The 144,179-nt window shown below is 45.5% G+C and overlaps 2 protein-coding genes and 1 long non-coding RNA gene across 3 annotated transcripts; 2 read left to right on the top strand and 1 right to left on the bottom strand.

Moving 5' to 3' along the window:
• Positions 1 to 34,714: 34,714 nt before the first annotated feature.
• LOC140215966 (uncharacterized) lies at positions 34,715 to 54,411 on the top strand. The gene is made up of 4 exons (XR_011892582.1): positions 34,715 to 34,866; positions 38,484 to 38,663; positions 41,344 to 41,395; positions 54,359 to 54,411. It is a non-coding gene; the product is annotated as an uncharacterized lncRNA (long non-coding RNA).
• A 380-nt stretch (positions 54,412 to 54,791) lies between these two features.
• LOC126540937 (neprilysin-1-like) lies at positions 54,792 to 142,879 on the top strand. Its single transcript, XM_072286175.1, has 19 exons — positions 54,792 to 54,811; positions 55,935 to 56,131; positions 65,317 to 65,376; positions 66,884 to 67,074; positions 71,827 to 71,994; positions 85,398 to 85,481; positions 86,314 to 86,423; positions 89,423 to 89,732; positions 93,560 to 93,658; positions 96,595 to 96,672; positions 102,115 to 102,227; positions 104,556 to 104,614; positions 109,417 to 109,468; positions 114,436 to 114,500; positions 118,478 to 118,581; positions 131,216 to 131,275; positions 133,329 to 133,433; positions 135,190 to 135,248; positions 142,611 to 142,879. The coding sequence occupies exons 1-19, from the start codon at positions 54,792 to 54,794 to the stop codon at positions 142,711 to 142,713; spliced, it is 2,037 nt and encodes a 678-aa protein (XP_072142276.1). The 3' UTR covers positions 142,714 to 142,879.
• LOC140215965 (uncharacterized) lies at positions 80,680 to 83,856 on the bottom strand. The gene has a single exon (XM_072286280.1). The coding sequence runs from the start codon at positions 83,215 to 83,217 to the stop codon at positions 81,223 to 81,225; it is 1,995 nt and encodes a 664-aa protein (XP_072142381.1). The 5' UTR covers positions 83,218 to 83,856; the 3' UTR covers positions 80,680 to 81,222.
• Positions 142,880 to 144,179: the final 1,300 nt, after the last annotated feature.

Below are 144,179 nucleotides of genomic sequence, written 5' to 3'. Positions count from 1 at the left end.
TGCGTCAGACGACAGAGATCGGCATCCTTTCATACCGCGGTGTCGCGTGGCTACTCGTCTGATTAGGCCACCCATTTGGCGGACTGTCGTCTGTAATCGGACGACTGCCTTAGATTTATGGGTCTTATGGTGAATTAGCATGTCCAGGACTCTTATTGTCAGTACGGGTGAAACGGGGCCGTCTTCCATATTAACTCGTATAGGTGAGGTGGCGTCCCTTTCGGTGGCGTGTTTAGTTGATTTATCTCGGATGACGAGAAGCTCCGACTTCGTCGGGGATAATGCGAGACCATTTTGTCGCACAAAATTTTGTACGTCCGCGGCCGCTTGTAATGTTTCTGTGACTTCTCCAACGGAACCGCTATATTTCCAGATATTGAGATCATCAGCATAGATGAAGTGCTTGCTATGCGGGGTCCTTTTCAGTAATGGGAGCAGGTTTCGCATGGTCACACTGAAAAGTACCGGGGAGAGGACCGCACCCTTAGGGGTAGTCTTGGCACTTAATTGAAGTTGTCCGCTTTTAAAGTCGCGAAAATGTATTTCCGCAGTGCGATCCTAGAAAAAGTTTGTAATATAGATATGAGTGCACTTCCCGACATTCATTTGGCCTAGATTTGCGAGCATTGATGGGTGGGACACATTTTCTAACGCTTTACTCATGTCTAGCCCTAGAATTGCACGGTTGGCGCTTATAGGGACAGGGTGTACGATGTCTTGCTGAATTTGCCCCATAATGTCTTGAGTGGTCAGATTTGATCTGAAGCCAATCACCATATGAGGCAGTAGCCGGTTGTTTTCAGTGTACTTGTTTAGCCTTCCCCATGCAAGAGGTTAAGGAGATGGGGCGGAGATTGTCCAGCTACAGCCTCTTGCCTGATTTGGGTATGAAAATCACGTCTGCATGTTTGCAGTGGGTGGGCATAGTTCCTTCTTTCCAGTGTATGTTGAAAAAAATTGGTGATTTCGGTAACCTGCTGGTCGTCTAGGTACCGTAGCATTTTATTGGTGATGCGGTCCTCGCCGGCCGCCGCTGTAGTTTTGATGTTGTTTAGGACAGCACGTAGTTCAGATTCCATAATTTTGCTGTATAGTTCCCTGTTTTCCTTTCCGGCATACGCTACGGGTAGGGTAATATCAGTGCTTGTATTAAAGTGGCGGTTTTTAAGAGCTTCAAAGAGGGCATGATTATCTCCTGGGAAAGGGTGTATGATCCTTTAAAGGTTCTTTTGTGATGCTGTTTTAGTCTGACTGGGGTCAAGTGCTTAAAAAAAGTGCTTCATTGATCCATGATAAGCTTAAGATTGGCAATGATACTTTTTATTGGGATGAATGCCTAAACAGACGCGTACAAATTCCCCCAAGCTCCCTTCGACTCGCACAACGAATCAACTAAACAATTCCTCAAACTCAAACGATTGACGTGCTCCCCAAGGGCCACATAAACAGCTCAGACTGATTAATGTTAAAGCCAGCAGTATCAAAAATAAAACTGATGTGTTGGAAATTTTATTACTGAAGCATGATCCTCATATTCTTGTATTAACTGAGACTTGGCTACATGAATAAATAAGTGACGATATATTCCCTCCTTCCTATACAGTGTTCCGAAAAGACAGGCGCACCAGGGGGGGGGGGGGGGGTGTTGCTGTCCTAATAAAAAATGGCATTTCTGCCCATCTCGTGGAAGATATCCCTGAGATTGAATGTTTGCGCGTCAAGATAAGCTCTTGGGGTCACAGATTTATTGTTTGCGCCATATACAGACCACTGGATACTAAACCCGAATACTTACAAAAATTAGAGGATGAAATGATCAGGCACAAAAAGAATAAGATTATATTGGTGGGTGACTTTAATTTACCGAGCATCAATTGGGAGCGCCTTAATACTGGAAAGACGTTCAGCAAGCACACCAACATTGACTTCAATATTATGCTACGTTATAACCTGAAGCAGGTGGTACGCGAGCCGACACGCGTACAGGGCACTTGCAGTTCAATTCTCGACTTGGTATTTCTTAGCCAGAATTTTTTGGACTATTTAGTTTTTGTTGAAGAAGGACTTTCGACCACCGCCTGGTGAGCATTAGCTTACCAGTTGTACAGATGGTGCAAAACTATTCCTCAGTGCTTAGCTACAAAGATTATTCTCATGTGTCCATCATAGAGAACATGGAAAACTGTCTTGTTGATTTTACCATCACTGATGTCTGTTCTCTGTGGAATCGGTTCAAAATTCTGTGCCACTATACCGCATAAACAAATTCATCCTTAGTAAAAATAAGAAAGTTCGCAAACATACACCTTGGATGACACGCGATGTTATTCACATTAAACTCAAGGTAAAAAGGTTAAAAAAGAACGGAAATCCTGTTAAAATAAAAGAGGCACTGAACTCTCTCGAACAGAAGGTGGCTGCTGCAAGGAGTTACTATTATAACAACTCTCTGACTAACTTTATTAAAAAAAGACCACACAAAATTCCGCAACCATATGAAGGAAAAGAAACCAATTTCAGAGATAATAATTGAGGGCATATCAATAACTAATAAAGAAGAGATAGCACAGCATTTTCATCAGTACTTCCAATGTGTCTTTGCATTGTCAGATGGTTGCATTAATAAGCTTCCAGTGAAACAGGTATTTGATGTGGATTCTATTTATTATGCTAAAATTAAATTATGGGGTTTTGCGTGCGAAAACCACTTTCTGATTATGAGGCACGCCGTAGTGGAGGACTCCGGAAATTTCGACCACCTGGGGTTCTTCAACGTGCACCTAAATCTAAGCACACGGGTATTTTTGCATTTCGCCCCCATCGAAATGCGGCCGCCGTGGCCGGGATGCGATCCCGCGACCTCGTGCTCAGTAGTCCAACACCATAGCAACTGAGCAACCACGGCGGTTTTTTTTTTTTATTATGCTAGAATTGTGAACATGTTGGTAAACCTGAAAACCAAAGCTCCTTGTGGCCCTGACAAAATCCCAAACATCTTTCTAAAACGTTATCCAGAACTTATTGCCAGCTTTCTTCTACGAATTTTTTTCTGCTTCTCTGTTGTCGGCACAACTGCCCGATGAATAGAAAGTGGCCCGAGTTGTTCCTATATATAAAAAATGGGATCGATTACCGTGCCATTTCTCTGACATCACAATGCTGCAAGCTCTTGGAGCACCATCGTGGCAAACTATATAAAATAATTCTTGGCTCAAAACAATGTGCTCATAGAGTTTCAGCATGGCTTCAGAAAGGATTATTCGACGGTAACGCAATTGGTATCAGTGATTCATTCGTTTTCTTTATCTCTCGACAATAATGGCAAAATGGATGCAATATTTTTAGGTTTCAGAAAAGCCTTTGATACGGTTCCTTACGACAAATTAATCTTCACAGAAATATTGCATATTTAGAAATATTGCATATTGCATAGAAAAATTAGAAATATTGGCATACGTGACATGTTCATAAACTGCATTATTGCTTACCTGACCAAACGCACTCAGTACGTTACAGTAGTTGAACATAGCTCGGCCACTCCCAATCACATCAGGGGTGCCCCAAGGTAGTGTGTCGTGATCTTTACGCTTTATAATGTATACAAATGATATCGTTAAAGCCATAACTCCTGGTGTGCAAATTAGACTGTTTGCCGATGATTGTACTTTGTACAGGGATATAACTTGTCAGAATGATCACACTGTCCTCGAAAGGAATTTAAATAACATATTGAAGTGGTGTAATGAATGGGGTATGTTTATTAACGCCAACAAGTCCGTATTTCTTCGTATTACTCGTAAAAAACCACTAACGTTTTCTTATATGCTAGGTTCTTCAGCTCTGCGTGAAACTAACAACTACAAATACTTAAGGGTTACTTTCAATTCCACATTGTCGTGGAAGATGCACATTAATGATATTTGTTCTTCTGCTTTCCGCAAAATCTGTTTCCTAAGACACAAACTGAGAAATGCCCCTCCTAATGTAAAATTACTGTGGTATTATTCATTTATTAGACCAAAGTTAGTGTGTGCATGTATATCATGGGATCCTTACACTAAGTCGAATATCTCGCGTCTTGAAAAAATACAAAGAAAGGCAGTCAGGTTTATATTTCATAAGTTCGCAAGACAGGACCCTCCCTCTAAAATTATGACAGAAAATTACATACCCACTCTTGAATCACGCTGAAAGCTGTTAAGGTTTGAATTTCTTCCCATTCTTTTCAGCAACAGGCTTGAAATGAAACCATCGCCTTACATAACGCCTGCAATAAAACGACGCACAAGACAGCATCATCCGGACTCACTACTACCCTATTATGCTCGAACTGAAACATTTAAATTTTCTCTTTTCCCCAGAACAATATCAGACGGGAACGACAGTCTACAGACACAGTGTGAATAAAAATTGTATAAATTTGTACTTGCTTGTTCCAAATTTGTTCTCTTTTGTTTGTATGCATTCTATTGCCCCTCAGCTTGGACCGATAGGCCTGCAGTATGTACTAAATAAATAAATAAATACAATAATTAAGTAGGTGTTTACGCAGGGACCTTTTTGCATATTAGCTGGCCGTTAAGGTGGTCGCACAGCTGGTGCCAGTGTTCCCGACTCAGCTGCCGTGAGTATTTCTCGACTTCCTGCTCAAGTAGCGCGATGCGTTTGCGTAGGCCACGATTGTGTTTTTGTGCGAGCCAGCGCTTCTGCAAGCTCTGCTGCGAAGACCACATGCGAAAGAATTTAGCATTGAGAGCCAGGCCGTTCTCCTCCTGGTCTACCTAAATGGTTGAGTTAGCTGCCTATTTGAAGGGAGTGGATATCCACTCTTCAAGGTTTGTAATGGTTACGGGTTCGCGTCTATTGCGAACGTTCCGTAAAGCGTCCCATTTAGTGTGCTTAATGTTTACCTTATTTTGCTTGTAGCCTCTGGAGGGTACCGTTGTTTAGAGAATTTACTACGTTTAGTTCGGTATTCTCCCACATGGCATTGCCCATGTTCCCGGTGAAGGCCAAATCAGGCGAAGTGTTTTGATTCACGATATTGGTTCTGCAGGTTGGTCTTTCAGGGTCAAGCAGAAGGGCAAAACCGAGGCCTTAAGCGGTCCCCCAAAGTTTAGTGCCCTTATTTTGACATTTTTGTTAGCCCCAGGCCGAATGCTGCGCAAGAAAATCTCCGAGCAGGACGAGTTGTGCATGCCTTACAGCTTTATACGCTGTGCCTATTAGTGTAGCTACTGCTAGGCTTTTATTTCTAGGGGGGCCATAAACACTCAGAATGTAGAGAGTTTGGTCGCATTTACGTATTGGCTGGATTTCAACGAAGGTGCATGACACCTCCGTGAATTCTAGGTTTAATTGGTTGATGGTCAGAATTCTCTTTACCATGATCGACATGGCCGGAGAGATGTCTGGAGTGCTAATTTCTTTATACGCGGCAAAAACTGATAGTTTCGCCGCTATCCCACTTTCCTGGAGGGCAACTATGTGAGGTTTGGTTTGGTAACCTTCAAGCATCTATTCCAGAGACCTGCGTTTACAGCGGAAACCTCTACAATTCCACTGCCAGATTACGATTGGTGCGTTGGCGATCACGTTTGTTTGTGTGGTTCCATGCACGGTGAAACCGTGCTGGGTGTTCTTGTGAGCACTCCGGCAGCGCGTTGAGCCACCGAGTGGTGCAGAATGTTTGGTTCTGGCGTTGGTGGAGGCGGCGTTACCACCTGAGGCTGAAGATGAGGTGAGGATGAGGTTGGGATTTTGATTGGGGTTGAGTCGCGGTTAATCCTGTGTGAGACATATCCGCGGTAATGGCGGAGCTAAGAGCGGCAACGCTCTCTACCAGCTGTTTGTTTTGGGTGGCTTGCTCAGCAACCTCCGTTGGCGGAATGCTCTCGATCTAGATTTGAAATTCAGGGGTCCGGAGCGGCGGGACCTTCGGCCTAGCGTTTGGTGCGGCAAGCACCATCTACCTCCATGTCGTTTTCTGCATCCGCTCCGCGCCTAACGCGAGCCATGATCTCGCTGGCGTTTTTTGTGCTGGGGGCGTTACTAGGCGCATGTCAGCTTTCTAATTGTCTAGTTTTGTTATTAGCTGCAGCTAATTGTTGTGCGAGTAATTATTTGCTCCACCAGCTCCCTTACCTGCGGGTTTTGGAGCACCTTGTTCCGGGGCATCGGCTGAGGTTTGGCTGAGGTTTGTTCCCCAGGCGACTTGTGTGCTCTCGGAGCTCGAGCGATCTCCAGGTGGGCGGGGCGCCGACCGGTCCCTCGCGCTCGCGCTGCGGCCGCGAAGAGGTGGAAAGGATTCGGTTCGGCTCTGGTCGCTCACCTGACCCCGCTCCTGTGGTCTGGACGTTCTCGTCGACGCTTTCGTGCCGCTTGCGGCTCCTTCACGTGGAGACGGCGTGGTGTTGGCGTTGACTAGCTTGGCGGGCTGCTTTTGTTTTGGATAAACCGATATTAGCAGCTTCTGCTGCCGGTCAGATGGCCTCCGCCGCATACTACGCAGGAGGAAAAGCAGGTCGCCATTTCGCCAACGGCAATGCGGCGAAGATGCCGGTTTCACCGGTATCTTCGCCGCACCGCTGGCATCTCGGTTCTGTCGGTCGGGGTTGAGGGTACACATCTGCTCGGTGCTGCCGCTTCCAACAGCTGAAGCAGGCCTCCGGCTGTTCCCGGAATCCGAAGACATTAAACGTGAAAGCCAGGTAACGTACGAATTTCGGAGGCTTGACTCCGGCGAAGGTGATCCGCGCGTTCCCAATGGGCAGGTCGGGATTTCTGTTGCGAAGCTCGGCGTAAATCATTTGATCAATTTCGTAGCTGTACGCCCTGCACACCACTCTTCGCACCGAGTTGTCGGACGCCGGAATGTATGTTGTCACAGGCATATCAAGCTTCTCCTGCACGTGCTGCAGCTTTCTGATTTTGCCGTAGGCCTCGGCCTGCTGCCGGTTCGGGGTACTGGCCGTGATCGTGTTGTTCGTGGGGTGGATGCTCACCTGGTCAACAGGGAGGGCTTGGGTAACGTCGAAGTTGGCGGCGGCGCATATCGCGTCCACGAGTGCAGCTGGCCCAACTTCGGTCAGGTTGACGGCACCTTTCGGCCGAAAGACTACCTTGTAATCGTTAACTGGTAAACGTGGCATGGGTCGACGGCGCACGACCGGAGGCGGGCGGGCCTGTCACCGCGACGTCGGTGTTGGCTCACCCTTCGGCGGGGCCTCTCCGTTGGCGGGCCTCGATGCGGCTCAGGTCCGGCGTCAATATCTCTGCTGCATGTCCAGGGCCGTTTTCCACGTTCCACCGGGCAGCTCGGCTGGGTTAATGACTTCGCCTTCTACGGCGTACTCCATGGCTGGGCTCAGCGAGGCTTGGTGAGGCAGGCAAACGCCGCACAACGCGGTCATGGCGGAGTCGAGACGCGTGTTGCCCTGGGGGAAGCGCGGCGTCCCGGCGTGGTCAGGACAAAAGGGCTAACCGCCGAACAACTGTTGCTTGCAGGGGTCTTCCGCTGTTAAAATTGGGTGCCTGATGCGTTAGTGAAGATCCTCAACAACTTTCATGGTCATAGGCGGCCCGGTTGCGGCGATATTGTTGAAAACATGAGGAACCCATGCGACGCGCGTCCGCAGTCCTCGAGATCCGAGGCGTTCGATCCCCCTTCTGCATTGCTCGGCTTAAGCTGTTGTGATGGCGACCTCGTTGAATTGAAGAATGACGCAGAAGCGCATGCGGCCACGACGCGACGCAGGCCTGAACGCTTACTGAGCCATAGTAAACACGGTTTGAACTGAACCTCGTCGCAAGTCGCGTTTCGGCCAAACAATCATCCGCAGCGCGCCGGACGCTGCCGGCCTGGTCGCGCAGCCTGGCGCCATCTCTCGAAGAAGGCGGCGCGAAACGCGCCCCGCAGAACTCGTGGACCACTGGAATTGCAAAGAGCACAGGCAACCCTGTCCCAGCACTAATGACAGTCAATTGTATCGTGCATTGTATCTGCCTTTTGAACGTGGCTATTGGAAATGACAGATAAATCTTCAGCGTACTAGAAGTTACAGATTGTGCAATATTGTAAAGAAACAGCAGGAGTAAATAAGGCGCAGTGTTTTTGTATCTTGTTTGGGCAGTAACAAGCGTATGTAATGCGGTCCTTACAAGGGTTCAGGGGCGAAAGACCGCACTTTTTTAAAGTTTCGTCTGGTACCTGTGATGATTTCGTTTTGCTCTCGCAACGATGCCCGGATGTTGTCGTTTTGTTCTCGTCCCATTCTCGTCTTGAGTGCCCGGATAACGTCTCTGGATTTTGGCTCAAGGTCGCTTCAAGGTCGCCGACAACGGGAGCTAAAAGCACTTCATGCTTAATATTCATGTCTTCTGCCTTAGTTACGCCCCGCGTAGTGACACCACTGGCCTATCGCGCGCTATATATACAGATCAATGCAACTAATAGAGTTTTGTTTATTCTCATCGTATGCTTCCTTCTCCATGCAACATGTGATTCCAAGAAACTTTAAGTTCATGCCCCCTTTTGGGCCAAAACTGTCTTATCACTCACTTTTTATGTTTACACCACTGACAACCTATGTCGTAATGCAATATCATATACCGATCATAAGCACTGCGCTAATAGTTTTAAGCGGAGCTTTGGCCAGCCTGCAAGACAATACAGCGTATCCGGATGAGAGATGCGCTATGGAAAGAAAGAATACGGCCCTATTAAGAAAAAAAAGCTGATAAAAGTGTAGCACCGCAAATAAAGCTATCTGATAAATGCCACAGATAAAATGAATGTGTGGAATTGCCTGAGTTTGCAAGAGGTAAGCCTGCAATGAGTTAGTCGGGCACACGAAGTGGAAATCCCAACAGGAGATGCAATCCTTCACCGAAAGGTTCAACAAAAGTTTGGATGGCATTTTAACGCCATGTTGCGTCGGAAGGTGTATCAAACTGCGCAACCTATCACATCACCCTAATACTTGTTTGATTACTTGTTCCCTGACGCACCCCCACTACGAAGGACAGACGCAGAAGCCTACGAGTCATAGGTGGAAGGAAGATAAAACACAATAAGAATGTATGTCAGTGTAAGGAGGAAATTTAATACATATTAAAATTCTATGACGAAAACATGAGCATGAAAACAGTCAGAATGGCACGATTTTACGGAACACCAAAAGTCACTTTGTAGTCCAGCAACACAGGTGCGTGACTGTAGAGAGAACTAAAGTGTCCAAGTAAGAAATATAATTAGTAAGACGCAAAAATTATAAAGGTAGGTGATGCAGTGAAAGAACAAATTTTCGTGATATTTCTTCCGAAAGTGTGACATAGTTTCAACCTTGACGTACGCACTCATAAATTAAGCTTGAGGGTTCAGGAAATGGAAAATATGGGGTTTACCACATCCTCTAAATGCAAGTGTTTCGTCATTAAGTTCTAGACCTCGCTTTTCTTGCTTGATGAGAACCGCCGATGCGATGCTATGTGCCAGCGTTTCATCTGCGCGTGCCACCGCGAGCACGGTAAGACAAAAAAGAAGCGCCACCACGCGCCCTCGTTCTTGTCGAAGCCTTCTGTCCTTAAGGCCGTTCGCGTCACGTCAGCACCAGCGACTTTCCTGTACCTCGTTCTCGCGCTGAAGACCACCGACGATAACGGGTGTCCTGGTCTCTGCTGGAAAACATTCGCACCACATGGCCCATGTATCCTCCAAGAAAGCAGCAAGAGCTCGACGTGCCACCACAAGGCCACTGGCGATTCGAGCGCTCATTTTTGTTGGTGCAGCCTCTGCGTGCCTGACTCTCGGACTGACGCTGTTTCGACCAGCGCCGATGGAGCGATCCGGTAAGCCTAGAGAAATGTATTCGTACTAAAGGGGCCCTGTAACGTAAAACTATTCCAATATGTTTCTATTCCAATTCCTGACGTCAAATTTGCGTAACCACCGACGCAAGCACCGGGCGGTCATCCGCAGGGTTGTCTGAACAGACCAATCAAACGCTCTCCTCGTTCATAGGAGGTTACTTTTGTTTGCTTGAAAAACGAATAACATTGCCTACACTGAGCGGCTTGTCGTATCTAATTCGCTGACAAGAGGCGAGGAGAACGCTCAAGTGGAGAAGGATTCACTGGGGCAGAGCCAGTGCACTGAAAATCGATAACCGGATGAAGAGGGTGGCGCCGGTATCTGCGATTGCTGGGCTTTGCCTTACTTAGCTTGTGGTGGCTGGTCGAAAATCACGGCGGCATGCAACGGAAGCTTAAGAATGACGCTAAAATTGACCCTCAGCAAAGAAGAGTTGGCAGAATGAGGTGGTAAACATGCCGAAAGGGCTCGAAAACGTTATACGGCCACGCAAGAAGATTTATTATACGCAAATACACCCATGCTCTCCGGCAGGTGCGAGTAGCCAGCGTCTCAGCGATCGGCGGCAGCCATCTTTTATTCCTTTCGGAACGGGGCAGCCTGCGGCTATTCCGAAGAAAATTCAGTTTTGTTCGGCATATTAATGCATCTTTATCGCGTACACGTCACTTTGACGCGGTGAGTTTGTGCGGTTTTGTGACGTCGCGTGACAGGCAGGTGAAGTGAGTGCAGCCCGAAAACGTTTTACCAATAGCCGAGCGCTAATGGCGAAAAAGGGTCGAATCAGAAATAACTGTTTTAATTTTTTTTTGTCAAATCATGCATAATCAGTGCGTACACATATCAGATGGGGAGGTATCGCGGTTATCGTGACGTCGCGTGACAGACAGGTGAAGTGGGCGTGGTCGAAAAACGTTTTACGTTATAGCACCCAAGGATTACCCACGGCCTTTTATTACAAATACAGCTCATTTGAGTGGCTTGCCATTTCACCTTTTGCGCTGCGGTTAACTTTTAGTCATGGTAATTCACCGCCTCGCGGTAGTTCACTACAGAAAACAGCCACCGCTGTTATCTGAGGAAGCTTGTTGCATCTGGCTGGTGATCTAAGCGAATGGGAATATTTACTGGTGAGCGGTTCAAATAAAGAACACCTGCAGAGCACAGTCCATAAATGGAAGTTAGTGATATTAACGGCAGGAGTTCTGGCAAAACGGGGAGGGGGCAAGGATAGCAAAACTTATTGCGAAAGCGGTTAGCAACCTCGGGAAGGTTATCTCGAGAACTGGTAGGTCACAGTGAGCACAACGGTGACAGATAAGGTTGTAATACAGAAAGGGCAGTGGTTGCAGCAAAACAGGGACATGTGGACGCTTCACTCAGCAAGAAATTTTGCAGCTATTCTTAGGATTGTCTCCGAAGAAAAGAGGCGCAGGCCATGTTCGTGCGAAACTGATGCAGCGAATGCCGGCTACATGGCGCGTGCACTTGTTTTGTTAAGAGCTTAAACACCACTAGCTTTTAGTGGCGCCAGTTTCTATAGGCATGTAATAAAACACCTTATTCGTCCACGTTTTTTGTATAAAGTGACGAAAGACAGGTCTATGTGTTCTAGCTGATTCCGGTAAAACCAATCTAAATTTAGCCGGCGGATTTTTGCGAAGGCTGTCGGTCGTAGAGCTGGGGCTGACGATAGAATGGTTACTAGCGAACCATCTGTCGATGTCTCTAGATTCACTGTTGCTGGTGCTGTTTCATCAGTTGTCACAGCTTCTGCGCCAGGTAACGCTTTGTCCGACGAGGTGTGAATTCTGCTGGATGGTATCTGGCTCAACTGGATGTATTCAATCGTCAGGCCTGCGATCGTCACCATGCCTCTGACAATTCACTCCGCCTTATGTTTGTAGTAAGACTGTTTCATTAATGGGCTCGATAAGTGCTGCTGGCAGAACAAAATACCTGGCTTAGAATTCATGAAGTCATTCAAATCACTCCTTGGCAAAATACGGCTGGCTTCTCCGTTGTCTAATTGAATTTTCTATTTAACTTGCTTTGCAACTATGTTCTTTCTGGGATCAAGACAGAGGGTATTGAGAGGTGTACGTAATGACTTGGCAATAAGTAGCTTTGCTGAGACTAGGCCTGTCAAACTGTAAGGCCCGCTGACCTGTAGAGAAAAAGCATTCTATCAGTTTGTACTATCAGAACTGCACGCTGCGGCGTCATTCGACGCAGGGTGGTAAAGTGGCACCCTGATGCTTTTGATGTTAACCTCAGCTGACCATGTCGTCATAAGATTGAGATGCAACTGGCACAGCTTCAACAGACTTTGAGTATGCATTGATGCTTGCTAAGAAATAGCGGCGTTGAGAACGCTGTCTGAAATCAGTGTACGCAGGCGTGACGAATGCTTATCGGAAAACGTCCAGGTAGTTGAGTGCACTCGCTGCGGCGTACGCGGATTGTCGAAAAGTTGGCTCCGGCTTTCACCTTGTTCTCGTTTCGCTCATCGTCTTGAATTTCCATCTCCCGCCTTCCCCATGTTTTCAGTCTATCTCAGTTAAGGAATTACGCTTGACACCTTGTTCACCTTGTTCTCCTTTCGCTCATCGTCTTGAATTTCCATCTCCTGCCTTCCCCATGTTTTCAGTCTATCTCAGTTGAGGAATTACGCTTGACCAAACGGGCACATGGAACGCTGCAATTTCTAGAGCTGTCGCTCGCTCTTTATTCATTTGACCACGCATCTAATTTGCGTGTTCTGTGCAAAATAGCCACATAACGATTCGTGTATAAGCGCTCATGCAGACAGCGTACTGATAATCTCACGGTAGAGCCTTTGCCAGGGGAAGGACACCCTAGAGAGACAGATTTTCCCAAAACCTTGTCCAATAGCACAAAAATTCTTGTCCGCTTGTAAAAAAGCTTATGCAGCACTTCTGGGAAATAAACTAATATGTCAGCGTGACAATACGTGCAAGTCCCCGGGCCAGTGTGTCACATACTACAAAATTAAACAAAATGCTTGCGGCGCCGTTCCCGCAGATGTGATGATTTCAATCAGCGGTCGACTTTGAGAAGCTTGTGTCGCGTTGTCACGGCTTATTTACGACAAATAGAAGTCATTGATCATGTCGACGTCAGTACCGGTATCGGTGCTGTCAGCATTCACCGATTCGGCTAACGCGTTGTTGAATACCACGTAGGGGAAAAGTACAGTGAACCACTTATGTGAAGCTCACAAAATTTTGGAGCGTCGCGACAGAAAGCGCTTCTGTCGCGATGTCAATATTTATGGCCCTGCGATAGAGTGTGGCACATTTCTAACGCTGCGGCAGAAAGCGTCTGTAGCGACGTTGTCGTCGCGACAGTAAGTTTTTTGTAGCGACATCAGAATCCTTTTCACGAGAGACATAGTTTTTTGCGACTTTCGAACTCTTCGCGTAACAGAGTGTTTCTTTTGCGACTACAGAAGTTTTGTCGTAACGTGAGAAATGTCTGTCGCAACTACAGACGCAGAAGTCATGTGTTTTGAACTTCTGTCCTACTACAGAAATTTCTGTAGTCGCGATAGAAGTTTCTCTTGTCTTCTTCGAACGGGATGGAATACCAGCTAGCCTGGTCTCAAACCTTGTTGAAGTCATTGAGCCTTCCAAGTATCCTTGCGCGTCTCCTCTAGTTTTTGTATTGAAGAAGGATGGTAGCCTTTGTTATTACGTCGAATATTGTCGGCTAAACAAGATCACAAAGAAGGAGGTATGACTGCTCCCATGGTTAGACGACGCATTGAGCCGGCTGCGCGACTCTTAGTATTTGTCGTCGAAGGACCTGAACACAGGATACTGGCCAATAGACGTCGACGAAACGTATCGTGCAAAGACTGAAGACGTTTACAAACCCATTCATGCCATCGGGGCTATGCTCGGCACCTGCAATGTTCCAGCGCGTGATGAACACGGTGTTCGCATGGTTGAAGTGATACGCCTGTGTCGTCTAGTTCGACAACGTCGTCGTCTTTGATGGAATTTTGTCGAACACCTCAGGCGCCTTGGGACAGGACTAGAGGTCATCAGCTCATATGGGCTCAGTCTAAAGCCAGAAATATGTGGCTTCGCTTACGATGAGCTTCTGTTTCTGCAGTTGGTCTTAATCCGCAGAAGAAAGCTGATATCACTAACATTCTGCAGCCCGCCGACCGGGATGGTGTACACAGATATCTTGCCCCACATTACGGGACCTCTGTGAAGTGCTTTTTGCCCATCGCTAAGCAATTGATCCACCTCTGAAATTCCGACGTCAATTTCAAGTGGGAGTCGCCGCAAGTCAAAGCATTTCAAGAACTGAAACGACACTTACAGTCGCCGCCGGTGCTTTCACGTTTCAACTACGTAGCCGATACTGAAGTCCCCACCCACACAACTATCGTAGGGCTCCACGCAGTGCTTGTTTAGAGAAAACACGGAATGGAAAGGGTCGCTGGTTAAGCCATCATGTCGCTATGGAAAAGGGAAGTCAATTGTTTTACGAAGTAAATAGACTGTACTGCCTTTATTTGGGCTACGGCGAAATTTCGCCCATGCCTATAATCCGGGCCCTTCAAAGTTGTAAGTGACCATCACGCGTTGTGCCAGCTGGCCAGTTTAAAGGACCCTTCAAGACGGCTCGCACAGTTGAGGCTCAGAGTGTTCAAGAAATCGACATCACCGGGTTCAGAACTCAGGACGACAAGACTCTGATGCCGACTGCCTGTCTCAGGCTGCCATCCAACCACCGCGGTAAAAGGACGAAGACGACTGCACGTCTTTAAATACAATATGCGCATACGTTCACCGAACAGTAACGAGCCGACTCTGAACTAAGCTACCTCGAGTCCCTGCAAGGCAAGACGGACTTTGTCTCAAGGGTGTTTATGGATGGATCATTGTCGTTTTCGCTAGAGAAACAGGTCCAATAGTAGCAAACTACTTCTCACTAGTCCAAGCAAACTACCTTATTGTTGTACCCTCCGCCTTGCTGCCAGAAGTCATACGCGCCCTGCGTCATGATTTCACAGCCTGAAACCACGGGCGTTCCCTTACGCTCACGAGGATATAAGGGAAGTATTACTGGCCGCGCTTGATCTCCGACGTCGTCCAATAGGTTATGACATGACAACAGTGTTAGCGACGGAAGACGCCACCCATGAGGCCAGCACGATTTCTACAACCGATAGAGCCTGCTTGCCGACCAGTCCAGCAAATTGGAATGGAAAGTATTGGAGCCCTTTCCGACGTGAACACCTGGAAACCAGTGGATCGTCGTAGTTTCCGACTGCCTTACCTGTTGCGCCGAAACCAAAGCTACGACAAAAGTAGCGCGGTTGAAGTGGCGAAATTCTTCCTCAAGAATATCCTCTTACTAAATTGTGCCCCTGAAGCACTTATCAATGAGATAGGAACCGCTTTTACAGCGGTGCTTACCCAAGCAATCCTGCAGTGCCACACAAGCCATGGACAGACAACTGCTTACCATCCGTAGATGAATCCCCTAATGGAACGCCTAATTAAAAGCGTCGCCGCTATGTTAGCATGGCACCTTGACGTTGAGCACAAACCGTCGGAAGCCGTCCTTCCCTGCATAACCTGTTCCCACAACATGGCGATGCAAGAAGCAAAGCAGATTTCGCCATTCAAGCTGGTTTACGGAAAGAGCCTGGCAACGATGCTTCACGCCATGCTGCCAAACGTAGGCGACCCAACATAGCCTCGACGTTGCCGCATGTCTTCAACGTGCAGAAAAAGTTCGAAAGCTCGCCCACCTGCGCATCAAGGATAAGCAAATAAGCAACAGGCAACCTTGTAATCTCCGAAGACGCTACGTAGAATACCAGTCCGGGGACCGTGTTGGGTTTAGGCAGCAATTAGACAACGTGGACTTAGTGAAACGCTACCGGGCTATTTCGGACGAAACAAGATCATGCCTGGTATTTGCGAATTGGACAATGAGGACGCTCAGGACCGCATCACGCAATCAAAGCCGCGCCACGCGCGACCTCAAGCTGCCATTGTTGCACATCTTAAACCATTTTACGCACGCTAACAAACTCTGGGAGATTATCTCTTTGCCGCTTTGTTACTTTTTCACTATGTGCACTTTCTTTTTGCTTCCGTGTACTATATGCAACACCGCTACCATGTCGTTTAATATAGGCACGTGGCCACGTGTACTTATTTATCTTTTCCGGTAACCGTCTTGACCAGCTAACAAATGTGAAATGTCATCTTTCAACTGCAGAGGAGCCTTTTTGTATCGGAAGTTTCTCGAGTGCTAGCGTTGGTTGTATTGGTTTCCTATGTCGTCGCCAAGCTTTGTTTCTAAACAGATTGCGTGCGTGACACGAATAGTGGTAATAGAAATGACGCGATTACCCGCTCGAAGGCTCTTTAAGGCATGTACACAAATAGCCGATACGTTTGATTCGCAGATCAGATTTGGACGGTCGTCCACTGTGCTCGGCAAGTACTATCGGTGTGCTTGTAATGTAATTAAAAAAAATTACGGGGGTTTACGCGCCAAAAACAAGGTATGGTAATGACGCGCGCTTTAGTGGAGGACTCCGGAAATTTCGACAGTCTGGAGTTATTTAATGTGTACCTACAACTAAGTCAATGGGCGTTTTAGCATTGGCCCCCTGCTGTCATCTAAATGCGCAGTGTAATTTTGGCCCTCGACGCAGGTTCGAGCAATAAATAGTTAGGTCCACAGCGCGCACTTCTTTCTAGTTGTTCGCTATCACTGCAACGTGACTATACATATATATATATATATATATATATATATATATATATATATATATATATATATGTAAGAAGGTTGTGGGATCGTTCCCCACTTGCGGCAAGTTGTTTATTCCTCCGCTTTCATTTCCATTAATTTATCGTTTCTTCATGGCATTCATTAAGCACAAGTCATTTCCCGGATGTCGTCCTTGTGTCCTTGTTTGTTGGCTTCTGATTATGTGTATATATATATATTGTTACGCCCACAAGAGGCGTTACTTTGAAGCCGGGTAGAGGTAGATGCGATGGCCTTGATCAGCTGAGCGCCTGTCGAGATTCAGCCAGCCAGCCACACGTCGTCTTCTTCGTTCACCACTCTTCGGTGCCCCCGCTGAGGCGTGAAACCACTATGCACGTAAGAGCTTCACAATATATATATATATATATATATATATATATATATATATATATATATATATATATATATATATATATATATATATATATATATATATATATATATATAATATATATATATAACCCGCCGTGGTTGCTCAGTGGCTATGGTGTTAGGTTGCTGAGCACGAGATCGCGGGATCGAATCCCGGCCACGGCGGCCGCATATCGATGGGGGCGAAATGCGAAAACACCCGTGTACTTAGATTTAGGTGCACGTTAAAGAACCCCAGGTGGTCGAAATTTCCGGAGTCCCCCACTACGGCGTGCCTCATCATCAGAAAGTGGTTTTGGCACGCAAAACCCCATAATTTATTTTATATATATATATATATATATATATATATATATATATATATATATATATATATATATATATATATATATATATATATATATATATATATATATATATATAATTTTCTAAAACATACTTTTCTTGTAGAGGGAGTTTCAACATTTATATGCTACGCAGATGCGCCTCTACAAAGAAGCCATAAATTGATCGCGCGTCTCCCGCTGCTCTCGCATCCTTCTCCCTGAAAGCATTTCTTCTTTATATTGTGCCATTCGTGTAGGTATCCGCCACTGGAAAGGATCCACATACGCGTTACGCCGCAATATTAATGCCACCGGCACACATTCTCCTACCATCGGCGACAACCTAAGAATTCAGTATAAGCTCGAACCACAGAAATGCAGTGCACCTGCCCTTCATCTCCAGAAGAGAGGAGAGACAGCTGAAGTCCACTTACAATTTAATGACTTCGCTAGACTAATGTAAATGCTAGGCTAATTAGAATTTAAAAGCTGGTTGTTTCAAGCTAAACTATTACCTTTCAGTGAGCACGGATATCGGGATCGCTCATAAAATTTGCGAAGTCGTTCAGCAGTCAATCTGAAATGAGTGGCAGAAAGGCAGATCTATACGGAGAAAATAGCCGTTATAAAAACCTAAACTGTTTTCCTTCGCGGAAGGAAGTATACGTAATTGGCTGATGCATCTATGCAACTTGTGTTTCAGTTGGGCAGCGTATCCTTTTCTTGTTAGGTTGTCGCTGACAATACTTTCATTATCCAAAACTTGAAATTGGCGGTTTTAGTGCTTTCTGTAGCCACAAGATGGAACAACCTGCTGAAACACTGCTTTCTACACGGGTGTCGGCGAAGGGATAAAGCGAAGGAATAATAATTGCCTGTCGAGGGAGTGGATTCGGCACGCTTATACAACGAGCGTTGTGCACTTCATCGAAGGCGAATGCCAAGCGCTTATCTGCTGTGTTCCCAAGAAGTCTGAAAACTAATAAAAAGGAAAGAAATACCTAGAAAGCACCACTAGTAACGTCTTTCAAAATTCGCGCTTCGTGCTTTGCATGCATATCAAGTACTAACTCCTGGAGGGCTGCATATTCAATGCTATCGCTGCCGTATTTGGCGGCACTGCTGAAGTGTAATAACAAATAAATAAAGCTGAGTTAATGGGAAGCTAATGCTCGTCAATAGTGTGATCCCTTGTTCGCGACAAGGCGAATCCGGCTTATCGCTTTTTTCCAGGCCTCATTGCCCTGGAAGGAGGGGGAAACAGTACAAGCCTAAGCATTCCAATTGCCAGCGGCAACATGCAGGTGAGCGCAAGCCTTTTTTTTTTCCTTTCTTTTTTTTTTGTGATAGTCTTGCTCCTTCGCTTTCATCTAGATCATATTGTGCTCTTTATTTAAGCATCTCTGTCATGGGTTGTGCACGGACGTACAATTAGCGGTGCCCGAACATATGTAACTCATCCCCAGGAATGAACATAATGCTTTCTATAGTCTGGGGTTACGTATGTCATTTGCCATGTAGCCCGCTGCATGAAGAAAGCGCTAATTTTTCGTCAAGCGCACGTACACAAACCCCCGATCAGCAGTGGGCTGAGTAATTTTGGTTAGATATGTATAAAAATTACGTGTGCTGTGACGATAGCAATCCACCAAAATTATCGATAGCTGTTTATTAAATTAGAGGCACGAACATTACACGAACCGCAAGGCGGACGTAAAGGCGCTTGCATGCTTGTCTGCTGTATGTGACATAAGTGACAGCGATGTGGCAAAACAGCCTTTTTGCGGCCGTTATTTTCTGGAAGTACTACGCGAAGAAGACCGGCACTTTTGTTTTCACGAGAGTGAGGCCCCCAACAGGATGCACACATTTATACCGGATATAAACCAACCTATTTCCATCTTCTACGTAGCAATAATTTGCTGCCGAACGTCTCTGGTACATGGAGGAAATATTATGTATATATATATATATATATATATATATATATATATATATATATATATATATATATATATATATATATATATATATATGTGTGTGTGTGTGTTAAGCGCAGCCATTCTTTATCACTGTTATAATGTTCATCTGTACGTATCATCACCATTAGATGCATCGCGATTTTTTTTCTAGACGGTGCTAGAATAAAATGAATGCCTCGTGTGTATGTGTGTGTGCGTGTGCGTGCGTGCGTGCGTGTGTGTGTGTGTGTGTGTGTGTGTGTGTGTGTGTGTGTGTGTGTGTGTGTGTGTGTGTGTGTGTGTGTGTGTGTGTGTGTGTGTGTGTGTGTGTGTGTGTGTGTCTGTGTGTGTGTGTGTGTGTGTGTGTGTGTGTGTGTGAAGAAATGAAACAGAAGGGCCTGATTTTTATTAGATCATAACAACCCGCCAAACAATGACCCCAAGGGCAGTAAAAGGGATGTTATTTGTAGTTCTTGATAGAATTATTGGAATGACAAATAAATGGACATGAAACTGGATGAAAAAGCAACTGGCCGCAGGTGGAATACCAACTCACGTCTGCTTACTACGCGTGCCATGCTCATACCAACTAATCTAACACGGCACCGTTTTCCCATTATCTTTCTCGGGTATTAATTTCTGTGTAATAGATCTAATCTTGGCAGTATTAGCGATCGGCCCCGCTCACAGCCTTGGTAGTAGAGGTGGAGCATCCTATCTATCGCAGGCATCACATAGTATGTGAACTTTCTTGGGTGAGGGTAACTGGTCAATAAACCCATGCAAGATACCTGAATGCATCAAATCCGCCGGATTCAAGAGCCTCGCTATGCAATGAACGAGGAGAAGGAAAGCCGAGGAACGCGATTATTATTAGTCTAATCATAAAAAGCCAAGAAACAATACTTCTAGGACGGCACACAGGAAATTATTTGTATTTCTGAAATGAATTCAAGAAATTATGAATAAATGGAAGTAAAAGTGCATGAATAATTCGGAGGGCACCTAAGCTTCGCCTATAAGACTGGAACGCGATAACATTTAAAGATCCCTGTCTACTTCTCACGCTTTCCGGTAACTGCCGCTTATATGAAACCGTGATGTTTTCCTGGAAACGTCGGTGGCGAAAGCTATGCACTAAGGCGAGCCCTGAGCTTTCTAGCTGTCTTTTTTTCTTGTAATACCATTGCGAGGCCACCTGGATGACGTTGCAAGGAACCGAGCGGTGCTCGCCACTCCTACGAAGACAGACCTGAAACAGCAGCTAGAAAAGGGGTTTGTAACTGAGTTTCCGCCTAACCGAATTATGTTTTCTCGTATATTCAAATTTTCAGCCCGACGCTATCATGTCTGTAGGGTATTTTGTCAATTTGCTGATGCGCCATGCGGAAAGCCTGTGTGAATCGGGATGCGGGGTTCGGGATGATTTTTCTCATGCGGACATCGACCCTGGCGCCGGATTTTCTGCGACAGGGGGCCGTTAACGTTATCGCGTTAAAACAACTGGCCGTAGGTGGCGTACAAGCGGACGTCCTTAGCGTGCGATGCTCTTACTAATTGAGCTAATGCAGCGCCGTTTTCTCATGCACGTTCTAGGGTATATATGTTTGTCTGCTTGAAATGACCCTGGGAGTGTTAGCCAGCGTCACCACTCATGGTTATGGCAGCGCAAGTGGAGCAGCCTATCTGCCGCAGGCTTGAGTGGTGGCAATCTTGAGTGATTAGCGTTAATGGTGGCGCTGGCTAACACTCCGAGGGTTAGTGCCAGTAGAAAGACATAAATACCGAAGAAAGCGGATGAGAAAACAGCGCCGCTAGATTCGTGAGAGCAGCATTCCAGGCCTACTACGACAACGTGGTTTCGTGTCCCACCAGCGGCCAGTTGATTTTTCTTCCACTTCCACTTCCATTTATTTAACATTTAATTTACTAAGAAGAACAAATAATTTTTCCTATACTGTCCTTAATGACGCTGACTGAGTGAGTTTTGGGGCTTTACGTGCCAAAAGCAAAATTTTATTATCAGGCACGCCATAGTGGGGGACAACGAAATAATTCGGAGCACCAGAGGACCTTTAACGTATACCCCCGATGCTCGTGACACGGGAACCCTTGCATTTCGCCCCCACTGAAATGTGGCTGCCACTGCCGGGATTTGATAGCGCGACCTTTTGTTTAGCAGCGCCACACCATGGCAGCTAAGCCATCGCAGTGGGTCTGCCGATGTTCTAACGTGGCTGAATGTTGCAGCTGTTTGTCCTTCTCGCAGGCGTTCCCGCCTTCGTCCGCTCGTCGTGGCGATGACCAGCGTGCATTGCCTAAGAAGCGCTCGGCAATTTCCGATTCCCAGCGCCTACGTCCTGGGGAAGACATTATTCTACAGCGCAAGGACATCAATCGCAGCAGTGAAGAGACTGGAAAGGTGACTGGTCCACCGATCAGCAAAGGAAGCACTGAAGGATTGACACTGAAAGCTTTCGAGAAAAAACGCAACGACTCTGCTATCAATGGCGTCACAGCGCGAGATTCAGAGACAAGAAGCGGCGACTACCCGGAAGACAAAGTTCAAGCCTTCACGCTGTGGGATGAGTTCCCTTCGAATGCTCCTGGCGGCCAAATTGAAGCACACTATGGAGGACAATCGTCTTTTGGGCTACCGGCACTGACCGTCAAGCCGGAGAATCGCACTGGCACTTACGCTGCAAACTGCAGCGGTAATGAAAGCTGCACCGGTCCCAATGCTCCACATTATGCACTAAACACACCTGCTTTGTTGACCTCAGTGACCCTTTTATCAGATGATCGTGCAGCTCTGGACACGGCAACTGTAAGCGGTCTCACAACTTCCCCGCAGGACGTACGAAACGCGTCTGAGTTTTTGACCGCAGTGACGCTTCTGACAGTTAATGCCGTTGCAGCCCATCCCGCGAGCACACGCGTTGACAGAACAGCAACACAATCTGTAGTCAGTGAATCTAACATGCTGACCACAGCTAGACTGCAGCAAGGTGATCGCACATCCCCAAGCAGAGTGAGCGCAAACATTAGGGCAGCAGCAGAGCAGGATGCACTGTACACATCTGAATTCTCGACCTCAATGTCTCTTTTTCCTGGTGATGCCGCAGCAGTGGACGCTGCCAGCGCGACAATGGGCAGTACTGCGCAAGGTGCAATGAACGCATCTACATTGCCGAGTGGTCTCGCCTCCTTTGAAATTCTGAGAGAAACCACCATGCCAACCACACAACCTTATATTCCTATGCTTGGCGTAGAGAGTTTCGAATTATTTAATTTTACAGCAGACGTTGAAGTTCCTGGGGTGGTCGTTATTGACACTGAATCAGCGTCAGGTTTGGAAAGGACACAGTCGAGCTTCACAACAGACGACTTCAACAGTACGAATTATAGCAAAGGGACAAAAGCACAGGATGAAATGAACGTCTTCCCTCCCCAAGCCACGCTCGTCAGGATACCCGAGGCGCGAGCCGACGCAACTGACAATATGGCGAATGCGGTAACTATATCTGCATCATATGAGGTCCCATTGAGCGACACCAATACAGCAACGGAGGTTACTGGAAATGCGTCAGTGAATGCCGTGCCAGACCAGTACGAAACAATCTCAGCCTCTGCACTAATGAGTGAGAGCAGCGTAGGACAGCTCACTGACGTAACTAAGGATTCAGCACAAGCAGACCCTCTATTAACGCCGTTTACCGATATACCTCCAGATTTGATATCGGCTTCAATGCTGGTGACCTTGACCGCTACAGACGTGGCGACAGACGTCCTTAGCGTGTCGGAATTTGACAGCACGCACGAGTCCGCATTGGAGACGAGCTCCCCGGAAATGATGTCTCCCTCAATGTTAGTCACCATGTCTGACGTGGACGGGATTCCGAGCGAGATTGTTCCTACCGATGCTACGGCCTCCACCGTGAGTATGAGAAAACGGTTTCTCCTCAAGCATGACAAGTGCACCTGTGTCTGTACACATTTATCGTATTCTCTTGTACAGCTCGATTTATTTTGTATAAAAAATGACAGATATACTTCTCCAAGTATTAATTGAACAATGCTAGGATAAAATCTTTCCTACTCCTCCCTCCAGCAGAGCGTACATTTGATTGATGAGTACGTGTCGTAGTTAACTTACCGAAATTTGTTATTTTCGCTTCAGTTAATCTTTTTGAAACCCATGTTGCTATGATCAGTGCGCAGCGATGCACCGCAAGTGCCCATAGCATCAAAAATAGTGTTAAGAGCTGCGTGGTTTGCAGGCCTCACAAAGCGTAAGGGGAGTGCAGCCAAGGTTACTCTGTGAGCTTACAGGGGAGACAATAGCGGGTCGTGCTTGGTGCATATTGTCACGCGCAGAAAGGCACATACGAAATAGGCTATTTACATTGTATATACGAGAGTTGCGCAGCCACAGGCGAAAATGGTAACCAGCTCGTGCCAAGCCCAGATGCGCATCTTCGCCTTACTTTGCTTGATGTCTCATAAACGCCTGTTATATCGCAACACTTCCCCCTGCTGCAAAAGCACCTTCCCGGTGCCGCTAGATCTCTGTGCAGCGCACATAGTTGTAGGGCCTGAGCATCGCTGCGCGGAGGATATCACTGTTGGTGCGAGCGGAGGAGGTTTCAAGTCTGACAGGAGCGATTTCGTAGGTGACATCAGCGACTTGGCGAACGACGCGATATGGGCCTTTGTAACAAACAGGGGTTTCCCGCAAAGGCCTACCAGACGGGAAGGCATCCAAAGGGTCAGACGGTGCGCACGGCGAAAAGTGCACCTTCTTCACATGGTCACAGATGTGTTAGCGACGCTTCCGATTCTCTTACGACACTGATATGCCAGCGCGTGCAAGTTGTGGAGAGTGTTCAGAGGGAACGATGGCATCACGCGCATTGAGATCGTTATCAATGTAAGCAAGGCGTCGATCGGAAGCGTGGGTTTCCGGCCGTACAAGGGGTAGAACGGGGAATAGCCGGCAGTGTCTCAGTGAGATGAATTATAGAGTGAAGGATTGTGCGGCAGAGCGGAGGCCCGATTGCGGCGATAGACTGCAACCTATTTCGCCAGCATATATGCAAGGGTCCGGTTAAATCGCTCAGTGAGGCAGTTCGTTTGTGGATGGTAGGAGGTGGTAAGCTGGTGCTGGATAGATCAGACGTGCATGATGTCATCAACTACTTTGGAAAAGAAGATACGGACTCGGTCTGTGAGCATTTAACACGGGGTTCCATGTATGGAAATGACGCCGTGTAGAAAAACTGCCACATCAGTAGCGCGCCTGGTTGGGAGAGCGCGCGTAATGGCGTATCTGGTCGCGTAGTCAACAGCAACAGCAAGACACTTGTTTCCCGACGCAGATACTGGAAATGGGCCCAGGAGGTCAAAGCCTACACGACTGCTACTGCTCTACCGGTATTTCAAGTGGCTGCAGGTACCCAGCGGGTACCTGCAGATAGAGACTTAGAAATACTTAGAAAAACGGCACGTGTCCAAAGTGATCTAGCGCATCCGTGTTGACTTGTACAGAGTGCTTCGGTATGGAGCAAGCGCCCGCGGTTTATTCAAAACGTTGAAGAAAAAAAAAAGAGCTGATATTTGAGTTCTGCACTTCATTTTGTTCGTATCTGTTGGACATTCGCCACGGCAGGTGTATCATATTCGTAGGAATCCATCCACCCGTCTTCAAAGGTTCGTGTGGCGTAGCCATTAAAGTAGTTAGTCAATCACTAAATAATTCAATAAAAAGCTAGGTGTGTAAAACGACAGCAGAGAGATTTTACGACATTACAGTAAAATTCCCTGTTTTCACCCAGTCCTCATGGTCAGCACAAATCAGTAGTGTTTGTATTGCTTTCCGATATTTTTTGTTTTGACTAAGACAACGCTACAGTATCCTTCGTATGATCGGCAAAATATCGTTATTAATTAAAAAAAAGCTGATGGCTTATGTGTCCGATATCTAGTATTTCGATATTAAATGTGTGCGATTCCACATAGATCTTTTTCTATACGTCATCTGATCGTATTGGATATGCATGTTAGGGGGGATACGGGGTCTTTAAGCAAGGATGGCAAGTGAACTTGCGCATACTATAATCTTTTCTGTCGAAACAATTTTACCCCTCCCCCAGGCGAATCTGTAAAGCTAACGTGGAGGGAGATATCAGGAAAACAGAGGAGGTAAACGCAGGAGCAATATTTGCGGTACTCACCGTGTCTGATTGTTCTGATCAATTCGTTTACATTCATTTTTGAGGCCGATGGAGTTACACGTATTTTATTGTAGCAGAAAATACCAATTGGGCTTTCGCCCTTTTTTTTTACATCCTACACATATGAGCCTTTTAGAGCGCACTTTAGTATAAGCACCTGCTCTTTCGTATCATGCTGTTTTTTACGAGCTATATCTTTGTGTGTCGCGGTAAATTATCGCGATACCGAATTAAAGCGGAGCTTGGATTTCGACTTTCCATGTTTCATACTATATTTTACGACACATTTGTGATATAATTTTAGAAATTATATAAGTACACTTTAAATATACTAAATATATAATTACGAAATTTTAGGTTAAAGCATTTTGTTTCATATATGGGTAGCCTAAAAGGCGACCCATATGAGCGTCCAAGTGCGCATCTGTGTACAGTTTGTTCGCATCTTCTTTTTTACATTATACGATAAAGCTTTGGTGGCTTGATTCATTCATAGAGCCATGCATTCTTTCATTTTTTCATACATTGGTATTTTAGATTTTCGTGATATTTTGTCGCTTTTCACGCACTCGCGGGCGACAAAAGACAAGAAAGTTTAAGAGACTCTAGCTCGATAGTGAATGTGCTCGTGGGTTTACCCGCTAATAGACATATACCCCTCTACTTCTCTCAGATGGCTGGCAGTGGCGTTTCTGAGAGTAGCGGGGACATGACGTCGTCCGCTGAGGTGGTTACCGTTGGGAGCAGCGAGGTATTCACGGAAGAGATTAGCACCGACCAAAGCACCGCGGAAATGGCCTCGCCCTCCATACCGGTCACCGTTGGGAGCAGCGAGGTATTCACGGAAGAGATTAGCACCGACCAAAGCACCGCGGAAATGGCCTCGCCCTCCATACCGGTCACCGACGGGAGCAGCGAGGTATTCACGGAAGAGATTAGCACCGACCAAAGCACCGCGGAAATAGTCTCGCGCTCCATACCGGTCACCGACGGGAGCAGCGAGGTATTCACGGAAGAGATTAGCACCGACCAAAGCACCGCGGAAATGGCCTCGTCCTCCATACCGGTCACCGACGGGAGCAGCGAGGTATTCATGGAAGAGATTAGCATCGACCAAAGCACCGCGGAAATGGCCTCGTCCTCCATACCGGTCACCGACGGGAGCAGCGAGGTATTCACGGAAGAGATTAGCAGCGGACAAGGCTCCGTGGAAATGGCCTCATCATCGATGCCGGTCACCAACGGGGATCAGGAGACAGTCACAGAAGTGATCAGCAGCGAGACAAAGCCCGCAGAGACGTTCTCGAGCACGTTACTTGTCACGGGCGCAGTGAGCGAGATAGTGACGGAAGTTATCGATAGCGAGAACACCCCGGACGTGATCTCGATCGCGATACCAGTCACAAGCGGGTACAGCGAGGCGGTTTCAGAAATAATTAAACCGGACGAGTCGACGACGGCGGGGCCCGTAATTACTGCTGTGGACGCAATCACGGCCACCGATTTGATCGACTTTACGGAGGAGGTCAAGGCCACGTCAAACTGGAGCACTGCGCAGCTGCCGGTAAGCGTACAACAGATAGATACGTCACGGCTGCTTGTCGTTGCGCTCATCCCATTCACGGAAGTGGGAAAAGGTTACAAATGCGGTTTTCACACTCTTAAAAACATGTTAGAGGAGTTATTCTGGCAGTGCCAATGCCAAATTCGCGCAGCAACTTTGCATTCCCCAACGCACAATGATTTCTGCAAAAGCGTGACAGTGTGAATGCATCCCAGCTTCAGTCGCGTTTAAAGGTGGCACAAGAGTGAAGTAAGATATCATAGGAAAAAAATCTTGTTCATTACACCGTAAGATACTCTCTGCAAGCGTTCCCTGATACATTAGGAAATAACTGCACGCTCATGCATACTATGGGAGGCTGTGAGCAGACTATGAAGGTTATAGCGCAGTATTCAGAGTCACTTAATGTAGCTGGACAGAAGGTTGTTCGTTTGTTACCAGAGTTATTGTTGTCATTATAGGCTACTAGAAAGAAGGGGTAGGCATTCATAGCTTGCTGATCTAGGCATGCACTGCTTTCATCTTTCAGCGTCTTGAGCTGCAAGAAATGATACTCATTTTTGCTCTAAACCTCTCGGAAACCCAGGAACTAAGAAAATGAAGTTTTCCTTTTGGTGCCTCGTGACCCATCCTTATTATTAAAAGCACAAGCTAACACAATCCCGTGGGTAAATACTTGCGAACTGTCGAGTTTTATTTTTCTTAACTTTTTTTTGGAAATCGCACGTAGCTTGTACCGTTTAATCTTTCTTTTTTTGGCTTCACAATATTAGCACAGTTACCAAAGCAGGGCGCATTACTGACAAATGTCTGTGCTTATTCCCTTGTTTTGGGCAACTTGTGATGCTAGCCTTCGCTAAGGCGATGGTCAAGTGCAGAACATTGAAATGAAATATGTGAGTGCTAGTCACTCATACACAGCATTGTGAATATGCTAAATTCTACAGCAAAAAACAAATAGCTAGGCACTGTTGGTTATAGTAGATCGGCCTTCACTTTTCGGCAATTTGCTGCAAATTTATATCAACACTTTAGCCAACATCTTTCTTTTTAATCTTTGACGACTTAGGTAAGAATGCTTATCGGCTGCACTTAACACTTGATTCCAGTAGAAATTATACGAACGCTCGAGGCACATTCTCGTCATTGGCGCTACTGCCTCTGCCATTATCATGATTCGGCGGAGAGGGCGTGTGCGTCGCTCGTGCAGAGCATTAGAGGGTCTCCAGACACGAGAAGTGCGTTTGGTTACGTCATATTTGTAGTGACCATACAACCTATGCAACGCGCACAAGACGTTTCACCTACCCCCCTGCGGCGGGGTCCCCGATACAGTCTACCCATATCTTCTTTTTCTTCATAAAGGGCGCATTGTAATTTGTGATAATAACATTACAGACATTAAATATTAACTTCATCACAAATATATGAAAAATTAAGAATGTATTTAGTATCATATAGAGCTCGTCCGAAGGGATGACAAGCCACAAATCTTGAGGGAAAGTGACGTCTTAGTGAAGACGTAACCAGGCCCAACATTTGATATACATCCCACAAATAAGCTATAACACTGAGCATACAATGATTATAACTGCAGAGTGAAATGTACGTAATAGAAGACTAAAGTTTTTCCGAAATGACAAAAAAAGTCAAGAAAGTAACAAATATTGTAGCGGCCTACTCGGTTAACCATAGTTCTGGCTGAGTATGTGCGACACGCTCTCCGAGATTTCAGCGTCGCAGAAATAGTATGCCCACTGAATTATGTGTAAAAGAAAGCCTAAGGTAGCACAATGCCAAACCAAACTACAATGCACGAGAGAACTTCTGAAAGTCTGCCTCTATGTCAACGCTCTCGGTGATACCACTGGACCGCGAACATATTGTGGATTGGCGGTTAGTAGACGCTTTCCTTAGAAGCGTAGATGCGCACGCAGCCTGGCCGTGCACAGCCATGACATCGACATTCGGTTTCAGTGACCCTGAACGCCTGCACTGCGGTTCCACGCGGCGGCCATTTTTTTTATGCACAGTCGTTGGAAGAATAGTGGGCAGTGCTTGAATTAAGTTTTCCGACATATACCATAGGTCGCAAGAATAGTGAGAACTCAATAAGGCTCTCTTACAAAATACTTTTTTTTTGCTTAAGAGGCTCACTTGTGAAAATTATGCTCAGCCGGGCTCCTTCTGACTGAAACTCACCAGAATTCTACTCTGCCGTGCTCAGTCGGACTCAGAATCATCTAACTATTACCAAGCCCTGCTGACTCCGACTCACCAAAATTATATCAGCCCAGCTCACTCAGACCGACACTCGCGGGCTGGTCTGAGTGAGTAGATTCATGAGTGAGTTTGCCGATCCATGGCTGTGTGGCAAATGGCTCGGCTACTAGTGCTTCTTCATCTGAGGGTCAGCAGTCTTTCTTGTCGCCGTGTCAAGCTTGCTCAGCAGTAAACCAATTTTATATAGAAAACAATGTAATGAATACAGCTTAACAACAGTATTTAAAAGGTCGTTTGCGACTGTGTCCCGTTGCTTGTCCCTTCGCTTCAGCTGACAGGTCGTGTTGCAGAGGCTGTTAAATGACATCTTCGCCCAAACGCGTGGTGTAGGCGAGAAGGAGAATGCTTGCTCGCACATAAGACAAAGCCGCAAGCTGCCAATATAGAAATATCAAAGTTGCTGCAGTAAATTTCTTTCATTCACAGAGTTAGTATTCCCAACTATAGAGGAACAACTCCCCATAGCATCCGCGCTTTGAAGTCAACAACCGCGAATGCCCTGCCATGTTTCTATCCTGTGCAGGCGCGGAGGCGCAGACCACAAGATGCGATTTAGATGACACGTGCAATGAAAGCGATCCCGAGCCTAACTCCTATGTGGCGGCATCTAGTTCAGGCACATTTTGGAACATCCTTTCAGGCACCGTAAATTTTACACAGAAGCTCTATAAATCACCATTCGATCTTTCTGAGAAATATGTGCAATGAATTTCAAACGTTGCTCAGGCGCATGTGCTGCGTTTAAATGCTTGTTCTTGCAAATGCTTTCTATTCTGAGCGCTACAAACAAAAAAGTCGCAGTTTCGAAGTAAGGATAGTAGTCTTATCGGACGTATAAACTTGGAAACATTCGCATGCTAACTGAATCAACAAGCATGGTGTCAGCGCGCACAAGCAAACATGAACACATCACACTCGATGCGCGCGGAAACTCGCTTTGAACAAGCGTGGCAGCAGCAGCGAGCGAAGTGACCTTCGTTCTGTCTATTGCTTCAGCGCAAGAGCGCCTAGGACACAGCGCGTACAAAGGTACGAGCCGTCTGCAGATCCCTTTCAAGATACGGCGCACGCGACCGCGCAATGCCGTGCAAAGTACGCACTTGTTGGCGTAGTCGAAGCCGTCCCTCTCCCTCCCTCCCGCACTGCCTCACCGCTTTCCTCCCTACATGGCAAGCGAGACTGAGCCGCGATTGTCAATTCCTCTTGCGCCAAGTCGCGAAATGAGCTGTTGCTACCTGAGCACAACGCCGCCCCCCTTCCCTCCTTCTCATCCTTTCACGGCTTTCCACGCGACGCGACGAAAGACCGCGCCTTTGCCCTCCGCTTTCTCCTTCGCGCGCGCCAGATTGAGCCGCGACCGCTGGCTTTCCTCACGTGCTTTCACTCGCACATGCAGCATACGACGCGCCGCGACGGTGTTATCGCCCTTGGACTTCTCACGGAACATGACCGCGATGGCGACGGCAGAAATGGGCCTGGAGTATCCATATAATTGCTATCGCTATAATAGGCGTCGTAGCAACGTGACGGCATCTTTCCGGTTGCCGCTTTTTTTTCGGTCAGCTTTTCCTTTAGAGTTCGTATGCTGACTGCTTGCAGTTCTTTTGCACTGGTGGCATTATCTTTTCAGTCATCTGTATGTTAAGTCTGCCTTTTAGATACTTTTCTGTGGCCCCAATGGTGCCACTTACGGTGCACAGGAACCTTCGCCTGGACTTGAGTCGACAGCCATATTGGTGACGGCCGGAGAAACCAATCAGCTGACGGAAGCCATAGAAGAAAGGGAATCGCCTGCGACCACAGCTTCTGAGGTCATCACTGCAGTAGAAATGATCACGTTCACGGAGGACTTGAACGGCACGACAAAGGTGTGATTCTACGCTTTCGTTCATTTCACTGGCAGCGTTATCTTTCAGCTATTAGTTTTTTTTTTCAGTCTACATTCTCGGCCATATTCATATGTGTCCAAACAACAACAATTACTGCAGGAAATTTCGTCTGAACTTGAGTCGACGGCCATATAGGTCACGGCCCGCGAAACCAATCAGCCGACAGAAGCGATAGAAGATAGGCCTCGAAAGAAAGCCTCAGAGTTGAAGAAAAATTTGTCCTGGTCCGGGACTCGAACCCGGGACCACCGCCTTTCCGGGGCAGTCGCTCTACGATCTGAGCTAACCAGGCGGCAGGAGATGACAGGGCGAAGTCGAATTTGTCGGCAACACCAAGCAAAGGCAAGAGTTTGACGTAGTAGTTCTGCGGAAACCCGCAAGGTGGAGCGAAGTAATGTATAAAGAAAAAAATCAGACATCCACCTGTTCGTAGCAATTACTACAAAGAAAACCCATGCGGGTTCCTCGAAAGAAAGCCTCAGAATTGAAGAAACATTCGTCCTGGTCCTGGACTCGAACCCGGGACCACGGGCTTGCCGGGGCAGTCGCTCTATCATCTGAGCTAACCAGGCGGCTAGCAGATGGCAGGGCGAAGTCGGATTTTCCCTTTATTCATTACTTCTCTCCACTTTGCGGATTTCCGCAGAACTACTACGTCAAATGAGCATTAAGAGCGATCATTAACTGCGGAGTGGAATGTAAGTAGTAGAAGCCTAAAGTTTTTCCGAAATGACAAAAATGTAAAAAAAGTAACACATATCGTAGCTGCTTACTCGTTAACCATACTTCTGGCGCAATAAGTGCGACAAACTCTCCGAGATTTTGAGCGTCACAGAAATAGTATGCCCACTGAATTATGTGTAAAAGAAGCCTACGGTAGCATAATGCCAAACCAAACTACAATTCACGGGAGAACTTCCTGAAAGTCTGCCTCTATGTCACCGTCCTCGATGATACCACTGGACCGCGAACATATTGTAGATTGGCGGTTAGTAGATGCGTTCGTTAGAAGCGTAGATGCGCACGCAGCCTGGTAGTGCACAGCCGTGATATCGACATTCGGTTTTCTGTGACCCTGAACGCCTGCACTGCGGTTCCGCGCTGCGGCCATTCTTTTTTTTATGCACAGTCGTTGGAAGAATAGTGGGCTGTGCATGAATTAAGTTTTCCAACATATACCATAGGATGGAAGACTAGTGAGAACTCAATAAGGTTCTCTTACAAAATACTTTTTTTTTTGGCTTAAGGCCTCACTTAGACTTGCGGAAAATCTGCTCAGCAGGGCTCCTTCTGACTCAAACTCACCAGAATTCTACTCTGCCGTGATCAGTCGGACTCAGATTCCCCTAAATACTACCTAGCCCTGCTGACTCGGACTCACCAAAATTATATCAGCCCAGCTCATTCAGATTGAGACTCGCGGGTCGGCAGGAGTGAGTCGATCCATGAGGGAGTTTGCCGACCATTGCTGTTTGGCAAATGGCTCGGCTACTAGTGCTTCCACAGCTGAGGGTCAGCGGTCTTTCTTGTCGCCGTGTCAAGCTTGCTCAACAGTAAACCAATCTTATATAGAAAACAATGTAATCAATACAGCTTAACAACAGTATTTAAAACGTCGTTTGCGACTGTGTGACGTCGCTTGTCCCTTCGCTTTAGCTGACAGGTCGTGTTGCAGAGGTTGTTAAATGATATCTTCGGCCAAACTCATGGTGTAAGCGAGAAGGGGAATGCTTGCTCGCACATAAGACAAAGCCGCAAGCTGCCAACCCAGAAATATCAAAGTTGTTGCAGTAAACCTTTTTCATTCATAGAGTTGGTATTCCCAACTATAGAGGAACAACTCTCCATAGCATCCGTGCTTTGAAGTCAACGACCGCGAGGGCACTGCCATGTTTCTATCCTGTGCAGGCGCGCAGGCGCAGACGACAAGATGCGATTTAGATGACACGTGCAATAAAAGTGATCCCGAGCCTAACTCCTATGTGGCGGCATCTAGTTCAGGCACATTTTCGAACATCCTTTCAGGCACCGTAAATTTTACACAGAAGCTCTATAAATCACCATTCGATCTTTCTGAGAAATATGTGCAATGAATTTCAAACGTTGCTCAGGCGCATGTGCTGCGTTTAAATGCTTGTTCTTGCAAATGCTTTCTATTCTTAGCGCTACAAACAAAAAAGACACAGTTTCGAAGTAATGATAGTAGTCTTATCGGCCGTATAAACTTGGAAACATTCGCATGCTAACTGAATCAACAAGCATGGTGTTAGCGCGCACAAGCAAACATGAACACATCACACTCGATGAGCGCGGAAACTCGCTGTGAACAAGCGCGGCAGCAGCAGCGAGCGAAGTGACCTTCGTTCTGTCTATTTCTTCAGCGCAAGAACGCCTAGGGCACAGCGCGTACAAAGGTACGAGCCGGCTGCAGATCCCTCTCAAGGTACGGCGCACGCGACCGCGCAAGGCCGAGCAAAGTACGCCCTTGTTAGAGGAGTTGAAGCCGCCCCCCTCCTTTCCTCCCTCCCGCGCTACCTCACCACTTTCCTCCGTACATTGCAAGCGAGACTGAGCGGCGATCGTATATTCCCCTTGTACCCAGTCGCAAAATGCGCTGTTGCTACCTGAGCACAACGCCGCCCCCCTTCCCTCCTTCTCATCCTTTCACGGCTTTCCACGCGACGCGACGAAAGACCGCGCCTTTGCCCTCCGCTTTCTCCTTCGCGCGCGCCAGATTGAGCCGCGACCGCTGGCTTTCCTCACGTGCTTCCACTCGCACATGCAGCATACGACGCGCCGCGACGGTGTTATCGCTCTTGGACTTCTCACGGAACATGACCGCGATGGCGACGGCAGAAATGGGCATGGAGTGTCCATGCAATTGCTATCGCTATAAAAGGTGTCGTAGCAACGTGACGGCATCTTTCCGGTTGCGCTTTTTTTCGGTCAGCTTTTCCTTTAGAGTTCGTATGCTGACTGCTTGCAGTTCTTTCGCACTCGTCGCATTATCTTTTCAGCCATCTGTACTTTAAGTCTGCCTTTTAGATGCTTTTCTATGGCCCCAACAGTACCACTTACGGTGCGCAGGAATCTTCGCCTGGACTTGAGTCGACAGCCATATTGGTCACGGCCGGCGAAACCAATCACCTGACGGAAGCCATAGAAGAAAGGGAATCGCCTGCGACCACAGCTTCTGAGGTCATCACTGCAGTAGAAATGATCACGTTCACGGAGGACTTGAACGGCACGACAAAGGTGTGATTCTACTCTTTCGTTCATTTCACTGGTAGCGTCATCTTTCAGCTATTAGTTTTTTTGCAGTCTGCATTCTCGGCCATATTCATATGTGGCCCAAACAACAACAATTACTGCAGGAAATTTCGTCTGAACTTGAGTCGACAGCCATATTGGTCACGGCCGGTGAAACCAATCAGCCGACAGAAGCCATAGAAGAAAGGGTCACATCATCTGAGGTCATCACTGCAGTAGAGTTGATCACGTTCACAGAGGACTTGAGCGGCACGACAAAGGTGTGTCTTTTTGTTTACGTTGAAAATTTAAACCACACATAATACTGGCCTCTCAGTGGCAAATTGTACTCGTATACATTCTACTACAACTAAGACGACATTTGTCGCCATAAAGAAGGCCATGTAGGTCAACTGCTCAGCACAGAATTGCTGGTTTGATTGTTGGCCATGACATCCGCATTCCCATGGGCAGAATCCAACGACGCCCTTGTTCCCAGCTTTGGGCACGCATTAAAGAATCCGATGTTGCCAAAATTATTCTGGAGGTGTTTAAGGCTGCTTCCTTCATAGCCACTTACCGCATGGACCATCATAAATGACACGCACAACACGACAAGACTAGTAGAAAAATCATAAAGAAATGTTACGTATTATTCCGGTATAAGTGTCATCTCTAGCAGTAAAATTCATGGCTGTTCTAACTGAAAAATTCATTTTTTTTTCAGTAGTTTTCGTTTGTTTAACGGTAGCTGGTCACACAGCGCTCTATATGTCCATAAACGAAGACATTTTCAAAACCCTTGCAGCTGTGATCAGTTCACGAAAATACCAGGAACATTTTTGTATTGATATGGCACGTTTTTTTCTAATTACAAAGGCATTTGGGCAGTCATGTCAGGCAAGCAATATTTGATGCACAGTATGCGAAGATGTGGATTGTTTTGTTCAGGAAAGGGAAATTATTTATCGCTAGATGACATTTTATAACAACATTTATTGATTTTACGGGATGTACAATTTCGTAGCATCCAAATTTTGATGAAAAAGCGACAAATTCAAATATCCAGCCGTGCTGACAGTAAATGTAGCACATGGCCTGCCGTGCTCCAAGGGAAAGCGATAACAGCAATGAACATATCTTAGAGCAACGGGAAGAAAGCATTCATTCAGCTGTCGTCAAGGTGAAGGCGTCAACACTGTACAAAACAATAAATCAAAATTAGATTACATGTGCTATGGTTACCTCAATACTTATTGAAGCTATTATTTAGTCATTTGACAATAACGTCATCTACTACAAATGAAACTATATATTATGTAACGAAAGTGTAAGACAAAAGAAATTGCGAGGAAAACGCTGTATTTTTCTTACAGGAACTCTTAATGTTTTGCAAGAACTAGCATAGTTTTGCACGTTTTCTGCTATTCAGAAGTCTTTCTGGGCGGTAGCAAAATTCAAAGAGCGCGTTTTACCAACCATTGCTCATTGTGGCCCTGTGCCGTCATCAAAACAGTGATGTGGGCACGAACTCTCCTGATATGGACTAATCGGGACTTTGTTCTCAGTAGTATTAATCGATATTGTGTGCACTTATTGTTGCCTGTTAATGAGAAGAAGAAGCTAATGTCGGTACTAGAGCATGAAATATATGATTTAAAATTAATATTCGTTGTACTGTTTAAAAAAGGACTCATCTCACCTAGAGCGCAGTAGGTTCGCAAAGGACGTTTAGGCTAATTTTCAGTGACTAGGCGTAGTCAGGGGTAGGGCGCAAAGTCATTCTCTTTGCACGCCAAAGTGCCTCTGAACCTATACCAAGCCAAGACGGTGATAGAAATTGCTGAGCTGTCCCAAATTACGAGTAACATTAAATAGTGAGCCACACGATCATGACTAAATAGGACTTGCAATTTACTTGTGTATGAAACATCGATATGAATGCAGGAAAGTGCCCCTACTTGCTGATAAATAAGTAGCACATTTATGTGGCTTACTTCCAGACTTGTAGCTACTTTCTTTGTAGTTAGGCACCGCCTTCGTTATAATAAAAATATAGAATTCGTGTTTCAATAAGTTTATCCGCCTTTGAACCCGAAATCAAAAACGAGAGAGCGAAAGGTACATATACATGATAAATTACGCACGGCCATTGCTCACATTTCCATGCAGTGCTCATTGACAGACACACTTGTTCCCACAGTCAATGACGGCACAATGAAACAATCGTGAATGCCTCCACTGTATTTACTGGGGATTAACATGTGCGTAAAATGGTAGTAACGCATGTTTTTTTAAGTATAACGCTTATAATTGTTCTCCTTATATTACATCTATTTATATTTATGCTACCACTATCCTGGACCATTCTATATCACGCTGCAGTTGGACGAAGGGCGTCGGTTCGCGGTATAACCTTACGAATTCTGTCTTTAATTTTGGAAGACGCACGACAAAATGAAAATTATCAGCAAGGCTGCGTCAGCTATCATGAAGGAGTTTCTCAAAATATTCAATACGTGCTGAGCTGCGTTCAGCCACAGCGGGAAGCTTTAGATCAAAATAAGCATAAAAAATGCATGTTTTACAACGAAAGTTGACGGAAATGCAATCATTATTGCAGCAATGTATCAACATACCATATCGGCAAAGCTTAGGTGTGCCATGCATGAAACGCTTGTGCAGCCGAGGTCCAGTCTCGCCCTTCCAACTTAGCACGCATCGCCATCTAGAGTCACCGCCACAACATCTGTGTATGCCTTGTGTGTGAATGTCTAATAAGACAAGACTATCTTAATATATGTGTCAGGCGTTCCATTGGGCCCAGCAGCGGATATATTTTAAAGGATTCTTTTTTGTCGTAGAAGAGCGACGTAAGCGCAGCGGTACATACCATACGCATTTACTCAGGTAGGCGTGAAAGAGGTTCACGAACCCACCCTTTAGGTGGGTAAAAAAAAAAGACGGAGAAAAAAATTACCCAGAATTTTCAATAGGAATTTTTCTTCTTAATTGATCCAACATACATATTAAATAAAATTTCAAAGGCTTTTCTCCAGAAACTAAGTGAGATGCAGTGGCTCAAAATTATAGTTGAGCTGCCAATTGAAGTAAGCGTGTGGTCTCCGAGTGGCGTTTTGTACCTGCCCATGAAAGGCAGCAGCGCACCGTTTTTTTTTTACAATTCAACTAATAAAGAAAATGGACGAAGATGTTGCTTGCACCGTTCAAACACCGAAACACATTGCATTGCGAACATGTAAAACCAGAACTATTTCAGGTCTCGTAGAGCACGTCTAGTGCGAATGAACTTACGCGCTTAACAAGCGCTAATTATTTGCTTTAAAAGAACCACAAAAGGAACTACAGATAGAGTACTCGCACGTGACATGAAAAACAAGAAAAGCGGATTACGAGAGATTACAGCAATGACAATAATCTTAAACATATGGTACGCCACTGTTTCTAGGTCTAAGTCATATTTATTTATCGCTTCTTGTATATTCCTGAGGTTCTTGGCTAGTTATCTCGGAATATACTACAGAAACTGTCTTGCTGTTCTTAGCTGCGCGTGCAAGGTACGCTTTGTGCACGAATATTAGAACCACATAGTATTTTCACGTATAGGTTGAGGCATAGACATCCTAAGTGTGTAGAGATGGACATGTACTATACATGTACCATACAATATTATGAAAACTTTCATTTTTGCCTTCAAGGAATTTATTCTTTGTCATATGTTGTCGGCAGCCTTACTGGGGCTGCATCATTAATTAGGCATCCGGGGAAAATTTTTTTCTTTGCTGCACTTTCGTAGCTGCTCGTGTGCATCATAACGCGTGTTTGATGATGTGAGCTAGCTATCGGGCAAGCTCATCGCATGCACTGTAACTTCCAGCGCCGCGTACCGATCACTCCCCTGCCCCTAGTGACAATTAACGAGGGGTCAGACACGCTCTCTAGTGAAAGCGCATCTCCGGAAGCAAGCTCGCTGGAATACACTGTGGACACGGGCTCTGACGTTCCCAGCTCACCAGACACAGCGATGGATACCACCACTTCCGAAAGCGAGAGCACAGTAAGTACAGAGCTCACCCGCTGCAGCCTATTTATGTCTACGCGCACGTCGCTTCCTCTGCGAGGGAGTGAAGTGCATCTGACGGTGGTTCGGAGAGGACACTCGTCAGTAGCGCTCTCTCCATACATACATACATACATACACCTATATATGTATATATATATATATATATATATATATATATATATATATATATAATATATATATACTCTCTACCACGTGACCGGTTTCGCGCAGTTCACATAGAAACACTTCTTTCCGCACTTAGGTACTCCTAGTGCTCACGTCACATCGGTACTCGTAATGTAGCCGCATCGTGTCCTGCGCTATCAGCATAACGAAGAGGAAGATTCTTTTTCCCACGAGTTACGTCTCATTTATTCGCCTCTGAAAGACTGTGCTATGAGTAAAGGGCTGTATTTTCAGTCCAGAAAACATTACGATTTATTTAGAATGTGGTGTGTGACCAGAGAAATCGTGAAAATTACAGTGGCCTGTTTCTCTTCGGCCGTGAGGCTGTGATTGACTAATAGAGGGCGGTGCTCTTGAGATTTTTACGCGATAAATGCTTACTTATTCACTTGATTTTGTTACTTTAAGGAACCCTCAAGGCGTATTACGTTAGGAGTGGATATAAATGAATGACCGAAATTATTACCAATATTATCAACATGGTATTTTCGCGAAAGAAAATCCCTTACATTACGCCCAAAGTGGACAGGCAACTAATAGCGGCAATACTGTGGAAAATGCTCCAAACTGAGGCGGCACTGGAATGAAGGAGGCAAATAATGTAGCAGTGTAGGTGCCCGGCAAGGCGGCTTGGAAAGGATAGCCGCTGCCATGAGATATGCGCGGTAGTGGGCGGTGATAAAGCTTGGGTAGTCGCGGGCTATGCGCAGGAACCTTATAATGGCTAGGGATTCAATTCGGTGGCCATGTGCAAAAGCAGTGGCGTTTATTCTGCTTAAGGGACGATGCACTGGTATGTTACGAATAGGAAAAATGAATAAACCGGGCCGTACAATTCTGCATTACTTCAAGGGTGTCTATAAGATATATTTGATGTGGGCTCCAAGGGGCAGCAGCACATTTAAGCTTCTGTCTGATGATGAATTTGTCGCCCAGCGATTTGAGGCGATGAGGTGTATGACGTAAGAATGATTGCTCAGGAATGCTTCAGTCCAGTTAGAAACACTAAGGTTAATAGTTAGGTCAGAAAGTTTATATAGAAGGACCCTGTAAGGAATTTTATGGAAAGCGCTCGCGAAATCATACGAGGCATCTGTCTGTTGTTTACGGTCTAGGTATAAGTGTAAGTATGAAGAAAGACCTTGGCGAAAACCATGATTTGAAAAATGAAAGAAATTGTTCGAGTCAAGGAATTGTATGATTTGTGAATAAATTGCTTGTTCCATGACTTTACAGGGTGCACTTAGTGAGGAGATCAGACGATTAATAAACCATAACTGTTTATTAGATGATTTATAGATGGGAACGACTTTTCCTAATTTCCAGTCATCATATATGTCGCCTGTAGAAAGATACTGAGAGCACAAAGAATACTAGTAAGCGGCAGAAATGTGCTTTAGTATACACTTCGAGGTAATATAAAACGCCAGCTGAAGTTGCTATCTTAGGATTATCATTCTGACATATTGTGCCATATATATATATATATATATATATATATATATATATATATATATATGATAAGATACCTGACAAAACTGACATTAGCTGCATTAGTTCAATTTGGTGCTAGCTTGCATGCGTTCTCGTCTTAGGCCTGCCACTGTAGTCGCTAATGTAACTTATATTATGAGAAAACACTGCTGCACGCAACTGTTTTGTGGCAACAAGCTTATTAATCTTGCGAAGTTTCAAACTCTGATGGTCTTCACATGCGCTTAGCTCATGGAGTTACTGGTGTCAAAATATGCTTAGCGCTTTTCATCACATTAGCGAGCACGACCGCAAAGCACCTTATTCTATTTATGATTTTGTCGCGGACTGATACAAATTATTATTTTGTTGTTCGCTTTCTCACTCGATTTGTTGCTGTTTCATTTTCTTTAATTCGGCCTCACACTTGTTCAGTAATAGTTGCATACGGAGACCGAGGCAGTAAAATAAGGCATTTAGCAACCATACCATATAGATGAAGGAAAAAAAAAATTCTGAGCAGGAACCGCAGAAGGAAAATTACCTGTTTATTAAAATGTACTAATCCTACAAAGCAGAAAAATAGCAGTGAACAAAAAGCGACATTGCTGCAAGCGGTACTTGAAGTTGCATCTTCCGCGGTAAATGCGGGGGTGTTTCACAATGATGTACCGGAGGCCATCCTCCAGTCAGTCTTCTCGAATATTTGTCCATGTGTGCAAGAGTAGCCCAGTATGTGTTAGCCAAATGTATTCGCTCTAATTTTAGAAGTTGCGGAGCACCATTTTGAGCCCACTAACTAGGAGCAAGCAACGGGTCAATAGCCCCTCCTATGCGGTTTCAAGCACAAAGGCTGCGGACGTCGAGGTCTCAGCTATGCAATGAGTACAAATAAAGAAGAAAGTGCCTGTTGGTTCCTCTATTCCTTTCATTGCTAGCGTAAATAATAAACACTTCTCTATGTACGCATTAATTACTGAAATTACATTTCGCTGTGTTCTTTCCCTTTTCCAAGATGGCGAGCGTAACGCAATCTACTGGGGATGGGAAGTCGACGCTCCCAACAAGTAAGGCGGCGCAAGATCTTCTTTTGTGTATTTATAGGTTTCGCTTTATTTATCGTCGTAATGCTCCGGTTTTGTTAACGCGTATTATTAAAATAGGAACGTTTTACGATAACGATCGCAGAGACACGTCAGCCGTGCTTCGTGCTTTCCCGGATATGGCGGTACGTTCGCACCCCACTAGCACGAGCCTTTTCGCGAGCAGAGAAAATCTTGTGCAATGTCATGTCGAGAAGGCTCGCGCCTTAATGGACACTGGTACCTGACTGTCGCACAACTCTGGTTTGCTGATTCGCCCCAACCAAATGCAGAAGCAAAAAAGGATCTGCGGTGTTCGATAAGTAAAATGGGCTAATTTAATAAAATTATAGCAGCCCAAAAGAGGACAATCGAATACCAAATCGGACATCGAATATTTCTTCTTGTTTCTATACAAAGCGAAATATAGAGCTTCAATGAAGTCTCTTCCAAAAAAAAAAAAGTTACGTCTCTTATTGTTAGGTACGAACGCTTACTGCCTGTCGAAACTGAACTCCACGAGAGCTGCTTCCTGGCCGAGCTGGTATTCGTCAAAAGGCGTACTTGAAGCACATAAGACGCACACAAAAAACGCATATTGATGGCGACACTGGCAACATTTCTATCTATTGGGAGCGCCGTCCATGTGGTCACCTATGTGTCTTTATTTGTGTGCGTGCGTTATTTGCGGCAAACGTGCCTTTAAGAAACTTAACTTCTCTGAACTGAGGAGGTCGTAAACGAGATTTTTTTTTTATCTGAAGCACTACGAGAGTGACTATAATAAAACGAAGGAACAACACGTCACCACACGCACGGGGAGTGATGTGCTTGTTGAAGGAGACAAGGTCGATACTATACAGAGCGCCTCAGCAAACAAGGCAGCCGAGAGTAGCGATGGACAAACGCCAACTTTTTCGAATGCACATGGAATACGAATAGTAAATCTCCGATCTCGAATAGTTCCACAAGGTCGTATATACTCTCTGCCGGAATATTTATTTTCGGTTTAATTAGGCACCACACTTGTAGAGACTAGGGCTAAAAGCAATCATCCCATCAGAAACAAAGGATCGTATTGTAATGCAACTTCCCTGATTGTCATTCGAGAACGTGCATCAATAGCTACGCAGAACCTCACATCCTTGCGTCAAACAAGCTTTTCGATAAACAGGGGCAGCTGTATGACTAGCTTGCCAAAGAAGCTACATGAATGGATGCATAAAAAAAGGTTGAAAGTTCTTTAGAAAGTAAATAAAAAGAACTACAATAAATAGTCAAGATTATATGAATGCGCCAGCAGCGAATCGCATTTCTTAGGGCATCCTGGTAGGTAATATAACGCGACAGCATTTGCACGTGGCTCATTAACTTTCGTCTGGAACTACCCAGAGCTCGTTTCTGGCGAGTGCGTTTCGTTAGTGAATGGAGGAGGGTCACACGCTGGCAATAGTCTGTTTTCTCTTTCTCGCTCGATATGACACGCCAGTATTTACGTGCACCGCATGCGTTGAATTTATTGCTGCTATCTGCCCTTTTATGGTGCATCTTTGCGATTCGCCTCCCTAAGTATTATCGCCGTATGCGGGAATGAGGGTAGCTCGAAATGGGGGAGGTGAAAGGCATCGCTGCCGCATTCACGTAACGCGGCTAATCTCTCACGTGTCGTCGAGACAAAAAAGGACCTGTTGCGAAGGAAATGTCACCGCTTGCAGCTTAACAGTACACACTATAGCCACGTGACTGGACCGCCAAGGACACAAAATAACAGACAAGTAAAAATCAAAGGTTGTAATTCATTTTCATATTGAAATATGAATATGCGCCACTCTTTCGCTTCATCATTCCTTGTCGCATTCATTCATAATCTTACTTTAATCTAGAATTTGCAACAACTACCCTCTTTAACCCTCTACTAAAGACGTTGTAATTCGGGCCTCCGCCGCAAAGCAGAAAACATAGTTTGCATTACCAGTTTTATGTGTGTATAGCTTGGAAAAGTTTTGTCGTTGTCTCGTTTCTGATAATTCGCGAGTATTTGTTTAGCCAAGGCAGAACACTAAGCCGAGTTCTAGGGCGCTATAACGTAAGACTATTCCAAAATTTTCCATTCCAATTCTGCAATCAGCCCTCTGCGATTGGTCAAAAACGTTTTTGGACCACTCTCACTTGACCTGTCTTTCACGCGACGTCACGAAAACCGCGATAGCTCCCCATCTGATATGACGTGTACGCACTCATTATGCATAATTTCACCCAACAAAAGAAAAATAGTTATTTCTGATTCGACGTCTTTTCGCCATCAGCCCGGGGCTATTGGTCAAGTTTTCGGGCTGCACCCACTTCACATGCCTGTGAAGCGACGTCACGAAACCGCGAAAACCACCGCGTCAGAGTGACGTGTACGCGTTAAAGAGGCATTAATACGCCGAACAAAACTGCATTTTCTTCTGAATAGCCGCAGGCTGCTCCGTTCCGAAAGGAATAAAAGATGTCTGCCGCCGATCACTAAGGCACCGGCTGTCGCGCCTGCCGGAGAGCATGGGCTTATTTGCGTGTAATAAATCTTTTTGCGTTGCCGTGTAACGTTTTCGAGTACTTTCGGCACTTTTACGACCTCATTCTGCCAACTCTTCTTTGCTGAGGATCCGTTTTGGCGTCATTCTCAAGCTTCCGTTGCATGCCACCGCGATTATCGGCAAGCCGCCGCAAGCTAAGTAAGGGGAAGCGGACCAATCGCAGACACCAGCACTACCCTCTTCATCGTGTTATCGATTTTCAGTGCAGTGGATCGGCCCCACTCTATTCATCTCCACTTGAGCCACTTGTGAGCCAATTAGACAAGACAAGCCGCTCCGTGTAGGCAATGTTATTCGTTTTTCTAGCAAACAAAGGTGACCTCCTATGAACGAGGAGAGCGTTTGATTGGTCTGTTCAGAAAACCCTGCGGGTGACCGCCCGATGCTTGCGCCGGCGGTTACAAAAATTTGACCTCAGGACATTGGAATAAAAACATATTAGGATAGCTTTACGTTATAGGGCCCTTACATTCGGTTATTGCGAAAAATTTGGCAAACTTCTAGTGGTCGAAAATGCCGAACATTTCATTTTCGACTACTAATGAATAAAACAATGCGTTGTGCTCCCCTGGGTATTCGAAACTTCGAATATTCACCCACGCCTATAACACACATTTTGACTCCACTTGCTGAAGCCAGCATGGCGAGGCAACAAATTCGGGGCATTCTTATTGAACGACCACAAGCTATACATCAAATGTGATATGCCCCACATGTTTTCTAAGGAACTGATTCTTCCGAGCAACAGCTAGTGCTTTTCTGGGCCAAATCAATCGGAATATAGCCCCCAGTGCGTCTGTTTTCCTACCTCGAGAATCCGAAGTGTTGTTCGGAGTGCGGAGTACTCGACCAGAAAAAAATATTGGGCAATTTCGAGTACTGTGTTTTGTAAAAGAATACGAGTCGTATAGAATTTGTTTCGTATACGGAATTTTGAACATTGACACATTCCTCAGTGTAGGCCAGCGTAGGCAAATATTCCATATTACTTGGTGTTACAATATATACCTCTGAAAGCTAGCGCCACTGAAAGCTAGTAGTGCTTTAGTTCAGACGAAATGAATCTTCGCCAGGTGACAGGCAGTAGCATTAACAGTTGAGAACGAGCATGTTGTGTGGCTGTTTTCTTCGGGGAAAATAAAAAAAAATTGCAACGAGGGTCAACTGGTAACCGCAATATGCCAATGTACGGTTCAATTGAGCACTTTGAGCTCCACCTCCAGTCATGACAACAGTATTTAGAACAGATGGAGCAGAACTTTGATGCCAATGGCATACCAAGTGACAGCCCTCGTGCCACCTTTGTTGGTTGCTGTGGTTCCAAGACGTACTCATTTCTGCGGAGCCTTTTTGGGCCATGAAAGATTATGGATACTAACCTGACAATTTGTTTGCGCTCATGAAACCTCAGCAACCACTTTTCGCTGAAACATTCAGTCTTGGTTGGTCGTTTCAAGTCCAACACTCGCATCCGCGTAGGGATGAGTCAGTCAGCGAATATGCAGCAGCACTCAAGAAGTTCTCAGTAAACTGCTATTTCGCAACGTTAATCTGCGACTTGCTTAGAGATCACGTTGTTTGTGGGATCAACGATCTTCAATTGCAAACCAGGCTACTCTGGGATCGGAACATCACGTTAGAATGCGCAATAACGTCAGCACTGGCCACGTAATCTGCGAAACTTGAAACATCAGAGCTCTGTGCTCCTTGTGAAGCGTATTCTACAGGAATTAACACTATCCAAGCTCCTCCTGTACAGCATATTAGTTGCTACCGTTCCCCACGAAACTCTGTGATTTTACGTGCCAAAACAAGGGTACAATTATGAGAGATGTCGTAGTGGGGAACTGCTGATTAATGTTGACCTCCTGGGGTTTTAAACCCGCACCCATTGTAAGTTACTTGGCCGTTTTTGCGTTTCGCTCCAATTGAAATGCGACTGCAGTGGCCGGGATTTGATCCGATGGCCTCAGGCTTAGCAGCGCAATGTGGAACCTATATCGTGGCGCTAAGGCGCACTACGTGACTGAGTGTCCTGATATACATGATGCTTGCAACCATTGCGACAAGAGAAGTCTTAGAGTCAAAGTATGCAAGATAGAAAATGATAATTCTAGCCAGAGATGTGCCGTGTACCTCAACAAAGATACCGCCAGAAGAGGGATGCCGGCAAGCAAGCTGTAGTGCAGGCAGTAGCACAGCCACTAAGTCAGGCTGCAACTTCGTACACTATTACAGAAACTTGCAGATGTGAACAATTTATTTGACGCTACACCAAACTTCCGAAGTTAATCTTTACATTTTTTATGGTTTAGAATGGAGCTTGGCAAAAGAACAAGCGCAAGGAAAAATTACAACGTCAGTTTCCGAGGCCGCATTGCACATGTTTAAATGTTCCACTATATTGCTACAGCAACGAAACCAAGCATGTTCTTGTAAAGGACAAGATATTAGCGAAATTCAGCAATAACCAATACAAGCTTCCGTTACTGGGCGTAGATGATGAATCACCATTGGTCCCTTGACGTATGTACATATGTTATTCAACACGGAACTCTTCAACAGCGCTTAGGTTTATTCCATAAGTGATGCCATGCAACTTGACGATACATATCGTGCGTTGTTTTCTGATCGACCGGGAACTTTCCAAAACGTCACAGTTAAATTTGCTCTTCAGAGAAGCCCATTTTTTTCAAGACTAGAACAGTTCCGTTTGCGTTGAAACTGTCTGAAGAGCTACAAAGGTTGCGGCAGGAAGACATCATACAACCTGTCAGCATCAGCAGCAGCCTAGTTACGGCCACTGCAGGGCAAAGGCCTCTCCCATACTTCTCCAACTACCCCGGTCATGTACTAATTGTGGCCATGTTGTCCCTGCAAACGTCTTAATGTCATCTGCCCACCTAATTTTCTGCCGCCCCCTGCTACGCTTCCCTTCCCTTGGAATCCGTCCGTAGCTCTTAGTGACCATCGGTTATCTTCCCTCCTCATTACATGTCCGGCCCATGCCCATTTCTTTTTCTTGATTTCAACTAAGATGTCGTTTACCCGCGTTTGTTGCCTCAACCAATCTGCTCTTTTCTTATCCCTTAACGTTACACCCATCATTCTTCTTTCCATAGCTCATTGCGTCGTCCTCAATTTCAGCAGAACCCTTTTCGTAAGCCTCCAGGTTTCTGCCCCATATGTGAGTACTGGTAACACACAGCTGTTGTACACTTTCCTTTTGAGGGATAGTGGCAACCTACTGTTCATGATTTGAGAATGCCTGCCAAACGCACCCCAACCCATTCTTATTCTTCTGGTTATTTCAGTCTCATGATCCGGATCCGTGGTCACTACGTGCCCTAAGTAGACGTATTCCTTTACCACTTCCAGTGTTTCGCTACCTATCGTAAACTGCTGTTCTCTTCCTAGACTGTTAAACAGTACTTTAGTTTTCTGCAGATTAATTTTCAGACCCACCCTTCTGCTTTGCCTCTCCAGGTCAGTGAGCATGCATTGACATTGGTCTCCTGAGTTACTAAGCAAGGCAATATCATCAGCGAATCGCAAGTTGCTAAGGTATTCTCCATCAACTTTTATCCCCAATTTTTCCCACTCCAGGCCTCTGAATACCTCCTGTAAACATGCTGTGAATAGCATTGGAGATATCGTATCTCCCTGTCTGACGCCTTTCTTTATAGGGATTTTGTTGCTTTCTTTGTGGAGGACTACGGTGGCTGTGGAGCCGCTATAGGTATCTTCCAGTATTTTTACATATGGCTCATCTACACCCTGATTCCGTAATGCCTCCATGACTGCTGAGGTTTCGACTGAATCAAACGCTTTCTCGTAATCAATGAAAGCTATATATAAGGGTTGGTTATATTCTGCACATTTCTCTATCACTTGATTGATAGTGTGAATATGGTCTATTGTTGAGTAGCCTTTACGGAATCCTGCCTGGTCCTTTGGTTGACAGAAGTCTAAGGTGTTCCTGATTCTATTTGCGATTACCTTAGGAAATACTTTGTAGGCAACGGACAGTAAGCTGATCGGTCTATAATTTTTCAAGTCTTTGGCGTCCCCTTTCTTATGGATTAGGATTATGTTAGCGTTCTTCCAAGATTCCGGTACGCTCGAGGTTATGAGGCATTGCGTATACAGGGTGGCCAGTTTCTCTAGAACAATCTGACCACCATCCTTCAACAAATCTGCTGTTACCTGATCCTCCCCAGCTGCCTTCCCCCTTTGCATAGCTCCTAAGGCTTTCTTTACTTCTTCTGGCGTTACCTGTGGGATTTCGAATTCCTCTAGGCTATTCTCTCTTCCACTATCGTCGTGGGTGCCACTGGTACTGTATAAATCTCTATAGAACTCCTCAGCCACTTGAACTATCTCATCCATATTAGTAACGATATTGCCGGCTTTGTCTCTTAACGCACACATCTGATTCTTGCCTATTCCTAGTTTCTTCTTCACTGTTTTTAGGCTTCCTCCGTTCCTGAGAGCCTGTTCAATTCTATCCATATTATAGTTCCTGATGTCCGCTGTCTTACGCTTGTTGATTAACTTAGAAAGTTCTGCCAGTTCTATTCTAGCTGTAGGATTAGAGGCTTCCATACATTGGCGTTTCTTGATCAGATCTTTCTTCTCCTGCGATAGCTTACTGGTTTCCCGTCTAACGGCGTTACCACCGACTTCTATTGCGCACTCCTTAATGATGCCCATGAGATTGTCGTTCATTGCTTCAACACTAAGGTCCTCTTCCTGAGTTAAAGCCGAATACCTGTTCTGTAGTTTGATCCGGAATTCCTCTAGTTTCCCTCTTACCGCTAACTCATTGATTGGCTTCTTGTGTACCAGTTTCTTTCGTTCCCTCCTCAAGTCTAGGCTAATTCGAGTTCTTACCATCCTGTGGTCACTGCAGCGTACCTTGCCGAGCACGTCTACACCTTGAATGATGCCAGGGTTCGCGCAGAGTATGAAGTCGATTTCATTTCTAGTCTCACCATTCGGGCTCCTCCACGTCCACTTTCGGCTAACCCGCTTGCGGAAAAAGGTATTCATTTTCCGCATATTATTCTGTTCTGCAAACTCTACTAATAATTCTCCTCAGCTATTCCTAGAGCCTATGCCATATTCCCCCACTTACTTGTCTCCAGCCTGCTTCTTGCCTACCCTGGCATTGAAGTCGCCCATCAGTATAGTGTATTTTGTTTTTACTTTACCCATCGCCGATTCTACGTCTTCATAAAAGCTTTCGACTTCCTGGTCATCATGACTAGATGTAGGAGCGTAGACCTGTACAACCTTCATTTTGTACCTCTTATTAAGTTTCACAACAAGACATGCCACCCTCGCGTTAATGCTATAGAATTCCTGTATGTTACCAGCTATTTCCTTATTAATCAGGAATCCGACTCCTAGTTCTCGTCTCTCCGCTAAGCCCCGGTAACACAGTATATGCCCGGTTTTTAGCACTGTATATGCTTCTTTTGTCCTCCTAACCTCACTGAGCCCTATTATATCCCATTTACTACCCTCTAATTCCTCCAATAACACTGCTAGACTCGCCTCACTAGATAGCGTTCTAACGTTAAACGTTGCCAGGTTCAGATTCCAATGGCGGCCTGTCCGGAGCCAGGTATTCTTAGCACCCTCTGCAGCGTCACAGATCTGACCGCCGCCGTGGTCAGTTGCTTCGCGGCTGCTGGGGACTGAGGGCCGGGGTTCGATTGTTGTATTCATATAGGAGGTTGTGGCCAAGTACTGCACCAGGGTGGCCAATCCTGCTCTGGTGAGAGAGTGCGTTACCGGTTCTGGTCACCGGGATCAGGCCGCACTCCAGGCCTGTTTGTGCAATTTTCTCAACACACGGTTTTTTTTTTGTATTTTCCGGTGGAGAATAGCGCGGCACCGGGATTTGAATCACGGTCCTCTTGCACTGGAGATGGATACTCTACCGTCCCCGTAGAAGTTAAATTAAAAATTAATTTATGGGGTTTTACGTGACAAAACCACTTTCTGATTATGCACGCCGTAGTGGAGGACTCCGAAAATTTCGACCACCTGGGGTTCTTTAACGTGCACCTAATTCTAAGTACACGGGTGTTTTCGCATTTCGCCCCCATCGAAATGCGGCCGCCGTGGTCGGGGTCCGATCCCGCGACCTCGTGCTCAGCAGTCTAACACCATAACCACTGAGCAACCACGGCGGGTCCCGCAGGAGTTGTACGCCTCATTTAACCTACAGTGGTGCCCTATTTGGTCAGTCAAGGTGGACCAATCTGAGCTCGGTTATACCGCAGGGATGGCACTCGGCTAGAGAACCTGGTATTTATGACCTGCAGATGTGAGTGTGAGGCCATACATATTTGAAGATATATATCTTTCTTTTTTTTTTTAGGAGGGTTCCCGTGCAGTGATAACATAAAGGAAAAGACATTAAAAGAAAGAAAAAAAAGAAAGAAAAAGGGGCGAAAAAAAAAAGAAACATAACAGGTGATTTGAACTCGTGACCCTTCGATGTTGCCCGGAAAGATAGCTCAGTCGGTTGGTTCGTCAGGCCCCAGGCTACTTTCAAGCGCCACAGCTCCTGCTCCGAGCCTCACACTTACGTGGAAAGAGACTCATGTTGTCCGCGATAGTCGGAAGGCATACTTTCTAGGAAAAATGGCCGCTCGAGGAGAAGAGCGAACTCGAGCGGCTTTAGAGGCTAGGAAAACTGCCTTAAAATATTTAGACTTGAGGGAAAGCTTCGTTAACAGACTATAACACGGCAATCAGCACTCGAATACGACGAGAGAAATTACTGAGACGTGGAAAATTCCCTTGAAAAAAATCTGGTTTGCGAGACAAATGCTTGTATGTATTGAACCTCTTAAAAGATGAGGGGGGAAATATGCGCTCACCGAGAGGGCATCGTCAGCACGAGACATCCACAAGGCACCTTACAGAGATGTGGAGAGCTTCGCGGCCGGAACGAAGCCTCCCTTCTCCGCTGGCCAAGAGGGGGAAACGCGCTTTCCGATCGCTCAAGGTTGCGCGGACAAAGCATAACTCTAGCGTCTAGGAAAAGCTTAACCAGGTGCGATGGCGGCACGCATAGCGTGGGAAGCTAGCCGCCAAAATAACTATACCAAGGACTGCTGCTGATGAGGGCGAAATACCTTCGTGTAATTATAATAACCCTAATAGGACTACTTTCGAAAAAAAAAAGGAAACGGCCCAGAGGGCTATACTACGAGAGCTATGACTGATAGTTTTCTATATATATATATATATATATATATATATATATATATATATATATTCATCTCATCTATGGGATCGCATGCGCGCGCTGTTGCTTTGTCTCTGCGTGTAGTATAGTTAAGAGAGCCAGTTTAAGGGCGGAGAAGAAGAAAGAAAAGAAAAGCAAAAAACTGCAGTGCCGTGGTTTTAAAGCGCACCCGTGGTAGAGAAACGGAATGCGATATAAGCGTGCGTAGCCATGATACGCACACGACAAACTGCCTTAAAATATTTAGACTTGAGGGAAAGCTTCGGTAACAAACGATAGCACAGCAATCAGCACTCGAATATAATTATAACCCTAATACTAATTGTAAATATTCATCTCATCTATGGGATCTAATGCGCGCGCTGTTGCTTTGTTCTGTGTGTAGTAGTTAAGAGAGCCAGTTTAAGGGCGGAGAAGTGGGAAGGAAAGGAATGTCTCTGAAGCAAACTTGCAGCGTCGTGGTTTTAAAGCGCACCCGTGGTAGAGAAACGGAAGGCGATATAAGCGTGCGTAGCCATGATACGCACACGACAAACCGCCTTAAAATATTTAGACTTGAGGGAAAGCTTCGGTAACAAACGATAGCACAGCAATCAGCACTCGAATATAATTATAACCCTAATACTAATTGTAAATATTCATCTCATCTATGGGATCTAATGCGCGCGCTGTTGCTTTGTTCTGTGTGTAGTAGTTAAGAGAGCCAGTTTAAGGGCGGAGAAGAAGGGAGGGAAGGAAAGTCTCTGAAGCAAAATTACAGCGCCGTGGTTTTAAAGCGCATCCCGTGGTAGAGAAACGGAAGGCGATATAAGCGTGCGTGGCCATGATACGCACACGACAAAATGCCTTAAAATATTTAGACTTGAGGGGAAAGCTTCGTTAACAAACTATAACACGGCAATCAGCACTCGAATACGACGAGAGAAATTACTGAGACGTGGAAAATTCCCTTGAAAAAAATCTGGTTTGCGAGACAAATGCTTGTATGTATTGAACCTCTTAAAAGATGAGGGGGGAAATATGCGCTCACCGAGAGGGCATCGTCAGCACGAGACATCCACAAGGCACCTTACAGAGATGTGGAGAGCTTCGCGGCCGGAACGAAGCCTCCCTTCTCCGCTGGCCAAGAGGGGGAAACGCGCTTTCCGATCGCTCAAGGTTGCGCGGACAAAGCATAACTCTAGCGTCTAGGAAAAGCTTAACCTGTACGCTTGCATAAATAGGCAGCCCCGATTGTTCAGTCCTCAACAAAGATGGTCGCATCCGCATCGGTGGATACTAAACTGTGACTTTGAATTCTGTTGCAATTGTGGACGAGCACTGAAATCCAAAGGCTGACGTGTTGCAGACGAAAATGTCAAGTGGGAACAAATTTACTAAGCTGGATTTCAAGGATGCTTATCAACTGAATGTCGATCCTGAATCTAGGAAGTACACAACTATCAATACGCCACAAGGTATATTCGTGTATAAGATACTTTCTTTTGGAAGTTCGTCAGTGCCATACATTTTCCAATGTGTCATGGAAATCCTTCTCCAACGTCTTCATCATGTTGTAGTCCTAGTGGACGGCATAATTGACAAGCACAATGAGAACAATCTCTCAAGTATTCTAGCGAACGCAAGGGATAGACCCGAAGCTATAGGCTATAGCAAGTGCCAAATAATCTCTGTCTGGTACTTAGGCCACATGACTGATGCAAATAGGCTGCACCCTGCTCCACGTAAGGTGGCTGATGCAGTTCTTTGTGCGCCTGTGCCCAGCAACGTCCAAGAGCTACTGAGTTTTCCTGGTTTAGTGAAATAGAACGGAACGTTTTAGAGCGCAGCTCTTAGGTGCTCGTTCCTGCGGCGGGCGTCGGCGTCACTTGCAACCGGGTGAACTAGCACAGCGAAAGATGAGAGCGAATGCGGCGCGCAGCGGGGGACAAAAAAAGTGGAGAGAGCGAGGATGCGCAAGGAGGAAAGGGGAGAGGATGGTGCAGCAGATCCACCAAGCGGATGAAATTCGGCAACTTAACTGTGGAACGTCCACCAAACAAATTCATGTTGGGAGGACCTTACTCTCGAGTTTTGCGTCTGCAGCAGTACCAAAGCCTCGAAAAAAGACGCTGTCTTGAATAGGGTTCACGATGTACTTAAGCAAGAAGCTCAACTTCCAGAGGAGGCTGAATGTAATCATTCTAGACACTTCAGTAGGAGGTGCTGAAACATTTGCATAAAGGGCAACGAGATATTGGGAAAAGAAAGTCGATAGCTGCGAGTCGCCTCTGGTGGCCCAATATCTACGACGATATTGTTCGGGAGGATAATTCTCAGATTGTATGCCAAGAACAAGCGTGTATGCCACAGCCAGTGCAACCAATGCCTTGAACATTGTTAGAGAATAATGCCTGCACATTGATATTCATGCCCCGTTCCAACGCCTCTGCGTCTCAGTAATCGTTAATGCGAGGCGGGTTACAATGGTACCAGTCACATTTTCATCTTCGGAAGCCACCATAAGCTGTCTCAGGCTATATTTGGAACGCATGGAATACTTAGGAGCATGGTCAGGTAATGGCACCGCTTTCGTAAGTGTGAACTTACACGAATTCCTTATGATGATTAACATCATAGCTATCAAGGTGCCTACCAACCAGCGGCCAACGGCGCTGCAAAGCACGTATTTTAGCTTGTACAAAATAGGGTGAAGAAGTCAGCCATAGGAGAACTTCAAAGGCAGATTCCTAGGCAATCTTTAGTACAGGACAGCGGGCCTCATATTCTGGCAGGTTTGTGTCCAGAAATGGCAGAAAAGTTCCTTTACAGAGCTCAACTAGTTCAAGCAAACAAGTCTCTCACTACCGTCTGCAATGCTCAGCAGGCAGGCGGGGTTACATGTACGCCTATGAAAGCCAGCGCCACAAACGCTAGTCGAGCTTGCGCTCCGAATAAAGAGCGAGAGCCAGGCAGTCACGGCAGGAGCCTTGAAGGAAAATGGTGGGCACCTCTTTGGGAACAATCACAACGACTGCATATCTCAGGTTTCCTTAGAAAATTTATAAATGATTCAACGACCATATCCTTAAATATCTAACAATATGTCTCACGATTTTTCAGGGCCACCGTTGCAAGGGGAAGTATTCTGCAACACTTCGTTCTGTGAAGCGGAAGGTAAGCTGACGTTTCTCGCATTATACCCTTACCACTTTACGGCAGCTATGATAGTTTCTTTTGATTGCCAATGTATAAGTTCGTACACGGTGCTTACGCAGTGTTTTCCTGAGCTGCACACATTTTTTTTTTCATTGTAGAACTGCTAATGATATATCGTATTCATAGGCTGTTCGGTGTCATCCACACAAGCTATTTGCACAAAGTGTTAGCAAATAGCTACTGGGTATTTCTTGAACGGACGTCCATTAAGGCCGTAGCTGACGTTCGGTAAAATGATACAGCCAATAGATCTTCGGTGCACTAAAGCACAACTCAAAACAAGGACACAATGAGAACCGCACCACAAGCGCTTGTCCTAAGCCGTGTAAGTGCGGTCATGCCGCTTATTGCCCTCAAGTACTCACGAACAATAACCGTCTAGCCTCCTCGTTGGGGTAGTGATTTACAAGAATTCCTAAATAACTCATGACAGCCGCCGTGCTTGCTTATAGGCTGTGGTGTTCTGCTGCTAAGAGTGATGTCGCGGGATCGAATATCGGCCATGCCGGCCGTATTTTGGTGGTGGCGAAATGAGAAAACTCCCGCGTTCTTAGATTTACGTGCACGTTAAAGAGTCCCAGGTGGTTCATATTCCGTAACCCACCGCTACGGTGTGTCTCGCAATCAGACCGGGGTTTGGCACGTAAAACCTGATAATTTATTAACTCATGGCTTCACACGAACGGCGGTTCTGTATGTTAACTGGCGCTCATGTTTGCGATGAACATTTAATTTTCATTTTGCGCAAATAAATGTTTGATTAATCTTGGAAATTGTTTTGTTAACTTAAACAACAAATATGGCGTCTATGCAAAAGTTGTGAAGGATGTGGACAAAGTACAAATATCTTTTGAAGTGGCCTGGGTCTCCTGTAGTGATTTATTACATAAAAATTAACGCTCTAAAAACACGATCGTTTTCAAATTTCTTGTCTGCCGTATAAGGCATCATCTGTAAATGTATGTTAATGACAGCGACTACGCCTCGCCTAGCTTTCGGCCATGCTAGAATCCCTCAACCGTTTGCCTGCTCTATATCAAGCAGAGGTACAAGCTCAGTTTTCAGTATTGTTTCACACGGCGAATGAAACGCGTATGAATTTCAAGTGGCCGATGTGGTGGCCATCACGCACGGAGTAAAAGAACAGGCGGACTCTGCAACAAGGGCACACATGTTCATGCCACGTGTGTGTTTCGCACACGCGTAGCCAACACGTCTCGTATACAGAAGTACCCCTATGCGACACTGGGGCAGTCTGTGGCCGGCCGTTTAGCCACTCACTCAGGCAAGCGTAATTCGCAGTGTACGTGCCGTAGAATTGAAGCCCCCTACAGTACTCTTACAAATGCGTCCGCGCTTTCGAGCTTCGGCGTATATAGCATCACTGGACAATCGTTGGAAAGATCAGTCACTCCACAGCTTGTCCATTGAGTACATGTAGAGTGTGCGCGACTCTGACTTGTACTCTGACGGCATACAGATGGCCAATATGCACTTTCTCAGGGCGATTTCTCTCGGGAACGCTGAAAGGACGAACCATCGACCCTTGCGACAACTTTCACGCTTACGTGTGCGAGGACTGGAGCCGGGCGTCACCGGATGCATCGGCCGCGTATGCCGACGCTGCCGATGCTCTCACTGGAGCCACCGAGGAGACTGCCAAGCGCATACTCAGCGGTGAGGCGCAGCCGTAAATGTGTTAACGAAAATCCCTCCACCCTGCTTCACAAGCACAACGGAAAAACCGTTTTGCGATTGAATAGTCTTTTGTTTTGTACTACGGGTGTATTTTGTTGTTCTACAGAGTGTTTAAATTACGCTGGATTAGCGCTACTATATTTAAAAACTTGACTACGCCGCCTACGACCGGTTTCTGACTTCCTCATTCCTATGACAATCACCGTGCAGAGCAAAGCGCTGTTTTGACATTGTGGATGAAGTGTTATTTGCCATTAATGCAACGCTTCCAAACGGAGTATTAGTGCGGGCGAAATTGCACGCGGTTTCATTTTAGCCAGGTGGCGTTGAGTGAATCCTCCAAGTCGGCGGGTGAGCGCCCTACAATCAAACGACACCTAATTTGGCGTACTTCTCTTATTGCGATAGCAACCATTTGACACTGCAGACGAATTTCCCCCGTCGGCTTCGATATTGCCGTGATGTCAAGTCCGAGTGCGATAATATCGCGGCCACGCGCCCTATGCTGTAGGTCCGAGAGAAAGGTGCGAAAACGTCATAATAAATGGGCTGTTTGTTGTCATGAACGCATGTGCAGTCCACCTTGATTAGGCGTACGCAGTAAAGTTCAGAGAAATATCTCTGAGTGCTCAGAATGCCAACCGCTGTAAATGGCCTATATCCCCGCGCAGAGAGATGCATTTAATGCAACACTGTACAGCCGCATGGTTTTGATGCGTTAGCATTCTTGATAAACTTAACGCACCTTCGGGGCTATGTTTGTATGTTTCTACTCATCTGTCTATGTTTACACTGATGTGAGTTTGTATCTAATCGTTTACCCGCTAATGTCACTGGGTAATGCGTGGTCGAACGGGTGGCGCATCGGGGTGCTGTACTAAGATGTTCGAAACCAACCATCGTACCAACTTGGGTAACTGAGTATCTGCCAATGCGTACATAATTGCCGTGCTTCAACGAGCCACTTTCATGCTGACATGGGTCATTGTAGATGGGCGCGTGCGTAAGTACTTCTGCTCGAAGAAAATCTTTCACGCCAACTTAGATCTCTGGGCATGTGCGAGTAGGTATGTGCCGCTCTTCCATGAACGTCTCCGACGCCAACTTAAGGCAACTAGGTATTTGTGCCGCCGGGAATTTGGCGCACGCACCCGCGTGCCATGCATTTCGCAGGTCACGCGCAAGTTTTGCAGCGGCGGCGCCAGGTGGCGCCGAGTGTTCTTAAGGAAAGGTGTTCCTGTATATGCTCCCGCAGGGAGCAGAGTTGCGCATATGTCCGGTTTATGATCCAGGTCTGCAGTGGAGCCACTCCTCGCGCGCGCAGGAGGCAAATCCCGCGCGGTGTTCCATTTGCATTTTTGTCTGCAGGTCGCGCGCTACATGCGGCAACTGTACGCAAGCGCTGAACAAGATGACACTTTTTAATGCAGGCCAAGCTCGAAAGATTGGCGCAGCCGGAGAGGTTCCAACCCCCTGAAGTTTTAGTATGTGTGTACATATATACACGCACATATACAAACACACGCAGGAATGTAGATATAAAGAATATGACCACCCTCGATCCCTCGAAATAATATCCTGACTACGCCCGTGGCTCGAACAGCTCAAAAGTTCGTCTGCAAACGCGCATTACCTTGCAACAAAAAGCGGAGCAATCTTTTTCAGCATGCTTATCAAGTTTTCTCGTAGCGGAGGAAGGCAAGGAATGTTTTAAAGGGTGTTTCAAGAAATTTTCACACACGTGTGGTAGACAATTATGTGAGCACATTTTGTATGCCGAAGCGAGACGAATAATGAATGTCGCTAACAAAACTATCGTGCCTGCAGTTATGTCAGTTACCGTAGACCATCGTTCATCACTAAACTTCTTCACAGCAGCTGCACGTTTTCGGTATATGCGGTGCAGACACGTAAATTTAAACGCATTTCAAATGTTCACATGCGCACATCTTATGCAAAGCTTATTTTTACGATTCATACCGCAAAATTACCAGCTGCTTCGTAGCAGCAAATCTGCAAGTGGAAAAAGATTCAAAATGCACGAGCTTCTAGGTCAAATTTATTTCGTAGAAGGGAATGGATGTCCAATGGCTAGTGGCAGCAGGGGATGGGTGCTGGTTCTTGGAGCCTTGGGGGCAGAATTCAAAGCCACTGGAAAGGCAACAAGTTAAAAGTAACAACAGGTTATTTTTATTGGACTAATCACATAGGATGACAAACTGGCAAAGTAATTATTCACACATTGCGGACTGTAGTATGAAGAGATAAAGAAAATGTGCTGTCATATTACTCAGGTTAACTTACTATAACACAGCGCTTATTAAACGTACAAAATAATTTCACCTTCCTCACGTCATCTAAGGCTGATAGAACAAGCAGCATGTTTCGCGCGGTAAATGCTGAAGCTATCGCAGCTTTCTCATAAGCGGGAGCGTGCGGTGTTTTCGCTGACTACAAAACAATGAACACCAGCACATCAATCGACTTTACATGAAAAATCAGAACGCCGACAAAAAATTTAAAAGGAAACGGAGCAGAGAAAAGCCAGGGTGCAGCGGGCAAATTATATCTGCTAGTATTTACTCTGTTCTGCACACATTTTTCTGGAGCCACATAGTCAGAACAATCGTACAAGCAACAACGCTAATTGAGCGAGTTGTTAAGTTAACACTTTTGGCGTATATGTGCTGCGCGGCACAGACGTGTCGTCCTTTCTTTGTACCGCGTCTGTGTCGCGCTGCACGTATACACAAAAAATTGCACAAGTGAACAACCTCTCATGCCAGGCGTACGCATTTCAGTGTGTACAGGAGTGTTACTCGAGATAAATACCGCTTTAGCGTAAACAAATCGAACTCATCTCTGTAAACAAGGCGAACGGACGTCGCATATCCTGGTCCCTTTTGGAGCCGGCCGTTCTAGCCTGTCCGCACGCCACCGCGTAAAAAGCTTTGCCACCTACCGTGCGATTTGCGCAGTTTGGCGCGCTGCAGCCCGTCATACTGGAATACAAGTGTCAAAATGATCTGCTTCGTAGCACTTCACCAAAGTCATTAACTTAATATCGTCGAATACCGTACCTGCAACCCGGAGTCAATCGTTGCTACGCATGATCGACGGTCCGCTGATTGCGATTTCGATGGCACTGACACAAACGAGTCGGCGCCGTTTCCGTAAAGTGGGCTTCGGAGCGCGCAGTTGATCAATTGACGTCATTTTGCACCACGTGATCGCGCTCGGCGAATAGCGATGCGAGCGGCGCCGGAAACGTTATGCGCAACTCTGCTCCCTGCGGGAGCATATACAGGAGCACTATTAGAGAAGCTCGAAAGCAAAATCTCACTGACTACACGCCTCATACATCACTCGTTGCCATGGTTGCAAGGCGTTCTGTCGCTATAATAAATTCAATGCTATCCGCATCACCGTCGACATTAACCGTAAGATTGGTTGTGCCGAATGTTTCGCGTAATGAAACCGTGCGAGTAAATTTATATGAGCAAAATCAACTACATTTGCACGTTGTGTTGCAAGAAAGTAAGGAGATATTTGGAACTAGTTAATGACTTATTTACTTGATTCGGCGATTGACCTTGTGCCTATTAGACCTAGCGGCGTTTCTTCAAAGATCGTATTTATGTATTTTCTGTTCTTCAACGCTTCACACGATTGCTCTAGAGAAATTAGCTCGTAACATTATCGAGAACTTATTTTGAAAGAATAGAGATGCCCGAGGAAATATCGACAGGGAAATGTATGACAATTGGAGTTTTCTTTTTTTCAAGGGATAGTGTTGCTCGCGTTCGGCATATTCTAGAAAGGAAAAAGTAGGCGAATAGCTTACTTTTAAGTGAAAGGGTTAAAATAGTTTTCGAGTAAACAATTCGGCCGAATGAATAACGAAGGGCTCAAAGGATGTCTTGAAACCATGACATCCAGCTGAAACAAGCACTAATACGAAGCAGCGTACCTCTGACTGAAGCTACATTGGTCGGTGACGTTAGGAGAGGCTTCTTCACTGCAGTCTTTGCACGGATGTTTACGGATAGTAGATCCAGGACCATTCTTATATTTATTGAGGTGGCATATCTATTGCATAAATTGAAGCAATAGCTAGTCTATAAGGCACAAATATATCATTTGACGTGCGCTTGACTTTATTTGGATGAGAAGTATTACAACTGGAGCATAAATATCAGCTGAGTGCTTAGTGATGCCGCAATAATTTATAACCTGAACTAATATAATGGCCGAATCGTTGCATGATAATAGGAAATACTTTGCTTTACACTTTTGCGGCCATTTATCACAAGAATAAGCAAATGTGCAATGAAACGTAACTTGATCGTAGAGGAGCGCGTTTCTTTATTTTTTCTTCGGCATATCTAAATGCAAGCAAGAAATATAAGTGATAGTACATTTGAGTGCATAGCTGTGAACGTTGAGAAATATTTTTTCTTGGCTATTTACAAATTAACTGTAGTATTAAGGAAGCACAATGTGAAGGTTTAATGTGGCACTGAGGTATTGAGCGTCCTATAAGAAGTTCCGACTCGTTGACAGAAAAACTCAAACATTTAAATAAGTGTCATGTCCCAATGTCTGAGCACAGGGCTTCGTAAATGTCGCGAGGCACAAGAGGCAATTTAGCCAGCTTTGAAGAATATGCCGGCGGGCTTTAAAAAGACAGCAAAGTAGTACCTACTTGGTGACCTTTATTGCATGTTTGTTGCATGTTGCATGTTGACTGTACGTGATTTCATGCAGTAAGCAAACCAGGGCTATCTTCCTTTTCTGTTCAAGAAGTGGTAGTGATAGCGACTTCTTTATAGCAGTAACGCTAAAATACCTACTGTAGTCTTTAGCGATGAAACGTGCGGCATGATCTTGAAGAGACTGAGAGAATTAATTTTATGTTCCTGATGTGACGACCAGAGGGCGAATGCGAATTCGAGCTGTGGACAAAGAAAGGTTCTGTACGCTATTTCACAAGTAGCTGAAGAGGCGTTGCGTAGGTTTCGTTTGAAGTAACCTAATGCGCTAGATTTTGCAGTAACATGTTTTCTATGCGCCTTACATGATAAGTTTGTTGTAATATGGATACCGAGATATTTCCACAAGAGAGTAACAGTGAGAGCACTGTTTAAGCGAGTAAGTGTAAACAGTTTGTTTGCTTTCTGCTGATGGTCAGTAATTTCAACATCAATATAACCTTTCTTTGATTTTCTTTGTTTCATCCGCAACTTTAGAGTCTTTCCTTGTTCAACCATGTACCCACCCCCTCTGTAAAGCCTCAAAGGCCGCGATGGTAAATAAATAAATAAATAAATAAATAAATAAATAAATAAATAAATAAATTACGATTATTCCATTTAATGACATTTAACAATGCGTGCACCAGTTTCGAAATTCATCTAGCACTTATTTTTTTATTTTCTTAATTCATTGCATACACACAACACACAATACTGTTTGGACCCGTAGCCTTAGCGGCTAGTTTGGGGTCCAATAACAAATAGACATAAGAATAGCGTACTTATTGTACGAGACAACTTCAACACACGCTATTAAATTATTTTTACAAGGAAATATAGAATGAACAAAATACTATGTTATGACATCAGGGGATACAAATACAAAGACGCTGTGAGCATTCATGAAAGAAGTTTTTTAGTCATTCCACATAGTTTTGGCTGGTCTTTACACTGAGTGGGAGTGCGTTGCATAGTAGAGCACCGTTAAACTCCAGAAGACTTGGTTCATATATACACTGTGACATAGAGGTAAGTTAATACAGTTAATTAGTAGCTGCCCTCGTGTTTCGAGTTGGAAAATTAAATATTGTGTTAGGTAGCGGATTAATATAACCTATTATTGCGTGAACTGTCTGAACAACTCTTACTTTATACGCCTCACTAAACGACAGAACACGAAGCAATTGAAACAGAGGTTTACGTGGATGAGTGTTTAGAAAAGGCAACTACTCGTAGCACCCTTTTTGAAAACCGACGACAGGCTCTACATAGGTCTTGTACGTACTGCCCCAAGACTCTAAACAATAGTAAAGGTGTCTCTGTAGAAAGCAAACTGAAGTATCCGTAAAACGTGAGTGTCAAAATATTGAAGGACTTTTAACAATACATGACAAACATACGCTACTTTGGAACATACTTTACCAATTTGATATTTCCAGAGCATGTCAGATTCAAACCAAACACCTAGATATTTGTAGCGGCATGCTCTGTTCAACCGGACATTATTCAAAAACACAGACAGGGAGTAGAAATTCGTTTCCTTCCCCCTAGAATGGAAGAATACAATACTGGTTTTGTCGATGTTAAGTGTAAGGTTATTTGGCGTGAACCATTTCGCGACACGACCGAGTTCTTGATTTATTTTGCCTTGCAGTCGTTCAATAGTGTCGCCAACAAAAAAATAAATACGTATCACTGAAGAGCTAAGTGGTCATCGGGTGTCTTTTTATGCAATAAATTAAGCAGTCTTCGGCAAATGACCTGATCGGTGATCCAGGGAAAACAGTGCGAAGTCGGGAGGTGGAAATTCAAGGCGATGAAAAAAACGAGAACAAGGTGAAAGCAGAAGCGAACGTTTCCACTAGTGGATTTGTCAGCTTCAATGCCTTGCCTTGAAGAAGACAAGTCCACTTGTCGAAATGTTGGCTCCTGCTTTCACCTTGTTCTCGTTTTGCTCATCGTCTTGACTGGTGATGTACGTCTTATCTTGGACGGCAAATTATAGACGTAAATGAGAAGGAAGAGCGCCCCCAGCACGCTATGTTGTGGTACACGAAATGTCACATCAGCAATGAAGATGAGTGATTGTAAGAGTAAACTGTTTGCAGGATAATGTAAGAAGGTTCGTTATTCACGCTATTGCAAGGCTGTCTAAAAGTAATGATGCTAGTTTGGCTGCCAGTCTAGAGTGGGGAACGCGATCAAAGACTTTGGCAAAGTCCGTAAAGATTCTATAAATCAGAAGACAAATTTATGTGTATGGCGATAGCACATTAGCGAACTCGATAAGTTGTCTCACAGGAAAGTGCTTTTCTAAAAGCATGTTGCTCTCGGCATAAAAATTGTTAACTTTTAGGTGCTGCACACTATTAGAAGCTTTGACATGCTCTAATAGGTAAATGTAATCGTTGTTAACGATCATCGTCATCATCATCATCATCATCATCAACCTATTTATGTCCACTGCAGGATGAAGGTCTTGCCCTGTGATCGCCAATTAACCCTGTCCTGCGCCAACGGATTCCAACTAGCGCAGATTAGACAACCGTTGGACCATTAGGGTGACAGAGTGGGTACCAAGAGAAGGGAAGCGCAGTAGACGGAAGAAGACTAGGTGGTGTGATGAATTGAGGAAATTTGCTGGTGCTAGTTGCGAACGATATAGATCGGTAGTTATTTGCCTTGATTTTATCGCCAGACATAAAGATCGGAATCATTTTCCCGACTTTCCACTTACATGATCGGTTCCCTTTGTACGAGGACTCCTAAAAAATATGTGAAACAATGGAGGCTGAACTTGTGACTGTACGCTTTAAAATGTTGTTATTAATACCGTCAACGCCGGCTGAGGTAGACACCTTTAGGTTCTGAACTAAACCTAAGATGCCGGAGGCCTCAACCGATCTTAGTGCCATGTACCTGTAGTTTACCTCGGCGATTGCGGAATGGACATCGATGTAAATTGTTTAAAGTAAATGAAACTTCAGAAATTGGCGCTCCGGTATTGGTGTTAGAGACGCCTGAGGCATCAGTCTTTATTGGTACCATTACCTTAGTTTACGTCTACAATATAGCCGGAATGAACATTCATGTAAATGACTTAATTAAAGGAATTGGGAGATCCTTATAAAATACGCGCTCTGGTATCGCCTCGGAGTGAGGTTTGGTGTCAGTTTCTTCGAGGGGAAATCACTGTTAAGAATTTCTTTCGGTTGTTTTTATAATGGATTGCAAGTCACGTACACATAACGTGTGCTTAGCGCTACGAATGTTACTGCAATATTCTTTTTGGGACTCTACGTCTTAACCATGCTACGGAGGTTCCTAACCATTTAGCTGTTCTGAACAAGGGTTTATTTTTATTTTTAATGAGCTTAGCGTCCTGAGGTTCCATGGTTTTAACCTAATTTACCCCGAAGCAAGTTAGCGAGCTAACATATTAATAGCGAGTTAATAGAGAGTGAATTATTTAACTCTCTGAAGAAACGTACTTTTTATGTTACGTGATTTAATGATGACTACGCCTAATAATATTTGTCAATGCTAAGCTCAGTGGAAAACTTGCAGTTAGATTTTCATTGAGTTTTTTAAAGTGTCCGAGAGCTATTTAACACACACACACACACGCACACGCACACGCGCACACACACACACACACACACACGCACACGCACACACACACACACACACACACACACACACACACACACACACACACACACACACACACACACACACACACGCTTGTGTTGTTAGAGGGCGTTCCTTAAGGCGCAGCGCATCAGTGTTTGCCACAATGCGGAGTCTTTTCTCGCCACCTCGACGTTTTATGTTTAGCTGTGACTGCTCGTGCGATCAGGGCTCGTGCTTCCCCGGATGTTCCTGGGTTTTAAACACCCCGACACAATTAAATACTTGCCAAGACTCTCGGCAATGTGCAAAGTTTCGCCGACCCGACACGGAACGGGGGGGGGGGGGAGAAAATCACGCATTGCTTTAAAGCTGGCTCGGAACTTACGAGCAACAGGAAACTGAAACGAGCGAATACTGACAAACAACAGCTTGCTTTGAGATCACAACTATTTTTTTTTAACTGCTGCGGATTTGCCCTACCCACCACAGCTGGCTTGGATAAGTTTACCCCTAGCAGGTATACCGCTCTTGCGTCCTTTCGCCATTAGAAGACTTCCAAGAAAATGTTAGAAGATTGGCAAGCAAAATCGTTATATGTATTGAAATATCTCGGGATAGTTGGCAGATGTGCATGTCTCAACCCTACGGAAACTTGTAAAAGCATGAATTTTCATTTCGGAAAATGACTGCGTAACGTAGGCGCACTTCTATTATTGTGATCCGTGCACTTATGACAGAATGGGCGATATTCAGCTATTAGGGGTTATTTTTGTGCAGGTGGTCAAGCGGCAGACCTGTCACCACTCTGGAAGGTGTGGGCCTCGTGCAACCAGGACGGTGAGAGAACATAACTATTTTCTGTGCAGTGAACTCTTCGGCGCATGCAACAGCCACTTTGGCGGCATAAATATTTCCGGAATGCGTACACCTTCGTTGCATCAAATTCAAGCATACTATCCAATCACGCAGATGGTATTGCGAATCGGAGTGACAATCTTTCTGTTCACATAAGGTACCGATGTTGTGCCATGTTACTGAGCGAAACAAAAGAAAAAACGTCTATGGTAAGTTATTATCGAATGTACGCTGACGAGATAATGGCAGGTCATGCGAGAAAGACACGTGTCATGCAAGCAATCAAGTATCGCTGCAAAGGCGTCTGGAGCACACCAGAATTTTATTTTCCTGCATGGCCTGCGCGAGTCGCCACTGCCTTATATCCTAAGCCGGGATGAGAGGTAAAATCGTGTGTAATTGAAGAGCTCGTTTCTCCATATGACCATCGTCTAATGAAGAACGAAATGAAATTTTATGTACCAAACTCGCGATTTGGTTATGAGGAAAGCCCTAGCAGAGCACTCCGGACTAATTTCGACCGACTTGGGTTCTTTACCGTGAACCTAAATCTGGGTATAAGAGCGTTTTTGACAGTTTTCCCATGCAGTAATGTGGCCGCTAAAGCCGAGATTGAACTCAGGACTGAGGGCCCAGCAACACGCCTTCATAGGTACTAGGCTAGCGCGGCGGCTTAGCGTCTTCTACGGAGTGCAAAAAGAAACTTTATTGTCGAGCACGTGCCGGTGCACCGATGCGGCGCACAAACCTTATGAATTGAGTGAAGCCATGTTGTAGGAAATAACTTGAATCAGCGCGGAATGTCGCAAAAGTAAATCGCTCCGAAAATCGTAGGTATGAATGAAAGCTTTAATACTGTACAAAAACGACGAATTTGCGAACATCTACGGCAAATTTCAGCAATTAGCTAATAAAGCTCTGGACCACTGCGCAGTATGACTACATCAATACGTCACCTTTAGGAAATAGCAAGTTGCCCGGGTACGTAGGGCCTCCTTGCATCATAAACTCTCATTGGCCGAAGATAATTTCTTACGATGAAGTCCGATTTGTCGAAGCTGGGCCCACATGGGCATTTTTCATAGGTCAATCATATCCTAACTGATTGGTACGCTTGCGTAGAAATCAGATTTTTCAAATTTCGCAATTAATTATGCAGCGCTGACCAGAAGTCAGCGCGGAAACGGGGCAAGGGTGCCCACGTGTCTGAATTTGCGCATTTCTGATTATGCACAAGTGCGTATTGTTCAATTGGTTGGAGTCCCTGGATGTAATGTGTGTCTCAAATGCTCACCCTCCTACGCCAAACCTGACTAGAGCTCAATTCAACCACTTGCTTCCCAACAGGGGCAACTAGGCATGGCCTCAGAGAGATTGCACCCGCTCCATATCGAAAGCCATACCTAGCTGTGCGAGGCGGCGCGGCACCGAAGCGTCACTGATAAGATCTCTGGTAACCGCAAGAGCCTTCTATCATTTGCATTTCCAGCCTCGGCCACTGACGCCAAGCTTGTCGAGGTGCTGTCTGCTCTAGGTGTGGACTTGTCGGACGTCCAGAAGGCCTCTTCCGAGGAGGCGCTGCGAGCTGCCGGCAGCGTCCAGTTCAAGCTGGGCATTGCGCCGCTTGCCTTTGTCTCGCTCGATTCATATCAGGCCAAGGGCTACTCGAAAATACTGGCGGTTAGTGCGGCAGAGTTCATATATGTTTTTTTTTTTTTTTTTACAGCGAAGTTGTTTACCTTTAGCCCCCCGTATGCATCCCCTACATGCGTTCCAAAGGGGGGGGGGGGGGGGGGGGGCACGAAGACAACAATAATGCTGTTATAATATTAACAATGACTAACTATTAATGTTTTCTCTGTACGCAATGAGGTGGAAATACTAATCTCACAGCGACATAAAGCTGAGCTTAAGAAATCATAAAGCAATGGAGGGGTTAGGCACCCAGACATGGACACAAGAGAAGAGAAGTGGACAACATGAACACCGAATATCAACTGAAGGAAGCACTGAGGCGAAAAAAAGAAGGAAGACACAAAACTCAGTTGCGAAGATGAGTTCTGTGTCTTCCTTCTTTTTTCGCCTCAGTGATTCCTTCAGTTGCTAGTCGGCGTTCGTGTTGTCAACTTCTCTTAAGTCCGTGTCTGCACGCCCTAGTCCTCCTTTGCAATATGGAAATACTAAAGTCTTTTTTTTTTGCAGCAAGTATTTATGATGCGTCATACCAAGGAATTCCGTATGGTATGGTTACCACGCACTAAATAGTTCAACCAATTTAGTTAGCTCAGGACACAGCACTAGGAATAATTGGTTTTGCATATTCATATTCGCTTCCGTATCGTAGTTCTTGTTTTCAAATTTCTGAGAAACGCTATGCAGTCTTACAACTTCCCTGCACGAACACGTACCGTAATATCCAACAACGTCCTAAGTAATTGCTGTAGTATTTTCTTGTAGACTACAAATTATGAAGCATTTTTCTTCAGAAATGCTGCAGCTAATCTTTGGAACATACTTCCTCCGGACATAAACTAATCATCGTCTTATAATTGTTTTTTGCATCAACTATTGCGCCAGTGTTACTTACAGAATTCTTATATTTATTAAAAAAAAACTATGAGGTTTTACGTGCCAAAATCACTTTCTGATTATGAGGCACGCCGTAGTGGAGGACTCCGGAAATTTCGACCACCTGGGGTTCTTTAACGTGCACCTCAATCTAAGTACACGGGTGTTTTCGCATTTCGCCCCCATCGAAATGCGGCGGCCGTGGCCGGGATTCGATCCCGCGACCTCGTGCTCAGCAGCCCAACACCATAGCCACTTAACAACCACGGCGGGTAATATTTATTAAAGGATATTTACTCGCAACAGTCCTTTGAACATACACGTACTAAAAGGAGACACAAGTACAATTTCCTTCTTTTTTTACGGCGGTTAGATCAAGTTTTTTTTCTTTTTTTTGACAAACAGAATTTGTGCTGCCCATTTTTTCTACCTTGCAGTTGTTATATGCATAGGCGAGTTTTTGTACCAATTCTTTCATTTTTTAGATATTGCCATGTGTGCATGCACTTATCAGATCTTGCTACACGGATTCACACAACACTATGTGACTCCTTCAGCAATTAACTTACAGTTCTGGGGTCCCAAATGTGTGATTATGGTGTATTGTATTCTGTTTCATTCTGAATAGTGATCATTCAGTGTAAATAAAATCAAAGCACAAGCTCATAATTCAAACTAGGTTACGAAAGGAATTCCCCGAGTTGGATACGAACCCGGGAATCATGGATGCCAGGCACCTTATCCACTCGCCACGAAGGTGCCAAGTTGTAGTTCTTCAAATATTAAACGTATCAATTTTCCAGTAACTCAAACAGTTTCATTTCATGAGCAACCTTGCCCTTGGCCACATCTTTCATCGCAGAAAATGAGTATCTTACCATTGAAACCTAGCATCCTGCTAAGAAAGTTTTCAACGGTACCGAACTTGAAATTATGTCAATGAACGCTTATCGTATAGGGTGAGATTCTTTTGTTGTGTTTTGATTTTCTCGGTAAGATGCATACGGTACGGTGTTCTGAGTAGGGTGGTTGTTCAATATATACAACATAGGGGGAAAAGTTTAAAAACACGTGTGTAGCTTCCTTAAGGGTGTTAATACTTTAGTGTGCATATATCACGGAATAAGGCAAGGCTGAGGCGTGTCAGGCCTTTTATATCTTACGGTGAAAAGAAACATTTAAAGGAAGCCAGAAAATAGGAAAAAACAGAACCAAAGTTCGTGTCCTTGCCGGAGCTTCCAAGTCAGCGCCTACATGTTGATTTTATTTTGTATTTTATTTTTTTAACGTGTTCTATTTCTTCCAAGCGCTAGAACAGTCTCATTCGTTACAATAACAGTTCGCACGTAAGATGCTGGCATGATAGTGTTGCTACGGGGGAAAGAGGCAAAAGAAAACTTGTGCAGGGGTGCTATAACGTAAAACTATTCCAAACTTTTCTATTCCAATTCTGCAAACAGCCCACCGCGATTGGTCAAAAACTTTTTTGGACCACCCCCACTTCACCTGTCTGTCACGCGACGTCACGAAAACCGCGATACCTCCCCATCTGATATCACGTGTACACACGGATTATGCATAAGTTGACCGAACAAAACAAAAATAGTTATTTATAGTTATTTCTGATTCGACGTCTTTTTGCCATTAGCCCTCGGCTATTGATCAAAAGTTTTCGGGCTGCACCCACTTCACGTGCCTCTCACGCGACGTCACAAAACCGCAAAAACTTACCGCGTTAAAGTGACGCGTACGCGTTAAAGATGCATTAATATGTCGAAAAAAAACTGAATTTTCTTCTGAATAGCCACAGGCTGCCCCGTTCCGAAAGGAATAAAATATGGCTGCCGCCGATCGCTCCGGCACTGGCTACTAGCCCCTGCCGGAGAGCATGGGTTTATTTGCGTGTAATGAAACATTTTGTGTGGCCGTGTAACGTTTTCGAGAACTTTAGACACGTTTACGACCTCGTTCTGCAAACTGTTATTTGCTGAGGATGCGTTTTAGCGTCATTCTTAACCTTCCGTTGCATGCCGCCGCGATTGTCGACGAGCCAACGCAAGCTAAGTAAGTGAAAGCGGACCAATTGGAGACGCCGGCACCACCCTCTCCAGCCGGTTATCGATATTCAGTGCAGTGGCTCGGCCCCATCGAATCCCTCTCCACTTGAGCATGCTCCTCGCCTCTTGTGAGCCAATTAGATACGACAAGCCGCTCAGTGCAGGCCATGTTATTCGTTTTTCAAGCAAACAAAAGTGACCTCCTGTGAACGAGGGGAGCATTTGATTAGTTTCTTCAGACAACCCTGCCGGTGACCGCCCCATGCTTGCGTCGGCGGTTACGCAAATTTGACGTCAGAAGATTGGAATAAAAACGTATTGGAATAGTTTTACGTTATACGGCCCCAGATTCACCTTTAGAAACATGGAACAGAGTGCGCTGGCGCTTTATTTACTCCGCGCACATCGTAGTTAGCTGTGCCAATAACCCATTGAAGTCGACAGGCTTGTGAAAACGAGTCAGCTAACTTATACGCTTAGCGACACTATTTTGGATGGCACATCTAAATTATATATCTGATATGACTCTTTCATTAACGTTTTGGGCACGCACTTGATACTTCAACTCACGCCGCTTCTACTACCTATTCGTGTCTGGCACGCTCGCAATCGACACTGAAGTACTGTGCAACGCTTTCGATAAGATTTGTCAGCATTTGTAAGCCTCTTCGATGGATTCCTTTCAGCTTAATACAAACCCAGCCACTTCTCTCTTCGTTATTTATTTTTCACATACTGCAGTTTGGAGCCCTTACAGCAACCAGGGGCAAACTGTAAACTATAAAGGACAAAAAATTGACCAAATATTACAAGTCAAAGTTACAAAAATGAAAAAACGAGCCTACTACTATGTATTTGAGAATTCCGTGTTATCGACACGATATCCTGGACGCACTGCACGTTCAAATTGAGTGACAAACACAAAATATATTTTCAGGCAACACATTTAGCTCGAAGAGAGTCCGCACGAAAAAAGAAAGCCTAAAAAGGTCAGCTCGCGCAAACTAGGTTGTTACGTGTACCATGTGGGGTGTCTAGAGCAGGTTGCCATATTAGAAAAGTCAAATATGTGTCTTCCCAAATATCATACTTAATAGTGCAAGGAACTACGCACAGTAATCGCCGTTCAACTATTGTCATCACTATCTCTACTTCTGGAAATGTATGCTAGAGCTCAAGGTCTATATCGTATTGACAAATTTTTTTCTTTGTATGTGGACTTTCCACATCAACTTGTTGCCACATTCGGAAATAAAGTAATTGCTTCTGAGATAATACTCCATCCTCGTGATTGTCTCTTCATCTTGTGTCACGATGTTAATCTTTAACATTGTACTTCATTTTACCTTGCCCACCACCTGCTCATTCTGAAGTTCTTTACGCCCAATATTAAATTCACCTGATATTTTATGCAGTGGCGCCTAGAATTCGATAACTTTTTGCCTGCATAACACAATACGCTGTATTGTTGAAATGTAAGTTTAGGTCATAGGTATAGTGAAAATGAAATAACAAAAAAAAACGAACGTGCGAAATTTCCCCCATCTTTCCTCCACGCAAGGTTGTGATGTTTCTTGTAACAAATACAATTCCTATTTTTCATTTCCACAAATATTTTACATTATTTGCTCGCCCTTGCAGTTGATTTCTACTTAGCCTGACTCGATGCACTGACCATTTATATGTCGTGCCGTTCAGTTCCCTGCAAGGGGACTGGAAAGCGATTGTTCACGTCTGGATGTCCTGTCAGATTTCCGACGCGATGATACGTTTTATTAACTTGTCATATTGAATTTGCATTCAACAGCTGGAAGAGGGCGATGCCCTAATGAGTCCCCAAGACGCCGTTAGCGGCGATCGAGTGTCGTCCACCTCGGATCTAGCATGCGCCTATCTGCAGGCTGTGGCACCCGATGATCAGCGTGGCAAGGACTTGTGCGACTCAATCGCCAATGTGGCGGTACAGCTTGCCAAGGTGGGTTCTATAGTTAAAGGAAATTTGGTGGAGACAACAAAGGACACTTATCAACACTACAGTAATATGTACAGCAAGCCATCTTGTGGAGTGGACAATTGTGAAGCCATTATGTCCCTCCAAGCCCCAACACGCTCGCAGTCGATATTTTAGGGCGTACGAACAACGCTGAAGTGCACGTGCAAAGGATAGCACAATCACAGCTTTTCCGCCCTATATACGTGTACGCACGTAACAGATATGTTGGAAAAGACATGTATACAGCGATGTTAACATTTACAATTTCATAACACTTGCTGGTGGCCGAGCTTCCGAAATCTGCCAAATTGAATAGGATTTACTTTCGTCGCAAAGTACGGAAACAATAAGTTGCCCTGGCTCAAATGTCCCCTTCACTCGTCCTCTATTTTCCGCGCAAGCGTAGGTGGACCATCTGTGAAATCGGCGAAATTATGTTTGTCACCGCGAAGGACGCGATCGCCGGGGGTGGAAGGCTGCTGCAGGTGGAGAAGAGAATCGCCACGTTAGCGCCCTTTACGCTTGTGCTTCGACGCCGCGGTGCTCTCTGGGATTGTTCGCGACATCCGTACGCCTGCGCGCAACCAGCGTTCACGAATTGAAACGTCAGAGCAAATTTTTTTTCGAAGAAAGTAGCATTGCCTTTTATACCAATATTATTTGTATAGCAACCGATTGCCGATAACATTCATTCGCAGAGTATGGCACGATTACCTTACCACACCTGTTCCATTCAGTCAATTTTAGACGCTTGGGGTCTCCTTGGTGACTCGAGCAGGCACATACCACTACAATTTGACTTATGAACTGAAGTGACGGAGCACAAGCTACGCCTTGTGTTATGGGCCCGAATAGTCACTGAATCCTTATGAGAATAGATGATTTTCTTCCTATTGGGTTAATAGAAAGTACTCTGCTTTTATTAAGTTATCTCAATTGCAGAAGGCTTCGCGAGAGCTTACGTCTGAAAAACTGTTGACTCCCTTGAGATTAGAAAGGAGCCTCAGAACATAATACAGCTATATCAATCGGCAACATGTGTTCAAAGCGCACGTGAGTGAGCGGTAACCTGCCGGGCTCATAATGATTCTATTATGGGTGTCTCTTTCTTGCAAACCTTTTTAAAGAATTCCTTCTGTAGTGAAGTGAAGTAAGAATGCATATGTGTTGTTGATTTAACCAAAGCCTCAAAGCATAGTGTTCCGTTGCATACAAGCTCTACAGCACGGAAAAAAGATAGAGAAGGAATGACAATGAAACGTGACGCCAACAATTATTCCATAACAAATTTATTACTAAGGTTGTTCAAAGAGGAAATATGACAGTGATATCAAGTAGTACTATACTAGAAAAACGAATTTAGGGTATCAAATTTGTCGGGGAGTATTTTCTCAATTTAAAGGATTATACAATATAAGAATTTGTAGACTTCGTCACGTAAAGAAAATATTTTTTGCATCATATTTATATACTCTACCGTTCAGAGCTGCTCAGAAGCGAAAAACAGTACAATATGACCGCAACGCAGATCGTTTTGCAGGGATCCAAAGTGGTGCGATCGTCAAAATAATAAACTGCCTTTCTTAAAAAAAAACATATATGTAATCTCCTTAAAGAGAAGGCACTCCTATTGCATGACTAGGAGCTATTGGGCTGATCAGGTAATCAATGTATGGGCTCAGCAATTAGTTGTCTGCGCAACAATTGCTTCTCCGCAGCAAAATCACTCGAATCAGTCACTACTTCAATCTGCGCTTGTCTCTGCAACTATTATCACCATCGGCGTTTATATGTCTACTGCAGGATGAAGGCCTCTCCCAGTCATGTCCAATAGTGCCTGTCCTGCAACTGCTAAGCCAATTTTACGCCCTTAATTAAATTTCCTTTTTTTTTTCACACCATCCAGTTGTCTCCCGTTTTCGAGGGCATTTTCCTTTTGTCACCAATTTCGTGACTCTAATAGAGTACCGCTGTAATAGACTCCTGTGAGTGCTGTTGCCCGTATAATAAACAAATCGCGACAACTTTAAATGGCAAATTTTCAAGAAACATACCAATGAAATAACAAGAACTATTTGACTCCTATTCGTAAGTTCAAATATTTGCATACTCCTACTTATAATAAGTGCATTGTGCACTTTCACAAAATACGTATCCTAGATGCTCAAAAGAACAATGGTCTGCAAATTGCTTTATCGAACAGTTTTCTGTAGCGAATGAAAGCGATGTGTCATTCAATGACATATAGGGAGCTTTGATCAGTGCCATGCTTTTATTTTATTTGTTATATATTAGGTTTGTTTTTCTAGCTAGGTATTGGATTTGGGCCTCCATATGGAAATGGTCTCGTGCGTACGATGCCCTCTCGGTGAGCGCCTATTCCCCCCCTCATCTTTTAAGAGGTTCAATAATTACAAGCATTTGTCTCGCAAACCATATTTATTTCAAGGGAATTTTCCACGTCTCAATAATTTCTCTCGTCGTATTCGAGTGCTGATTGCCGTGCTATCGTTTGATAACGAAGCTTTCCCTCAAGTCTAAATATTTTAGGGCAGTTTTCCTAGTCTCTAAAGCCGCTCGAGTTCGCTCTTCTCCTCGAGCGGCCATTTTTCCATGAAAGTATGCCTTCCAACCACTATCGCGGACAACATCAGTCCCTTTACACGTAAGTATGAGGCTCGGAGCAGGAGCTATGGCGCTTGAAAGTAACCTGGGGCCTGACGAACCAACCGACTGAGCTATCTTTCCGGGCAACATCCAACGGTCACGAGTTCCAATCACCTGTTATGTTCCTTTTTTCCCCCTTTTTATTTCTTTTTTTTTCTTTCTTTTTAATGTCTTTTCCTTTATTTTATCACTGTACGGGAACCCTCCTAAAATAAAAAAAGAGAAAGATATATATCTTCAATTATGTATGGCCACACATGTGCAGGTCATAAATACCAGGTTCTCTAGCCGAGTGCCATCCATCCGGTATAAGCGAGCTCAGATTGGTCTACCTTGACTGATCAAATAGGGCACCACTGTAGGTTAAATGAGGCGTACAACTCCTGCGGGACCCGCCGTGGTTACTCAGTGGCTATGGTGTTAAGACTGCTGAGCACGAGGTCGTGGGATCTCATCCCGGCCACGGCGGCCGCATTTCGATGGGGGCGAAATGCGAAAACACCCGTCTACATAGATTTAGGTGCACGTTAAAGAACCCCAGGTGGTCGAAATTTCCGAAGTCCTCCACTGCGGCATGCCTCATAATCAGAAAGTGGTTTTGTCACGTAAAACCCCATAATTTAATTTTTAATTGAACTCCTGCGGGGTCGGTAGAGTATCCGCCTCCCGTGCAAGAGGACCGTGATTCAAATCCCGGTGCCGCACAATTCTCCACCGGAAAATAAAAAAAAAAAACCGTGTGATGAGAAAATTGCACAAACAGGCCTGGAGTGCGGCCTGATCCCGGTGACTCTCTCTGGTGACGCACTCTCTCACCAGAGCAGGATTGGCCACCCTGGTGCAGTACTTGGCCACAACCTCCTATATGAACACAACAATCAAACCCCGGCCCTCAGTCCCCAGCAGCTGCGAAGCAACTGACCACGGCGGCGGTCAGACCTGCGACGCTGCAGAGGGTGCTAAGAATCCCTGGCTCCGGACAGGCCGCCATTGGAATATGAACCTGGCAACGTTTAACGCTAGAACGTTATCTAGTGAGGCGAGTCTAGCAGTGCTATTGGAGGAATTAGAGGGCAGTAAATGAGATATAATAGGGCTCAGTGAAGTTAGGAGGCCAAAAGAAGCATATACAGTGCTAAAAAGCAGGCACGTCCTGTGCTACCGGGGCTTAGCAGAGAGACGAGAACTAGGAGTCGGATTCCTGATTAACAAGAACATAGCTGGTAACATACAGGAATTCTATAGCATTAACGACAGGGTGGCATGTCTTGTTGTGAAACTTAATAAGAGGTACAAAATGAAGGTTGTACAGTCCTGCGCCCCTACATCTAGTCATGATGTCCAGGAAGTCGAAAGCTTCTATGAAGATGTGGAATCGGCGATGGGTAAAGTCAAAACAAAATACAGTATACTGATGGGCGATTTCAATGCCAGGGTAGGCAAGAAGCAGGCCGGAGACAAGTTAGTGGGGGAATATGGCATAGGCTCTAGGAATAGCAGAGGAGAGTTATTAGTAGAGTTTGCAGAACAGAATAATATCCGGATAATGAATACCTTTTTCCGCAAGCGGGTTGGCCGAAAGTGGACGTGGAGGAGCCCGAATGGTGAGACTAGAAATGAAATCGACTTCATACTCTGCGCGAACCTCGGCAAGGTGCGCTGCAGTGACCATAGGATGGTAAGAACTCGAATTAGCTTTGACTTGAGGAGGGAACGGAAGAAACTGGTACATAAGAAGCCAATCAATGAGTTAGCGGTAAGAGGGAACCTAGAGGAATTCCGGATCAAGCTACAGAACAGGTATTCGGCTTTAACCCAGGAAGAGGACCATAGTGTTGAAGATATGAACGACAATATTATGGGGATCATTAAGGAGTGCGCAATAGAAGTCGGTGGTAACGCCGTTAAACAGGAAACCAGTAAGCTATCGCAGGAGACAAAAAATCTGATCAAGAAACTCCAATGTATGAAAGCCTCTAACCCTACAGCTAGAATAGAACTGGCAGAACTTTCTAAGTTAATCAACAAGCGTAAGACAGCGGACATAAGGAACTATAATATGGATAGAATTGAACAGGCTCTCAGGAACGGAGGAAGGCTAAAAGCAGTGAAGAAGAAGCTAGGAATAGGCAAGAATCAGATGTGTGCGTTAAGAGACAAAGCTGGCAATATCGTTACTAATATGGATGAGATAGTTCAAGTGGCTGAAGAGTTTTATAGAGATTTATACAGTACCAGTAACACCCACGACGATAAGGTGAGAGAGAATAGGCTAGAGGAACTTGAAATCCCACAAGTAACACCGGAAGAGGTAAAGAACACCTTGGGAGCTATGCAAAGGGCGAAGGCAGCTGGGGAGGATCAGGTAACAGCAGATTTGTTGAAGGATGGTGGGAACACTGTCCTAGAAAGATTGGCCGCCCTATATACAGAATGCCTCATGACCTCGAACGTACCGCAATCTTGGAAGAACGCTAACATAATCCTAATCCATAAGAAAGGGGACGCCAAAGACTTGAAAAATTATAGCCCGATCAGCTTACTGTCCGTTGCGTACAAAGTATTTACTAAGGTAATCGCAAATAGAATCAGGAATACCTTAGATTTCTGTCAACCAAAGGACCAGGCAGGATTCCGTAAAGGCTAGTCAACAATATACCATATTCACACTATCAATCAGGTGATAGAGAAATGTGCGGATTATAACCAACCCTTATATATAGCCTTCATTGATTACGAAAAAGCATTTGATTCAGTCGAAACCTAAGCAGTCATGAAGGCACTACGGAATCAGGGTGTAGATGAGCCATATGTAAAGATACTGGAAGATATCTATAGCGGTTCCACAGCCACCGTAATTTTCCACAAAGAAAGCAACAAAATCCCAATAAAGAAAGGCGTCAGACAGGGAGATACGATATCTCCAATGCTATTCACAGCATGTTTACAGGAGGTATTCAGAGACCTGGAGTGGTAAGAATTGGGGATAAAAGTTGATGGAGAATACCTTAGCAACTTGCGATTCGCTGATGATATTGCCTTGCTTAGTAACTCAGGAGACCAATTGCAATGCATGCTCACTGACCTGGAGAGGCAAAGCAGAAGGGTGGGTCTGAAAATTAATCTACAGAAAACTAAAGTAATGTTTAACAGTGTCGGGAGAGAACAGCAGTTTACGATAGGTAGCGAGGCACTGGAAGTGGTAAGGGAATACATCTACTTAGGGCAGGTAGTGACCACGGATCCGGATCATGAGACTGAAATAACCAGAAATAACCAGAAGAAGGCATTCTCAAATCATGAACAGCAGGTTGCCACTATCCCTCAAGAGGAAAGTGTATAACTGCTGTGTCTTACCAGTACTCACCTACGGGGCAGAAACCTGGAGGCTTACGAAAGGGGTTCTGCTGAAATTGAGGACGACGCAGCGAGCTATGGAAAGAAGAATGATAGGTGTAACGTTAAGGGATAAGAAAAGAGCAGATTGGGTGAGGGAACAAACGCGGGTAAATGACATCTTAGTTGAAATCAAGAAAAAGAAATGGGCATGGGCCGGACATGTAATGAGGAGGGAAGATAACCGATGGTCATTAAGGGTTACGGACTGGATTCCAAGGGAAGGGAAGCGTAGTAGGGGGCGGCAGATAGTTAGGTGGGCGGATGACATTAAGACGTTTGGAGAAGTATGGGAGAGGCCTTTGCCCTGCAGTGGGCGTAACTAGGCTGATGATGATGATGATGAAAATTTTAGACGATTTGTCCAAAAGACCAGAACATTTTTGTTTTACCACGGTGTTTTCTGCGAAATAGTTTTCTTTTTTTGTCCTTCAGTGTTGTATCTGAGGTTATGGCTGCTATTCGTGAAGCAATTTGCACAATAGACGGCTTGCTTAATATAGGCGCCTGTCAATGGCAGGAAAAATACGCTATACTGAAGGTATCTCAGTTGATGAGAAAGAGCGTTTGCGGAAGGAAATGTTGTTGGATTCTTGCCAGTTTCGGCCACCTTAATGATAAGATTACCCTAAGTGGTTTAAATTGACAAGCCCGATTTTCGACTATTGCGTGTGCCCTGGACCAATAACATCACCTCTGTTATGGACTGCGCGCGACAGCCACAAATGCACTAGAGCATTCTACTAATCCAGCCGTTTCACAAAAGTAACTGTTCTCTACTCGTTGCTGGTAATACAACTTGATAGTTTTCCTTGGAACATACTTTGCGCTTTAAAAAAAGACAGAACTACATTACAATTACTGCATTAGTGCTGGTCTACAAATTGCCGAGGACAGTACAGCGTACGGAGTGTTCTGTACCATGTACCGGGTACATGGTACAGCCGCATTTAGGAGAAAGCCTGACAAGTATTAAAGAACCCAAAGTACCTGATGTTGTTTGATGTCTGTTTATTCACTGGTCGCGTCACAAAGTGGCCTTCATGCCATCATAAACCACAAACTACGCAGTAGTTTAGCTCTGGGCCCTAAATACTTCATGAAGCCTCACATGGAAACATGCGGACGTGTTGAGGCTACAGCGCCGCATAACTATATTTGTTGCTGAAGAAGAATGCCTACTTTGTATTTCATAGAGTATCACCAGCATCACGGCGTCCGGTTTTCAATTGATGCGGTCAGATGCTATCTGGCCATTGGTTACAGATTGTGTAGCGAGCAAGCTTAAACCCCTAGAAGCCGATGAGGGCGGTTGTTTTGGCTAAATCTAGAATGCATGTTTTCAGAAAAATCTTTGGGGACAATTGCGTAGAACTTTAGGGCAGTGTGTGACTAAGCCGTTTAAAGTTAATGAACGCACAGGTGATCTCCTGGATAGGCAGAAGCTAGAAAAGATTGTTTGTAATGTCACAAGGTCGAATCGCTCACTTTACAACTGGATTTAATTTTTCGGCTAAAACGCATAGCCAAGAAATCCCTTTTCGAACGATATTTTGGAGAAAGAGACTTCGCAATATGTTGTCGTTAGTTACATAACTATTTAGCGTCACTAAGCTTGATAGACACGTTTGGTATGCATAACTCCCTGCAACTATGAAATTTTTGAAACAGGGGATTCTTCATAGACTCTTAGCTTTCGGTGTGGATATTGAACGCTGCCTTTATAACTCAGCCACATGAGAAGTTGTTCAGACGTGTTACGGAGTGTATTAACGAAAAAGTTCAAGAATCAGTTATCGCAGATCAATGTGGTGTTTCAACGCAAGCTTCATTGGAAATTGTGTCCATGTAGTTGAAGTCGATGCTAGTAGGGTAGAAAGATGGTTTGTTTGCGCACAATCCAAGAATTTCGATTGGTTCCATGGTTGTCCCTCCCTTAGTGATATTTACTTAAGTAATGCTGATAATTAAATATGCCGCTCTTTGAGTAACCGAGTACAGCAGATGTTTCAATACGCGGATAATAATTTGTTTTTGTTTTATTCTAGGAACCAATTTCACAACGTGTTTGCCTCTTTAACTGAGGAACTTAATGTAAAAGATGTAAGGTTGAAGATAAGTAAGAAATTGGGTGAGCATAATCTAATTAAATTTCTAGACATTACTTTGACGTCCTAGGTTAACCACGTCAAATGGCAAAATCTTGGGACCTTCTCAAAACCGCTGCTAAATGTTTTGTCAAAGCCCTCTTTGGTCTTTGGAAGGAAGAGCCATGTATTGCCTTAGGTCTTGTATCAACAAGGCGTCTGAGTGCAAAAGAGGCGTTAGCTTTAAAACTCAAGGGTTGGGCTAACTAGATACAGGTTAGTCTCGGGATGCAGTAGTCACGGTTTCCGAATCATTGATAAATTCATCATTTCTGATAGTACGCAGATGGTCGCGAAAAGCAGTAAGAATAGGAAGAGATTCGGGAGTATTCTATGCTCCCATGCCTTGTGGCTCCGACTTAAGAAAATAGGAAGTGGAAAAGGGGTTAATGTTGTGTTTGCGGCTCCAAAATATTTAACGAAGTTATGCGCCGCGTGCATATAAAAAGAAGAGGAGGCTACCTTCGAACACCAACTTTTTTGTTTCTTGAGATAACTGAATGAAATTTTCAGGGTACACTCATGGCATAGACATATGAATAACTACAAAGTTTCATGGAGCTACGTACACTGGTACTCAAGTTACAGGAGTATATCAGAATGGTTCACATAGGTTCCTTATGACATGCCTGGAGAACTTGCAAAATGTGTTAGCACTGTCAAATTCAATATGAAGATTCCTGAATAGGTACCACAGGGCAAGACAGAGCCCTTTTTTTTAATTTCCTTGCTGAAAAGTTTTAGCACAACATTGAATTTAGTGTTACTAATTAGACTTGCATTAGCCTAATTTTGATTGCTTATAATAAATTCCAGACTCAATAACTTGAAAAAGTGGGCCTGTCTTGCCCTCATAAATTTATTCAGGCACACAATAAAAAAAACCTGGTGGGAATCTGATTAGCGGTTCCAGAGATACTGCTTGCATAAGCAGCCACACCAGGAAAAAAATTCATTTCGAGAAAACGGCCCTTGAAGTTTTGACACAACATTTCTGGGTCTAAAATGACCCCGCAGAATAGTTTGCGGTGTCTTTGCAGGCTTTCTTTCTCTGCCGCCTCTCAGTCTTCGCTTGACCTCGCTTCTCAGCCTTTCCCATGCGCAGGGCATCTTTTTCCACGGCTCGATGGATGGCTAGGTGGCCAGGTGTGAGTCCCGCAGACAGAGAAATTTCTTTGGTGGCCCTTTGGTTTCCAGCATTATACCGCATCACTGCATCATTCAGTGCTGTCTCCACTGCAATCAGGGATGCATGCTGCTCCTTGGGCATCAGTGACCACAGAACAGAATGAAATGATTCCGATGCATTTTGAGTCTTCGCTCCAAGGCACCGCTGAAGAAGGGAAGGCTCGGAGAGGCGCTGATAAACAGGCAGCATAGCCTCAGCGACATAGCCTGGCAGATTGTACCTGTGCCTTGGTTGTGGTAAGCCATTTGCCTCAGCAGCCTTGTGGCGGCACCATGAGCCAGCGCCCTCTGGGCATAGGTCATGGTGAGGCTCCGCATCGGTGGATGTGATGTGATGGTAGGACGCCATCACTGCACGCTGCATTGCTGCCGCGTCATTCGAGTTGTTTCTCAAAGCCCAGCCATAGTAATCCGTCAGCTTGTCGATCAGAGCCTTTGTCAGCCTTCCTTTCCCTCCCAATGCCTTATCACTCTTTTGCACTAGGTTGCGCAGTGCAGCCCCGATCCTTTTCTGCACGTGATTGAGGCATTCTTCTTTGACAACTGGGACTAGCCCATAAACATTCTCCTTCACAAGGGCAGAGTAGGTGGCACTGTCTCCATCGGACACAATCGTTGTGTAACGGAGGTTGTGCTTTGTCAGTGAACGGGCGAAAAGGATCAAGGCTGCCTCGACCTCCATCCTTCCAGACTTCGCATCAGTGTTTCTTTGGCAGATGTGCTGCTCACGCCAGCTTGAGTACTCGGAGTCTTCTGGTTTGGGTCCTGTTTGACACCCGAGGCACTGGTTTGAGAGGACAACTGCATCCAAGATGAGGCCAGTGTGATACTCTATCACTGCCCCAACTCCAATGTGGGATGTGTGTCCACGCTTGTGCCAGGTGCCATCATAGACCACAGTAATGTCTCTGGTAAATCCTGGGTCCATTCCCTGGTAAACCTTTTTCACAGCAGCTGCTGATTCTGAATAGAAACTCTCCATGCGTTGAGTCTCTGGGCCCCTGAATGTCTTCTTCAGATGTTCCTGGTACGTCTTGTGATGAAGTCCTCTGTGAGATACATTCATAGCAGCCCAAAAGTCATTTACAGCTGTCTGCCCCTTACCAAATTGCTTCATAGCCATAATGGCTCGGATGTTCACCTCAAAAGCATTTCCTGCGTTCTGGCGTGGTGAACTCCAAGAATTAGCAATAATCCCACAATGTGGGCATACCAACTCAAGCTTTGTAGCCAGTCCGAACTGGGTACCTTGTTGAATTGTCAGTCCAGTTGAAAGGCAGCGCTGGCACAAGGTTTTGGAGAGCAGGTGGCCGAACACACACATTTGCACAAGGCAAAATACCTCATCTACGGTAGTAGCAGTGGCAGGTGCGGGATAGGGCGACATCGCTTGAAATTTTCGTAGCGTCGCGGGCGTGGCACCAAGTTTGTTTTTCACAGCATTACGTTGTGCCTCCGCCGCCTCTATCTCCTCCGGCGTCAGAAAGTGCGTTTTCACGCGCACGGTCGACGATGCGTCTTTGCTCACGGCGACAAACGCGAGAGAGGGTGCCGCGATCGCCGAGGTTGATGCGGTCAGGACAGCAGGCACACTTGAAACGCCGTCTCCTTGCATTGCTGACTCGGAAGGTACGGCGCTGGAAGTGGCAACGCAGACTTCTAGCGGTGTAGCAGAGGCAGCACTGCAGGAAGCGTCTCCGCAATCGCCGGCAACGCGCTTTGCCAACTTCGCCATGCGGACGGCATTCATAGAACGACGCCGCGCACCGAACGCATGTTGCGTTTTGAATTTCCCCTTAGGGACCATCGTGAACGGACGCGCGACGATCCGTAGGGTGCACAAAACCGTTCAAAACACGCCACAAGAATCCCGACGGTAGCGAAGACAGCGATCTCGAAAATGGTGAAGAGTAAAGCGAGCGCACAAAGAACGCCGTCAACGGAGCGAGCAGCGGCAGACGACGCGCCGGGGGAGAGACCACGTGTCAGCGTGCCCAGCAGCCAATAGCAGCCACGCTCTCCCCCGCGTTCTCCAGGAGCGCGCGCTTCGTCCAATCACAGCTCGAATTCGAGACGCGGGAACCTCAAACACTGCTTCGAGGCCTCCAATCTCGTGCAAGCCATGCTTCTACCATGCCGCGGCCGCCGCCGGCGAAGGCAACACGGGAAAGGGCAAGCATTCACAAGCAAAACAAGACCAAGATGGCGGCGCTCGGTTCAGCGGCATGGAAATGGCGCGCGCGCAATGTTTGGTTATTTTCGCCGTTCGCTCGCGGCTCGGGGGCTGCCGTGGCCTGTTGTATATCGAATTAGAAGCATTTCCACGGTGAATTAGGCGTTAATAATTACAGGAAAGGTAGTTTACAACACGTATAGCCGAAATATATACTTTTTGAAAAATCGGTTTTTTCGCGATTTTTCGACTTTTGAAACCCGCGTCCCCCCTTAACTGAGGAACTTAATGTAAAAGATGTAAGGTTGAAGATAAGTAAGAAATTGGGTGAGCATAATCTAATTAAATTTCTAGACATTACTTTGACGTCCTAGGTTAACCACGTCAAATGGCAAAATCTTGGGACCTTCTCAAAACCGCTGCTAAATGTTTTGTCAAAGCCCTCTTTGGTCTTTGGAAGGAAGAGCCATGTATTGCCTTAGGTCTTGTATCAACAAGGCGTCTGAGTGCAAAAGAGGCGTTAGCTTTAAAACTCAAGGGTTGGGCTAACTAGATACAGGTTAGTCTCGGGATGCAGTAGTCACGGTTTCCGAATCATTGATAAATTCATCATTTCTGATAGTACGCAGATGGTCGCGAAAAGCAGTAAGAATAGGAAGAGATTCGGGAGTATTCTATGCTCCCATGCCTTGTGGCTCCGACTTAAGAAAATAGGAAGTGGAAAAGGGGTTAATGTTGTGTTTGCGGCTCCAAAATATTTAACGAAGTTATGCGCCGCGTGCATATAAAAAGAAGAGGAGGCTAACGGCGAAAAAAGGACCGACAGGTGCTACTCAAAAGCAAGCCTGAAGCTCGCATAATTGCGTATGGGTGTTGTATCTAAAGTTTATTTTAGCTGCAGTCGTTATTATGTAGGGCGGAGCAGGAATCGCACGAATTAGAGATTAATTGAACATATAAGGCCAATAAAACACTGCAAAAGTGTTTGTAGCACTGTTGCGATTGGTAGGGCAGAAATGTTTTTGTCCACCTTGTTTCCCGCCACAGGGCGACCTGTCAGTTGATAGTGCACCTTTGTGTCGCAAAAGACAAAAAAATTGTTCAAAAACAAGAAAGGGGCTGACAGATGGAATAGCACACTGTGGTATAAAGTTTGTAAACAGGGATGAAGTGCCTCAGACAGGCTGGCCAACGTTTCGATAGGAGGACCTGGCCTTTGACGAAGATAGGTCCTCCTATCGAAACGTTGGCCAGCCTGTCTGAGGCACTTCATCCCTGTTTACAAACTTTATACCAAAAAATTGTTCAGGAATTTTACCTTTCCATACTCCAACCTGATTAGGAGAAACTCCTCAGTGAGAGGCTCCCAATAATTTTTGTCAACCTGGCGCTCTTCAAGGTGCACCCAATGCACGGCACACAGCCATTTTTCCAAACCACCTTTGCGTTCAGCACCCCCCCCCCCCCCCCCCCTTCCGAAATGTGCCGCCTCGGCCGGGACTGGATCCTGGGATCTTGTGCTTTGCAGCGCAGCTGCTTTGCTGCTCAGTCACCAAGGTGGGTCGATTGCGCTGTCCGTTTCTCACGGTACTTGTCTCCGGTAGGCATGCCTATCCTTTTATGGCTACACAAAACGCGCATTGGTGTTTCCTCATAGTGCCCCAACTTGTTTCATAAATAAGCTCAAAATACGTCAGGCCCATCATATACGCTATTTTGATGACTGACTGTAGAGCTGCGCCTGTGTAAACTAAGGAAGTGTCAATAATTCCTTGAACACATTATGCATTTTAAAGTTTTCTTCGCAATGGCAGGTTTCGCTGTTAGACAGGCCTTCCCAAGAGCGGATGACGAACTACAGCCTGGAAACCTGGGACACAGTCGCCGTGCTTCAACCGGTAGGATGTTTGTCAGCAATCTTTTGCCTAACTGCTCGATAAGTGCAGCGATTAGAACTAACATGCTGCCCTTCGGATTCTTTGTGAAACGTCAATAACTCACTCAAAGCTGGAAAACGAGCCAACCATATGCACAAAACTAACCGGATTACATCTAGCTGTAGAGTATTAATGAACTTTTGACTGACTATAATTTCTCTCAACCAACAATGCACGTGGAACGATGACTTATAATCGCGGAATCTTCTCAATGCTAGCTTACCAGGTCGAGTCTTTGTCGATGCCTGAGAGGTATGCCCTTTGGTGCAGGAGGAATGGCTTCGAACTGAACGTCACACAACAACCCCCATGGTCTTTCGATATAAGGATGACACGCCAAGTGGATTTTGAAATGAATTCCCACTTATCGTTACCAGATGCACCGAGTTGTTCCTAGACTATTTGTTACTGGCTACCACAAAATTGGGCCTGCCATGAATGAATGGAGTATGCAGGAAAATGCGATTCAATTGCTTGTATTCTAGCAGTATGTAGCATGGAAGTTACAAAAGTTCTGCTAACGTGTCTATTCCTACGAGTTAGAGCATACAGTTCAGAGAATAAAAAAAAAAAACGCGCGGTTCATATTATCGGGAGAAGGGATGTGGGAATCATTCGAACGGTGGAGCGGCTTCCAACCAAACGAAAGCGGTTCAGGTGAAAAAAAAAAGTGTGATGCACACTCACTTTTCTCAAATGCCTTTGCCTTACAAATGATGCAATTATACGCACGCATTAGCGTGTGGGTGATAAATAAAATGCGTCTCTAGCAGCAATTTCTTGTGATTTTCAGCTCTTCCAAGCCATGAATGGATCAGGCAGCTACATTGGTGACAACCAACCAGTTCTGCTCAAGAACCAGGAGCTACTCACTGTCATCAAAACTCTTATAAAGACTATGCCGTAAGCGGAAAATAAATTTACAGCATTTAAGCAGAGATGTCAAGTAGAGCAGAAAAAATAAACAAACAAATGAATTACCCATTCGCTGCTTCTACGTAGATCAGGATAGGCGATGAGGCCAATCGTACACAATATACTTCAAAAACTTAGAACTGATTTCTGTAAAGCAAGAACTATCTTCCTCTTCTTGGTCAATGTCGCATCGTTATGAACTGAACATGTTTTTCTTCCTAGGTATTAACGAAAGCACTGTCTGCTCGCGCATCGTCATGCATACGTCTGCTCGCGGTAGGATAGGAGGGCTGCATAATGACACATTCGCTGCTTTGTCGCGTTGCTTAGTGACGATGGCGTAAGAAAACGTATGTAGAAGAAAAGTATACCGCAAAGTACGATCGCACTGCTCTCCAGTTACTTAAAAGAAACAGAAACGAGGACACAATGTTGCTACATAACCTGGATCAGGCGCAACATGTTGGGGAAACCAAGTTTGGGGGCCCGTGAGAAATGCAGTTCCCTAACGGGTAATGCAAAGTGCAGAATTGCATGGAGAAGCTGCACATAATTCTAGCTGCAAAAGAGTTTAATACCACAGACACAGGCGGATACAGGTAGCGGCAGGATGGCACGTGCGCAAAATAATCAGAAGAGTGAACATGAGTTGCGTTGATTGGCATACCCACGCAAAATTTGGTTGCGTTCATAACAACGATTTGGAAGACCACTACGTTGCAACTTATGTGAGAGGAACACATTTTGAAACCATATGCGTCTGCTAATTTTGAATCTGAAACAATCCTGAGGCGAATGCGTCGTGTTCTTAATTTTGTGAAAAGGCAACTTCCAGAATTAGAAATTTCGGCGCAATAATACGTTCAAATGAAAATAAGTACAAGGAGAGTAATTATGTACGCTGCGTCGCTTTGCAATCATGATCAAGGGGAAACAATACAGGAAAATATACAATAAGAGCACATTTATTAATATATGACAGAGCTACTGTATTTGATAAGCTTGCGGCTGACTGCAAGAAATGCGTCGTTGTTAAAGTGGAATTATGCCAAAGAAATGCATGAAAAAAAGTCTTCAAAGAATAGACAAATCATAGACAGAATTAGCTTGCTATCGGCAGTATGCAAAATATGAATTTGGGAGTTTTGCATAGCATGAAGGCAAGAATTATTATCAATCAATCCTTAGAACAGGCGGCTTTTAGAAAGGAACTTCTGCAATCTCTTCCATCCGTGTTGTCATTAAAGTTTTGCCAAATCTCGGGAATACACAACCAAACGCTGTATGTTCATTTAATTGAATATAAAAGAACAATTGCTTTAGTGTAGATATCAGCAGTCGTGGTGTCATTGCGTGGTGAAATGTCACAGAAGACCAGCGTGAGTATAAGAACTATTGAAAGAGGATTGCCAAGCTACCCAAGTTCTTCGCAAAAGAATAACCAGGAACCCTAGTGTCTAGGTGGAGAAACTATCTGGGTGATGCTAGTCATAGTACGCATGGAAGAAATATTCAGTATGTTGGCAGGATATATTTTTATTTATCAATGAGCGGGGCATCTGAGCAACATGCGATTCGAGAATCATTGTCCTGTGCAGCAACGGTGAAAATGACTCAGAGGAAATTACTGGAGACCATAGCAACAATATCAATGAGCGTCGATGTGGGCATTAATGTGCAAAACACTGTGGTGATGTTAGGCAGCCATGCAGAATAAAGCGAGGTTGTAATTGCTAGCCTGCCTATCAAAGCTGTGCCTGACTTCAGGTTAAGTAGCACCCATAAGGGATATGAAAGATTCTGAAGCTGCGTTTCGCTACACATCTTGTTCCACCTACACAAGGTGGCTCACGTAGCCCCCGAAGTACAAATAAAGCAGGAACACACTAGCTGGTGCCTCTATATTTGTGATCCCTCCTTCTGTACCACATCCTCTTTTGCAAGCCTGCGCTTGGTCTAAAGTTGCCGTAAGCGGAAGGTTGGTGTTCACATGCAGGTAAAGTTGATAGTGTGGAGGAGGCTACTTCCAATATATCGTAAATCACCATTTGACCCTGATATTTAGGAGGAAATTTAGAGAAAATATAAACATGGCTTAAACTCATAGGTGTACATAGATCACGCAGTTTAATGTCAAAGGGCCGAGCTTACAAACCCGTCGCAAGAAAAGCTAAGAGTCAATCCTTACTAAGGGTGACTAACTTGTGGTACTGTAACTTGAGCTCGAAGTATATCGGAAGGCTGTGTACGGAGTCATCGGAAGAAAATGGTTAAGCGCCTCGTTAATAGGGGAAATGTCTATTTTGGAAAATATTATGACGCCTAGAGCAGGCAACTGGCCGTCTAATAACGCGACAGGATGTGTGCCAACGAATGGGGATCGCAGCCCAGGGCGAGAGCGGACAAGGTGCGGCAAATAGTTTAGGAAATTTGCTCGCATAAAGATAAAGTGGCTTGTGCAAGACAGTAGCAATTCATGATCGCAGGAAGCGACAATCCCCCTGGAGTAGACGTAAGATGAAGCGCGTGTGGTGACGATATAAATAGTTGAATATCATTTGTTTTTGTTCGTTCCTTTCTCATCAAAATGCCATACCGGTGAAGAATAAAACCCACGGCTATTTCCCCTCATCAGTGGTGGTGGTTCGGAGACAGTAAGCCGCCGCTTGATGTGCAGATGCAATGAAGTGGCAGAAAACCTGGTAGGGCCGCCTGCGTGACTGCGCCTTTAAAGGAGACATAGCAATTGTAATCTACATACACTTAGCTGTCGTTGTATGCAATTTTATTTTTTTCATTTTTTTTCACGAATAGTTGCTTCGCATGGAATCGTTTACCTGACCGTCTCTCCTACATTTTACGCTCGGAATTACGAAGCCTCCTCAAGCGTTACGTGAGACCTATATAAAAACTGGCATCATTTTCGTCAGCTGTCGCTGCATCTAGTTTTACTGCCGGCCTACAACCGCATGCGCTCGATAACACAGCGAGCACGTGTACCGGTACGTCGGCTTCCACGCAACCGCCTACCTGTCCCCGTTCCTGCAATCCAAGGAGGCGTTGTGGGAGCTGGCGCTCTACGCGGCGGCGCGACAGATGCCGCGCCGCAAGATGAAGTCGCCCCAGCAGGCGACGGGCCGAGTGCTAGACGAGGCGACCTTAGAGGCTGTGGTCGGTCGTGTGCCCCCGCGCAAGTGGCGACTCTGCCTGCACATCGTGGACCGGTTGCTTCCTGGCATTCTGGTGGTGGCCTTCGCCCGTGCCACCAATGACACGGCAATCTTCATGGAGCTCATGGTGAGGGAGCTGAGTTCACGAAACGCCCTTTGCACGCACAGCTGGCATGCTACTTTCGTTTGTACGTCGCTATGTGAAAGCTAAATAAGGATGTTCTAGAGATTTGGGGTGCACAGGTAGACAGCAAAACTAACTATTTTTTATTTATTTATTTCACGTACTTTCAAGGCCCGAAGGCGTTACAGAAAGGAGTGGAGTCAAAACAAGAAGTAATGCAGTAAAAAATACAAACAAAAAGGTATTAACAAAAATACTACCAAAAGGCATTCTGAACGGCGGTCTTGAAGTTAGTAGGGTCGGTGATGAGTGCGATTGAGGCGGGAAGGCGATTCCAGTCCGTGCTTGTCCTGGGGATGAATGAGTCCCTGTACCGGTTAGTACGGCACAATGGCACCCCGATTTTAAGGCTGTGGTCATTCCTACCAACTAACGTCGGTTGGTAGGAATAAGTGACTGGCTCAACGTTTTCAGTAATCAAAACTCAAGTATCTGGACTTTGATGATTGATTGCATTCTTGATTGATTATTTGCACTTTACGTGCACAAGCAAAAGGAGATTTCCAAGAGCCACCGTAATTGATGGCTCCAGAGAACAATTTTCGCCATATCAATCTGGAATTAACAAGCACCCATGTCTTCATGCGGTAGAGTTTATTTTATTACATTTCATGTGTATCGCAATGTCGCCGTTGCGACCTCTAATCAAAGTGCGGGCCTTGCGCTAACACCATAGCATCTGGGTTACCATGGCAGTTAAAATGATTGGAAAAGTAACACAACATGTGAGGCTGCCAAAAATATGACACGTGTATCAAAAATAAGAAATCGTTTTAATAAATGAAGCTCATTCAAATTTTTAAGATAAGGAAAGAACGTACAACTTTAAAGAATCAATAAACTTGAAGCTGCTCAGCGCTTCCATCTTTTGCCGGTATAAGGAGGAAATTGTAGGCAGGCTGTTCCCTTCTCAAGCAAGGTCAAATTCTGGCTGAGTTAGAATCCCTCTTCCTGCTAGTTATTTAGTGACAACGTTGGTATCGGAGAATATGGGCTAAATATTCTATTGAAGAAACTATAGCGGAGGAATGACCGCAAGGGCCCGGTTTATTCTCCAAGCAGCCGACAAGAATGGCAGCCCTTCCGAAAAGTTAACACAAGGCGTATTTTGACACTATACTGAGTGGTGCTATGAACGTCGGATTCAACAAAAACTGAAATTATGTACACAGCAAAATAAACAGATACTACATAAGAGTGGCAAACCTCACTCTAAGTACACCTTAATGTTTCTCTGCTTAGGGTGTCCGAAACGCCAGTGTTCACAACATAAGCGATTCTTCGTACGAGCATCATCATCTTACAGCACAAGCACTTCGAGCTGGCTGAGTAATGCGCAGTAGCGTGGCCTGGCATTTTCGTGGGAATAAAGCCTTTCATGCGCCTTCCACACATGAAAGGAAACAGCATGAACATCAGGGATAATCGAGAAAACAGCAGAAGGAGTTCCTAAATTACCAGTAACCCTCCACAAGAAAGGTGCAGTGTAAACACACAATGTAGAGGAAAAGCCTTCGTATTTAAATGAGGCCTATGCAACTTTCACTAACACTGGTACCTTTGAGAGCGACATGTATGTTCGCATCGAGTACTACCGTTATTTGCGCTGGTAATGTTCACAGGCGTAAGGTTATGGTTGAATAGCAGTGTTCGTGCTATGTTGCTTGGGCTAAGCAAGACAGTACAGTAAAAAGGGCGTGGAACATTGTAAACTGTTTTATAATCGCTCATTAACTGATTGGATGCTCAGCATGAAGGCTTGCTGGATGTGATAATCCACTTCTGAACACGAGGTAGCGGATTCGATTTCCGGCCATGGTGGGTGCATTCCAATTGCACTTTAAGAACGCTCGTGTAGTACGCGTTGGGTGCACGCTGAAAGCCCGAGGCGGTCCAAACTATCCAGTAGCCCCCAAAAGAGCGTCTGTCATAGGTGCACAGTTTTTGGTACAAAAAACTGGCGAAGTATGTTCAGTGTTAGTCAAATATATCATTTTACGGTTGCCCCTTCGTCGCACAGCTTGGAAATCCTCCATCAAAATTGGCCAGTGTTGTGTCATGGACGCTCGTAAAAAATGACACACCCAGTGCATGTGTGACGCATGCCGTTGCTGTGTAGGCATACTGCTTGCCAAAGAGAACTACAGACAATAGCATAGAAAAGTGTTTTACGTATATCCGAAAGCTACCAGGAAAGTAAAACTGATTACGGAACAAATGACTGCCTACATAGTGCGAAAATTTGTTCAGATATTGTACATTCAATCGAACAGATTCTGCGGAAAATTGGGCCTCATAACATAAAACTATTCCAAGCTGTTTTTATTCCAACATCGTGGAGTCAAATTTGTGTAACCACCGAGGGAAGCATCGGTCGGTAACCCACAGCGTTGTTTGAAAAGCCCAATCAAACCCGCTCCTCGTTTATAGGAGCTCACTTTTTTGTCTTCACACGGAATGCATTCCGTACATTGAACTGTTTTTATTATCGAATTGACTTACAAGAGGCGAGGAGCACGCTCCAGTGGAGAGAGTTTCGATGGGGCAACGCCAGCACAGTGAAAGAGGAAAACCGCATCAAGAGGGTTGTTGGTTGTCTGCGATTGGTCCGCTTCCCTTACTTAGCTTGCGGTGCATGGTAGAAAATCGGGGCGGCGTGCAATGAAACGTTAAAAATTCTCCCAGAATGGATCATCAGCAAACAAGAGTTAGCAAAGTGATGTCGTATACTTTTCGAAAGGACACCATAACGTTATACTGCCCCGGAAGAATATTTATTCTAAGAAGCTAAATCCATGCTCCCCGACCACTCCGAGTAGGTAATGCCAGATCAATCGGCGGGCAGCCATCTTCAATTCCTTTTAAAACGGGACAGTCCCTGGCTATTACGAAAAGAAAGGTTCAGTTTTGTTCGGCTCAATTATGCGTTTTTACCGTGTACACGTCACTTTGACATGGTGAGCTTTCGCGGTTATGTGACGCCGCGTGGCAGAAAGGCGAAGCTGGTGCAGCGCAAGATCATCTGATCAAGGGCAGAGTATTGTGGCGAAAAAGGCATAGATTGAGAAATATTTATTTTTCTTTCTTTCGGCCTAAACATGAATAATCATTGTACAGACATCATATCAGATGGGGTGTTTTCGCGTTTTTCGGGACGTCGCTTGAGAGGCAGGCAAAGTTAGGGGGGTGGCCCTAAAATTGTTTGACCAATCATGGAGGACTGATCGCAGAGCAGGAATAGAAAAGTTCGCAATAGCTTTAAATTATAGCGCCCGTGTTCTGCTCTCCGTAGGTATGACACCACGACTGCGTGCGCGTTTCATTACTCAAAGCAAGACGTTTCAGCTATAAAAGCGAACTAGGTAGCCCACATCTTGCAACAATTAATATACCAAGCATGCTCAATAAGCATTTGAACTATTCAATTATTTCTTGCACTGCAAGGGAGGTGCAGGCAATTCTTGCTACTCATCGTACTGGAGCCTTGGCGTTTCGCTGCACGTTGCAGTTTGATTAGTAGCGGCTGCTGACGTACTGCGTGTATGCATGTGGTAGCTGCACTTCAGACAAGCGGCAAGAAATCGATATATACATGCCGTATTACAAAAATCAGGTACAAATCTACCGCTGTTGCACTTACGAATTTTGGCAAACAGTTTTTCATTCTAAATTTGCTTTGTTTGCTCTGATGTACCGCTCAAATTTGCATGAGCACGGTTAGGAGACAACGCACTTGGGTAAGATCCTAATGCTGCTGTCAATGTGCACAGGCTGACGTCATTGCGGAGGAATTGCGGAGCACATTCATTGACCAGGTAGGAAGAATGACCTACTTCGACAATTGGACCAGGCAGATGTTTAGGTGGAAGGTCAGTATGGTCATTTATCAAGCGTTCTCTTGAGGCGCGGCAAATTGTTTTTTGGTTTATTTGCGGCGTGCGGTAATCTACTTATATCTCTTCAACTACTGCTGTATGATACGAATCCCATATGATTGCTGCGTGGCATGTGAAGAATACGGATGTAGAATGTCGTGGGGGACTGCTTGTTCTCGATTACCACGGGAAATTGCCGTTTAAATGAAAGGAAGTGTATCCCAGAAGAAGATACACGAAAGGAGCGTCTCCAGAATACTTCGGGTTCTTGTACCAGTGATACTAGTTTTCTTTATTTGAGCGGAGCCTTTTCTTCAACGCACTGAAACGAATACAACAGCTCACTTGTAGCGAATTTTTCTGGGCAACATGTTTCGATATGCACTTGGGTAAATCCGTGAAATTAGGCTCCTCAACGTCTAGGATGGGTATCCCGTATAGGTTGTGTTATGTTACAGTCAGCTTCAGGCAACAAAAATGTGAATCATGACCATCGTGCCTTCATTCATCAACTAAACAGCTGATGAAAACATAGATAATCGGTGTTCAAATTTACAGTAAGTGCCTGTGCTCATAGTTATAGCTTTATTCCCGCGCGTGGTCGCGCTTTGTTTTTATGATGTCTTTGTTTATGGACGCGAAAGGCCAGTATGCTAGTGTAGCGGATCAAGAAATCCGACGAAGTGCATAAGCTTCGTAGCTGATGTAAATATATCTTGTTCCTCTTTTATTTAATTTCATGTTCACTGATCTCGGAACCGAAGCGCTCAAACTTTTTTTATTCAAGTTCTCAAAACGAACAAAGGAATTAGAACGAATTATAACCCAAACAGTGTATTTGTTATTGTTTTTATTATACATTAGAAGATAGTGCCAATAATTTAAAGTATTTCAACTGAATGATTCTATACATAAAAAATGGGCTGCAATAAAAATATATTTCGCGAGAAAGCTGCCAATGCAATCTCACCAATGAGAAAATACGTCCTCCAAGTAGAACAGAACTAAACAGAACTCGTTAATGTAGTAGCAGCTTGTAAATTCAAGTCGTCATCCTGAATAATCAGCAGGAATTCATCAATCCAGCATTATCCTGCTGGTACAAGAAATGCGCAGTATATTGCAGTCACTTGTAATCCATCGCAACTTTTGTAATCGAAGGGCGTTTCAGTTTTGCGAGTGTGTTTAAGTTTTTTATAAGTGTTGTGCCCGATATCAAGAAGTATTTGAACATTGTGAAAGCATAACAGTGGTGAAGATACCATCAGAGAATTTATTCCCAATATCTCTACACATGGCCAATGTCACTGCCACGAACTGCAAGATGACATTTTCGCATAAATAGCGTCACATGGTGCGTTCAACATGACGTATTTACTCGATTTTAACCCGCCCACTGTTTCAACGCGCGCACTCCTTACTTGTCAGAAATGATAATTGCTACGCTTTCGGTTGTAACAGAGGCCCCCCGATTCTATCACTTAAAGAAAGTATCTTAAAGAAAGTATTAGCAGCTTACCACTTCAACAGACGTACTAATAATAATTTGTTATCTTTTGGAAAAATAAAATTCGTTTTACCCGAGGCGCACAAATCGGCCATCAATCATATTTGCTGTTGAAGGCCTCTTTATTGCTATAAACTGCTCTAGGGCATACCTTCATTCCCTTCTGTCACGTTTTATATCGTGCATTTCATAAACACCTCGCAGACCATGGCAGCTTAACTATGTTGTCTAGAAATTGCTACATCCTAATAGCATTACGGAGCCGTCGCAGAGCTGCTACAGCTAATAAAGGCGCAGCTCCGTGTTAAATGGATTTAGTAACACTAATTTCCAGGGCTACTAATGAAAGCTGTTTAGTATTGCGGACGTTGTTTCTCACTCAAGCCTCACACGCCTGTCTTTTAGAAGCAAGCATTTCACAAAAATATGTGATGCGATAGAATACATCAAACACGATACAGCATGGAATAATTTCGTCACATTATTAGGGACAACGCTCACCACCGCTGCATTTGTCCGAGATATGTGTAAATATCGCCCTATATATTATTTCGATAGCAATTACATGGACACTGCGGCAGCATTTCTGCGGCTCTGTCGGCGTCGCAGTTGCCGTCATGTTGCGTATGATGTCCAAGAACGATAACGTCGTCGCCGCGCGCCGTATGGTGTGTGGGCGAGGGAAAGCGTGCGAGGGTGAGCCGAGATGGTGGGCCAGCCTTGTGCAAGCAAGCTCGGAAAGCGGGCAGGAAGCGCACTGTTATCCGGCGGGCGCTAAGCACCATGGGGTAGGGGGGGGGGGGGGGGGGGGGCGCTCTACTGCGACTGCGTACGGCGCGGCCGCGTGGGCCCTACCTACGGGGACCGTCTACGGGGACAGAGTGCGACGAGTGCTGATAGCTTCGTGTGCGCTAAGTTCTCGGCGCTTAGTTAGCGTTGAAGCGAGAGGGTGCACGGAGGTCAGTTCGCTCGCTGCTGCTCCCAAGCTCTCACTCCAGCATTTTGACAGCAAGCGTGCGCGGTCACGGATTGAGATCTGTCCGTATTTTGTTGTGAGCGCTTGACACCAGGCTTGTTAATTTAATTTGTAAACGAATGTTTACAAGTTTGTGCGGCTGATAAGATTACTTTGTATCGCTGTCTACAAATTTTCTACCGCAATCCTGCTTCGCCTTTCGGGCAGAACTGCTACTTTTGATTCCTGAAAGTGCACGGTAATTCCTACGTGGAGGCTCGATAGTGGAAAGAAATATAATTTCATCTGTATTTCTTCAGGTAAAGTAGAATTATAGGGAATGTTTCAATCTTATCAACAGTCATATTTTCCTGAGCTATTCAGCGTAATGCTATAAGATACCTGGATGAAATGGCACGCTTCCATCACAGATGTGCACCACTACAAATGCTTCTGTTTGCATTTTAGGCAAGGTCAATCAACCTGTATTCCTTGTTTCCCCTGCGGCAGTTCTTTCACCAGACAGTTATCGACTACGCGAAGCAGGTGAGCTATGACTTGGTTTCGTTGTCATATTTATCTAATTTATTGAGCGTTTATATAATTCCAATATTATTATTACCATCGTTTATTTGGACTCGTTCAAGTGAATATTTGATGTGGCTTTCTCGTACTGGAGAGGAATAAAAATAATTGACGTACCACCGTAGAACTAGTACAATTCCGTACCGTGGTTAACACGGCTATGTTCCTTCCTAATTTCGATAAAGCATTGATAGGCATGGGGTATTGTGCAAGTGTTACTGTCGATGATTCTTGCAATTCTTAACTCTTAATGAGACATCGAAAGTGCAATAATTGCAGTAGTATCTTCATGTATAATATTTAGAAAGGGTTATAAAGATAATGTTTAAAACGCATTGATGACATCTAAGGCTGCCGTAATCAGCCCTAATGTGAAGAAAGTTTTATTTGTGTATTAGCTCCACGATGGAAAGCACACTGCACATAGATATTTTCAGCTCTTCCACTGTTCTTACAGGTTTTCTGTTTTCTTTTCTGTTTTCTGTTCTTTGTCTAACACAACTGCAGCAATACTAAGGCGTAGATTTGTTCATGGGTACATTAAGAAATAAATTAAATGAAATGAACGAATAAACAAGGGTGTCATTATGAAAAAGTGAGAACAAAGTGCCAAAAGACAAATGGATGAAGCGAAGAAGAAAAAAATATCGGTATTCGTCAACTTTATCCCTTGTGTGCTGGCGCTTTGTTCTTAAGATTATTGTACACCAGCTCGTCCATATTTAGTTCTCTCACACCACTGAGTGGTCGCGTACCGGATTCTCTTTATCCCTGAAAAATAATGATAGTGGGAAATCTTTTTTTTTAATATTGCTACACGTGTGTGGTATATGACTTTTGAACGAGGCGCGTGGGCACCGTCACTCGAGAAAGGAGGAGGAAGAACGAACTGGGCTCGCGCTGTGAATCTAACCGGTTAGCGCTGCAACCGCTGTGCTAAATATAACCTGTAAATAGTTGCTCGTCTTACTGACTCGTCCTTCGCGTAACATTGTGGTGGAGGTGGGACGTTCCCCGTCCTCGCCACCGAGCCCCGAAGCGGCCGCACCGTCGTGTTCTCAGCCATGGCTTCCGATGGAACCACCCCGTCGCCACCCATGCCTGCAGCGCCAACCACAACGTAGGTTACGGCTCCTAGTCGCCATGATCCTGGGACAATCTCTTCCCGAAATGACGTTCACGTGGACGACTGGCTCAGCATGTATGCGCGTGTTAGCCAAAGCCACCACTGGGACCCTACCATCATGCTTGCCAATGTGATCTTTTATCTGGACGGGACACCGCGTGTCTGGTTTCGCACGTACAAGATCGAGCTCTCCAGCTGGGACATTTTCAAAGAGCGGCAAGTTATTCATCAGGAAGGAAACAAAATGCTCGCCAGAGGCATTGTGATACCCTCGTCGAGTCCTTGGGCGTCACTGATCGTGCTCGTCAAAAAGAAAGATGACACATGGCGTTTCTGCGTTGATTACCACCACCTAAACCGAATTGCTAAAAAGGACGTTTACCCTTTACCTCGAATCGACGACGCTCTCGATCGTCTGCACGGTGTCAAATACTTTTCATCCATCGACCTTTGATATGGTTTTTGGCAGATTTCCGTCGATGAGCAAGACAAGACCGCTTTCGTCACTCCAGATGGCCTCTACCAAATTAAGATTATGCCGTTCGGTTCATGCAATGCCCCCGAAACGTTCGAACGGATGATCGACTCTCTGCTTCAAGGTTTCAAATGGTCAACTTGCCGTTGTTACCTCGACGACGTCCTTTTGTTGTCTCCTACATTTCAGACGCACCTTGAGTGCGTCGCAGCTATCGTTGACGTCTTCCGCAAGGCTCGGCTCCAATTAAACTCATCGAAGTGCCACTTCGGGCGCCGACAGTTTACAGTGCTAGGCGATCTCGTCGATGCTTCCGGAGTACAACTTGACCCAGAGAAGGTTTGAGCAGCAACGGCGTTTCCTGTACCGCAGTCTGTTAAAGACGTCCGTAGTTTTGTTGGGCTCTGTTTTTTTTTCCCGACGGTTCGTGAAAGATTTCGCCGCTATGGCTCGACCACTCACTGAACTTCTGAAGAAAGACGTGCCTTTTACGTAGGGTTTCCCTCAGGCTGCCCCATTTTCACGATTGTCACCAATCCACCGGTCTAGGCCCACTTTGACCCGTACACACCTATAGAGGTCCGAACCGATGGTAGTGGTTATGGTATCGGCGACGTCTTATCGCAACGGCAACACGGACACGACCGCCTTATAACCTACGCTAGCCGGCTTCTAACAACTGCAGAGCTCAACTATTCGATTTCCTAGCGCGAATGCCTTGCCTTTCGTCTGGGCTGTTTCAAAGTTCCGCCTATATTTATATGGCAAGCCCTTCTCAGTAATCACAGGCCATCATGCGCTCTGTTGGCTTTCGTCGCTCAAGGATCCTACTGGCCGGCTAGGTCGTTGGGCCCTCCGACTACACGAATATCCCTACACAGTGACTTACAAGTCGGGACGCCACACCAGGAGTCAGATAGCCTCTCTCGCTACCCAGTCAAAGACGCGACCTCTATGTCTGATACAGACACCGACGCCTGTGTTTTCTGTCTTTGCACTGCTCCGTGTCACCGACGAGCTGCACCGTGACCCGTCCTTGCGTATCATCAATGACCGCCTGGAATCGTCACTTGCCGACAGTTTCCTTCGCTTATTCACACTTCAAGATAGCGTACTCCAACGCCACAACGTTCACCCCGATGGCCCTACATTACTCCTTGTGATCCCTAAACACCTCCGCTCGGCTGTTCTCCACGAACTTCATGACCTCCCCACTGCCGGTCACATGGGTGTGTCACATGCCTACGACCGGATCCATCGACGCTTCCTTTGGCCAGGGCTTGCTCGCTCCGTTCGAAGATACGTAGCGGCGTGTGAGAAATGCCAGCGACGCAGGACACCATCGACGCTCCCTGCTGGGTACTTTCAACCGCTCGACATTCCCGCGGCACCATTATTTCGGGTTGCTTTGGACTTACTTGGCCATTTTCCTCTTTCTACCTCTGGGAACAGGTGGATCGCTGTGGCCACGGTTTACGCCACGCGCTTCGCCATCATCCTAGCGCTTCTTACAAGCTGCGCCACAGATGTCGCCGATTTTCCCCTGCACAACGTGATTTTATTACATGGACCTCCTCGACAACCTCTCACAGACCCTGGCCGGACATTCCTATCAAAAGTTATCGCGGACGTCCTGCAGTCTTGTGCGACGAGGCACAAGTTATCCATGTCTTAGAATCCACAAACAGATGGCCTCACGGAGCGTCACAATCGCACTCTCACACACATTCTCGCAAAATATGTCTCTTCAGACCACGTTGACTGGGACCTTGCTCTACCGTTTGTCACATTTGCTTATAATTCTACGCGCCGCGGCACAGCCGATTATTCTCAATTTTTCTTTCTGTTTGGCCGAGAAACAGCACTGCCCCTCGACACAACCCTCTATGTTCACGCGACACCGACCAGTGAATATGCACTTGAAGCCATCGCCCGCTGTGCCCACGCAAGAGAAATTCCCCCTGACCACCTTCTAAAATCCCAATAGAGTCAAAGGCACACCTTTGAGCTACGACCGGCGACACCGAGACGTACACTTCCCGTCTGGTTCTTTGGTGCTTCTATGGTCCCCGTAGTGTCAGGTTGGCCTGTCATAAAAACTGCTGTCTCGTTACCCAGACCCATACCGAGGGCTTCGGGCAGTGACTCCCGTCGCCTACGAGTTCGCCGCTGACGCCCCATCTGCTTCCCAGTCCAGTGATATCGTGCACGTTACATGACTGAAGCAGTATCATCCTCCCAGTGATGACATTTCGACGCACCGGGACGTTGCTTCTGCCGCTGGAGGATTATGCTACACGCGTATGGTATTTGTTTGTTTCAACGAGGCGCGTGGGTGCCATCACTCGAGAAAAGACGAGGAAGAACGAACTGGGCTCGCGATTTGAATCTAACCGGTCGGCGCTGCGACCGCTGTTGTAAATATAGCCTGTAAATAGTAACAATATTGTTGGCAGGAATGAATTTAACAGCATGAAACAGGACGCCGACAGAGGAGCAGTAAAGTAGGTACAGCGGTTGTCTTGTTCTGATTTTGGTTGCTTTGCGAGACCACTTATTGCACAAGTTCCCGTAAAATATTTTATCTATGTTTTGTACCATAACTATTTTTGTCGGCCGGGTTCCTCAAGAAGTTTCATGTTTTGTAATTACACTGTGCATGAAAAATTTACTTGTGCGACCTTAGATTGATCGTGCAAATATACGTACCCTTTTGTTTTCAATTAGAACCTCTTTCCTGTCTCTTTTCCTCATGTGCTATATTAACGGGAACTGCTCCAACGCTTTATGTGTGCCGGTGTGCGTATGCATGCACTGCCTCTAGGCCATATGCATATGTCCGAATTAAGTCACTAACTCCAAACTTTCAGTGATACGCAATCTTTCAGTCAATTCAATTTCGGTCATCCCAGAGAGAGATGTTGCTTCAAGGTATAATTAAAAAAGAGCCAAATAAAGCATACTTAAGTGGGCTCTTCGTAGGTTAAGGATAAGGATAACAGGTTAAGGTTAAGGATAACAGGCATGTTTTATCAAATTTAGAATACAAGCATACACACATAACTTGTGCAGGCGTGTTGGGTTAGCTTGTAGCCACTACAAAAAACCGTGCCGCAAAATTGCTCGAAGAGCTAGGGGCTGGCTTATCAAGAACGCAAATATGACCATTACACTTCAATTGAGCAGCGACATTTCATACATTTTCAGAGCTTAAAAGAAATGAGAAAATAAAGAGACGAATTACTGAAGGACCTACCACATCCAGCGTCCTACCTGTCCTTTTTTTTATTACGGTAATGCAACGTAACCGAAATGGATTGTTTATACCTACCAACCTGTCAACCCTGAAACACGTAAAACACAGAAGAGACTACCCGAATGAGGAGTGCTGGGGGTGGATGCTATTCAGATTTTGTTTTTTTAGTTTTCGCGGGGCGCGAACCCTTTGTGGGATACACACGCATTTTATTACGATGATTTACGTTTAAATACAGCGCACACTCCACAATAAATTATGCACGGAATTAAACTGACAAAAGCTACTTTGATGTTACCGATTTCATCTGGCATAGAAACTTGTTTTATTAAACCTGCATGAATAAAAAATCCCTCTGTTGTTCTTTGAGCATTTCGTTATTCAAGTGAGTATCTAGTTATACGGTACAGAACTTTGCACAAAATTTGACGCAGCTGTCGTAAGATTGTAAAACAATCACAAATTCGTAAACATTAAGAAAAATTCGAGAGAGTTGAACAGCATGATTGTTAAAGTGATGCCAAGTGTGATTTCGCACTCCCTCAGATGCAGACAAAATTGCAAAACGTGAATTCTTCGCTGGACATTTTCCTGAAAGCGAGCGCCTTCGTCGGGTCTGCGTGGAGCGACCCAAAGCAGAACATCCTGGAAGACCAGAGGTGCGCAGTTCGTCTTTCTTGTGTACTAAATAAAACTTCAGTTCAAAGAATTGAATCAGAAAAGTTGGTGGCTTTTAGTTCCAGCGTTTTAAACAACATTGAGATGTATAGGATGATGGGCAATACATTGGTCTATGAAATAAGGGTCATGACCTCGACTCCACACTTATATAATGTTAAAAAACTGTGAGTTTCAAGAATCATGCTGCTTAATCAAACAGTCAAGCTGTGTATTACTTGTTTATCTTTCTTTTCCTAGTTTTTGCGTATACGTAAAGAGTTTGTCTATGGAAGTAGTTAATATAGCTTTATGTATATTGCTCGTGTGTCTCTCGCATATTTATTTTTCGTTGTTTAATTATGTTCACCTAAAAACTCATTATGCGTAATATTGGCATGCATACCAGTGTAACTATACATATATGTATATCGGTATCTACTTGATTGTTGCGTGTGGAAAGCACCCGAATACTTTTACTAAATACACTGTATTTCCTTTAAGTTGTGCTGCAATGGTAAATTGTGCAGTGCGTAGCTCCCTGAAGCCACGTATTGCTTTTTTGGCCATGCTCCAAAGCATGATACTAAAGGCTCTATAACGTAAAACTATTCCAACCTTTTCTATTTCGTTTCTACCATCAGCCATCCATGATTGGTCAAATTTTTTGCCGGGCCACCCACACTTCGCTTGTCTGTCACGCAACGTCAAAAAAACCGTCAAAGCTCCTCAACCGATATAAAGTTTATACTTCGATTAAGCATGATTAGACCGAAGAAAAAAAAAATGTATTTCCGATCCTGCGCCTTTTCCGCGATCAGCCCTCCGCAATTGGTCAAACGTTCGCGTTCTGTGCACTCTTCACGTATCTATCACGCGACGTCACAATACAGCGAAAACTCTTTGCGTAAAAGTGATGTGTAGGCAGTAAATATGTATTAATGTGCCGAACAAAACTGGGCCTGCATTCACAAAACGTTCTTACGCTTAAAGCGTTCATGCCAGCCAACAGTGATGCAGGATATATTATTAGCGAAGGCTATCACCCAAAGAATAAAATAATTTACGAACGAAAAGCTTTGCGAGTTCGGCCCCTGATTTCTTTTTCAGAATAGCCGTAGACTGTCCCGGTCGGAAATAAATAGAAGATGGCTGGCCGTGATTTTTCTGGCACTGGATGCTCGAGCTTGCCAGGGAGAATGTATTTATTTGCCAATAATAAGATTTCTTGCGTGGCTGTATAACGTTCTCGAGACCTTTTAGCACGTACACGACATCGCTCTGCCAAATTTTCTTCGCTTAGGACCCATTTTGGCTTCATTCTTACGCTTCCGTTGCACGCCGCCGCGATTTTCTACCATTCACTGAAAGCTAAACAAGATGCGGGCCAGCAGCATACGCTGGGACCCCCTTCCTCATCAGGTTATCTACTGTCACTAGCCTATAGCAGGTACCATGAACACCCTCTCCACTTTGGCGTGCTCCTCGCCTCGGGTCAGCCACTTAGATAAGCAAAACCTGTCAAGCAAGGCAAAGAAATTTGCCTTAAAGCAAACAAAAATGACCTCCTCTAAACGAACAAAGCGTTTCATTGGCCTGTTCTAAGAAGGATGCGAGCCAACGCCAGATGCTTGCATCGGTGGTCACGTAAGCTTGACGTCAGGAGGTTGGAACAGTTTTATCTTATACGGTCCTATATGTTGATAGAAAAACATGGTCATAGGGGCTGGAGGAGTAAGAATAAGTACAAGAAATTGAAAGAATTTTTTGGCAGAAATGACTAAATGGTTCGACGTCTCGTCTGTTCTAGTGTACACCTTTTTGAACTTATCCCTAGGTGGAATAAGTGTAGCCTCCATAAATCTTGCCGAAATCTCGGCAGAACTCAATACAAAAGGTCCTTACTGAAAAAAAAAAATACATATTCTTGACTTCGCGGTACTGTTTGTAATAAAGTGGTGACGAAAATTTCTAGTTTGATGTTCTCTATGCTTGTAATTTCGAACAGAAATGTCTATGCTCGCAGGAGTGAAGTAAGCGAGCGGAAATATGGCATCCTGAATAATACTCTTCGATTATAGTTCCTGCATGCTTCGAAAGATAGCAAAAATCCTTTGTGTGTAGCGTTCAAGTAAAAAACTAGCCTGCAGCTTCGGGAGAACTCAAGATTGCGTCTACTACAAAGGTGCAGTTTCATCGTAACCATCTCCTTTTAAATAGCCAGTGCTTTACCGTTAACCGCACCGCAGGTGACAAGCAGTGCTATATGTGCCCCCTACTAAATTACCTTATAAAAGACAGTGTTTGCATCAATTCCTTCCATCTTGCAGACACGCATCGACTCTGTTTAACACCGATTGCCTCCACTGGCCTCAGCACGAAACTGTCGGTGAGTCGGTTCTTGGCCTCCCTAAATCTGTTAAAGATGGCGAAAAGCGGACTGACCTGTGCAGTGACTGCCAATGCAAACTTGTGGGCACAAGCTCACCAACTCAAAACCAATGTGCCTATATTTCGCCGTAGTCACAATGCACGCGCATCCGTAGCCCTCTTCCCAATGACCACTTCCCTCTGATAGCCCTCACGCTTATAGCCATATTGTTAGTGGCATCACAAAAGAGACACAAATGAAGTTATCTGTATTTGCGCAGAAAGAAATTATAGAAAAAGAAACACTCCGAACCCCCATGCACTGAGGCAGGAAACCAAACGCAATCTCTGATCAGGTTATCTTGCAAGAAAATTAGTGATTTACCGGGTCCTTGTGCCGAATTTAGCCAAGGTAAAGAAATAGGCGAAGCACTCTAGCAGGACGTCACAAAATTCTGGTTCCTGCAGCTGCATAAAACAAGTGCTGCTTATTTAATCCAGATTAGGTAACCGCCTTTGCAAGTATTAACCTTAGGGCAAAAATTTCCAACAGAAAGTTGTGGAGCGTTTTAGGAAAGATCTAAACCAGCAGCGTCTGACTTCCTACTTGATACGGCACTATTTTTTGTTTCCTGAAGGAAGGTTGCGAACTGGGGGGGGTGAAGAAAAGGATGTGATATGCGCGATTGCAGTGGTCTGAAATGTTCCGGATCAGAACGAATAGCGAATTTGTCCTGGTGAGCTGTCGCTTAAGATGTCAGAGGGCAGCTTTACCCAGCGCAAACGGTAGCGATCGCTAACGCAAATCCCGCGGCCGACGCCTGCGTCGTTACCCTGTCACAATTTAAGTGGCAGCAGACCAGGCTAGATGCGCTGTTCGTTAATACACGAAGCAGAGGCGGGCGTTTCACAGGCTTTTTTTATCTGATATTTTGCGGACTTCCTTTTGGACGCAAAAAAAAAAAATGAATATGCAACAAGCAAGTAGCTGCCGAATTAGGTGTTTCCACAAACGCTCTATATACAACTTTCTGTTTGGAAGTTTTGCCGCATAACTTGCGAGATCGGGTAAATATACACAACTCACAGGTGAATCATCCCCGTAATTACGCACAATTAAGACGCAAATAAAGGCAATATAAGAAAACGCGTGACTCACTCAAGACAATAGCCAACAGCAACTATTTCATCGCGTCTTCTTAGAGCGCGTAGGTATATTTTTAAGCCTTGGCTAAAGTTAGCTTAGGCAACTGGTACATGTGGCATATCACATCGGCAACGAAACACTTCATGATCAATCTCTTCTTTGAAACAGATGACGTGAGTGGGATCGGGAACATGTAGTTCAGCATGCGATGCGGAATCATGTTTGACAAGTTTCTCAAAAAAGTCGCAGTTTCGCCCGAAAGGCAAATCACCAATTGCCATAGCAAATTAGCGGACAGCTGTACGAAGTGAGGGTAGTAGTTTGTTCCGCAGCATAAACTTGTAAACATAGGGTTACTAACTAAATTATCAAGCATGGTGTCACGCGCTCACAAGCATGTCACTCGATGACCGCGGAAACTCGCTATCAAAACCTTCGGGTGAGCAAGCGGCAGTAGCACCGAGCGAATCAACATTGCGTCGCCTCTCGCATCAACGCGAACAAAGCCGCGAAAACACAGCGCATGACGGACTCTGTGCCCGTTGCTGACAGCTTTCAAGATTCAACCGGCCCGGGCCGCCCTAGTACAATTCCTCCCCCCCCCCCCCCGCTACCCTTCCTCCGAGCCTTGCGTGCGACACGGTATGGCGTGGTTCCTCCCGCTTTCCTCCCTTTCATGCGCGAGATTGAGCCACCCTCGCAAGCTTTCACTCGCACGTAGAGCATGCGGCGCGCGGCGACAATTTTGTCGTCCTTAGACCTTATGCGGAGCCTCACGGCGACGGCGACCCCAAAAATGCGCTTGGAGTGTCTATGTAGTTGCTATCGCAGTAAAAACCAAAAGTTGATCGTGTGAATATATGGGGTCTTGTATATTTCAGTGCATATACGAGTATTATTTCATTGTAATTTTGTCATAGTCATTTTTATGTTTGTTCAATCATACTTTGTAACGAATTCTTGTGACAGTAAAATTAATGCTACCTAAGCAAGGCTCGCACAAGAGAGCTCCTGAAAATGCTCCCACACTCTTGTTAGCGTGAGCTTAAGCTGGTAACGAGCAAAATATATACGATATTTTCTGACAAGAGCAAAATAACAACAGAAATATAACGAAATAATTATACCTTCATCAAATAATAGAGCTGCAGGCTTGTGCTAGTTTGTACGCCCCGTTTCGCAATTAGCAAACAACACGTATACGAAAGGTCACGTATACGAAAGGTCACGTCGAGAGAGAGAGACAATAAAGGCTATGTGAATGTAGCTTTGAAAAGGCGCCTTCATTCCAGAATGCTATGAGTTCGGTCCACGTACTTGGCCCTAGATATTAGCCGTTGCTGATCCTCGAGATCAGAGCTGGCCAAAGCTCTAGTCAAAGCTCATTGGCGGGATAAGGGTGTGAAAGTCTGCAAACCGCTACTGCACTCATAAGGGATCGATTACGTCGAATCCGTATTTTCTGTGCGTCTCTGTGCTGGTAGCACCTGGAGTGGTATGTTACGGTCGTCAGCGCAAATGCTGCGACGTGGCCGCTGGTAGCGGACATGCGTCACTCCGTTCAATCGTGGTAATTAGGTTGGATTCTGGGGCGCTCTAACGTAAAGCTATTCCAAAATTTCTATTCCAATTCTGCTATCATCCTTCCGCGATTGGTCAAAAACTTTTTGGGCCACCCCTACTTCGCCTGTCTATCGCGCGACGTCACGAAAACCGCGATAGCTCCCCATCTGATATGACGTGCACACACTGGTTATGCATGGTTGCATCGAACAAAGGAAAAAAAATAGTTATATCTCATTCCACACCTTTTCGCCATTAGCCCTCGGCTATTGGTCAAAAGTTTCCGGCCTGCACCTACTTCATCTGCCTGTCACGCGACTTCACAAAACAGCGAAAACTCACCGCGTCAAAGTGACGTTGCACGCGTTAAAGATACAGTAATATGCCGAACAAAACTGAATTTTCTTCTGAATAGCCGCGAACGGAATAAAAGATGACTGCTGCTGATCGCTCAGGCACTGGCTACTCGCACCTGCCGGAGAACACGGGTTTATTTGCGCATAATAAACCTTCTTGCGTGGGCATGTAACGTATTCGAGCATTTTCAGCACGTTTACGACCTCGCTCCACCAACTCTTCCTTGCTGAGGATCCGTTCTAGTGGCATTCTTAACCTTCCGTTGCACGCCGCCGCGATTTTTCACCAGCCATCGCAAGCTAGGTAAGGAAAAGCGGACCAATTACAGACGCCAGCACCAGCCTCTTCATCCGGTTATCTATTTCCAGTGCACTGGATCGGCCCCATCGAAACCCTCTCCACTTGAGCGTACTCCTCGCCTCCTGGCTGCCAATTAAAAACGAAAAATCGCTGAATGTATGCAAAGCTATTTGTTTTGAAAGCAAAGAGATGTCGCCACCTACAAATTAAGAAAGCGTTTGATTGGACTGTTCAGACGACGCAGCGTGTCACCGCCCGATGCTTGCGTCGGCGGTTACGCAAATTTGAGGTCAGGAGGTTGGAATAATAACATATGGGAATTGTTTTACGTTATAGGGCCCCTGCAACTGGTTCGACAAAATAAATGCGTATAAATTATGAGGCCTAATCTTGAATCGAAATACAAAACATCTACCGATATATTTCCGTCCGCTCACGCAATATATTTGTGATCACGAATATGAGCAGTGAGACAAGCCTCTCTATCGTTCCTACAGTTCCCTGGTATGTCTGAAAGAGACTATAGGAGAGTCCTGAGGTTGATAGATATATGATAGCGCATAGCTTAAGGAGATTCCAGAAGTATTCCAGCAAGCATTATGACATTCTATAGAAATCACTTAAAGTCAAAAGACCGCGGAACCAACAAATTGGTAATGAGGCATACAGATCTGCGCGAAAGTGCTGGCGCTATATTTATCATATCTTATCGAGGGCATTAGGGAAAAGAAAATTGTACCCGGGGATTTTCAGTTCATCGGCTCTTCCGCACAGATCAGCGAAAAATGATTTTGCGACGTTTAACTCTATCGTAATGTTCATAATCAAGTGGGTTGATTTTATATGCTTGATTTCCTGTAATTCCCCATCACAGGGTTCTTTCAGGATCAGATACCGTATATATAAATATATATATATATATATATATATATATACATATATATACTGTGTAGGCTTTACCTAATTGGCCAATTATAGTTCGTGCGAGCGTAGTCGCAGAAATGCCATCACGAAAAATTACGACTTCGCATCCGCATGCCGCCTCTTCGAGCTCTATTACCTTCTTGCAGAACTCGGCATGGTTGTTTAGTGGCTATAACGTTGCGCTGCTTAGCACGAGGTCGTGGGTTTGAGTCCCGGCCATGGTGGCTAGATGTTGATTGTGTCAAAATACAAAAACGCCTGTGTACATAGACTTCGGTGCACATTAAAAACCCCAGGTTGTCAAAATTAATCAGGAATCCCCCAATACCTGTGCCTGATCATTATATATCGTGGTTTTTTCACCCACAAAAAAAGAACAGATTTTTTTTCAGACAGAACCTTTAATTCTACGACTGCGTGTGCTGTTGCAACGAAACAAATAAAATTACTTTTCTCGTTCGCATGCGCTATATCTATAGCGTTTCCCCTTAACAGTTTGTATTTTACTTTTTCTCGGCCTACATACGCAGTGATTCCCATGGGAATGTTCAATCACTCCATTCCGACTTCACCCCGAGAAAGGTAGGTGACGCTGTCGTATGGCTTTCCCGGCAGTAAACTGTCATTATCTTGGAACAACTTTTTGGTCATGTTGATTAAGTGATATCATAGCATATTTTATTAGGCATTGACGGTTATTTCAGAAGGTGTTAGCATATGCTATATTTTTGGGTACCGTAACATTATGTGAAAAATGTTTTATTGCCATGAATGCAAGAGATGGTGCTGCAGAAACGCGAATCTCTGGGAAAGAACGAAATAATAATTTCGTACGTAGCAACAGCAACATAACAGCTTAGCTGCTATGCAGGATGCACCGAATTTCCTGCTCGACTGAGTTACCTCGACGGTAGTCAGTGAACAAAGCGTGAATCATTGAAAGCGCAAGACAACAAGATGTCGAAATAAAGGCACTTTGTGGCCAGGGGCGCACCCTGCGCGCGCGTCTTCTTCGTTTCAAACATGGAGGGCTAGGCAATGTTACGCGCCAGCGCCGCTTATTGTTATAAACACAATATCGGAATAAATATCGCCGATGCCGTTACTGTCCCGCTAGCTATCTAAACATTCTACAAATATGTTATGCCCCTACACACTTGACACCCTTCCTGTGGTGTGCAGCAGGTGTGTCTCCTCTTTTGGAGTAATATTATTTGTCCGACCACCATCGAATGTTCCTGTGCTGACGTGGCGTATTCTCATGCCAACCCTTTCCTTTCTATCGACCGCGTTAAAAGCTCGAATTTTTCTATAACTTAGATGCGAAAGCACTCGGTGGAACTATAAACAAATTAAAGATGGCGCCGACGGTTTGACTAGGTGGTTCCTTCATGTTCGGCCGCTCGTGAGGTAGCGGCGATATTATGATAGCCCAAGAGGGAAACTAGATAAACCGGTGAAAGTGGAGGCGTGCCGAGAGTGGAATCGGAGGTCATGGCACCTCGAGCTCATTCATCTGAAGGTGCCGCGGGAGCGTGCGGAGATCTCGAACAGGAATGCGCTCACACAGTAGCCGATAATTCTAATAAATTAGTTGTCTTGTATTTTACCATTTTGACGAGCTTTGCCTTCCATGGCAACGTGTGTAGAGCCGCATGGTGAGTGTCGCGAGATGGAAAACCAAGTGTGTAGGGTAGCACACCTCAGTGCTCGTCTGCTTTAAAAGCGTGCCGAGGTTTCGCTCACTGAATCCGCGTGACGGCACTCTGAGACGCCGAATCACTGATGAAATCAAAATAGTAAAATAACGCAACACTAATGAGCTTGCGATGCATCGTCAGAGGGCAAGAAAGTTGTACATGAAAGAGAAACTAGGAAATAGGCGTAACATGTCTGCTCCGTGTGTTAACGATATGCCGCCACTCTTAGTTTTCTAGCATCCAAGTAGGGCTACTAAGTTGCTGCGAAGACTCAGTGCGCCGCACAGAAGTATGCACGAGCTCTGAAGGGAGGATGCGACTGTGGCTGGCTGGTGTAAAGTGGCAAACAGTGAACTTATTCTCCTCGAGCGTTCTAGGCAGAAGATCGGGCAAGTCGATTTATTGAGTGCGTGTTGAATATTCTGGCATACTCTGAATAATAATTGCTATTTCCGCATTGCTGGTAGTAGTCAACTAATCTGGAGGAACGAAGGTGCTTAAGGCTTGCTTCATTTCATTCGACTACTCGCCGTTTTCGTCACAAGGCATTTTTGGTAGTTTAGTAGGATGACTGATGGAAGGAAACACGCGGTGCATGCCAGAATTCTCTGATAAACAGGCCGAAAAAAATCTCCGCGCTGTACTTCTTCACGGTAAATGGCAGCCGCATCTCGCCCGCAAAGGATATTGCGTAAAAGGAACATTTAGGTTTGCACTATAGACGAATGCCATTTCGCGCTATCATACTCTCAACAGCTACATTAACAACCTGTAAACTGTCTTTTGACCAGTGGCAATGACGTTGAGTGATCGGTGAATCCTACGCTCAGTTTTATTCTTGAAGATAACATGCATATTCGCAAGAAACATCACTCATGGCCACGTGTGCCTTCGGATAAGAGTTGCCACGCTTTACGAACCTATAGCTCTAATGCGCATGGATTGTCCTCAAAGTTACTCATTCTTCGCAGGGAACCTCAACCGCGGATAAAACACAGTTGTCTATATATGCCATACTGCACTCGTCAGTATATGATTTGCTGAAATTGCATTGCGTAATTTAGCAACTGACCGTCTCTCTTAAAAGGACAATAAAGAAAAAATCTAAATCATAATAAATAACTAACATCTTCCATCTTTGCGTGTTTTCTGGCTAGTGATGACTCCTATAACAGTGAGAAAGTCTTTTCTGAAACTACAAAATGGTGATTGAATATATAATGCAAGAAAGGATAAAGCGTGGGGACACGGACACAAGAGAAGTGGGCAACGCGAACGCCAACTATCAACTGAAGGATGCACTGAAGCGAAAAAAAAAGAAAGAAGACACAAAACTCACTTGTGCATTCTTTGGAATGGTAGCACCACGTGTCAATCAGGTACACGTGCCGGTCTGTACCTGAATGACACGTGGTGCTACCATTCCAAAGAATGCACAAGTGAGTTTTGTGTCTTCTTTCTTTTTTTTTTCGCCTCAGTGTATCCTTCAATTGATAGTCGGCATTCGTGTTCTCCACTTCTCTTGTGTCCCTGTCTTTTTTGCATTATGAATTCTTACCGACTAGCTCAGCTTTCTGTCGTTCTAATATTGAATATAAACAAGTGACCGAATAAGATAACGACAAAGAATGAAAGTGTCTAACTTGAGACATCAGAAAACAACTTTTCAACTGTCAAAGCTAATAAACGAGGAGAACGGAAGTGGTATTTCAAATTATAATGTCGCCAAGATTGAGGAAACAGTAAGAATGGACGCAGCACGAGATCAGTGAGAAGGAAACTTGGCATACCACAGGGCAACACTTATGCAGTGAAAGATAAGACAATTCAGGTGATTAGCAATTTCGATGATACAGCAAAAGTAACCGAATACTTCTGTACTGAGCTGTACAGCACCCAGAGAAGCCCCGCAACCTTCTTTGGCAGTACTGACAAGCAGGAAGTGAAGTCTAGCGATGAAGGCAAAACGGCTTTGCCCGGTGTGTGCCTCACAAATTACCAGGGGAAGGTAGAATAACAGTCTATTTAATCAAACATGGAGGCATTGTTATGCTCGAAAAGCGCGCGGCTCTTTTACGCAATGGTTCACGACTTAAAGCGTACCTAAGAGCTGGAGAAATACCAACATTGCACCATTTATTAGATAGACGTTAAAAAATAGAATAATTATAAGCTACTAGCTGATTTGAAGCATTGCATAAAATATTCACCTACGTAATTTATTCAAAGCAACAACTGGCTTCAATCAAACAAGAGAACAGGAAGCCTTCAGGAAGGGGTATTCTACCGTGGATCACATCTATATTATCAATCAGGGGACTAAAAAGTCTGCGGAATGAAACAAACCTCTCTATATGGTTTTTAGAGGTTATGAAAATGCATTTGATTCCGCAGAAACGCCAGCGGTCATAAAGACATTGCGTGATCAAGGAGTACAGGCAGCATGTGTGAATATCATGTAAAATATCTACAAAATTTTCGAAGGTACGTTGCATTTTCACAAAAAGGTTGAAAATTACCCATCAAGAAAGGCGTTATTCAAGGAAGCACTAGTAGAACACGTTGATGGGCTAGTTGGTCAAGCCTTTTTCCTCTCTTGCATGTTTCCTGTGTGCGTCGTTTTTGACTTTTTTTTCCTGAATCCAAGAATACACAATCTCCCCAATGCTATCACAACATGCTTAGAAGAAGTATTCAAGCTTTTAACACGCCGTGGTTGGCTTAGCGGCTATGGTGCTGCGCTGCTAAGCACGAGGTCGCGGGATCGAATCCCGGCCATGGCGGCCGCATTTCGATGGAGGCGAAAACATCCGTGTACTTGGATTTAAATGCACGTTAATGAACCGCAGGTGGGGTAAATTTCTGGAGTCCTCCACTACGACGTGCTTCATAATCAGATCGTTATTGTGGCGCGCGGAACCTCATAATTTATTTTATTTGAAGCTTCTGGACTGGGAAGGATTAAGAGTAACGATCAACGGTGACTACCTTAGCAATCTTCCACTCACAGACCACATTTTCCTGTTCAGCAACGCTAGGGACAATTTTCAAGAAATATTTAAGGATTTTAATCGGGAAAGTGTAAGAATATGGCTGAAGAATAATGTGCAGAAAAGAAAGCTAATGTTCGATTGCCTGGCAAAAGAACAAGAATTAACGATCGCCAGTCAGCCTACAGAGTCTGCGCATGAATAAGTTTATCCAGGTCAGTTACTCACAGGGTAGACTGTTCACGACAACGAAACTTACAGAAGAATAAAAAGTTGGAATACCTACTGCAGGCATCATCAAATCCTGACATAGAATAGGCTGAAGATGAATTTAATAGTAAAGTTGAAAATATGTTCCTCTTCAGTGTAGTGTCGTCTTACACCACGTGAGACTCCATACTTGTCATTGTCTGATATCACTCACCGCATTCGAAGCTTATGCACCAAGTATTTAGGCAATATATTGTGGTCGAAGTGGTTGGTGCAGGGGTCTACCAAATCGAGTCGTCTGGACTCAACAAAGAAGTCTGCGTCAAAGTTACAGGAAGCCGTTGGGCATCCCGCAAGCTGCGCACATGGTTCTCCTTTTTTTTAACTGATTACCCACTGTATTCACGCAGATTGTTTTATTGAATAGGTTAAACCCACATTTCATTGAATTAGTTGTCAACAGGGATAAATTAGAAGGGAATAATATCCGATCGCCGGCCCCAATTCCTTAAGTAATATTGAATGTAAGACAATATTAGATATTGAAGTTCGCATTACAGGTGAAATTAGTTACGCATGGGACATAAGCGAACGCAAAAAATGCACTGCAATCTCTTTTTAATTCTCCTTAACTTTTTTTTTTCTCCAGGATGTTCCACGTTCCCGCCATTGGCCACCGCCTCGCTGTTTGTTTGTTTCGTGAAACATTTCCCGGTACGAGATACGCCTTCCAGCAAATTCCTGTACTGCTTTTCAAGTCAACAACTACAAAACTAAACATGCGTAAAGTTGTATAGAAAAGTGATTGAAATCATACCAATAAGTAAATACCCAATAGTGAGCCCATTGCCGATACCCGTATCCCAGGACCGCGTACTGCATCTCTTACCCGCTATGAGTGGAGAGGGCAACAAAACAAGCGTGTTCTCAGAGGGACACAACTTTTCTTTCGTTTTCGAAAGTCACGCGAAAATGTGTGTTAGTGTGCTCAGGAAGGGGAAAGGTGTTGGTGCTGGTGTAATGAGGAAGGAAAAATGCGGCGCATTACTGAATTTTTTTTATTGAAACAAAATTATCAGCCGCTCTAAAACAAAAGTTACATTGCGTACTCTTTACATGAACATACATTGGCGTGGTGTTTTAGCTAGTAATCCGTAAGTTTTATTTCTGACATCGTATTTTGTCGGTTCGGCGTTGGAGATCAGCTGGGAGTTATGTACAGTCAAACCAGCATTACGGCGAACCGTATCATAAGGAAGGCCATTAGCGACGTCAAATTGCTTTGTTTTTCTAGAGCGCTATTCTCCAGCGTCTGTACGAAACTACTGCGAAGAAGTATTTATCTGTGTAGATTCCTTCTGACTTTTCCATTTGATGATTGCAGTCATAATTGTGCTAAAATGAAGGATCAACTGCGCGATCAAACCTTCAAGAGCGTTAATAAAAACCATGTTATAATTCTAACTAAACGTAATAAAACGTTTGCAGACTCAAATCATTGTTCTTTTTCGCAAGACAACAAACGTTACCTTTACTTCAGGTACTCTGTTTTCCTAGTGTGCTGAAGCATGACAATTTGTTTTGTTTTTTTTATGGAAAAAGTGCGCCCTGGTGGGTGGGGTCCCTAATCCAGTGTTTGTCAATGTCGCCTTACTAGTGTCCCGTGTCCACTTTTGCGCTAGTTACATCAGCATGGAATACCAACTAGCCCGGTCTAACACCTTGCTCCAGGACTTCGTCGGTTCTAGCCGTCATCGTTACCCCTTCTGTCAGCCATAGCTAACTGCTAGAGCTAAGTCGCCGGGATTCTTTCATGTGAAGTTCCCTAGGCAGCGGCACCACCTTTTTGACATAAAAGTTCGAACTGACAGGGCTAGGTCGAAGGGACACTCACTCGAGTTTCAATTTTTGGGGGGTATCCACAAACAACAGGATCCATCATTCTCTCGAGATAATCTATCTGCCATATTGAGGGTACCTATTGTCATGAACACTGTATGCTGCTCCCATTTCTCTCAAAAATGCTACGTTTTAAGCACACCTTTAAAAACACAAGTTCTGGGTACAGGTCTTTAGTAAAAAGAAATGTCAGCCAATTGATAAAATTCTTTTAGGAAGTTATGTTGTGAAAGGCAGAAGGCTATCAACTGTTGAGCCCTGGTGACATCATGGAGAAAGATAATAGGTGTCTCTTAATAGGTTGCTCTTCTTTGCGTTTCATTACTAACCTCTTCTGCAACGCCCTACGTATACGTGAATGTAACTTTTTTTGCCAACGCTGTCCAGTGGTGGCATGGGAAAACCGAAGGGGCAACTGATCCGCGAGTGAAATGATCTCTTGTTGCCATATGGCGCTCCAATTCGCTTCAATAAACTGAGTATTGCGAAGCACGACCACTTTACTGAAGGCACTACCATGTCGGATGGGAAGTTAAACGCGGCGCCTTCCGTCAGCAGGGCTAAATGTCGACATTCGCTTGTCTTGTAATGCCCACAGACAGTAATTAATTGTGTGACACATGACTGAGTGTTCAACAAATCGAGGTTTAGTTACTCCGTAAAAGCAATGACCCACTCGAAAGCGCATAAAGGATCATACTACGAACTTTACTTAATACTACGAACTTGACTTCATTTTCTTGAATTGTTGACTTCAGTCTATTGGAATGAAGTTTGTTATGGTAGTACAAAATACAAATTTTATATTAGCCGATAGAGCGCACGGCATCATCTTAGCATCTATATTCTTGTTTCATAAATTGATGCATGTTTCAGTAATAGTAGGTTAGCAAAATCAATAGGGCCCCAAATTTACGGGCTGTGCTTTCCCCTGCCGTATGCGTAGCTATTTTGCTGCGATATCAATTAAAATGCCCGAACTGAGTGCCCCTTTGCCGTCCGTCTCTCAAATGCATTGTGGTCGAGGACGTTACTGTGCTGTCGTCAGGCCGCCTCGTTATTCTAAATAGCACAGCATGCCATAAGTTGTTCACAGAAAAACTTTGTCCATTATTCGTATATGTCGTTTACACCTCGCTCTTACAAACCGGATCACGTGTAACCACGTTTTGAAAATACAGTGCGCAATTTGCTGGGCACGCAGGTGGCCTTAAAGCACACAGACTTGCTAATATAACAGCCTTGACATTTAGCGGTTTCTCGCTAGAGTTGTAACTTATAAGTTCCTGCCACGTAACAGGCGGTATACATGCAAACGTGTGCAAAACCAATGGAGAGATCTATCAGTGGTGAAAGCAAAACATTGGCTATCACCGTCAGTTTTATTTGCACTACCGTTACTGTAGCAATGAGCACTGGTCATTCACGAGGCTCAGGGGCGTAATAACAGATGTGTTGCGACGGACACAGACCACGGTGGCGATGGCTTTTGTACATGTACTTCAGAGACCACAACAGCCATTGCAGTAGCAGTAGAGAATGAAATCGTGTACAGCGCATAGTTGGTCGCACAAATCTTGCGTTCTATTGTACATTTATTGCTTGACGTCGTTGTCGTCAAAAGAGCGTTGACTGTGATAACGCTCGAGGCGTACTCGATGGGGATGACGAGCTTTTTCCATGACGCACACCCTGAACACGGACATTGCGCTAAGAATGAGGTGGTTCCCGAAAGCGGCAGTCATACGACGACGTCGCAACAAGAAAACCACAAGCCCCCCCCCATCTTTTTTATATTTTGCACAGTAGTTTGATCGATTCACATGGGCAAAGTTCCCGACATATCAATTGATTTACAGAAAAAGAAGTTCATCATATCGTACCTGTACCGTAGGCGGCACTGCACGTTTTCATTGGTCGCATAACCACGCAGGCTTTGTACACAAGAACTAATGGTTGCAGGTGTGCCGTTTGAGGTGGTTATAACCCAACCGAGGCCTGCCAAAGGACTCATAGCAGCTGACAACTACAACAAAAAGTTTATTTATCTCACCTCGCAATCTTTAAAACTGTGTCACCTTTCATGCTGTGTAATCCGTAATTCTATGATATGCAGAAAAATGTATTTGCATCACAAAGGAAAACTCGCATCTTGGTTTTAGAATATTTTTGCCTTCTCTACGTTAAAATATATAAATATAGTTTAAATATTCTTTCCGATATTTCATTCTATTTTATGTTCTTACATTTATTTATCACATTATTCACCAACCACAACTCCCTCTACCACCTATCTCACAATGGCCGCTTCTTGGCCGTGGGGCTTTTGGCTGGACTTAGACACCATTGGTGGTTAAGCGCAATTATACGAACGAAAGAGCAAGCAAAAAAAAGACATCTGCCACCTTCTTTTTTTCTCTTTTATTGTTTTATTTTTTCTTTCTCTCTTTCTCTCTCTTTAGCTTCCAGTGAGACAGGAACGCTTTTCAACGCCTTCCATTGTTTGTGGTTTTGACTGAGGGCGTCATTCAAAACATTGTACAATGCCGCCATATTGTCGAATTCGCGATCTCCCCATCTCTAATTGATACGCAGGGTTGTGTACGGCCTCTGAGAGTGGCGGAAAACGCCGCTATTGCAGAATTTTATACGATACGCTGAAGTTGGAAAGTTTGCGGCATTGCGCTGACGGTCTGCTTATCTGTTGACCGTGTGTGAGGCGTTCACGGAAGATAAGGACCTCGTAATTTACTTATTGCTCTAGCTCAATTCTTTCACTCTTTTTCCTGCAGAAAACTTTTACAAACCATTCAGCGTCTACTGGACGAGGGAAACGTCTGAAGCGTTAAAAACAAAGGAAGACTGCTTTTCTAAACAATATCGCGCTAATGACTACGTAAGTATACCTCAGCAAGTAGTCGGTGATTAGCCTTTGCACTATTCTACGCCTTGTTTGGACGCTGCGAGCACAATAACTTTTAATTCAGTAAAAGATGGCAGAGTTTTCGTTTATAAGCGCTGACAAAGAAAATCAGCCGCTGAGGGCAAAACGTCGGTATCACTTGTAAGATAGTGATAGGGTAAATTGCATCGGGCGACAGTGCGCGTTTCACGAAGCATATTTGTGAAGAACGATTGCACGTGAGCTTTCGCTTTTCAGTTTAGCTCAATACAAAAGCACAAACCGTAAAATCACAAGATGTTTTGCGCGAGCTAACTTGTTTTAATATTATACATACTTTGGTTTTTAGCGGTGACCGTCTTTCGGTAATTATTATTGTTAATAATTGTCACTGTGCGCAAGAAATAAAATTATAGAATGCAGTTGCAGATTTTGTTGCAAGATTGACTGCTATAACCACACTGTTCGCGCAAGGCAAACGCTGTTGTACGTTCTTGGATGGCATGAGCGATTATTCAGGAATGTACTATGATCCGACAACTGGCCACCGTGATCGGAGTGACCGTTCTGATATGAATGCTGGTTGATTTTGATGACACACATTCAATGTACAAAGAGATATATCCTTAGCGCACAGTATTGCCGCTCTCTGGTTATTCAGAGGTACTACTACTTATGCTTTACTTTGAGAAGTACAAGCAGGTATAGAAAGCCTAAAATTGCTTTCGACGTGCTCCTTGTAAAGATAAGTAAGCAATTATGTATGTATATTTGTCGCACAGTACACTTCGTGTTCTCTTGACAAATGGGCTAGCTAATGATACAGCTGTGCTAAAGCGCTCAACTGCTGGAAATTTTCTACGCAAGGAATGTTACCGATCGCACGCGCAAATAAGCCGCCGCTCACCGCGTCACTCAATGCACATGAAAATTGAGCTGCAGCGACATTGTAGTCGTCACGAGCAAACTGTCATGACTGACCTATAAGGCAAAGCAACAAAGCTACCGCGAATAACAGCAAGCATTCACGAAAAAGAAACCTTCCCATTCCGACATACATGATTCTGTGGATGACAGTCATCAATTTCTGTCTGCGTTCCTTTTCATAGCATTTATCGGGGAAACTATAGCTTTACAAGCGGCTGCAGGCTGTGACGGCTGCCACCAATTGTTACGAACTGGTACCTCCAGTTGTTACAGCGACGGGATTTCAGCGACCTTCAACAGGGTCTGCTTCGAGCTCGAACCAGATTGACCATCGGAAAGGGCTCAGCAGGGAAGACGACATGATGTAAAAAGAAATAGGAGAAGTTTATTGCATCGTTACGGGTGAGTGGTGCATTCCAAGACAAAAAGCGCAGAAACATTCGGCGTGCGTGCTCCTGCACCCAAACAAAGACAGCTGTATGTCACGTTTCACTGGCCTCCTTATACGCTACACCATCCGTGCAACCGCATTCTCTTGCTCCCTGGTAAATGGCCTTGTCAGCACACTGGTCACCGCTACAGAGGAATACGGAGAATAACCACGCACTGCTGTAGAGGTAGGAAACGCCGGTAACGTTGGGTCAACACGCTGGCCAACCCACACACACGAAGTCGCAGAAAAATCACTCGCTGGCGTAGAGGGGTTCAACGGAGGATAGTGGAGAGTACGATTCGCACTGGTGCATAATCCCGTCGAACACACGCGACGGACGAGTCTTATCTTGTTACGAGCGTGGCGATTAGGCACGTCGTGTCTAAGGCGCTTGGCATCCGTTTCCTTCCTCGCCGTACACAGTGAACCATAACAGATTGCCCCGCCGCCGAAGGGGATCCCATGGCCAGGGGAGTACGTCCGCTGGCCAGAGTGATGACGCAAGTCGGTGCTTGTAGCGGTCGCCGGTTGTCGCACAGCTCTCTCAAGCATGAAACAATGTGGGCGCTTTCCCGCGTCGCTCAACGTATCGGCCGGAGTATTGATGCCTCCGGAGGGTCTACAATACTTTCTCATTCATAGCACGCGTTGGCAGAACTACACCGATACTCATCCGCTCACTCAACAAGTGCGAGACCAATTGTCGTGGAGCACCAGCAGGATTATTTGGCACTCAAAATTGACAGTTTTGCAGAACTTACAGCAGCACTAAATGCACACATGAACTTGTTATATGCTTCATAAGACATATCTCAAACCCAAATACTTCTACTAAATTAAGACCGTGCCTATCCTACGCCAGGAAAAAAAAACACCACTTTTGGGAAACGCATGAGGCTGATTCTCGATCTAGGAACTCGAGTCAAGCCATCGGCATTGCCATTGAGAAATCCTTTTTTATAGCGTATCTCAAAAGAATATTACTGTAAAGCGAGACTCCAGCGCACGAGATGGCCATTTTTAGAAGACGTTGTCTGCAACCATTTAAGAGGACAATAATCCGTTTCAATAACGAACCTCGAGCACGCAAGATAGCAAGACAATTTTTGAACAGCCCGCACGAAACATGCGCACCCTTTCTTATTAGCGCTGTACGCCTGTTCTCGACTAGTGAGTTGACAACTTCGGAATAGAACGGGGTGTGCCTTGTAGCTTTCTCCCTTTGGCATAGTACGCCGTCCGCATAGTGCGACACATCGCATTGAACCACAAATCCCCTCGTGTAGTCCGGCGATCTCAGCGCGGGCTCACTAATCAGCGCGCTTTTCAGGGCGTTGAAAAAGGATACCTTTTTTCTTCCAATAGGACACTCTGTAGCTCAGTTTTTCGAAGAGCATCAGTAAGAGCGCAAGCTATTGCAGAATACCTGGGATTGTACCGCTGATAGTACACGGCGACCCCTAAGAAACATCGAATGTCTGTGTTTGTTTGTTAGATACGGAACCTTTTCCGGACATCGATCGAGTTCCCCGAACACACCCAATCGCCGTCGCATTCCAATTATGGTGCGCAGGAGCGCGTCTAACACGTTGCCGGACCAGTCAGACAAATTGGCGACCCCCACCGCAGGTGCCGCCCGTCGAGCTATTGTCTCCACCCCTGCTTGACTCTTCCCGATAGTACAACGGGAGCCTGGCAAGGTTCCAGGTAATCTTGGTCTCGAGTAAAGCTGTTTTGCAGCTCTAAAAGCTCCTTGGGAAACGACCCGTCTACTCCAGCTGAGTGCTTTCAGACGGGGAGGCAGCACCAAGGCAACACCGGTTGTAAGTCACCCGCACGTAAGTCACAGTGGAGCTCTAGGAGCGACCCTACCTGCCGAATGTGACTGCACTTGCACGGGCGCCTAACATTGGAGGAAAATGACGACACCTGAGCGGGCTCGACGATTGGCCGAAAATGACGTGACCACGAAACACCGGAGGGGTTAAAAGCGAGAGACCGGGAGCAGAGACAAGCATTCCTTCATTCATTTTTTCGTTCTTGCCACGGGCCGCAGCGTCCGATTTGCTGCCGGCCATGAAGGACTTTATGACTGTTAATTACTTTGTGTTATTACTGTAGCTAATGTAAATAAACCTTCAGTTCCATCTCGAAATCCTCCTCAACATCGGCCAACTCCCGCACTCAACGGCAAGATCCAATAACTGGTGGCGGCGATAAGGATGACCCTTCGTCCAAAGAAGTCCTGAGGAACTGGGAACAGCGAAGAAGAAAGAGCATTCGTCCAAAAAAGTCCTGAGGAACTGGGAACAGCAAAGAAGAAAGAGCCTTCGACCAAAAGAGTCCTGAGGAACTGGGAACAGCGAAGAAGAAAGAGCATTCGTCCAAAGAACTGGGAACGGCGAAGAAGAAAAAGCATTCGTCCAAAGAAGTCCTGAGGAACTGGGTACAGCAAATAAGAAAGAGCCTTCGACGTAGGGAGTCCCGGGGAACCGGGAACAGCAGACCGATGAACCAGATGGCGTGGTGCTGCATCCGTGAGTGAGCGCGTGGTTCTTTCTTTTTGATTCGCCAGACTTCAAATTTTGCGTGCTTATTTTGATAGCTCTAGGAATGGGGAATTCGTTGCACGTTGTGTGTTTGCACAACTCATTTAAGGAAAACAATTCTAACCACCAGTCGGGGCAGCTGCCATGGATCTTAGAAGGTTGACGAAGTCAGACTTGTTATTGTGCGACGAGTTGGAAGTTGAGGCAGACGAAAAGATGAGAAAGCCAGCTATCCAAAAGGCAATTCAACATAGTGGTAATGATGATGAAAGCATTCAGATTGCTTGGGAGACGATGCATCAAATACGGCACCGTGAGCGTCAAGAACGTGAGAGTGAGCGTGAGCGTCAATAACGTAAGCGTGAGCGAGAACGGCAAAAGCATGAGAAAGAGATGGCACACTTCAAAAAACAGATACAAGATTTGCGGCAGGTAAAGTCACAAAGACAATGGCTGTCTGAAAATTCTGTAGGTAGTCCAGTGCAAAAAAAAAAAGAGACAGTATCTAGCGGATCTTCGCCAAAAGCTGAGGAGTGGAGCAGTACCTGTGAGATTAGCAGCACATTCATAGATGAACGGAAAAGGCTAACTGCTAACGATGTCTTAGTGACAACAGAGGCCAGTAAAGGCCGTAGGGAAAGGTACGAGGTGATTTGCCAACAGATCACTGTAGAGCCAGCTAGGCCAGCTGGGAATGAATCGGCTGAGTCACCGCACGTGTACGTCGCATGTAATGTTAACGAGGTCGTTAATCAAGTACAGAGTACTGCTGACCCGACAGACACAGGCACCCATGTGGAGTGAGATCTGCGTGCCGAAGTGCAGTGCCAGCTGGACAATGCATTTGAGGGCATTTCGCAGGATTGCGAGCTGCGTAGCTCAAAGGACAACTGCATTGTTCAGGGATCTGTGCAGCTGTCCGCCGGTCTAGCGAGCCAAGAGAGGGAGGTTTAGTTATGAATCATTCGGACTGTGAGGGTGAGACAGCGATCGATACCGACGAGCTCTGTGCCGAGGCACAGCGTGAGCTGGGCAAAGCAGTAGAGTGCAGTTTGCAAGAGGGCGAGTTGCATAGCTGGAGTAAAGGCTGCTGCTTTGTTCCAGAGTCATTTTAGCTGTCCGTCAGTCGTGGGAAAGAGAGAGTTGGTTTAAATGAAAATTACTCAGACTGTTCGGGTAGGAGAGCGATCTAGGCCGACGAGGTGTGTACCGGCCAGCTTGTGGCGCGAGAAGGCGGCATAAAAGGGAGTTCGAGGAAAAATCACCGTAGAAAGAAGCACGGTAAGGATTGGAAGGCGGTGAATAATGTAGCGCAGCCAAAGGCGACGACAAATGCAAAAAGCCAGGGCACGAAGAAAGCTGCGGTCGTCGTTGACGACGTTGGCGCATCAAGCACGTTCGAGCCACAGGTCAAAAAGAGACCGAGAAGCATGTTCTGCGTGGACGCGGACAAAGGGCACGGGGCTGTTATGTTCCTCGTCGTTGCCTCGTTCTTTTCGGGGTGCAGCATGTAGTGCGAAGGAGCGCAAAGTGACAAGACGAGGCGAGGCAGTACGCAGTCGCGACGCGGTCAGTCGAGTTCATGATGAAAGCCTGGCGTCGGGACGCAAATTGACTAGACACTGCAACGTCTTGAAGGAGCTGATAGGGTGTTGGTCCTTTTGTTGTTCCTGGGTAGCCAGAATCGCTTTCGAACCGCAACCACCTTGAGTACGGCTCAAAAGTATGAATTCGTCGTAAACGTTTGGAACGGGAGACCAAGAGAGCGTCCGTAGAAGTGAAACGTGCTGTTTTGTTTTATTTTTGAGCATATGAAAATTTTCGCGATTTGAGACTGAATTCACTTCAATATGTAAGTTATGAGCATTGTTTATGTTGTCGTTTGAGAAGCTCCGAGATTTGAAAGACGCGTTATATGTAAACCTTAAGTTTCGCGAGGTGTTAATCAATGAGTAGATTATTTTTTCTTAAGAGTAAATTGAAGCCTCAAGGTTTTCGGTGAGAGGTCTGTGGTAACGTGCGTGGGCATTAGTTAACCTTCTTTCTTTCTAGAAGTGTTTTCGAAGTTTCCAAAGTTAAACGCGTAAGTTTTCAGTAAGTGCATAGTTTGCACTGAGAAGCGTTGTTAGTTCCATTAGCGCGTGTCGTGTGCGGACTGAAGGAAGCAGAATGTTTATGACTGGGTCGCTCGTGTGTGTTGAGGACGGCCGTGTTCTGACTTCTCTAGTAAGCGTGCTTGGAATTAGTTATTAGAAGACGCATTTTTAGGGGTTCTGCGGAGCGTATAAGAGACGGAAGTTTAGTTGTTCGTTAAAGTACGTGTCCTGTATGCACTAGAGGAGGAAACGTGAGTAGGGATGATAAAAGGTTTGCGTATGACGCAAGTACGCCTTCTGAGTAGGGACCACAAAGCTAACGCGATTGTTATTAGGTACCTGTGGAGTTTACCAGACTGTTCAGTGGTAACCGTACGTGCGATAAGTACGCCACTGCGATAGGGTAAGAACACGCTGTTCGGGAAGTTAGGCTGCTTAAGTTATGATCGCGTAAAGGTGGTTGGAATTGATTTATCAAAATTGGGAAGTAAAAAAAAAAAAAACAGGGTTCATTTTTACGTAGTCATAGCCTGGCGAGTCAGGGGTGAAGAACCTGCGCTTGCACGTGGTGCAGGGCTATGTTGTTTCCTTTGTTTTACATAAGTTCTCCAGGGCCCGGGATCCCGAAATTCGTCACACGAGTCTTGTCACCAGTACCCTACATGTTCCATCAGCCTTCCTCATGGCCAGCGAATTGAGTTCACCGGCCATTCTGAACTACCGGGGGGAGGAGGAGCGGTTAGATACGGACCGCTTTCCTGGCATCACTCGAGTTCCCCGACCACATCCAATCGTCGTCGCATTCCAATTGGGTGCAGGAACACGTCTAACACGTTCCCGGACCTGTCAGAGAAGTTGGCGACCCCCACCGCAGGTGCCGCCCGTCGAGCTATTGTCTCCACCCCTGCTTGACTTTTCCCGAAAGTGCAACGGGAGCCAGGCACGGTTCAAGGTAATCTTGGTCCCGAGCAAAGCTGTTTTGCAGCTTAAAAGCTCGTTCGAAAACAACCCGTCTCCACCAGCTGAGCGCTTTAAGACGGGGAGGCAACACCAAGGCAACACCGGTTGTGAGTCACCCGTAAGTAAGTCACAGTGGAGCCCTCGGAGCGACCCGATCTGCCGAATGTGACTGCACGTGAACGGGCGCCTGCCATTGGAGGAAAATCACGACACCTTAGCGGACTCGGCGATTGGCCGAAAATGACGTGACCCCGAGACACCGAAGGGGTTAAAAGCGAGAAAGGGAGCAGACACAAGCATTCCTTCATTCATTCATTTTTTGACTGTTATTTACTTTGTGCTAATATTATATATTATGTAAATGAACCTTCAATTTCATCTCAAAATCCTCCTCAACATCGGCCAACTCCCGCACTCAACGGCAAGATCCAATAGTGTGCAACGGCCGGAAATCTCTTATCGCCGCCAGCTTTCAGAGGCACGGCGAACGGCCATGTCCTATTACGTGACCGACGTAGGTGACTTCGTTTGCGCCATTTGGCATTTTGGTGCCTTGACGGTTAAATTTGCTTCATGAAACCTGGCCACTGCCCTCAGATGTTGCATATGCCCCGACCAGGATGCAGAATATATGGCGACATCATCTCAGTGAGGCAAGGCGAACTCTTCCTGTCCTCACAATGCTTTGTACATAAGGCGTGAGAAACAGTACGGTGCATTTTTTAAACCGAAGCTTATGACCTTCGGATGGGACGTTCCCAACGGAAATATGAAGGCGGCATATCTTCTAGCCCGTTTTGTGAGCGGAACTTCCCAGTAGCATTGAACGAAAACTAGGGTAGAAATGAATCAGGTGCTACTGAATTCCTCAATGCGCTCTTCGATGTTTGATACGGGATAAATTTGATCTCTAGTGATTGCGGTTAGCCTGCTGCAATCTACGCATGGACGCCGATCCTTGCCCATTACCTGAACTAAGGTCGAAGGCCAGGTGTAATTGCTCTCACAACACTCGATCACATCTAGAGCCAACATTTTTTTTTCACCTCCGCATCCATGATCTCATTTGTTAAGCCTTTGAACGTACTGGCTCCGAAGAAGTAAGCTCAATGTCGTGTACAAGAATAGGCGCCCTTCCTGGTCTATCTATGAATAAGTCCTGAAATTTTACAGGATTTCCTGCAGCGTCGTCAGGCTCCAGCTGTGCTTTAGAGACTAGTTCCCTAATTAGTTGTTGCCTAGCCTCTCCGTTAGTGACTAACACGAGCCCCGGAAACTCTACCGGAATCTCTTCGAGAACGTTTACATCACGCACGCCACTGTTTACTGTTCTCAGTAAGGTTTGAGTAGATTGCAGTGATAACGCTGCTGTATCTTCCGCTTTCCAGGAAGGCTCATAACGTGGTTCGTGTCATAAAATTTCTGAACCACGTTTGCGGGATCTTCCGACTGCACATAGAGCTTGCTTTTCTGCGATGGTGGCCAAATCACTACCTCAGTGCCGATTTCAAATCGGCGGGTCCTGGTTGGGTGGTCTTAATACACCTTGTACCTATGCAGGGCTTGAAACATGGCCTCTTCTGACAGCTTCTGTGACTTCCTTAACCATTTTACTAACTTAACTACGTAAGCGACCACAAGGGGGTCTTCCCCGCGCCCTTACCATGGTTCGTGAAGCATGCGCAGCGGCAATGGCAGAGAGCGCCCGTATATGGGTTCTGGTGGCAAAACACCGTTCGCTTCACGCGCCACAGTCCTCAGCGCAAACATGGTAGCAGGCAAGAACCGCTCCTAGTCGGCCTTCCTTTCAAAGCATAACGCTCTTAACGCGGCCTTCATGACAGATTGTTGCTTCTCTACGGAATGGGACTGCGGATGTTACACTGAGCTATGAATGAGCCTTACCCCACATCGATCTAGAAAGGTAGTGGTTGGTGTACTAGAACACGCGCTGCCTTGGTTGGACTGTGCTTCGGTGAGAGAACCAACTCGCGCGAGTATCCACAGGAGCGCATGAGCTATTAACTATCCCGAGGCTGTTACTGGAAGTGGGCCTACTGTGTCGACTACGAGCTTGCGAAAGGGCTCAGTGATGATCTCCACTAGCTTCATCGGCGCTTTTGCCTGTTCATCCGAGTTCAACACGCGCTGACATGCGTGGCAAGTCCTTATAAATTGCTCTGCGTCGCGGAAATAACCTGGCTAATAATACCCCTCTAATAGTCTATCCTTAGTTTTCTTGGCCCCTAAGTGTCCAGCCCGTGAGCTTCCGTGCGACAAGGGCAGAAGATCCTGCCTCATAAGCCTGAGGCACGAGCAGCTGGTCAAATGTGACACTTCTGCGATCTACATACTTTCGGTAAATTATGCCGCCGCTGTCATAAAAATTCACTTTGTTTTGTGCGCGACCCCTTCGTATAAGTTGCTTCGGATGTTCTGCAGGCTGGGGTCCTTGCTTTGCTCGGACTTCAAGGCTGAACTATCTACCTTTAAGAGCCGCTGTAGACTTTACCACGTAGGCGCTACAAACAAATCTGGCGACTGCTCTTCAAATAACTCACCCGCTGCCATTATCGCTACCTCTGCTTGTTAGGATCCAAACCTCTGCAATTCCAACGTGGCAGCACTTTTGATCTCCGCTTTCTGACGTTCGTGAAAACCATCCGCCTCAGTTAGTACTGTTTCCTCGACTACTTTTGCAGTCAACTCACGAGCTTTAGATCTCGTTGGAGCCATCACGCTAACCTGCCCAAACATTAGCCTTGATAGCGCAGACTTTGATCTGACCTATTTGAGAACAGATAAGGCTACTCCGGAGGAAACGCAGGCGATGCGGCAGCTTCGTCTCAAGTCTGGCGATGGACCTTTAATAGATACCTTTACGACCAGAAGGCATGCACTGCGACCTTCAAAATTCTTAATCCAGGCACATTCACCTGTGAACATCCTAGGTTCCACATAAGAGCTGTGAACCTCGTCCATAGTAACCGCGGAGTCGCATAGTAAGTGACATGGTTTCCCATTTACTTCAGAGTCGCGCATGGACGGTTCGAGCAGTTTCATATTCTCGTTATTGCAACCAATCAATAAAAACACTATCTTTGCCTTGTCGCTTTGCGCAGCAATATGCCCTTGTTTGTGACCATCGTAACAAAGAAAGGATTTCCTCGCTTCCAATTTCTTTTTTGCTGCTCTGCCTGAAATTCAGGGATCCCTTCCGACCCGGAAGTATTACATTTTCATGTGCCCTCAGTCATAAGCATGTGCATTCTGTTTTTGAGCCTGCGCTTCGGCCTGCTGAGCCCTAAATTGGGATCGCCTTTTCGACCGTCGCTGAATTCGTGAGCCCGACACGTCACAATCTATTCGGCTAGTTCAGCGGCTCTAGTAATCGCGCTAACTTCTAGCCTATCTTGAACCCCGTACCTCGCGTTCTCAGGTAACTGGTTATCAAATTGTTCAAGTGCGCAGAACTGAACACCTTCGCGTGATCACCATTGGATTTTTGTTCATTGAGTTATTCCTCCATGTTTGAGATAAGCTTATATGCAAACTCAGTATAGGGCTGATTCCTAGCCTTTTCCATTTCGTGGAACTTCTGCCGGAACGCTTCCGCTGACAGCCGCTGACAAGCGCGAGTTAATGACATCTTAGTTGAAATCAAGAAAAAGAAATGGGCATGGGCAGGACATGTAATGAGAAGGGAAGATAACCGATGGTCCTTAAGGGTAACGGACTGGATCCCAAGGGAAGGGAAGCGTAGCAGGCAGCGGCAGAAAGTTAGGTGAGCGGATGAGATTAAGAAGTTTGCAGGGAGCACATGGCCACAATTAGTACATGACCCGGGTTGTTGAAGTATGGGAGACGCCTTTGCCCTGCAGTGGGCGTAACCAGGCTGATGATGATTATGATGATGCTCTCCTTCATTGTTTCCTTCTCTCTTCTATCTTGCTGCTCCAGCGCGGTCCATTTCAATGACAAATCGTTTCAAATGCGTGTTCCCTTTCCTCACGCTCCAGCTCTTTCTGCTCTCCACATTTTCCTTCTTCACGCTCCCGTTGCTCACGCTCTCCTGCCTGGCTTTTTGCAGACTCGCTGTCTCTAATCATCTATAGGCATTCCGTAAGCTCATCATCCTCAGCCTCTAGGGCAAGACTAGCCTCAATCAACTGTGGTTATCGGAGTGCGTCAGTGACATCCAGTTGCAACTCCTTCGCCAACTCCAAAAACTCCGGTTTACGCAGTAATCCGAAATTGTTGGCTGTTTTCAGCGCTGCTTTGTCTACTGTACAAAGCTATCTTACCGCACCCAAACTAGGCGACAACAATATCTCGAATCCCCCGTTTTGTTCTAACCCTTCAACAAAACCTGGTAAAACTCGGCAGATGAAATCCCACACTCAGCACCTTGCAGCCGAAAATCTGCGTAGACCATCGCAAACGCTGCATTCAGCTCCGACATGGTAGACGAGGCTCGTAGATCTATATAGCACCGTTGCCACTAGTGGTCGCGGCTGCCCACAATTGCTACGAGCTGCTACCTGCAGTTCTTACGGGGACAGGATTTCAGGGACCTTCAACAGCGTCTGCCTGGGGCTCGAGCCATATTAAAGGGTTCGAAACGGAAGAGTAGATGATGTAAAAACAAATAACAGCAGTTTAAATATCTTCGAGGGTTAGCGGTGTGCTCGAAGGCAACACCTACAGAAACTTTCGGCGTCCGTGCTCGTAACAAGACCCAGGGTGTTCTTGTCGCTGTTTTAGCCGTTCGCCACGCAACAGTAATGACATCCTTGGCTACCCGACCATCGAGCCATTGCAATAAAATGGCTATACGAGGAGCAATATTATCGAGTGCGCGGTAGTTCGCGGGCGTCGCGAGCACCTCACTGTGCCGGTCACCGGACAGCTGGTGACGCGCCCTCTTCGCTAGGGGAAGGTGCGGGTTGGCGTCTGTCTGCAAACCTGATATTGGGATCCCGACAAAGATCAACTTCAGAAAAAGAGTGATGCGGAGATAGCACGCCCGTGCGATGCTTGTTGCAAAAGTTTCACGTGCGAAACGTAGCCGGTACACGTTCACGTAATATTGCGTAGTCTATTACTGTCACTTGTTATTATTATTTCGAGTGAAAATAACACACGAATTTAGTACATTTAGTATTGCGCACGTCATGTCCTAAATTATGGGTTTGGAGGTGCGCAGAACGTAGACAACGAAAGCGGAGGATAATGCACAAATTTATCGACAGAGAGAATAAGGGCAATTACGTTGATCTAGAAGACATGCCCTTAGCATCCTACAGTTTTTAACCGAGGCGTGCTCACGCTAACAGTATGTTCTGTGGCATGCCCCAAAAAGCTGTTGTCGGCATTGTTTGAAATTCAAAGGTTGTTTCGCGCTTGCGATCAGGTACAAACGAGGATATGCCTCCACTAAACCAGTCACGATCGCAGGCGATGCAGAATCACCAAACATGGTGTCGGGTCCTGAGCAGTATGGTGATAATATTTGGCCCTTGAACATTGTTTCACCGCGTAGCACAAAGCGAGGTTATTGTGCAGCGAGGTGGGAAATCATTCACATGTAGTTTCAAGCTATATTCTTTTTTCACTGAAAGGTAGCGCCAGTGATTAACCCAACGTCATCTATTTTCTTTCAGCATGCACCATATGTATTCACGAGAATTGGAGAAAATGCTGCTTTACGCGTCGCGTTCGAGGTAAGTGCACTGGGCTGCTTGACGGAAATAAGAATTTCGCTGCCAAGAAAAAAAGACACACAAGCAGTTTCCCACACGAAATATTACCTGACACAAACTGTTCTTTTCTACTTCATACTTATTACGGTGCAAAAAGACACCTCACTACGTGAAGAAATGATCAGGCAGGAAATGTCGTCCGGCCCGTCCTGTGCGCCCTTTTCCGTACTGTCATTTCTTGGGGCGGCGAAGGTTCCTTTCCACCTAAAAGTATAAATCGACTAGTCCAGTAACAAGTAGTGATATACCTAGTGAAAGTTGCTCGCAAGATCATATCTGGATCTCAAGTCGTAACTCATTATTGGTGAGCACAATCGATGGCATATTGGTGTTGTAATCTGTGCGCATGTTTGCAATATGTACGTATGCCTGCAATCAACTGCTCTCGCCCATAGAGAGTTACATTATCCAAACCTCACAAGGGTCTTTGATCGAGCATTGAAGAAAAAGTGATTCCTCTGAAATTGGGTAGGTGCCTACGTTGCTTCTTTAATTTTCTATCTGATGTCTTGATCGGTCAATCCTAACCTTGTAGGTGTTTTCAGAGCGCGGCTTTTAGACGCGCGTTCCAGCGTCGGTTTCCTACCTGGTAACCGAGCGAACGAGCACCACGAAACATCACAGTGAACGCGGAGCCCAGTGGGTGATGAGAAAAGCGGCGAGAGCGAAGAGATCGCGAGGAGCAAAGCGCAGGAGGAGGGCATGCCGAAACCGTGAGAAGAAAAGCGTAGTGGCTGCGCACGAATGCCTTTGCGTCGACGATGGCTACGAGATGGCGCCAGAGTAGCGCGCGTCGTCTGTTGGAAAGCGCTGTATCAGAGGAGGTTGTCTACGGCGGGTGCTCTGAATCACGCCCACCCCTCACCCATGCCGTTCCTCTCCCGATCTCCCGATTACTGAGGCAGCAGCGCCATATTTCCAAAGTGCAACATGCGCCAGTCGTGCAACGTGCCGCACAATGCAGACTGTCCGCGCCAGCCAATATACCGCCAAGTGAAAATATGTATACAGCTGCGCTCAAATGTGCCGTTAGTGAGTATCGTAATCGCCGGGGAGATGTTTAATAATAAAATCAGTTGAAGGCGAGCCACATTCTCGGGTATAATGCGTATGTGCCTAAGATGAATCGTGGCGGTGTTAGCCAGCGTCACTCAAGGACAAGGCGGTGGATGTGAAATGCCCTTTTTCCCACAGGTGTCACGAATTTGAGCCTTGATGTTGTGAAGTAGCGTTCTAATGATGCCTAAAGTTAAAAGAACTCATTAGTACTTTCATAAATGGAACTTGTGCGCCTCTCATACATTCAGGAAAAAAAGGTATCATATATATGTCAGACATGATTTAAATTGTCAAGTATAAAATATCATTCATTAGGCATTTACTAACAATGCATGTTGCTATGAGCTGGGTAACACCAGTGAGGTATTCTCTGCACACAGGATGAGTCCCCATACACACATTCCTTCATGTTTCTAGCGCAACACTATCACACCCGAAACGCATAGCAATACTTTAGAACAAGGGGAATGCTGGTACTTAATTTCCGCTAGTAAGTTCTTAACACATATTTATGTATTTTCTAGGGTTCTGTTGACCGCTATGGGCGGTTATTCTGCGACGTGTGCTCCAACTCGAACTAGCATAGGACGGAAGCAAGGCACTTTGAACTAGTGCAGCAAAGCAATGGCTTTATTCAAGATATACGGTCGAATTCATACGCAAACTTCTTATTTTCGGTGTATAGGGAAGTTAGGTCTGGAATAAGCGGCTACTGCCGCAACTCCGGCCGCGAGCTCTGCCACTGTTTTTCATATTCGATGTTCATTCGGGACATGAAATACCCCACTTCTGTTTCAATGAAAGGGCTAATAACAATGTAGGAGCTGCTCACGTATAATTACAATCGCACATGTAAGCTAGTCAAACGCCTGTTCTGTGTGTTTCAAATAATATGTTGGAAATGCCGGCTTCGTTCGGGCGTGTGTTTTATCCAATGTGTTTCTCATCGTTTCAGGACTTTCAGCAGAGGCTGTTCACGAAGCGGTACCTGGGAAAGGACTACCGCCTCGAGTCTTTGAACATGACCGCTGACCAGGTGTTCTTCATCTACTATGCACTGGTACACTAAAACCGGACAACATAAGGAAACTAGAGGAGCGCGGCGGAAGGGGCAGCTTTCGCGACCTGAACGTGATAGCGCTTATTCACATATTCTCTCCAGCTTTTTAGCGATTATTGCCGCGAGGATTTTGACGTGAGAATCGCTGAGAAATTATCTGAATGCCGATGGGGCAACCTGCTTAGAGCCGTCTCTAAATGAAGATGATGTTTCCCGAGTTGGAAAAACAAGGAAAACACCACGTTGCCATTATTTTTGCGCCCCAGCACCCACCCTAGTCACTAATGTCATGTAAAAATACAAAGCTTCCGGTGCCCGTCATATAGAACAACGCACCGAAAACTCTGTACGGGCATTTTTTTTACGAGCAACTAAAATAGAAAGTAAAATGCGCACTCTGCAATCCCTATTGTTCGGCCGCTAGTGCAAAAGCTGCGAGTGATGCACTGCGCCTAGCTTATGTGTGAATAAAAAGGCAGAATGATGCTTGCGGACACGCTTTATAGATCAGCTCACTCCGTTTTAGTTTTCGCGCGATAAAAGCACAAGCTTTTCTGCCACAGCTCTTTCGGCGAGTTAGTAGCTTTCTAGGCGATCGCGCAAGTAGTTCGATTGCGAACTTAAGCACAAGTAGCGGCTACACGCACGCGTTGTTCATTTTCAGCGTCCAGTGGAAGCTCTAAGATTTCTGTATTTCCCAGTGGAGATAGAACTGCTCCTTAGTCTCGCCTTCGTATTTGCACGCTTCGAAAATCATCCACCGCTCGGGCATGACAACGCACCAGTCTTTTCTGAAGGAGAAACCGCGAGAAACGCATTTCCGGAGTATCGTCGTGGTGGCCTTGGCAGGGTGTGGCGGCATTTAGTTTACGCTATCTCACGAAGGCGCTGTATTCCGGCCAAACAATATTCTAAGCTTTTCATGGATGAAAGTGAACACGCCATTCGCGTATCTCTCACAATAACGTGACTGTTATTGCCTGCTGTCAAGAGGACTCATGCAACCCGAGAAATCCCATGCGGGGCTTAATATGGCAGTGCATTCTTTGAAGCTGGTTCCATACAGTATCTCGGCGTATGACAGTGTATGAAAAAATACTTAAAGGTTTAACCAAATTTAGAGGTTCTAGGTACGCAGGCTATTACAGTGTGCAGCATTTAACGCTGCATTTACTTCTGTTTGTGGCAACTATCGCGCCTACCAGCGCACACTGCAGGATGATGGAATGACCGTAAAAGTAACTAGTTTATTAGTAGATATAATAAAATTATGAAGTCTGAAATTCAGAGTTGATTTGTATCGTCTCGAATTTGAAGGATGGTGAAAGATTTCTACAATGTCACATTCAGTGGCTGTGTGAACGAGTGATGGGTTGAAGCACTAGCTTTACTTTTTTAGGCTGTATGATACAGAAACCATAATGCTGAAGAAAACTTAGGAGTCCAGAATCACGTCAAGCAATGCAGTGGGATCAAATGAAATAAATTACCCCTATGTCGTGGCTTGTTTCCAGATTTGAAAGTTCGAATGCGGACTATTTACAGTAATATTCAACACGCAGAACGTACTCGCCCTATTGCAATGTCGCAAGGTTCGCATTGACGTCTTAAAGAAATGTTGGTACTTATTTTAACAATACATGCGATTCCTATTGCTTACTATATCCCAGAAAAAACCAGTGATCGCGTCCTCTACTATTCGCATGAAAACCATCATGGCTTGTTCATCAGTTCTGAAATGTTCGTTCTTTTGCAGAGCTATTGCAGCGATTATTCTCAAGACAGCACCGATAGGAAAACGTTTGTTCAAGATAGGTAACTCATGCTCCTATGTTTTTTCTAGCTTCTTTATTTTCTTGTTTGCATGTACAGCCTGTAGGTCTTCATTTTTAACACTTCCTTAGTGCCAGGTAATTGCCCTTACCAAGCTCCAAAGTGTAAACCGCCGCTTTTGTATGACTAGCAAATTTGAGCAAGCAGGTACGACTACGGTTTATGAGGACGTATTAAGTTGTGCTTCTATATTCAGCAATAAAGAAGGACGAGAAGAATCTGAGGGCCGTGCAAAGATACATGGAACAAAAGATGTTTGGCGCAGCGTTCAGGGACGTTCAATGTGATAACCGATATGGTAACCTCGATTAAAAGAAATATAGGTTGAAAGGCCGTGTAACGCGTACCGCAGATAAACCAGTGATTAATTAGCGTGAGGGAGTGCCAAGATAACCTCGATACTATTGGGACATGAAGGGAATAATTTATGCATTTATGCGACGCTATAAAAGGGCAACGCCGGTGATGTTTCCACGTCAACAAATCCAACTAAACTTTGCTGAGTGCGTTCTTCCTCTCGCTTCCGCAATTTCTTGAAAACACCAGGCTTCAGGATTACGCTGCTTTCTTAAAAATTAATTTTGTTTATTCTGTCGTGCCACAAGCCTTGCCTGCTCCTCAGTTAGTGGTTCCATTTAGGTATGACGTAAAAGAAGGCATGCGCCGAGCATGTTGGGAATTCATTGCAGACGACAGGGCCGAGGAGTGAGCTAGTGTTTGGCGTGAGAAGTTATCGTGACGAAAAGCTACGGTATGTGAGGACGGGCGAGAAATCGGAGGCAAGAAGTGTTGCGTTGATGGACGCACGAACTTCAGCCGTCAGCATTCGATCTCGATCGCAATGAGCCGAGGCTAAGCCTATCACAATATCCGAGGTCGTGTATCTACTGCTGGGGGAACTGAGCGACTGACCTGATATTAATCAGGCCATTGGGATGAAGGAAACTACTTGGGTAGTCCAGTTTTCACCATATCAATTTGAAGTAAACCATTCTTCATTTGGTATGGTACACACAGAAATATCTATATGCCACCACACGGCGCCGTATCGACATCGGTGCATTGCTGTTCTCGAAGGCTACCACTCGCATTCACCGGCAGTTCCATAAATTAACTGTTACTACGCACGTGGGTGTATTTTTACGTATTGTTATATTGGCTCATCATGTAGCTTCCGATGGGCACTGTTCCCTTTGTATCTCAAATAGGCAACAAGTAAGCAACAATCACTACTGTAGCGTAAAGAACCGCCTCGTTCAGCTACCAACCCTGCTAATACTGGGATCGGCGTATCCGCGATAAAATTGCGCGTTCTCTAGCTGAACGATCATACGCGTAATGTCCGAGTCTATGCCTACTTTACGGCACACATCAACTGTGCTCATGAAGAGAATACGAAAAATGTATGTAGGCGCAATAACAACGTCACCTTAGTAGGATCTCCCGCTAGCTACGGTGTGTCACTCGCTGGTGCTAACATGTGCGAAATCTGCGTATTTTGTAATGAATGTTTTGACATTAATTGATGTCACCCATGAGCACCTAGCACTGTACTATAACGAGTGCAGTGCCCAGTCTCAAGCAATCTTCAAAGTAACAGAGTGATCGCTCGAAAATACCACCCCTGTTGGACGACACATCCAGCTTGTGTTGTTTGAGCCCAGGATGCGATTCGAGCTGGGTTGCAGCACTGCTATCAACGACAATCGTGCCATAATCCAGCATAGCAGGAAACAGTGAGGTATTTCCAGAAGCCACACACGCAGTTTCTGCGTTCCAGGCTAGCGGCAGCAACTAGCGCCTTATAAATTGTCGCATCACCATCGGAAATAGTCGCGCAGCATTGGTACTCTGTCACTATAGCCATTGCGTAGCGATTTTCTACAAATATATGAAGCTGCACAAAATCTCGCCAGTTCTTTATAAAGGGTGACGGAGACCAATACCATATCCAAACTTGTGATCATTAAAATTGGGACAATGGGGCTTTCAGCATTTTCCATAAACCCACTGATGTTGGTGTGCTTTAGGTGTTCGTTATTCTCGGCAGAGCAGATGTAGTTGCGCCTACGACTTTGCATCAAGAATGCTGTCACATACACAGCCTGGCTTTTAGGCTTGATTTACATGACGGGAGAGAGTGTCGATTAAGTCCGAGGACTGGGAAGCAGTTGAGCAGCATAAACTGACGCCGGTAGCACCTAGTCTCCTGTGTTTTTAAGTGTGGCGTGATCCGGTGGCGCTGAGCTACGCCATGCTCATCCGTTGGCTAGATAGACAATCCATCCAGTCGTGTAAATCTCGCCTTAGTCAGAAAACTTTGATGCCGTTGACAACATGGCAATGCGAACATGGAAGCAGTGCGAGCGGAAGCGGTGTAGGAAATGCAGCAGACGCTGTGCCGCCTATCGTTGCGATTGCGCATGCGCAGCGACACTTCACGAGGTGCCGGTGATGGCGCACCGCAGATTGCTGCAACGGGCTCCCGTCTTTCCGCTAGCGGTGGCCGCACCCGAACTTGTCGATGTAAACAAATGCACTGGTTGGTGCTTTAGGCTGCCAGCGGAGTTGTTGCGGAATATAAATGCGGGAAGTCGTGCTCCACAATTGATAGCGTGTGCGAAGCACTTCCCTCAGAAGGGGAAAAATACCCAAAAAAGCAAGCAGCACGTATAAAATCAGTGCTTAGGGCAAATCTGGTCTTCATGTTGCAGCGCGACATGTTGCGCATGGACGCTGGCTTCCGTGGTGGCGGATCGAATGCGAACGGCGATTTGCACCTATTGAATTCGTCGGAATCTTAGCTGCCACTGTTTGACAGATCGGAAAAGCTGGTGCAGCTGACGTCACCTTAAGGAATGAATGAGTGAGTGAGTGAAGAAACTTTATTGCAGGTCCGGCGAGGACGCGAACTCGTCGCGCACCCGGCTAGTCCCACGTCGGGACCGGCAGGTCTAGCCGACCGTCCCGGTCACGGGCACGCCGGATAGCCAGGATTTGTTTTCTAGAGCGGGCATACGCAGAAGCGAGTCTCACTCCTCCTTGATGAACTTGGTGTATGTCGCCCCGCACTCCCAGAGCATGTGCGCTAGAGTGGAGGTCTGCCCTCAGGAGAGGCAGGCGTCGTCGCGATACACGTCCGGGTAAGCCTCGTAGAGAAAGGACAGATGCGGATACGTGCTGGTCTGCAGAAGTCTAAGTGAAACGGCTTGCGCCCTATTCAACTTGGGGTGAGGGGCTGGAAAGATGCTTCTAGACAGGTAAAAGAATTTAATAATCTCGTTGTGATTAGCGGGAGCGTCCCTGTGGCCGTAGGGAGGAGGGGAGTAGGTGCTTCTTGCAGAGGAAGCGTGGTCGGTGAGGTCACGCGCAGCCTCGTGAGAAGACTCATTGAGGTTCGGGGTAGCACCCTCGACCGACCCTACGTGAGCGGGAAACCAGTGGGTTAAATCATGCATGCAAGCATCTCGAGCTGCTAAGACGACGAGCAGCTTGCTTGATGATGCAACCCTTCTGAAAAGCCCTAACTGCCGTTTTGGAATCGCTATATATCTCGGACCCACGACCGTCTAGCAGGACGAGGGCGATGGCGGCTTGCTCGGCGACTCCGGGGTCTGAAGTGCGAATGGAGGCGCTATTGGAAATCTTGCAGCTGGAGTCGACCACAACGATGGCAAAGGTCTTCCCATTGCTGGACTCCGCGGCGTCGACGAAGCTTGCTCTAATGTCACGTTGCTTGATCTGTTTGAGGATGGCTGGTGCTCTGGCCTTCCGTCTGCCCTCGTGTTGGATGGGATGGACGTTACGGGGCACAGGGGCCACTTTGAACTTGTCTCGAATGCTCCTAGGGATCGGGGTACTGACGATCGGGAATCCTGCAGGGTGGTAACCCAGCTGTTCGAGGATATGTTTACCTGCCGCTGTGGTGCTCAGGCGAGTGAGCTGTGCGCGTTCTTGGGCGTCGGCAATCTCCTTGGCAGTGTTATGCAGCCCCAGCTTGAGGAGATCCTCGGTATGGGTCCTGATGGGTAGCCCGACAGCCCTCTTGACCACTTTGCAGATGACAGCGTTGAGCTTGTTTCGCTCCGCTCTTAGCAAGTTGTGCACAGAAATTGTGTATGTCAAGTGACATAGTACGAAGGCATTGATAAGCCTGAGGAGATTGTTTTTCTTCATTCCTCGGGGCCTGTTTGCTATTCTGTGAACGAGGCTGAAAGCGTTGTCCATCTTTGCGAAGGTCTTCTCGGGAGCTCTTCCGTTCCCGCCGTCGAATTCGTCACTAACGTCGACCCTGGGTATCACCCCCCCCCCCCCCCCCCGTCACAAGTGCGAAGACTGATGCTGCTTTCGGAGACTGGCTTCGAATCCTTGGGTCTGCCTCCCTTCTCTTTTCTGTAAAGCAGAAGCTCCGACTTGGCGGGGGAGCATCGAAGTCCGGTGGGGCGGAGATACTCCTCGATCACGTCGATCGCTTCCTGCATGGATTCTTCGACTCTGCCCTCGCTGCCGCCGGAGCACCATAAGGTGATGGCGTCGGCGTGCTTGACGCCCTCTACGCGTGCCAACCTCCCGGAAAGACCAATAATACAGATGTTAAACAGTGTGGGTGAGATGACGGCGCCCTGAGAAGTGCCCCGCCCTCCGAGGGGCACATCGTCGGAGCGGAAGTCCCCAATGCAAAGCTTGGCCTTCCTGTCCGTTAGAAAAGAGCTGACGTAGCTATGGAATTTGGAACCGAGACCGAGGTCTGAAATGGTCTTTACGATGATCCTGTGGAGCACATTGTCGAAAGCTTTCTCGAGGTCCAGTCCGAGCAAAGCCTTGGCGTCTCTGGAACAGCCATCCACAATCTGATGCTTTATTAGCTTCATTGCATCCTTTGTCGAGAGTCCGGCGCGGAAGCGGATCGTGTACGTGTAAACCTTGTTGTCTTCGAGGTACCCCTTGACCCTGTTGAGGACGACGCGCTCCATGGCCTTGCCGACGCAGGAGGTTAGAGAAATCGGCCTGAGGTTCTCGATGTTCGGGGCCTTGCCGGGCTTGGGAATGGGAACCGTGCAGGCCATCTTCCATTCTGCAGGAACAACGCCGCTATTCCAGGACTCGTTGGTTTTGTTCGTCAGAAAGACGATAGACGTGTCCTCGAGGTTTCTCAATATTCTGTTGGTGACTCCGTCCGGACCCGGCGCAGACTTGCGGTTGAGCACGAAGATAGCCTGTCTGACCTCGGACCTGAAGGAAGGTACGGCGTGGTCACGAGTCAGCTGAGCGTCTGCTCTTCGACACTTTCGTTTGCCCAGCGGGCGAGACCGGCATGTCTTGCGCGCCTTTCCCGCTGGTGTGCATCCCGTGACGTGCATGAAGTTGGCTCGGCTTCGCAGTCAGGTTTCGGTTTCGTTTTGGGGTATTATTCGTATTTAGAATTATTTTCCAAATTATGTAACAATTCTACCATCAGACGCGTTGCAGGGGATTTGGGTGAGCGTGAATATTCCATTTCCTTGACATGGTCAGAAATCGTCGCTGTTGCCCTTTAAGGAATAGGCATAGCCCGAAGTCATCTTAAACAAGCACCTGAGGCTCACATACAATCTCATTTTCTTGAACTTAAAGAGAAGTATTCCTGTCACGAATATTACACAGATGCTTCGAAGTCTCCAGCTGGTGTTGCTTACGCAGCTCTCGGACCCTCATTTTCAACATCAGGGCCACTAAACCCACACACCAGTATCTTTACGGCAGAAGCATACGGTATACTTTCGGCTGTTAAACACATAAGGCGCAGAAATGTCGCTAAGGCTGTTGTCTTTACAGACTCATTAAGTGTCGTGAGAGCCCTTATTAGCTTACGAAAGCATAAGAATCCCGTTTTGAATGAGCTGTATAGCTTGTTGTGCTCCGCATATATCTGCAACCAAGCGATTATCCTATGCTGAGTACCTGGCCATAAAGGTATAAAAGGTAACGTAGCTGCTGATGAAAACGCTACGTCAGTGAGTTTTAGCGACACAGATAGAAATATCCCTATTCCTGCCGCAGACCTAAAGCCCTTTTTGCGCCGTAAATTGAGGAAACATTGGCAAGCAGAGTGGGATACACAAACATTGAATAAATTACACATTATAAAACCAACATTGCGGAATTGGATAAGTGACAAAACAGCACGGTACAAGGAAGTACTTCTTTGCCGTTTAAGAATAGGACACACTTACAGTACTCACTCCTACCTATTGACTGGCGGCGATCCTCCTACTTGTAGTAGGTGCGGCGATAGCCTGACTGTCCTCCATGTTCTTATCCAGTGCCCTGCAATAGAAACAGAGAGGAAAAAGTATTTCCATTCTGCATATCGGGAAAATATACCACTTCACCCTGCATTTTTTCTTAGTGATGAACCGCTTTTTAAACTGCAAATAGTTTTAGATTTCTTACCTGAAACCGACATTCTGAAAATAATTTGGCCAGGAAATTTTAAAACGTGATTACCAGCCCTTGCATTCGAGGGCCCTCTTGATGATTGAGTGTAACTGTTGTCTGGTCTTATGTTTTTATCAAAACACAACTGCCATCGTCCATGTCCATAATTAATCAGTGTCATTATTTTACTAGCTATATATTTACGTCATTTAGAGCGAAAGTTTTAGGCCCTTATACAGTCATGTCACACCTACCATAATAATTTCACTGTCCACGCCATTCAGAATAAATTCTTTAAATTACCATTTGTCATGGCGCTCTTTGGCCATAACTGGCCCTTGCGCCATTAAAAACCACATATCATCATCATCAAGTCATCTTATGTATAGCAGCAGCATTTAGGAAACGCTAGGGGTGAACTTTGTACTTCAGTGGTGACAAGATAGGCTGATGACGGTGGAGATAGTGATGCTACCAGTTTGAAGTAGGGGATAAGTTAAACATTTCCTATATAGGACAAGTTAAACAATTTCTCTTTATATCGAAATTGCTACCCGCACTGTGCGCACAAGACACCCGTCTTTCAAGAGTCTCTGCAAGGGCAACACAAATGATTTGCGTACTAGTATTGAACTAGAGAAGTCATCCAACGGGAAATTTGCATATGGCCACGTGTTACTTCGATGCATGTACAAGTTAACATTTCCGAAGAATTTTATGCTGTGTTCCTCCCATTGCCAATATTGTACGTAACTTACATATATGTTTACGTTGTATTGCTTGTTACACAGTAAATATAAGAGCCAGTACATACCGCTAAAATACTTGTATACACTAAGCATATACTGGAACACAATTAGTCTATCTCTGCACTCAGTCTTGATATACATCGCGACAAACATTCTTTGTCTCTCTTTATTTTTGCAGAGTGAACGTCCCACTGATGAATATGCAAGAGTTTGCAACTGCTTTCAACTGCGCAGCTGGCAAGCCGATGAATCCGTCGAAGCAATGCCATTTCTGGAAATGAGAAGCATTCGGCACACGTGTTCTTCGCTCAGCGTTGTGCGAAGCTTGACTGTTAGTCTAGTAGAATTACGCCTCTTTATGCCGCCAGCATCAATCTACGCCATATACCTAACGCTTGTTTTAAGAGTTCTGAAATAAGAACAAATAAACATTTCCTAAAAGTCTTGCGACAACACAACTCTATCTTCATGACATATTAGTAGAAGATGACATGCGATACTCTCACAACGTGGCGCCACAGGCCATCCGCGAGCGGAAAATAAACACGGTGATATGACAGCTAATAAACAGCATCATTGATATTTGACGACAATAACATATCAAGATCACGGCATGCTACTTCATATAATGTTTATGCATTTCTATGTCCATTTGCATAAGTGGTTGAGTTAACAATTAAACAAACGCGAAGGAAGCAATGCTATTCAAAGCTGTTGGAAACCGATGTCTATAGCGAATCTGGCTTTTGCTCAGCAGAAGTGCTTTGGATTTCTTGCACAATGGATGCGGTCGTACGGCCAGGTCGCCGCTTGCAGCACGTGGAGAGACAATCTCAAGAAGTGCTTAGTCGCTCATCGTGTTTATTCTTAATCGTGGTTATCGTCAGTGAAAAATGGAACAGCTCGCATTCGTTTGTGCCACGTCGTAGGCGACCAAGGCAAGATGTAGGCTTAAATAGGTTTTTGCTAAACATTTATCGGTTTAGCCTCTTCCAAGTTGTGGTACACCTCCGTAATTTTTGATTGAAGAAAACGGCCGAAAAGGGAAATTAGACATGTGATGAACTGATTGCAGACAGTAAAAATATTATGGTTATATACAACGCCACGATCAGAAGTGCAAACCACATTGTCATGTAACGAAGTGGTTCTGCAGGACAGATAGCATATAACAAACAGTCCACTATGTGTAATGTCCGCGCTATCTCTCCTGTAGAGCCGCCTCTTTAGGTGACAACCCATTCCACACCATACACTTGCTTCCAAACATCGCTGGAAGATGTTTTTTGGAGTTTGACGGCGGGACTCAGGCGGCGAATCAGGCGGCGAGACGGTTCACGTCAGCCGCCTGAAACCGTACCACGACCCCCTTATCGTGTCATCCCCTTAGGTCGCCAGGATGGCTCCTCTTCGCCGCGGGGGCAATTGTAGTGGGCAATATGCATGTGGCGCTGTGCGGACTGCCACCGCTGCGGCGCGAGACCCGAGCTCGGGCTGCTGATGCGAACGCCTAGGACACGCGATCAAGGGCTACTTGCGATCTCGCGTACGAGCTGCAATAAACCCCCTTTCATTATATATATATATAATGCCGCTAGGTGTAACGCGCCAGCTCTGAGAAAGAAGTGACTGGAACGCGCGCTCGGCAAGAGGTGGGCGCTGAAGAAGAAGAAGTAGTAGGGGGCTGAGGACGCCGGTTTTGAGTTTTGTGTACGCCATCTTGTACAGCTGTCTGTCTCGCCGACGC

The sequence above is a fragment of the Dermacentor andersoni genome, chromosome 2, assembly GCF_023375885.2.
Source record: "Dermacentor andersoni chromosome 2, qqDerAnde1_hic_scaffold, whole genome shotgun sequence".
In the NCBI taxonomy this organism is placed as follows: Eukaryota; Metazoa; Arthropoda; class Arachnida; order Ixodida; family Ixodidae; genus Dermacentor; species Dermacentor andersoni.
Note: the sequence above shows the minus strand (reverse complement) of the source record. Positions and strands in the feature narration are given on the sequence as shown.

What these genes read in the sequence shown, in the direction of transcription:
- LOC126540937 (XM_072286175.1), top strand. Translation starts at nt 54,792, where the DNA reads ATGCCGCTTATTGCCCTCAA. An exon ending in CAATCTTCATGGAGCTCATG is followed by an intron (nt 89,733 to 93,559) that starts GTGAGGGAGCTG and finishes CAATGTGCACAG; the next exon opens with GCTGACGTCATTGCGGAGGA. An exon ending in AACATCCTGGAAGACCAGAG is followed by an intron (nt 102,228 to 104,555) that starts GTGCGCAGTTCG and finishes TCCATCTTGCAG; the next exon opens with ACACGCATCGACTCTGTTTA.
- LOC140215965 (XM_072286280.1), bottom strand. Translation starts at nt 83,217, where the DNA reads ATGGTCCCTAAGGGGAAATTCAAAACGCAACATGCGTTCGGTGCGCGG.